This window comes from Idiotropiscis lumnitzeri, chromosome 4 (assembly GCF_059441095.1).
Source record: "Idiotropiscis lumnitzeri isolate Australia: NSW breed Sydney's pygmy pipehorse chromosome 4, RoL_Ilum_1.0, whole genome shotgun sequence".
Lineage (NCBI taxonomy): Eukaryota > Metazoa > Chordata > Actinopteri > Syngnathiformes > Syngnathidae > Idiotropiscis > Idiotropiscis lumnitzeri.
This window is the reverse complement of record NC_142394.1, coordinates 24548702-24679953: the sequence shown is the minus strand read 5'-3', so window position 1 is coordinate 24679953 and position 131252 is coordinate 24548702. Positions and strand designations below refer to the sequence as shown.

Sequence of the window (131252 nt, the reverse complement as noted above, 5' to 3'; positions counted from 1 at the left end):
CTTCATGTCCAAACACAGTGATTAATTATCACCAAATACATGTGGATATCTATACTCAACACCCGGTCCACCTCTGAAAGTACGATCGTCCCAGGTTTATGAATTTTGTGGACCTGAAGCCTTTACTTTATAGCGACTCTCCTTGGTGGGTAAAACGCCTCACAAGTGTGCATCGTGATCCTCAAAGGTAGAAGCGGACATAAGTAAAGATGTCAACATTTTTGTGTCGCTGGACAGTAAGTAAGCGCCGTGAACGTTTTTAAAACTGTCCCAGTCAAGTGTACTTCTTGTGTCCCGTCTTTCACCGTGTTCGACAATTTGCTCTTATTCGGAGAGAGAGGTTCTCCTCCCGTTAGTCTTTGGACGTCCATGCTCTTTTCCCCGGCATCCGTCCTGAAAAGCTCGCCAACAGGGTAATGCGACCGATCGAGATGCTTTCTTGAGCTTTTTGGAGGGGGGGGGGGGGGACATCCACTTCAGATGAAAATCTATTTTTCTTTGCTTCTTTTCTATCAGCGCCAGGATCAGGATGTGATTACCTCAGTCCAAAGCTATTTTGCGCTCTCAAGCTCGCTTACTTGTAAAACACAATCATTTATCGAGTGTCAAATCTTTTACCTTTATGGGGGAAATGAAGGGAATGGTTGCCTTTTTTTTTTTTGTGTGGGAAGCTTTTGTATACTACTCGACTTAACTTGACGTGTCTTTTTTTGTGGTTTGCTTCCTTTGCTGCTCTTTGTTTTTCACAAAAGGGAAGAGGAAAACAAGAGCGCCATCAATCCTCTTCACAACTGCTTGGTTCTGTAAATATTGATTAAATTAATTTAAGATTGACGTGTGACGTGTATCTGTCACGTGACTTGCGAATGGGATGCTGCGTTCCGTTCCGGATCGGCGGGGACAAAGCGCCTGTCGCCTTCGAGCATCATCTTTGCCCGCATTTTCTCCTCTGATAAACCTCACGTCAATCTCGGCGATTCTCTTCGTCTTCGTCCGCCCTCTTGTTTGCATTTTTGGTGCGCTTGGCTTGGACCTAAAACGTCGTGTCGGCGGAACCCGAACCGAACCGTGCCCCGCCCCCTTGGCCCAAAAGATACACCTGCGGTAGAAGCAAAAGCTCGGTCGGGATGGCGGACGGAGTCGGAACCGGGGCTGGCCCAAATGGAACTTGGAGTTCGGCCGCCGTCAGCAGCGAAAGTGGACCCGAACTAGACAGGTTATCACATTCCACTTCCTTCCGCTTCAGACGCTTCTAATTATTTCATGGCTATATTTGGTTTATTAATTAAAGTTTAAACCTCCCAAACATAGCCTCGTGTAGTCTGGAATCATTTTTTAGTGAAAACATGTTTGACGAGAGATGGCGTGGCTTGAGGCTCGTCGATCTTGAAAACCAACCTGACAAACGTTTAGCATGTTAGCTTAGTCCGTTGCCGCAAACACGAATCAAATGTCTGTATTTGTGCGCGTTGGGCGCGCGCACGCGCGTGTGAGCGCGCATATGGGGATGTTTAAGTCACAAAGAGAAGCGTTTGAATGTAAATGTCTTCCTATGTGAGCGCGTGTCACAAATAAGCAGCGTTTAAAGCGCGCGCGCGTGTGTTTTGTTTAGTCCATCAGGCGGTCACGTGGAGTGGTGTAAACAATTGATCGCCGCCACCTTGTCCAGTCACATATCGGCGTCCTGTGACGTCACCAAGGTAGAACACACATGTTGATGTTTGTAGTTGTGATTGTGTGTACACGCTCTATTTGCTGCCATTGGGACGCGTGTTCCCCTTCTTTCGTTTCTGTCTCCGTCTCAATGTGTCTTTTGCTGACCCTTTTGGTCCACACACGCACGGCAGGATTCTGCGGATGAGAGTCTCCGTTACCACGGAGAAGACGACACCGATCATCCAGCCAACGCTTTGGCAAGTGTCTGCTTCTCTTTTTCTGGCCTTTCTCTTTACGCTGCTTCTCATTTCTCTACTGCATGGCTTCTCACACGTTTGGGATCCAATGACCTTTTTCCAAGCCCCCCCCCCCCACACACACACACACACAATCCTAGCCAATTACTTGTAATACAGAAATGCAGAGCATTTATTGATTGATTGTCACTTACTGTAATTATTTGATCAAAATTTTGGTTAGAAAAGTGGTAGGAAAGGACCTGCAGGGCAATTGGTTGCCGACATCATATGATGGGTTGAATGGCATGAAAATGGAATTTTGATTTTTTTTTTTAGTGTGAACGTAGAATTAAGATGCTCACTGACTGCTCCTGTCTTTTGCGTTTGTTGCACACACAGAATCCTCCAGCACTGAGGCTGAAAATGAGTGAAAAAGCGACTGCAGTTCCTCTCCTGCCTGGGGAAAACATCCAAATGACAAGTGAGTTTCACCACTGACATTTTATTCTTTTTGTGACTGACTGTCTCTTTTCTCTACTTGTGCAGTCGAGGACGTGACGTACATTTGTCCCTTTAGCGGCCTGTTCAACGGATCTCTGACGATTACTGACTACAAGCTCTACTTCGGCAGCACAGAAAGGGTATAGCACACAACTCTATCTATTTAGAGACTGCACTTTTTAAATTAAACAGCTTTTGGATTTTTTTTTTAAAGAAATTATAGCACAATGTACAGTCGTCATTGATTTTCATGTTACAAAAGCAGCCCAGCCTTTTGTGATAAATCCTTAAGCCTCTCGATAAACGTTAGAGTTTTTGAAGCACGCCTATTAGCTTTTGGTTCGTCCACTTGCTCTGCTTTCCGCTGTCAAATGATTTCTTTGAATTCAGGAACGTCCGTTTGTGCTGGCCGTCAACCTGGGCGTCATCAGCCGACTGGAGACGGTGGGCATCCCCGACCGAGGTGACAACTCTGAGGGACTAGAGCTGGTCTGCAAGGTAACAAGCGCCGTTCAAACATGGCCGACCCGCGCCTAAACACTTCATTGTGTCCACCCAGGACTTGAGAAGCCTGAAGTTCGCCTACAAGATGGGGGCGGGCCAAGTGAATGTGGCGGAGACGCTGGCCTCGCGAGCTTTCCCGCTGTCCCGCCAGCTGGTCAGTTGAAAGACGTTCCGTTGAAAGACCGTCGCAATCAATGTCACTGTCTCTCTTTTGCACACAGACGTTATTCACCTTCCGCTACGAGCAGCGCTTCCCCACGGATGGCTGGAAGGTGTACGAGCCGTTGGCGGAGTGGCGACGACAGGTAAGAACGCACCTCAACGAGCGGCCTGCCGCGTCTTCACGATAATGAGAGTCCTCAAATATTTCAAGCACAAAGTTCTTCATTCAAATGTCTTTCTGGATTCATTCATTCATGTTTCGCCGACTTCGGGTGAGGCATTTCAAGTGAGCGGGGCACTTTCCGTTTTGCGTCACTCAGGGCCTCCCCAATGAGACCTGGACCATCAGCCGACTGAACGCGTCCTACCAGCTGTGCGACACGTACCCCGCCGTCCTGGTGGTCCCTGCCAACGTCCCGGACGAGGACATCAAGCGGGTGGCGGCCTTCCGAGCCAAGCGCCGCATTCCGGTGGGCACTCATGAACCACGACTCGTAGTTCGTACTTTTTAACGTCCTCCAATAGTGGCAACAATTAACACGTTAGCAAAAAGAATGAGTCATGACTGTCCCAAAAGATCCCCGGAGCAATGAAGGGGACGGATATCGCATAGATGTGTTCTTAACCCTTTGTGAATAACGACTGATATTAGTGCCGCTCTGATGAGATTAGACGAGTTTGATTAGCCATGGAACAAATTCAACTTGTATGTCAGGGTCCTATATTTTCACAAACAGATGTTTGGTCGCCTCACAGGTCTGTTATTTGCACCCCCGTTTGGCCAATGGGACGTGTTGAAAAATGACGTGCGCTCTCTCGTCACGGTGGACAGGTGCTGTCGTGGCTCCACCCCGAATCGCAGGCGGCCCTGGTGCGCTGCGGCCAGCCGCTGGTGGGCCCGGCCGACCGCCGCTGCAAAGAGGACGAGCGCCTCCTCCAGACCATCATGGACGCCAACGCGCACTCTCACAAGCTCAGCATCTTCGACGCCCGACAATTTAGTGTCGCCCGCAGCAACAAAGTACGCCAATTGCACATCGTACACGCCACGGTGCTACCCGACCGAACGGGCTGCCGACTGAAAATCGCTGGCACAAAAGGGTTGCGATCAGTGCAAATGGCTGGCGGGGAACGCGGTGAAGGCACACATCCCGACACCGGACGCTCATCGGCGACACTCGACTGCTCTTGCAGGCGAAGGACGGCGGCTACGAGAGCGAGAGCGTCTACGCCAACGTGGAGCTCAACTTCCTGGAGATCCCCAACATCCACGTGATGCGCGAGGCCCTCAGGAAGTTGAAGGACATGCTTTACCCCGACATTCACCAAGCGCGATGGCACTCCAACCTCGACCACACCCACTGGCTCCACTACATTCAGGTACGCGCACACCATCGTACCAAATTCGAAAGGAGGATAATTATTTTAAAGTTAGTCGTCAAATTCGGAAAACATCAGCTTGTCTTTCCACCCTTGCAGCGATTAAAATTTTTTTTTGAACACATTGTACACGTTTGTTAGCTGCTGCTGTGCGGGGCGTCCCAGATGGCGTCCAAACTGGAGCGCGCAAAGACGTCAGTGGTGGTCCACTGCAGCGACGGCTGGGACAGGACGGCTCAGCTGACGTCTCTGACCATGCTCATGTTGGACGGCCACTACCGCACGCTCCGAGGATTCCAGGTCCGGCCGTGCCCGGCGTGGCCGCGTCTCATGCACGCTTTGTCCTCATCTTCCATCTTTTTCTTTTTGCAGGTTCTTGTGGAGAAGGAGTGGATCAGATTTGGACACAAGTTTGCTGCTGTAAGAACACTTCGTACACATGGCAAAACCTAAAATTACAGTTAGACTTTAACAGCCGTTAGAGACGTGGTGCCCATTTCTTTCTGCGTTACACCAAAGTTGGACATTTTTGACCTGAGGTATGTGATTACTAGCTGCAAATATTTGGAGTCACATTTTTTCTATATCATCACAATGGCGGTCAGAGCTTTTAATTCTTCCAAAGCCCAGTTCGGGATTTTGTCGTTTTATTTGCACACTGATCTTCGTATGTACTTCAATTATTGTTATCTAGCGTTTTAAATAATCTTGTGTCTTTTGCACGTGTCGCGTCGTCAGCGGGTGGGCCACGGCGAAGATGACCACGGCGACTCAGAGCGCTCGCCTCTCTTCGTTCAGTTCGTGGACTGTGTGTGGCAGATGACCCGGCAGGTGCGCAGACGCTCAAGTCAAAGTCTCCTGGACTTGCCGCCGTGACCTCTTGTGATCTGTGCCTCCAGTTTCCGGCGGCTTTTGAGTTCAACGAGCTTTTCCTGCTCACGCTTCTGGACCACCTGTACAGCTGCCTCTTCGGAACCTTCCTGTGCAACAGCGAGCAAGAGCGCATGGCCCAGGTGAGATCCGGCCAGCGTGCGGTTTGACGGCACCGTTTCGCTAACTCTGGTTGGTCCTCCTTAGGAGCTCCAGACCCGGACGGCATCGCTGTGGTCCTACATCAACAGGTAAGCGTCGACTTTTCTCAGACGGCTCATTGGTGACCTCAATTGACTCGCGTTTTCTCGTGTCCATCTCAGTCAGCCCGAGGAATTTGGCAACCCGCTGTACGTCCACGAGCACAACAGCGTGCTCTACCCGTTGGCGTCCTCCAGGCATCTGGAACTTTGGACCGCTTACTACGCACGATGGAACCCTCGCATGAGACCGCAGGTGGGCACCGCTTTCTTCCACACTTCCGTCACGGCTGCAATGTTAGAGAATCTGGTGGCGGCGTGCATTGAGACACAAATGTGGTCAGGGGGAAGAAATTGGACCGATGTAAGAACCTCTTTTTGGTTCTATAGCTCTGCAAAATGTTGTTGGTCCATGTGGAGAATGAAGATGAATAATTTGGCTTTGCAGGTGGCGCAGCATCAGATGCTGAAGGACCTGTTGCTGTTGCGGGTCCAACTTGAGCAGAGGGTGGAGGAGCTGCGGAGAGAGGTCCAAGCCAACTCTCCGGCAGTGTCGCCCGAACACGCCGCCGGGACAGCCGCGACCGCCGCAGTCTGAGGCAAATACGCACGCACCGTCCACGTGGGTGTGATGTACGTCGAACTCGGGTTTACTTTTTGAGGCACCGGTTTAGCCCTCCCACACACCTTCACCTATGCTTGAAATTGGGCGACTGTGGCGAAAATATCTCAGGGCCTTGTTGCGATGTGTTTCGGGTGCTGAGAGAACATTTGGACGTTTTGTCGAAAAACATTCACCCAGTTGAACCTTTCACGACCGTTTTCCAAAGAACGTCAAGCCAACGAGACTTCTTCGTCCTCTCAAATGCCACAGGGATTAAAAAGCAATGTTATAAAAACCTGATGACAGAAAAAAAAGTTCCAATGTTTCCCAGGTATCCGAAATATTTTGATTAAAAATGTCAAGGTTTAATGAGGAAAGTAATTGATATTTTAAAGTTTTATATAAAAGTAGAACTTATCTGCAAAAGCTAATATCGACAGCACTTATTGGTCCTCACATATAGGTATGAACTTTTGGAAATGATTGAATTTCTTGCCGACTATTTTGCGAGGGCGCAAGCTTGAGAAGCATCAATGTGATCGATTCGCTCTCCATTCTTTTTGCTCCAATTGTGGCCTTTTTCATTCTCTTGATTTTTAGATGAATGACGCTGTACGAAATGATGCAATCACTTTAACGCCAGGACAAAAAAAAAAGGTCCCACTCTCATTCCTGGTTTTGTCAAACTTTTATTTAGCTTCTGCACTCTGTTAGCGTGGAGTGAAAGCTTTACAGATGCACTTGTTCACGTCAAAACATTCCGCTGTCAGTCTCGAAACATTCTTTTTGATATTAATGATTATTATTATTATTGTTGTCTTTGTGAGAGGTTAATATGATGGAATAGTTGTTGAGGTCATTTTGGAAAAGAGCACATCAAATATGAGCACGAAGCATTGCGGTCAGATAAGACAAGAGTAAAAGCCAAGCGCACGCACACATTTGTCCAGTTTGAGAATCGGGAAGAAATGTACAAGTGAGCTCCCTTTACAACCAAGTAACACAAAAAATTAAAATTAAATAAAAAATGCTACACTATATCAGAGAAAAGTAATCGAATGATTGAAAGAAAACGTCACATTTTTGCAGGATGCTCGAAAGCTTGATGTCAGTCAACTCAACTATTTGTAGAATAGAATAGAATAGAAATCCCTTTATTGTCATTGTACTCAAGTGTGCAACGAGATTAGAGGGCTCCCCTCTCCAGTGCAATACAACAATAATACAGACAAATATATAAATTAGATAAATAAAGAAGACAGTGCAATGGAATTCAGTACTGAATAGGGCATATAGAAACACATCACAATGCTGTTTTGCGAGGTTGTGTATAAAATCCTCCATTTTCCATTTAATAAAACCAAAAATGTGCATGGTGACGCTCATGTGTGTGTTGTGCGTGTGCAACCCGGTCACCGTTTCAGTGCTTTCTGTATTTGCGCGTCGTCACACGACGTTGCGGGCGATGCCCGGTTCAGCACTGGCCCGGTCCAGAAGAGTCTGCTGCACTGCGGCACATCAAACGAAATGAAATCAACTCAAGTCCACTTTGATCCGTTGCTGGTCTTTCTAATACAGTTATGCCTGAAGATACGAGTTGTATTTGTTTCATGGCCACTCATCCTACTGCTGTGCTCATCTTGACCACACGGGGGCAGCAGATGGTCTGATAAACTGTTCATTGAGGCGCTGCGAATCCCACTGGAGTTGCCGCTTCTTTTGTGCAGCCTGCTATACTTTATTGAGGTGCCTCAACTCCTCTCAGCTCATCACTGCGGCACTGTTGGTTGTTTTACACGAAGGATAAAAAAATGGCTTGTTACATGTAGCTGCACTGTTTGTGTTCAGATGTTGCATAAAGGGTTCAAGCACTGCAATATAGAAGCTAATTAGCATGAAGCTAACAGAAGCTGTGTAGTGGTTTTAAATACACAAAGCCTCATTTTTATTTTTCTCAGAAATTTCAAGTGGGAGTGGCATTCAATAGTTATTGATCAAAGTGTAACTTGTTGCGAAATGACTTGAATGGAGTTCACCCGCAACATATGGCGCTTGCATCGTAAATTAAAGCAAGAATCGGCCTCATCTCGGAATATTCAAGTCCGGCCACTCATATCTCAAGGCAACACTGTATACAGAATGGCAACCAGAAAAGCAATAAATTTTTTGAATATTTAACTAGAATTTGTTGCTCTATGTCTGACTTTAAAAAAAAAAAAGAAGCTTTCAGTCTTCCTGACTGTTGTAGTTACCTTGTGGTTCTGTCGCCAGCACTGAGTCCGGAGCGTCAGCCTTCACCATCTCCGCGTTCAGACTCTCTGTCACCGCCACACAAGTGTAAAGCGTCGGTACGGCAAAATGTGCATGAGTGCGGGAGTGTATGTGTGTGTCTTACGCTGGATGCCGAAGCACAATTTTTTCTTCTGGTATGAAATGTAGCTGCTGATGGCACCCACCAGCGCTATTCCCACCGCGCTCACAATGCCCGCGACGGTGCCAATCTCTGCGGTGGTCTCTGTGTGCACACACAGCGTAGTCAGCGTTGCGCATCCCTTAGTCAAACGCATCCAAGTTGTCTACGGCAGTCTTACCGGTGTTGTCGCCACGTTGGTTGACGTGATCGCGATCGCCGCCGCTCGGTCGTCCGCCTGAATACACGCAAAACCGTCAGCGCCGCTGCACCCGTTTGTCACACGTTCGTCTGGACAAGCAAACGTTGGCGGTTGTCACCTTTGCCTTTGTCGGGTTTGTAGCTGTCGTCTTTGCTGACGTCAATCAGGTCGCTGTCGGAAAATCCTCCTGCGAGCACACAAAGGAAAACGTCGCCGTGGATCAGAGGTGTAACAGAAGGCTGCCTCATGCATATGCGTAGCATTGAATGCAGCCAAGAACTCAATCAGGAAAAAGTGCAGGGGAAAAAAAAAAGAGGAACTGCGTTTGTTAACCTTTGACCTTAACCCTAAACCTGGATGACCCACCTCCAGGCCGGCCCCCCTTGTCCTTGTTGGGGGTGATGTCGTTGTTGGGGTCCAGAGCGTCTGCCAGGTCAAAGTCGTCCGCGGCTGCCGGAGTTCAAAATGAGGAATGGGTGGAAACGGGACAAAAGCCAAAAGAAGCAAAACGGCGCGCTACGTGGCTGCATGCTGAACAAAACCTGACGTCGGCTTACCTGTTTTGCCTTTGGATTTGACCGGAGCCTTGGTACCTGCAGGGAACGGCGTGACACATGGCTGGCATGTATTACTACTGGATTATTCGGATTATGATCTAGCTTGTTTGTTACCTGGCAATGGCGCCGGTGTGGCTGTGATCAACAGAAACAACATGAATCAGAAGCATCACATGCGTGCGCAACACATTTGCTAAGATTTTTCACATTTGCTACGTGCTTAAATACATATATAAACTCCACACAGTAAGGCCGGAGCTGGAATCAAACCCTGCACCTCTGAACTGTAAGACCATCGTGCTAACCAGTCGCCGTGTCACCCTGCATTAATTTCATTATAATGTAATAAATTTCACGTTAAAACATGATGAGTTTGACCCCATTGGGGAAAAACAAGTCTTTCTAGTTCGGGTGACAAGTAATCAGAGTGCTTGTGTCTTAAATTGAAGTTCCCAGCAATATAACCAGGAACTACACTGCTCTTCTATATTTTAGAAAAATATTAAAAGAAAACAAGCATAAATCGCTTCATTTGGTTTTGCTCATTGTGGAAGTAAAATTGATCAATTTATACTAAAAAGTGGTAGATTTTTTTTCCCTCTCATTTCTGGCGTGCCCCACTGTGTGTGAGGACCTACATTGCGGGTTGGCGGCGTCCAGAGCGTCGGCCAAGTCGAGACCCTGAGGCCGCACTGCAACAACGACAAAAAAAAAAAAAAATCCAAATCAGCCTTCCAGAAAACACTGGCGTTTTACGACTCACAAAAGGACGACAAAGGGGCTTTTGTGCGCCTTCTTGCAACCCACGCGGGACACAACGTGAGTGACAATGTTTTTCATTCACCTTCTATTGACCATTAATGTTCTTACCATCATCATTATTATGACTGTATGTGCATTTTAGCCACCTTTGAGTAAACTTTAAAAAAAAAAATTAAAAAGTCACCAACTTAAACCATAAAAAATGTTAATCGTTGTCGACTCAACAATGGGTAAGAGAATGAGGTGCCCCACAATGAATGGGCCGGACCGGACCGTTATTTTTGTTGTGGGCCTGCGCTGCGACACAAACTAGGCAGTACGCATGCGCACGGCAACCGGCGCCTCTTTTTGTTTCTTATTAATGTTATTTACATTACCTTGCACAACGAGCGTCATCATTATCATCATCATCATCATCGTCGTCGCCAGGAGCAGCGGCGAACCTCCGAGAGCAGGCGCCATGACCGAACCGAACCAAGAGGTCCACGAGTCCCCGGACGTATCAAGTTGGAGCTTTTAAGGGGCGTGCCCAAATGCCCACCCTGCCGCTTCCGTTACGTCCTTACAAAATAAAAGCTGTTGTGGCTTTAGTTCCGTAGACAAAATAAGAAACATTGTTATTGTTCGGTCATGCACTGTAGAAGGAACTCTCCGAATGAATGACAATTTTAGTCGGCAAAAATTTGGAAATAACTTTTGGCGGTCAAGTTTATCATCAAACTCATACTACTACACTACTTATACTGTTAGCCTAATAGCATAGTAACGATTGCCATTTTAACTGACTGTCATTTGCTAAACAACTGGATTATACTTTGCTGTTTTTTTTCTTTTTTTTCTTTTTTCTAAAAACGTTTTAAAAAACGACCAAGGGAATTGTGCTGTTAGGTTAACAATATGCAGTTGGGATGTGAAAAAACGCTGCAAGAATAGTCAGCAGCATTTTATCACCTTTTTTCTATTTCTTTTCTCAGCTTGTCCCATCACGTGCATGTTTACATAGTCGTAGCTGTCGTTCACGGCGTGTGGGCGTGGCTTATGTCATTGGCGACTGAAAGGAGTCCAAAAGCGGGACACAAGCCCGAAGAATGTCACAAGCGAGCCAGTCCCGACCCGAGCGGCATCAACGAAATGGGCGACAAAGAGGCCACCAGGTACCTTCCAAACACTTTCCGCCTCTTTATTTTGCTTAGCTTTTTCTTTTGCTTGCGCTCCTTGCTGCCTGCTGACCAATATGAAGTGCTGTTTGCATGTTTTGCTCCCAATGCAACTTGTGGCTTTTCCAGCACAACATGAAATAACTTCCTCAAGCCGAAAATGCAGCTGGAGCAAGAGTAGCGGCGCATCCACTCCATTTGGGAGCAAATTACCAATTAAAAAAATAAAATAAAATAAGAGAACCATAACAAATTTAACCCGCTGATCAGGTGATTGGGTCGGAGGTGCTAAGTTTGCACTTCCAGCTGTTTCAGGCACTTCATTGGATAGGGTGGGATTGCTAGGAAACTGGAAAGCCCCAAAGCACATGGTGTGTACTCTAAGTCTTTAGAACAGTTTTTCAAACTTAATTGAGTACGTCAGGCATCTTTGATGTCATGGCTCGCACAGTTTGAGGTGCCCTTGATGGCCTTTGGCCACCGGGGAATATGATAAATTGCACAAATCTAAGGTGTTCACCAACTCCAGAAAGCCCCCATCAACATGCACGTTCAACCTTCCGAAATTGTCATGCTCCAAAAACAATGGCTTCCTGTTTAACGAGCGGATGTGCTCCCAATCTGCTCACTTGCAGTTTTCCCCCTGCTCACCTCTTTGTTTTTTTGGGGGGGGTCTGACTCGTTCTTCCTCGACACTCAGCATCACGAGAGGCAGGAAATGTGACGAGGTGCACATTTCCAGATTTGTTTGCCATCACGTGTCCACGAAAGAGTTCTCGAGGTCAACCACTGCTAGCAGGAGGCTGTAAGAGTTGTGTGAAAGCTAAAGAAGGATGACCAGCTGGCGAGCGACATAGAGTATCGTCGTCATCTGTATTATAATTCGTTCTTAAATACTCTTGTAACGATCATGTACGTGTGTCCATATAATTCTAACAACTGCTTTAGAATGTGTATTTCCTCATTATTATTAATAACACCAAATGTGCATCCATGAAAGTGTCTTGTGGAAAACACATTTGAGCAAGTGTTGCTCGTCTCCTTCCAGAGTCTACAAGAAGAGCAGCCCCAACGGCAAGGTAGGCTGAACGCCTCCGCCGCCGCCGACGCCGCCCTATGCAGGTGAGCCCTGACGATTCTCCACTCCACAGCTCAGCGTTTATCTGGGCAAGCGTGACTTTGTTGACCATTTGGATCATGTGGATGCAGTGGGTGAGTGTACACATCCGCGCACATGCACAAAAAAACTTGCAAAGTGACGTCGAGATGTTTGCCGGCGCAGACGGAGTAGTCCTGGTGGATCCTGAATATCTGCAAGATCGCAAAGGTAAAAAAAAGCAGCATGCAGTTCTCCAACTTTTTCCACCAACAGCAAGATGCAAAAGTCTTACAGGCTAAACAATATTGGATGCTCTTGTATAACATACACAGTTTGAACAATAATGCCACACTTGCCTAAAAAAAAATTAAAGAGCGCTGAAATCATGATTAAAAAATATTGCAGCTAAACTTTAAAATTGTGTCTAAATAAGTTTCAAAACAAGTAGTTCTTCAACATTAAAAGTTAATGTTTCGTACTATCCGTAAGAACATTGATGGAAGTTAAATACAACTGAATTGTAAGTAGGCAGTGATTACTTTTGCGTACCACTAGAGGGAGCCAGTGTACCGCTAGAGGTAGCGCCGCCTGAGAGTAACTGTTCTATATTCCTAGCTTGACCGGCTTTTTTTTTTTTTTTTTTTTTTTTTTAATCACAAAACCTTGGCTTTTGAACAGGGGTGTGTAGACTTTTTCTAGTCACTGTCGATGCTATACGTTTGCCTCAAAAGACTCCAAGCTCAAGTACACTTCAGTCGTCTTGAACGCTCAAGCACATTTTTCACAATCTACAACTTGGTGTGAAAACATGGAGGCATTGTTCATCATGACAACAAAGTCAAACATTTGTGCCGGCAGTGTTCGTGAGCCTGGCGTGCGCGTTTCGTTACGGACGGGAGGATGTGGACGTCCTGGGACTGTCCTTCCGGAAGGATCTCTACATCAGCGTTTTCCAGGCCTTCCCTCGCACTCTGGATCAGAAGCCGTTGAGTTCCCTCCAGGAGAAGCTCCTGCGCAAGCTGGGCCAACACGCGCACCCCTTCTGCTTCAGCGTAAAGGCCACCGAGTCACGTCAAGCACCAGGGGCTGCTTCTCGGGGCGGAGCCTAACGCACTACCAATGCGTTCAGATCCCGCAGAACCTGCCCTGCTCGGTCACCCTTCAGCCCGGACCTGAGGACACAGGCAAAGCGTGCGGCGTGGATTTTGAGCTGCAGGCCTATTGCGCCAAGACGGCTGGGGAGAGGATCCATCAGAGGTTGCCCGGAATGGATGACATCGGCGGCGGCGTGGACCACAACTACTTGCTGCTATTTTTCTGTTTTGTTCCAGGAACTCTGTGCATCTGGTGATCCGGAAGGTGCAGTACGCCCCGGAGAAGAAAGGCCCTCAGCCCACCGCGGAGAGCAGCCGAAGCTTCCTGATGTCCGAGAGGCCGCTGCACCTCGAGGTGTCGCTGGACAAGGAGGTGACCCGCTTTGGAAACTAGCCATCGGAATTGAGAATCGACGTTTTGCCAAACCCAAAGGCTCTTGTTGCCTACGGGCCGGGGCTTCACGGTTCCTTCTGTTCAAGCTCCCGATCGAGAGCCAACTTTTTAAATTCTGTACAATCCTCCCATGTCAAGTTTCCAACTTCCAAATTCTGAACTTGATCGACCTTTCTCCTGTGCTCTACCGCCGCAGCTGTACTACCACGGCGAGCCCATCAGCGTGAATGTGCACGTCTCCAACAACTCCAGCAAGACGGTGAGGAAGGTGAAGATCGCAGGTGAGCGGCCGACAGTTGCATGCGTGTCGCCGTCGCGGCTTGACGCTGTTCCCTTGCGCCTTCGCAGTACGCCAGTATGCCGACATCTGCCTGTTCTCCAAGGCCCAGTACAAATGTCCCGTGGCCCAACTGGAGGCCGAGTGAGTACACGCAACCCGTGCTTTACGAAAACATTAGTGTGGTGCTAAAAAATTGGGAGCAAGGGCAAATTTGCCTCCAAAATTGTGGCTTCCCACCAAAATTTCCACCTTCTTACTGACTTTTGGCGCGCCCTCTTACTAGACATGTCGACCCAATTTTATGGTGATCGGCGAAACGGCCTTCAAGTGACAATTTGACCGCAGCTATCCTCGCGGTGCGCGCGTGACCACGTGTGCTTGTTTTCCTCGTGACCGTCGATCAGCGAGCAGGTCTGCGCCAGTTCCACCTCGTGCCAGGTGTACACGCTGACGCCCTGCATGGGTACCAATCGCCAGAAGAGAGGCCTGGCGCTGGATGGCAAACTCAAGCACCAAGACACCAACCTGGCCTCCAGCACCATGTACGTGCACACACACACACACACATGCGCTACTCGCACATCGCCACCCTTTTGCCTTAGGACGGCTCTTTGTGTTGCAGAATGACGGAAGGTTGCAACAAGGAGATGTTGGGCATCGTGGTGTCCTACCGCGTCAAAGTCAAACTGGTGGTGTCTCGTGGCGGGTATGTCACCACCTCATGTATGGTATCGTTCCCGGCCGGGGCTGGGATATTTTTCGTTATAGTTGTTTTTTAGTTCATTTTGCCTTTTATTTTATAACTTTGTTTTGTATTTAGAACCAGTTTAGTCATTTTTATTTTGGGGAAAATTATGTTTTAAATTTAGTTTTTTTTTTTTTCTTTTATTAGTTTCAGCAGTATTTATGTATGATTAGTCGGGTGCAAAAAAAGAAAATATGGGTAGTAAACAGCTACAATTCTCAAACATTTTAACCTTTCTTCTTTATGCGCATTCAGAAATCCTGAAATAAATACTTAAAGCGGAAGTGCGCTTTGTCCAATTGTCAAAAAATGACATTCAGTTTAATATGAATATGTGTGTGCGTGCGCAGGGACATGGCAGTGGAGCTTCCTTTTGTTCTGATGCATCCCAAACCCAGCGACCTGGAACCAGGTGACACACATTTCAATCATTGTGATTAATCTGCATAAACTGTCAGGATTAAAACGCAATTCCATTTGTGGTGTTTACAGCGGCTCCAGCAGCCGACGCCGACCTCCTCACTTTTGATAGCGAGTAAGAAAGCGTCGCCGAGCTCGTGTCTGGGTAGCAACCTGACGAGAGCCTGTCAAAATGCAGAGTGCGGTCGCAATGGCCACACTTCAACTTCATGCGTCCAAATGACAGCAACGTTTTGAACTTTTCCCAGAAAAATTCATAAAATAGCACAAATGGAAGTCATCAATCTGGAATTTATTTAAGGAGCATTTTTGTGAAAATTACACAAAGATGGTGGCGGTCTCTTGTCACTTTGCTACTAATACTGGAGTTTTTCTTGGCAGCATCACCTTCTTGTTCTTTTGTGCAGCTCTTCCTCTCAAGCCGACGAGCTGGTGTTCCAAGACTTTGGTCGCTTGAATTTAGCCGGGGCCGAAGGTGGGGCTGAGGTCGACCCCCTGTGTTAGATGTTGCCATGGTTACAGTCGGAGCGCAGCAGTCTTGACAATGTGTTTATTTGTCCACAAATATTTTTAATGGCTGAGCAGAGAATGTGGATACATTCCAATCCTTCACCAGATCCTTACGCACACACTGGAGTCCAAAGGCATTGACGGTCCCATTGCTGTCTTGTTCAAATGTTCATACAAATAAAGGTGAAGCAAACAATTTGGCCTCTGTTCATGTTTGCTGCGATGGCGGCGGCTCCAACATGACCTCACAGGTCCGTCCCAGTTCTCCCAGTTTGACTTTGGCATACTCGGCTCTGTTGAGCGCCATCTGACAGTCCTTCCTGGACGAATAGGTGGAGCCCTCGTGAGGTTGGCCCGTGGCAACCTGAAGGAGTGACGGGACAAGTCCACGTTACGTTAAAGCATGAAAATGTGGCGTGTGCGCATGCAGTACCTGTGTCAGGTAGCGGATTTGGCCGCTCAGTTCACTCTCCACTCTGTTGACGGAGCTCTGGAACTGGACCAGCTGTCTGTCCAGCAGGCTGGCGTTGTGTTTGTCTTTGGAAAGTTCCATCACAATGTTTCCTGTACAAAAACGCAATGATCACTATTTCAGTGCTGGGCTTTCACGTCAACAAATTTACCAAAAAAAAAAAGCAAAAAAAGCACTGGATCACAGAACTTGATAGCAGTTTCATTAGAGTGTGAATCTTGCCCATAGTTAGCTACAATACCCCAGGTTCTACTTGATTACATCTCAAGAACACAAAACTATCAACAACTGACTGTGAGCTTGAGCTGTGAACGAAATTCATTATTTGTATTATTATTGATTGGAGTAGCTCTTTAATAATTAAATACCCTCGTGCAATGTTCAAATGGTGGTGAAAGAATTTAATATTTAACACACTTTCTCTCGTACGGTACCATACATTGTGCAAACGTGATCTATGAAAACAAAGGACGATTCGCAACACTGAGTTACATTTTTTAAATGAAATTCGCTATATAATTAAAGCTGCCTTCCTGTGACGTCACACCGGCGTCATCATAGCCAATGTTGGCGCTTGACGGTTTTCGATCATTGTACTTTGAAACGGCAGAAAATAAAGACAATTTAAAACTCCGATGTTAGATGCACTCAAAAGCTAAACTACCCAAAAAAGTATTTTTGGCTCTGACCGGCACATTGCAGGACCATCGCGATTTCTTTCTCAACCTCCTCCAGAGCTCGCAGGCGTTCGTTCGCCATGAACAAGGAGAAGAAGGATGCGGAGCACTTTAATTTTGGAGGAGAGGGTCGTCGTGAGGTAGCAAATGCTGCGGCGCCGAAGAGGAAAAGCGAGAACCAAGAAGCCATACTACGCATGCGTACATCGTTCGCCATCTTATTGTTTTTCTACGGGTCGCCTTTTAAGACAAAATTGTCCGACTGTAAAATATTAAATTTGATTGATGGGAATATATCAACTAGTAATCTCAATTCAATGTACACTTACTTTATCGTTATACGGATAAATTACCGTTCAAGCAACAGAATATTCGGAGAACCACATGGTGATCATATTTGTATGTTTGTGTGTAAATCGAACCGAGAAGATATTTTTTTCGGGAAATATACTCCAGAATTTGGTGTGCCGTTTCGTGTGTCTGATATGTCTGGGCTCACTGACCAAGAGATCCCCACACGTTATCATTATGTCTAATTAAATACAATTTATGAGACAGCAATTATAATTGGTGGGATGAAATTGATGCACCTTTTGTTGTAATAATTTTCTCTATGTAGAAATTTCTACAATTAAAATCTTGGTTTTGATGATGATGGTAACGAGATACCTTTTTGTTGCATGGAAAAGAAATAAAACTATTTAACACTGGCAATACAACCATAGAAACAATCACTTTCGAGTTGTTATATGCCAAACATAAACGGACAAAATAACTAATCGAACAAGACAGAAATTAAAATAAAATAGGTAATAAAGGACGGAATTTTATTGGTAGTGCTTCTTAATTTATTGACCGATGAATGCCGTTTTTGTTTTGTTTTTGTGCGGAGGGCTGCGCTAAATAACGTCACGCGGTGATCGGTCGCGTGTTAGTGACGTCGCCTTGGCAGACAGGCAAGCAGGCAAGATGTCGGCGTCGGCTTGGCTGCATGGCCCGCCTGCTGGGCGTTTGACTGAAGGTTTCTTGTCGGTTCTGAAGGAGCAGCGTCCCGAATATTTACCCGGCCTGCTGGACAGCTACCGAGAGCATGGCGTCTTCCGCACGCAGGTACGTGGCGAACGCCCGCCTGCCGACCAGCGACAGAACGTGCACTAGCTTCCCCGCTAGCTGCCTGCTAACCTGTTCGCTTTTGTTATTCAGAAGGAAAAAGTACTCATCCGATCCACATTAGGACAAGATACTTATGAAAAAAGGCTCACACATTAAAATGATTTGAGTAAAAGCACAGGAGTACAGACTGTAAAACGTGCACATGTACAAAAGTAAAGAAAAGCGTCGCTGCATACCAAATGATTGTCTGGATCTTTTCTTCTTGCGTTCGCATTGCGAAGAAAAAATAGTCCTGTTATATCGCATTTTGGGATTAACATGGAAACTTTTCGTAATACTGGGTATCTTTGTGATCTAACAGTTGGTAGTGGGCTTGAGTAGAGATGTCCCCATTCATTTTGGTCACAACTGATTTTTGACAGTGTTCAGTTGGATTCGTTCAGTTAAGCTTTTTCAACTGCCCAGTCCAGGAAACGAAGTTTTTTTTTTTTTAATAATTTGTATGGAACCCATTATCAGATTTTTGTTTATTTTTGGCATTGTACTGTGGTTCAAGTGATCATTCCAACCGCACTTGTCATTTTGACGGACTGTCATTTTTAGGAAATCTTGTTACTGTTCGAAAGTCTGGCATGATGAATGATTGTGAATGCATTTACTGCGTTCATAATCATTCATTCATTTCTAGCTAGTGGACATTTTCAGGAACAATTGCGGTCGACACTTTGAAATGACCCATCTTGACAGACTGTTTTTGTTGTTATATTAGGAAATCAGGTTGTTATTTCGAGGCACACCGCACCCACAAATTGTATCAAGTCAAGTCAAGTCAATTTTATTTGTATAGCCCTTAATCACAGACAGTCTCAAAGGGCTTTACATAGCCACAATCGACATCCCCGATCTTAACCCCCAGGAGGGCAAGGAAAAACTCACAAAACCTCATTAGGGGAAAAGTGAGAAACCTTGAGAAGGGACCACAGATGGGGGAATCCCCCTTCCAGGATGACCAGGCTGCAATGGATGCCAACTGGGCAACATTTGACACATACAATGATGCTATGCAATAATAGATGAGATAATATAAGAGTCAATTGAATGAAGTGCTGCAGGAAGATGACTTCAGTGGAGTGGGTCCTCATCCAGGGCCGTAATATCCATGGCAGCATATCCGAAGATGAGCCTTCAATCTTGTACCAGTCAGTTGGTGTAAATTCAGTACAGCCACTTCCAAGTATCACTCTTTTGGGACCCTCATGACCATGCAATAAAGTTGAGATTTATTCAAGTCACTCCGAGTGCTTAGCCAGCATAACCAAAATGTGAAGTACACCGCTGCGTAAGCGGTTCAAAGCACGCATCTGCTTTCCAAATGCAGGGAGTAAAAAAACAGAATTGGTTAGAAATATGAGAATAAAAGAGCCGAGACCTGAGAAATCTACTTGCGGTAAGTAGACTAATTTGTACTTGGCAGCTGGATCACTTGTGCTTTGTGCTGCTGATGTGGTTTTCGGTTTGAGTTGTAACCAAACCCCATGTGCACAGGGCGCCAGCGCCGTCGGCGGTCTGCTTGGGTTTAGCAACGCCAAGCTGGCCTCCAGCAAAACAAAGTAAGTGTGATCTTCCTAATCAAGGTATATCACAGTGGTGCTCGGAACTGCAAGTCATTTGCTTGTGTGCAGGTTTGAGGGGTTGTGTCTCCTCGCCATGCTGGTTCAGGACAGTTCATCTGAGCTGTTCCAGCAACACTGTCTCTCCTGGCTGCGCTCGCTGCAACAAGTTATACAGGTGACACTCAATGTGTGTCAGTCGCTGTCGGCCACATCTGGAAGGTTGTTTCCTCAAAAGCTCTTCTCCAGTCGCAGGCCTCCATTCACACCATCCAGCTGGCCGTGACCATCTTGAAGGACTTGCTGCAGTATTCGTCTCAGCTGGCGGAGCTGGCGCGGGAGGTGGGCCTCAACTGCATCCTGGGCATCCTCACATCACTGCTGGGTCTGAAGACGGAGGTGAGCAACGATGCAAGACTGCGCCACATCACGTCTGTGTGCAGTCATTCACCCAAAGAAAGAGAAAATAAAATAGTTTGTTTTCCACTGAAGCTATTATAAACCCCTGATTGTAGTCGTCTTGTGATGTCAGTGTGAGCTGGCGGCCATGGAGGGCATGACGGCGTGTATGACCTACTACCCCCGAGCGTGTGGATCCTTGAGGGTAACGCGCGTGATATTGCCATTTATTTCCTTGGTCATCATTGTTCAATACCTGGGTTGATGAATTATTTTCAGGACAAGCTAGGAGCCTACTTCCTCTCCAAAATGGACAGCTCCAACAAGAAAAGCCAAGAGGTTTGTCCTCCCGTCGTCAGGCCGTCACGACTACCATTGATGCGCTGCGTCAAATTATGCAAGTGTTGTGCTCCTGTCAGATGGCTTGTCAGTGCTTCGGCCGCCTTCCCTGCCTGGGCGGCCTGATGGACCGAGCGTCGGGCGCCGGCCGAGCCGACCGGTGGAGCGATCAGGTTCATTGCCTGCTGGCCTCGGCCAATAGCGCGCTGGCTCACCTCTATCACGGCTCCGAAACGGGTACGTGCTCCTGCGGCATGCTCGGGCCTTATTGCGTCTGTCTGACATTTGCGTGTGTTGAAACGTTGTCGCCATGTGCCGCCGCAGACAGGACGGCGCAATACGAAGGTCCCGGGATGGAGCTGGCATTTCCGCATGTCGACCAATCGGATGCCCTGCTGCCGCTGCATCTTCAGCGCAGATACATGGCCGTGTGTCTTGCGCTCAAACACACCCTCAGGTACCGATGACAGGCAAATCTAAACTAGTACTGTCAAAAGCAATAGATGGCATTCTTACAGCAGAGCTGCAAATAATGAGCGGCGGGTTCAATGTAGTGAACTTTTGCAAATGGTGTGAACTTCACGTGCCTGCAGGGTTGATCCGGCGTCGGCTGTGCGTCTGCCCGTCAGGCCCATTCTCAACCTGGTGTGTCGAGCTCTCGCCGTCAGCGCCAAAAGCATTGTGAGCATCCGCGCGCTCCACACTGACTCTTCGGTGAACCCACATGTCATCCGCATCCGTTTTGCTTTTCACATCAGAATTTAACCGGCGACGGCAGCGTGAGACTGATGCTCCTGCCTGCTATCCACACTAGCACGCTGGAGGTCTTATCTGCGCTCTTCACAGTGTAAGTTGAAAGGTGCACGCAGGCCTTGTGAAAAGCGCTCAGGCACTAAGATGTGATCTTTGTCACTGCAGCGTGCGGAGCAGTATGGTGCAGTATGCTGCGGTACTCCAGAGGCTCTTTTCCCAAACGCTGAGCGCATGGACGCCTCCGCCCGAAGCTAACCCCGGGCAGCAGAGAGCCTACAGGTACGTGAGCGTGGGACTCTTGATCACATTGCAAATTTGATACGGGAATTTTTTATAAAAAGTGTGCATAAAGTGGAAATTTATGGCTTGAAATTGAGTAGAATAAATACGCAAAATGCATATCATAGACATTAGTAAATTGTCAGCAAAATTATACTTTTAAAAACAATGATGTTCCCGCTGCATTTTCTTACAAATTGATGTCATTGTGCACCGTGGACCACAATGAAATCCCAACGTCCCCTTTTAATCCTGCAGTTCAGTGCGCGTGTCCGTGTACAGAAGCCTGGAAGCATGGGTGCAGGTGGCCGGAGCGTCTGCCGGCATCCTCCAAGGGAGCCCCGGCCACACGGAGCTGCTTTTTTCCCACCTCCTCGGTGACATCACACCCGGGGCCGAGTCCATCAAGGTGTTGTTGCATTTGTTTTTATAGTGAGCACTCAGCATCACTAAAACGGGGCCGTGTCCTTTCCTGTTCCCGCAGCTCCGCGCAGGCTTGTCGGCCGATGTGGTTCCCGGAGGCAAACCGGGCCCTCGCAGGACCAAACCGTTGGTCATGGCCGATGCGGTCGGGCCCTCCCTCCAGAGAAAAGGTGACATTTTGGCCAACCAGGATACCTGCCTTTCAGCTCTCAGGGGTAAGTTGCTCAAACATTTGCTCGTCATCTTCCGACGATTTCAATCATTTTCTTTTCCCGCAAAGCCCTAAGACAAATCATATTGACCAGCGGAACCCTCTTAAAGGATGAGCTACACAAGGTAATTGTTTCACATTGAGACAGACTGACAATGGTACACTCATCTGTCAGCTTCAATGACCGTTTTGAAAGCGAGAGGGTTCTAATATTTAACGGCACGTATTTTGTGCGGTAGCGTCTCCATGAGGTTCTGCTGCCACTGTGCGTGCGCTTGCAGCAGCAGCAACAGTCCAGCTGCAACGGCGCCCCTGAGTCTGCAGGGGGCATCAGTGGGCAGTATGGCGGCGCCCTCACACGGCGGGAACTCTACAGGTGCGCTACTCAACACACCCTGAATATAAACAGGAACAAATTTAAAAAAGTAACAGTTTGCTGAGAGCAGCCGGCATGTAGCGCCGCCCTTGCTGGTACGCCAAGTGCCAACATGGTGCTACACTGAAAATTGGGACCTTTCAAAACCTTAAAAGCTTAAAATTCTGCAATAATGGTGTGTTTTGCTAACTTGGCTTGCATGTGTGTGTGTATCATGTGTATGGACTCTCAGGTTGTTGCTGGCACTTGTCCTGGTCCCGTCCCCCACGTGGCCTCCACCGCTCACCTGCGCCGTGTCCATTTTCAGCAAAGGACGCGCAGACCGGAATCTCAAGGTTGGACGTTGCTGCGGATTTTGTAGCTGTTTTAATGAGAAGCGTACTCATTCTGCTGTCCTCGCTCCCTTTCAGGTGTCTTCGTTTTGTAGTGAGGCGCTCACCATGTGTAACGCCCTGGTCCACCCACGCGCTCCATCCATCGCCATCCCCTTACCACCCCTCACCGTGAAGGCCACCCCTTCAGCTCCAGTCGTCCCGTCGTCTCAGGGCCCGACCCCCGGCCTCCCGTTGCCCACCCTCCTCGGAGGCCCCGGCTCCTCGGGACCCTTCCCCGCTCGCCATTCACTCGCTCTGCTGAGCTCCTTGGAGAACCACTTGTCTCTGGTTCCGGGCCACGTCTCAGGAGACGCTATCCTGTCCCCGCACGCGCACCACCAGCCCGAGCCGGCCGGCCTGGGCCCCCCGGAGGGGCAGAGACCGGTTTTTGTGCGCTATGACAAAGAGGAAGCCGAGGACGTGGAGATCTCGCTGGCCAGCGATTCCGACGACAGCGTAGTCATCGTTCCTCCGGGGATGCTCGCCCCGGAGATGCGCGAGCCCGTCGAGGCTTCTGCGGCCCCGCCTCAGAACCCGGCAAGTACTGTTGCTGCGCCCACGGGTGGTGCCACGGAGCCCGTGGCGGTGGCTCCCACACCCACAGGGGGGGTTTCCCTCCCCAATGACCTGGCCGCCTCTGCCGCATCCCCACTTTCCGCCGCCCCCATCAACTCTTTTGCTCCTTCCACTTCCTCGGTGGTCTCCCTTGTCCCGCCGGGCGGCGAAGGCGAGACAACGACCATCAGACCTCAGCTCCAGCAGATGCTGATGCAGCCCTCAGCCCCCGGAGCCCTGGGACTGCCCCTCCAGATTCAGCAGCTTCAGAATCAGCTGGGCACCCCACAGGGAAGGCTGCCCACCGTCTCCAACAACGAAGACTCGGCTGTCATCAACATCAACAGCACGGACGACGAGGACGAAGAGGAAGACATGGAGGATGATGAAGAACTGGAGGAGGATGAGGACGAGGACGAGGAAGTCAGCGAGTATTACGAGGGCGAGGAGTTTGACGAAGAAGGGGAGGAGCTAAAGGAGGACGAAGATGAGGATGAGGAAGAGGAGGACGAGGAAGAAGAGGGCGGCGAAAGCGGGCCGATGCCTCCGTTAGAGGGAGCGGAGGACAAGGCGAACGTGGGCGGCATCGTGGAGGAGGAGGTGCTCCGGACAGATGGAGCGCCGGCTGCCTCGAGCGCGGACGGTGAAGCCGTGGGAGGCATCCAGGAGATCCAGCTCAGCAGAGGCGACGTCGCCGACGAGCGCGCCAGGGTGCAGGAGGTGGAGAGCATTGGAGTCCTGGAGGGAGCAAGAGAAGATGAAGAGGAGGAGAGTGAGAGGATGGACGACCCCACCATGCCTCAGATCCTGTGCGTGACCGGAGGCGCGCCCGAGGATGGGGAAGAGCCGGTCGACGACGAGACGACCGAAGCGGTGACCTTTAGGCATAAGCCGCCGGTCGCCGAGCTTCAACCGCCACTGCAGGTATGCAAAAACAAGGCAGTGTATGGGAAAAATGCTTACAACACGGGACCCAAACCTGTCTGCCACTACTCATTGATAGGAAGAGTTTCAACTGTAAACACGCCAGTTCAACGCTGATCCCCAAACACCTTTGTCATTTGAAACTCAACCTACCTCTGCCTCCAAAATACATTCGATTGAGAAATGATGCCGCCCAGATTTAAATTAGCTTCTTTGTGACATACAGAGATTGTCTCGCAGTTGATATAATTTACTTCAGCATGTTTCCCTGACACCAGATCCTGTAGTACGTATTTGGGAAGGGATTTCATCTTGTAGCGTCTTGCACAGGAAGAAAGAGCACAAATTTGTGGCCTTTATTGTACTGGGTTATTCAAGACTTTTCAACCCGTATAACTAATTGATCAGCAAGGTCACGTCAAATCAGAAACTCCACAATAAGGCGATATAAAATGTGTTTGATGATTGGACTCTCCAGCAGGAAGCAACGTTGGCCCCCCCGCAGGAAGCGAGCCCCAGCGACGACCAGCCTCCCGTCCTGCAAAACGAACTCCTGGCGGGCCCTCCTGAAGACAGCGGACCACCGCCTTCGGAACCCGCCGCCTTGTCAGGGCCCGAAGGGCATCCCCACGAGGAAGAAAAGGAACAAGACGCACAGCGTGCGATGATGGAGAGAGATGCGGAAGAGAGCGAAGGGGACGACGAGGGGAAAGGAGTTAAGCGCAAGAGAGACGACGCACACCTGGACGAAGAGGCGGGACCAAGCATGGACAAGAAAAAGGTTAACCTTACACCATTTCCTCCAGTCGGTTTCAGTTTGATTTGAATTGGGGGGAAAAAGGCAAACACAAATCATTGAGGGGGGCGAATGACAAGTGGATCATTTATACACATTTGAAAACGTAGTTTTTATTTGCCTTGTAATGATGCTGGAACTTGTGCTAGTAAGAGTAAAAAGAAATGATTTGCCTGCATCACAGGCAACATTAAACATTTGCATTTTGTCTCCCTCAGGTGCATGACGATGCCATCGCCTCCATGTTGGCCGATTTCGTCCCCTGCCCTCCTGACGAGGAGGAGGTTAGGGCCTCTGGGTCGAACCCTTGACAAACAACTGTTGTGCATCATCTGCTCATCCATTTCTTTGACTGTGTCAGTGTCGATCCAACTAAACTAGTGAGGCGGAGGTGTCCGTTTCATGTACAAGATCAGAATGTTAAGCCTTATTGTTACACAGATTGTGAATATTGTGCTACAGTTATGACTTTCTTGAGTTGAGGCTACTTTTATGTTCTGTCGTCACCACCTATGTGCTTTCATATAAAAGAGTAAAATCATTGAAAAAAATGACTGTCGACTTATTTGCCCTTATTTCCATACAATAAGTCCACAATTGAAGAGTTACTTTGCAGTACTGACGTTATGGATAAAGTACTCTAAAACCGTTCCAAGATGGCGTCCGCGTATGCGTGTGACGTCTTACTCGCTGCCGGTTTACTTCCGGGTTCAGCGTCTAGTGGGCGTGCCATGGGGCCAATGTCCACCGAGCTTGCTTGCTCACAGTCAACGTTCACATCAAGTCGACTGTCCTCAGGTAGGATGAACCAAAGACACGTGAGAAGGCATTTTGAACCTTATTTGCTATTTTGCGCCTCTCTGATTTATTTAGATTTAATCTTGTATCGAACAGGCAAAACGAAAACGCACCGAAAAGTAAACAAAGGCACACTATACAAAGTGTTGTAGGGGGGAGAAGAAATCAAAAGTTTATCTTGTCTTGCCACCTCCTTACATTCTAAATCGTTCCATAAACTTATTGTGCGTGAATATAAGTGTTTGCTTTTGTAGCGTGTTTGGCGTGAAGGCTGTCGCTGGGCTTTGCTGCTTTGATAGGAATAATTGTGTATAATCCTCATTTTGTCATCGTTTTGACATGAAAGCAGTTTGCCAAGCAACAGACCTTGAACTATGCTCTGCATTGAAAACCTGAAGGCCAAATGGCGAGCAACCTGCGTTCAACGAGGTCAATCATTTAAGATTAAAAAAAAATAAGTAACAAGAGAAGGACATTTCTGTGGAGCTTGCGTGTGATTGCTGAGGCTCTGGCGCTGAAATATCTCTATATATTTAAAACATTTGGAAAACTGACACTTTCGCAAGAGATTAATTATAATTTTGAGAATATTTGGCAGTATTACGGGCTAAAATGGCTTTGAAGATGAGCAAGTTTTGTTGAATGTTTTTTTTTTATTTCATGTGGAAAATGTGGAACTATTGAATAATGATGAATTTGCAAATGTAAATGTTTTGTGAATAATTATTTGTGAAGTTAGAAGACGATGAAGCAGCAAGTGGCTGACCTCCCTAGCGGGCCGCTGGACATCTACAGACGAAAAGCTTCTTTCCCATGGAAGGACATGGTTGTGTTTCTGGACGGAGAAGAGGCGATGGCGTTTAAGGTACGTCGAGGTACATGTGGTCTCCTTCTGAGGTCACGTTTTTTGTTCTGTTGTGCCGCAGCAACGAGTCTTCACGGCGTTGGAGAATGACCCGCTTTTCTCCAGGACGCCGGGTGAAGACCTCCCTTTGGAGAGACTGCGGGAACTCAACTTCCTCAGGTAACAGGTGGACTATACATTTATTTTGCACAAGTCGCTGACGTAGGGAAACGTACAGGGTGAAGCAGCTGTTCCGCTATGACTTCCTGACCAATGAGGAGGCCATGGCCGACCCGTGGAAGACGGTGGTCCTCAACAACTGCTTGGGAATGTTCGACTGGTCCTTGGCAGCCAAGTACTTCCTCAGCAAAGGCGTGAGTACACTTCTTGATAAAACACCTTTTCCAGACTGGCTTTGAGGAAAGAGGGGTCTTTGACCATTCCTCTCCTCTTTCGCCCGCCACATCAACAGGTTGTAAATGGGGTTGAGGTCTGGGGACTGACCCTGCTATGGGAGGAGCTTTATTCCGTGTCTGGTGTACCTTGTCTACCATTATCTAATCTTAACCAGGGGTGCCAATAATTATGGATGGCGCTGTAGATAATTTTTTAAAAAATGTTTTCCACCTCCCACATGCTTGAAACCTTTTTTTTTTTTGGTATGGTACTCCTTCAAATTTGTTCTCACTCTCACACTCGTGCATGCAGTTCGAGAGCTGTTTGACACCCCCAGTTGATGTTTAGCTACTGTAAAAACTGACGCATAATATTTAAAAATTTAATTTTAAGATTTATATTATCACACCGAGTTCAACCAACCAAGTCTGCTAGCTTGATGATAACATATAATGTGAAACGCCATAGACAGGCTAACAGACGTTAGCATCAATTTCCCGGCGATTCCGACACTTCAAACAACTGCACTTTGTCACCACTTGTTAAATGTCTTGGGTTGTGGTTCAGATGTTCGCAAGGACGGTCGCCAGTAGCGGCTCATCCCGACACCGCAAGTTTGTGGACGCCGCGGACGACATGACGGTAAGCGCCGTCCGCTGTCATCTTCATGTCATGTCAAACACACGCCATCTGGCCGTAACGCGCTCGTTCTCTCCGTTTTCTTGGAGGCGTACGGATGCTTCGCACTGACCGAGCTGAGTCACGGCAGCAACACCAGAGCCATGAGGACTACCGCCACTTACGAGCCGTCCACACAGGTGCGAAAACGCTCACTGCCGTAAGTCACTTAGCGCCCAGACATGACCCAAAGGTATATCGCTCGCCTCCGTGATCCTTTGCAGGAGTTTATCATCAACTCTCCGGATTTCGAGGCAGCCAAGTTTTGGGTGGGCAACCTAGGGAAGACGGCCACCCACGCGCTGGTGTTGGCGCAGCTCTACACGGCGGACGGCGCCTGTCACGGCCTGCACTCCTTCGTGGTACCGGTACGCTGGCTCCTCTTGAGCTTTGTATCTCTGTGTTGCTTGAATGCAAATGTAAGTGAACGTTAAACGCAGGTGAGAGATCCCAAGACACTCCTGGCTCTGCCTGGCGTGATGGTCGGCGATATGGGCAAGAAGCTGGGCCAGAACGGACTGGATAACGGGTACGTTCACACGCATCGGGGGTCCAGGACCGTGCACTTTCCTTTTGTTCATCATAGACGTGCAATAATTCATCCATAAATTGTCGGCTATTAAATTAATTTATTTTGAGTCTTTAGTGTTTTTTAATTTTTGACAAATTTTTCGGTGCGGAATCCAAAACTCATCTCAGATTTTCAAGTTCTCAAGCCCAAGGGTCCTCAGGAAAGCGAGCACTAATCCTCTTAAGTCTTACAATGCTCGCTCGCGTTTTTTTTTTGTTTTTTTTTTGCAGACATCGATAGTACTAACTATTGGGAACTGCACGCACCTCTCACTGTCTCAATTGTGATTAGTTGCCACGCAGCTGGAGATAAGTAATCAACTGGCAAGTTTTACTACAACATATCAGTGGAATTTTGCTTATCTGGTAAATTGTGGAGAAAAAAAATTACATGCTACAAAAAAACTTGCTGGAATTTTAGAATTAACATACCAATTTGACTTTTCGTCAGCTTAAAAATCAAACGTAATTAATTCTTTTTTTTTTTTTACAAATTTGTAATTGTTTAGAAATCTTCTTTAACCAGTTGTCTTCCAAAATGTCACCCTCTTAGAGTAAATGTTTTCTCCTTTCTGTCCCGCTTCATTTTGGTTGTTTGCAAATGACGATGACTGACTTATCGTGAGTGATTGCGTGCAGGTTTGCTCTTTTCCACAACGTGAGGATCCCGCGGGAGAATCTCCTGAACAAGACCGGAGACGTAACCCCCGCCGGTACTTACGTGACGCCTTTCCAGGTAAACGCCGTTCACCTCTCGATCCACTTGGGCCGCCGCCCCCGAGGTCAAAATGTTTGTGCTTGTGAAGGACCCCGACAAGCGTTTCGGGGCATCCCTGGGCGCCCTCTCCGGAGGCCGAGTGTCCATTGCCAGGATGGCCCTGGTCAACCTCAAGCTGGCCCTGACCGTGGCGGTCCGCTTCTCCGCCACTAGGAGGCAGTTCGGGCCCAAGGACGGCCAGGAGCTTCCAGTGATAGAGTACCAGCTGCAGGTGAGAGGCCAAAGCTGCTTTCACACTCTTTGGCTTAATCGCTATACGGCGGTGCCTTCAGTTACCAGTTTCATTTTATTTTATTTTTTTCTCCTTCGACTTCTGAGTGCAGCCTTGAGATATGAGCGATGTATGCTGACATAGAGCTCAAACTTACTTCACAATAGAAACAGTTTATGGCAAATAATCAAAAGTTTTTGAAAAAGAGAAGCATCAAACTGTTTGCTGCCACTCCCAATTGAAGTTTCCTCACAAACTAAACGGAACACAGACGATTGGAGTCACTCAGAGAAGTTGTAGAAGAAAGTTTATTTTTGGCTCATGTCCGCATGACTACATTTTACTCTACTGCCTCCTGGTGGCCAGGATGGGAACACCCGGAGAACTTTTAATTTGTGATAATGTATTTAATCATGCTTTTTTTTTTTAATTAAATACCGTGTTGTTTCTCCTTATTAAAAAAAACTAAAATTTGGGATTGACTGTTGGCGGTGCTGTAATGGAATTATAGCATCTCCTTACTTTTCAATGGGCAAAGATGATTTGTGAGTTTTCAGCGTTGCGAGCGCAGATCGAGAAATAAATCGATGTAATTCCCAGCGCTGCCGTGGGCTTGACGTTTTCCGTTTTGTGTCTTTGCAGCAATGGCGTCTGATTCCATACCTGGCGGCGGCGTACGCTCTGGAGCGCTTCTCCAAATCTCTCTTCAGCAACTTCGTGGAGTTTAGCATGGGGCAAATGATGCGTGACCACTCGGAAAAACAGGTGCTTTCATTGGCCGCCAAAAAATAGCGCGCTTCACGCAAGTGCCAGCCGAGTTAGAACATTGAGGATACTGAGGATCCAAACTCCTCTTTCCACTTTTCTCAAGCGATTTAAAGCTTTCAGGACATGGTGCAAACTATTTTTCATACATCTTCACAATTGGCTGATTCACACGAAAATGTTTAAAGATATTTGATATATTTGCCACTTTTCCAAGTGTTTTATTATTTTGCGAGATCTTAGTAGCGGCATGAGAATTGGCTGCTATCGCTGTGGATTTTTTTTTTTCTTCCTAATGTGGAACAACCATTTCAAAGGCATGTGAAATAATTCTCCTGTTACTGATTGGAGAGTCGGACTAATGAATGATGAATCATTGACTCATTCCTGACTACCTGATGCTTCAGAAAGATTATTAGGGAAGTATCGAGGTCATTGATGGACAACGTAACCGCTACTAAGTGGCCACATAAGGTGTTAGGTGTTTGACAAAAGTGCCATTTCAAATATGGAAAGAATGCCTGCTGGTTCACGAATAGCCAAAAATACCTGCGTATAATTGATGCTGATTGAAATGCATTGGGGGGAAAAAAAAATCTTTTAAACACAAGAAAATCCACCCAAAACGGGCTTGGCTCCACGAAAATGAAATACATCCAAAAATTTAGAAGAAAAAAAATGACAAACGATCCACGGGTGCTGCAACATTTTCATAATTTCACCCCCCAAAAATGTCTTCTCACACAACATGTTACTACTTTCTGAGCGATTTTTTTTTTTCTTTATCAAATTTCCTCAAATTGGCGTGAACATGGCAGATGTGCTTTTAGTTGACTGAGAACACATATGTGTTTGGCAGGCCGAGCTGGGGAGGGAGCTCCACGCGCTGGCTTGCTCCGGCAAGCCCTTGGCCTCGTGGACGGCTCAGCGCGGGATCCAGGAGTGCCGCGAGGCATGCGGCGGTCACGGTTACCTGGCCAGTGAGTAATTTCTGACCTCTTGGCGGCACACGTGTCACTTGCATCACGTGCGCCTCCTCCTGCTTTGCGAACAGTGAACCGGCTTGGCAATCTACGCGACGACAACGATCCCAACTGCACTTACGAGGGGGACAACAACGTGTTACTGCAGCAAACGAGCAATTACCTGATGGCGTGGATGGACGCCAAGCGACGCGGTCAGTCTTCAACCTCTTCTTCTTTTTAATAGCACTTCCAGGTTTGCCTGTCTTGTCAATAATCAGGATGCAAAAGAAACAAATGAAAAACTGTGAAGACCGAGTGTCAGCGCGCCTTCTTGCGGCGTGACGACATCCTGTATCAGTCGCAAGCTGAGGGCTCCCTCGCATCTTTCACGAGCCATCCGTAACCTGCTCAAAATGACTCTATGACACATTTTGGTCCCGCTGATCCACAAATTGTCGTCATCTTGTTTTGTCACGACATCCCACGAATAAAAATGCCACCAAAAGTACTGAAGAGGGAAATTCTTGCTAATTTTGGCTTGTTTGAGTGGCAAGCGGTTCTATTTGCTTGGCCGGGGGGTGTCAAACTCCTTTTTGTGGTGGGCGACATTGTAGTTACGGCAGCCCACAGGTGGGATCCGTTCTGACGATATAACCAATTTAGGATTACGTATACAGTACATAACAAATAAAAAGCCAAGGATTATAGTTTGTTCAAGTGACCGTAAAAATGAAACACAAACATTTAGAAAATTTGGCACCGATTTTTAGCGAAGAACATGGAAGTTGACAAATCTTGTCTTGCTTTTACGGGCCACTTGAAAGGATGTGGCGGGCCGGAATTGGCCCCCCGGCCTTGAGTTTGACACCTGTGGCATAGACTAGTCGTAAAAAGCTGAGAATGAAATTTGTATAATAATTGGAACTGTGGTGTTTACTGTTGTGTGCGTGTGCTTTCTTTGATAATGACGCACCAACTTTTATTTTTGCTTTCCTGAAAAGTGAGCATTTTTGCCAAAGCAAGATTTCTTTGATTGCCATCTTTAAATTTAGAGGTTTTGTTTTCACTGTGAATAAGGTTGTCTTGAGTTTGTGCCGCTGTTGATGCTGAGTGCACTTTCAGACGGCGTGCGCATCCAGTCCCCTCTTCACAGCGTGGACTTCCTGGACGATTTCCACAAAATCCGAAACGGCGCTTTCGTGGCGCGCACGCTCGACGACTGCATGGACTCCGCAGGTACTTTTCTACTTCAGCAAGGTGATCCAAAGAACGGCCATGTGGATTTATTGCTTGATATCGTCCCCGTCAGTGGCGTTGGCGGCGTACAAGTGGCTGGTGTGCTTCCTCCTGGAGGAGAGTCACCAGCGGCTGCAGAAGCTGCGGTCTTCGGGCCAAGATGACTTTCAAGCTCGGAACAATAGCCAGGCAGGAGAAATTCTTCTTCTTACTGCTCCGCAATGTTTCATTCCAATCATTGCGATTCCTTTTTGGCTCCTACTACTTTTGTCAAAGCATTTGAATTTCTTCATAGTCACAAAATGCGGGACATTCGGGTTTGCTTGTTGGCGCTGACGTCACTGCTTTCCGCCATTTTGTTTTGATACTCAACTTAGAATAGATCTCACGTGATGTGTATATGGTTTGATGAATCGATATTGGGCTATGAAAAGGAAAATCGATTAAAAACGATATATATTTTTTTAAACCCAGCCCTCTTCTGCATTTTCCTTGACTGCAGTCTCAAAAACTAAAAACTACACAATTTCCCGCTATCTTTTAAATGACGCTTTCCTCAGTCTCTCTATTTAATTTTTTTTTTCATTTGAATGAATGAATGAATCATTTCCTACACAAGCGGCTCTCTGCTGCATTTTATAATCTTGCTGAGTCAGCAAGTGGCCGTTGTCACTGTGTTAAGGAATGTCCGTGCGTCCAGGTGTACTACTGCCGCGACCTGGCCATGGCCTACATCGAACACTGCTGCCTCCAGAGGTTCCACGAGTGGATTCGACACGACGACACGCCGAGCCAGCTGCGAGCGGTCCTCCAGAAGCTTTGTGCGCTTTATGGACTGTGGAGTCTCAGCGGCCACATGGGCACTCTGTACCAAGGTGCGTGCGCGCACCCACGCGACATAGCTCCATTTCCAGGCGAACCCTCAAAAGACAGTGGAGAGAATTGTCACAAATAAGAAGACTCTCTTGCTTCTTCAACTGATTGTGCTTGATGCATTCCTCCAGGTTTTTTCTGCCCCCAAGTTCTCAACCGACAACCGCGGTTGACTTCTTGCCTGTCGTGTAGTCAGCTTGAAAATGCGTAACAAGCCTATTTCTGCAAAGTCGGGAAGTCAGCACTAAAAAGTACCCCATTTTCTCAATGTAGGGAGCAAAAATCAAATAGCGTCTGAAAAGAAATCCTCATGGCAAGTACAGCTACCTGGAAATTGGGCTCATGTGTGGTAAAGGAAGTGCTTGGTTACTTCCCGACACTACAAATGAATCGATTTCCAAGATGAGAAATCATACAGAAAGATTTGGATGGAAATGCTTTCCAGTAAGATGCAGCATGCAACTTGAAGCATTTCTTAGCGGCATTTGATCACTGCCGGAAAAGACAAAACGAGAGCGCTTTAAGATCTGCCAGGTCAATACGTTTCACAACGACCTGGAATCTGGTGATGATGCAATGAGGATTTGTGAAATGGCTGGCGAGAATCCTCTACAGGCTATTTATTTATATATATTTTTTTTTTTGTTGAGAGAAACGCTCAGACGGCTTTTAATAATTTTCCTTACCCATCAACAAGCAACATGAGCACAGTCAAGCTTTTGTGTGCAGGTGCTTTTCTGAGCGGAAGGGAGCCGGCCCACTTGATCCAGTCGGCCATTCTTACGCTCTGCGCACAGGTCCTGCACGCCCCCCCCCTCATCATCATCATCATGATGATGATACATCATTTCAATCAAAGCATTAAAGGCAGGCTGCTGTGAAAGTCGAGTAAAGTCCAGTTGTTTGCAGCTGAAGGACGATGCGGTGGCGCTGGTGGATGTGATGGCCCCCCCGGACTTTATCCTCAACTCCCCCATCGGCAACGCTGACGGACAGGCAAGTTGCTCGATACGTGCGTGTGTGTGTTTTCTTCAGCAAGTCCGAACAAAAATTTGCTGTTCATAATAGACAATACAGAATTGCCCCCTCCATCGTGGGCGGGGCTTACATGAAATTTACATCTGGAAATAACCTAATTAAACACACCCCCATCTTGTTTTTAGAGCATTTACTGCACCTTAAAAAATTTGAAGGTCTTGAAAAACACTATTAAAACGTTCAAAGCAAACACCTAAATTTAAGTTACAAGTTGAAAATACAGATCTCAAAAGTAAAAAGTCATTGCAAAAAAAAAATTTGCTCACGTCGCGACTACTTGAGTCTCGTTATTTTTACACAGTTGCTACCTGCAAACGCACGCGCGCATATTAAGTGATGCAAATTTGTCCTTGCGGCCGCAGCTATACAAGAACCTTTGGTCCACGGTGATGCAAGGCCACCAGGTGCTGGAGCGGCCGTCCTGGTGGAAAGAGTTCTGCGCCGACAAGCCCGCCGTGGGATCACTGCGGCCCAAACTCTAGACGGCTGGCGTGCATACTCGCTACACTCATTCGCTCCGTTTTTGTGCCTTGGCTTCCACTCTGCTGCAGTCTCCGCAAAAACACGGTTTAGGAATGGGACTAAATGCTATTAACAATGTGACAAGTGGGCGTCGTCCTTTGGAGAATTTTCCCCCAAAACATGAACTGTAACATATACTTCACCTATTTTGCTGGCCACAATGTTCTCCTCATCGAAAAGTATCCTGTTTAGGTTATTTGAGTGTACTTTTTCTGGCCATTTGAAACATCACTTTGATGTTTCAAAATCTGGGAACCGCTCGATATTTCGGCCCATACGAGCTTTGTTGCTGAAGATTTTTAATTGAAACTCGGCCTTTGAGAAATAATGAACTTATACTGTTTGCCTCTGGCTCCATTTTTTTTTCCACAAGCCGTTCTCCCATAATGACATATTGAGCTCCATTGTATTCTTGTCCTAAGTGTCCATTCCGAACTCAACATTTTGACACACGGCCATTTTGGGGGGGCTTGCCACGTTGCTAATTCTAATCATTTGGATGTTCAGCGTAAGAACTGATTGCTACGCAGCACAATTAGTATCAAAGCCATAATTTATTCCTTAGTCGATGCTCCACTATGGCTGTCCTCACTATTGTACAGTCGTCCCCGCACATCTGAAAACAAAACACAGCAGCTTTTCTGCACCTGATTTGTTTGGTAAAATGAGTCGAGGAATGTATATTTTTGTTCATTGACATCAGGAATTAATACATGTGAATGTATGTACGTACGTATGTATGGGGTGTGTGTGTGTGTATTGGCTTCTCTCTCTTACGATCTCTGTAACTATCTCGATCTCTCTCTATATATTTCTCTCTCCGTCGCTTGCTCTCTCTATATCTATCTCTATATGTCTATCTCTATATTTCTATCCTAATCTTTACCACTATCTTTCGCTCTCTCTCTCTCTCTCCCCCCATCTAATCTATCTCTTTATCTGTCTCTGATTATAGTTTACGAATCAGTGGCTTATCAATAAAATAATTTGATCAATGCTGTTTTGGCGTATTGTCTTCTTGTTGCTTATTTGGAGGGAATAGCCTGAAGAAAAGTGTGTTGACACTCCTCGTGAGTCAGAAGCCTTTTTTTTTTTTTTGCGGTCACTTATCCGGCCTGGCGGGTCAAAGTAAGTTCATGCCGTCTGGAAAGGAAACGCTTTGTATGTGGTACGTTAAACATATCCGATCCGTATCACGAAATTGTATCAATTCCAGCTGCGGTCATCTTGCAAGGAAAGGATGGCACTTCCCCGAACCCTTGAGATTAAGCCCCGTAGCAGAAATGCAGATGGTGTGAATTTCATGAGCGACATCCCAAGGAATGTTAGTTCTGTGATGGACACGAGGGTAGAAAAAAATTAGTCACGTGAGGCGAGTCAAAGCAAAATAAACTAAGAGCTGACGACCAATGGATTTATTGACACTTGAGCTTTCGCTTCAAAACAAGTGTGATGGAAATCTTGAACGAGCCGTAAATAAGCACTTGTCCGTATCTCCACAAATCTTGCTTTTCACAGCTGGTGCTGAAGATGTGAGCTGGCTTTTCTCCTCAACGCAGCCCGGACTAGGAAGAGGCTCCCTGATCCCCTCCGAGCTGCTCCTGTTCATGAGGTCATTGAGAAAGCAACACGGTTATCTGTCGGTAGCGGCGACTCAAAATGATGGCAGTGTGGTTTACCAAGTGTTTTGTGGCGGTGAGTCCTCACCAGTGATGTCGTTAATGAATGACTGATAGATAAAATTACGTGGCTTGCGGCACGTGGTGGGGAATGCTTCTCAACGAGACAGCGAGCCACAAATCCCCTTTAGGAGTCGGCAACTTGTCAAACAAGGGGTGGATAGTGAGAGGATTCTATCTTGATTAAAACGTTAGGTTGGGAAATAATTTTAGAAGCAAAATTAGGCACTGCGTTTATTTACTTGTAAGTGCGGACTGTTATGTCGTACCTCTATTTGATTTGGTGGCATTTGTTGACATTGCTTCTGCTTTTACTGCACAATACTGAATGTGATTTTTTTAAAATGGAGTACAAGAGAATTATCTAAAAAAATCCACTAATAAAAATTAAAATGAAGGCTTTTGGGGCAAGACAAAAAAAACCCAGTAAACTCAAGGCAATGTCAGAGCTAACTATATTGAAAAATCCCAAACGATTATAACGTTTAAGTTTTGCAACTTTTTTCATTTGGGATTTTTCTCATGTGGATGATGCTGCTCATTCTTGGAATCTTTGGAGATGCTGATGACACTCCACAACAGTAGGAGGAGCTGTTCAGCTGTTTTTTTTTATTATTATTTTTTTTTCTTTATTGCAAACTGCAGAAAATACAACAATTAGACAAATGTAAAAGTCATTATAGTAAATCGAACAATTGGACAAGAAAACGATCATGAATATAGTGGAAAAGAATAATATAACTATTAAGTAAAAATACAGATAGATTAACGGAGAAATAGAAACAAATAAAATAAATAAATAAAGAATAAATAAAGATATTAGGAAACAACTTGCTTGGGGCAGAAAAAATAGGACTATATAAACACCTTCAAGTTTTTGCAGATCTCTATTGTTTTAAAACAAGCAATTACTTTGCCTTAAGCCGGCTTCATCATTGACGTTCCAGTTGCACAGGGCACGTTTAGAAGCCTTTGTTTTATTTTTTCATTTTTATTTTAGATGACATGAAATTCCCGTTTGAGAGTCGCACGCCTCGAGTGTTACAGTAACTTATGTGTCACATGACTACTGCACGCAGCCTGTTGAAGACTGGCGCTATTTCGGCACGAGCGGATGTCAGAAAGCTGTGTAGCTCCAGTTAAGCACCTCCAGCATTTTTAGTGGTATTATACTACATAAATTATTTTCTCAGCTCCGTTATGTAGCGGTTGAGCCCCGATTTAGCGAAGGTTGAGGAAAAACCCAAACGTTGAAGCCTGCTTCTAGGGGCACATCTATGGTGCTTTGCGTGGTATGTTAGCATTATGCTAAGCATCTGATTTGACGGAATGAATTGTTTTTGAATGTACATTGAGTTTGAATATATGTTGTTTTATTCTCTCAACGAGTCACGTCAATCAGGATTGACAAACTAATTTGGGGACTATGCAAGCAAAGATTCTTGTTTTTGTTTCTCAAAGTGATGTTTTTTTTAAGTTGCAGTGTGAAGTGTGTCAGAGAGATCTTTGTATGGGGGATTTATCTGTTGTGGTTGGTTATGGGACACCGCACACAAGAAAGAGGGTCACTCTTATCAACGACTGTAGCTTTTTAACTTGGTAAGATGTTTGTGTTCAGGCATATTGCGGCTCACCGTGGTGTATTGCATGATGACGTCCGGTTCAATGTTGAAGAGCAGGTCGTCATTGTCCCGCCTGACCTCCAGGAGGAGGGCCGTCTCCTCCCGCAGCGCCTTCTGCAGCTGAGCCGTGCTCACCACAGGCCGACCGTTCAGCTTGACGATGATGTCGCCGTCTCTGATGCCGCCTCTGGTAGCACAAAGAAGAGGAGTCGAATACTCGAGGGGTTCCAGATTCCGGACGGTACTTTGCTGAACCCTGTCCAGCTCAATCTGTTCATTTTCATGAAGATGAACACACACACGCGCACACACTTTGGAGCTTTCGTATGCTGACGAATGGCCGTCTTACTTCTGCGCCGGAGAGTGCGGCACCACCTCATGGACGTAGATGCCACCGCCAGGCACGTCGGGGAAGTCCGGCCTCTGTTGTCGTAGTTCCTCAACGAGCCTGCCGAACGAGCTGCGTTGAGAAGACGCGAGCGATTCCCGATGGTCACAGTAGAAGAGTGTCGGGCGGCGGCACTTACGCCGGCGTGATGGTGAGCATCCTGATGCCGATGTAACGTTTCTTGACCGGCCTGACATCTGAAGGAGACGGACGGGGTTGCGGAGGAGCGTTTGACGTCTCACCTTTGCCGTGCTTGTCCAGCGAGTCGTTGAGAAAGCGAATAATCCTATCCGAAGGGATGGCAAAGGAGATTCCCGCTGCGACCTTCAGGGTATTGATGCCGATCACCTCGCCATCCTAAAAAGCAGAGACGCTCAGCTTGCTTTGTTTGGATGTGATGACACCAAAGAAATGTCTTACCAAATTGACCAAAGGCCCTCCAGAATTGCCAAACTGTGAAGGAGAAGAAAAACAAGAAAGGTGAGGCGTTTTCTCGCCACTCCCAACGCCTTTGGACTCTCACGTTGATGATGGCGTCCGTCTGAACGTAGTCCATGTCCGAGTCCCTGAGGCCCAGTTCCTTGCCGTCCCGCTGCGCCGTGCTGACGATGCCGGTGGTAACCGTGTTCTGGAGGGCGAAGGGGCTACCGATGGCCACCACAAACTCTCCGGGCCTCAAGTCGGCGCTGTGACCCAGAAGCAGGACGGGGAGCTCGCTCTGGGATGGGAAACGGCGAAACTCAAACTGGCCCTTGGCTTCAACCACGCCGGCCTGACTCCAAATTCAAAACTAACCTGAGGGTTAATTTTGATGGTCGCAATGTCTGATTTCTTGTCGATGTCTCTGATGCTGGCTTCATAAACATCGCCGTTATGCATCTGGACCTTCGAGAGATGACAGTGCTGTCAGTGGATTGATGTGCTTCTCGGTGGCCTTTTTTGTTTAATTTTTTTTTCGTGTATGTGTGTGTACCTTCAGGTGCTGGCGAGCCGACAGAGGCGAGTTGCTCGAGACCACGTGAGCGTTGGTCACAATCAACCCGTGCTGTGACATGACAAAGCCCGAGCCGCTCGACAGGGGGATGTTGCGACCGAAGAGGGGATGCCTCGGGTGAGAACGCGCACACGTCAACACACATGCACACACACCCCCACGCGCAGCCATTAGTCTATACCTGAGGAACAGTTCTATGTGGACCACCGCCGGGGCGATTTTCTCCACCACGTCGGCGATGAAGTTGAACTTGTATCGAGGACTGGCAGCGTTTGCTGTGCCGACAGTAACGAGAGTACCTGGGCGGGGGAAGTACATGTGTAAAAATGGGTTGCGTTCAGCGTTGAGGAATCCATCACACTTTTACCCAAATGCTGTGACCATCAACACAATTGCCACTTGGCCTCAGATCAGTCGTTGGAAAGCGCGCGTGCACGCACACACGCACACACACAGATAGCAAGGAAGGAAACAGGAAATCCTTCCAGCCCAAAATTGTGGCCGACTGGCCTTATGTTTGCCTTTAATCACTAACCCTCTATTTTGTCTGGCGTACACACATACACAAGCACACACACAGTGTCACTGGTGCGTTGCATATGTAAAGGGCGTGGTGAACTAAAAATATCGGACTTTTTCTTGCTAAATCTTGCCGGTGTAGATTTTTAGGGTTGGGAAGCAAATCACGAGCAACATTGTTGAAGTCCTTGTAAAGTGAAAATAGATGTACTTTATAAATTTGATATACCGCAGACAAGAATGCTGAATGATTCTCTTGAAAGGTCCGTCTTGAAAATAGCCTTGCAAGTGTATCTGCAATTAAATTGACACTTTTCCCTCCTTCGGCCAATGTGGTTTAAAAAAAAAAAAAAAAAGGCAAGAATATATTTTAGATTTTCGAACGCTCGCCAACGCTTTCTGGTGTGTTGATTCCGCATAGCACTGCTCCCTCACAAGTGAGTATCCAATCACAAGACACGTTCATCACTTTCGACGTGATGCCAGTAAGAAGGCCTTATGGTCATCAACTCGTGATCTGATTGGCTATCGCAACTGTTTATCAACTATAACCGCCCCTTCACTCACACGGAACAGACGCCCGCACGATTGTATCTGAAGGCCTCGGACAAATAGGGTGTGCTACTGGTATAAAATCTGCCTGGCCACACAAACCAGCTTAATTCTGATTGGATTAAAAACTCTGACCTAAAAAAATAAAACACCGGGATATAATATGATTTCTTGATCGTGTTAGGCCAGCAGAGAAGGTCTGAGCGCCCGCCACTGATATATTGAAACTCTTGAGCTGTGGAATTTACTGAATGTTCAAGGCGCTAGTCACCAGCTCCTAAAACTAGCAGGCTTCCAAGGCTCCTCTAACCCGGCAAAAGGGCGGCATCACCTCTTGAATTTGTAAATAACGATGCACCGAAGACGCGTTTTGAAGGTGAAGGCTTAGTTAAAATAACCAAGTAACTCGCTATTGCGCCAGAAAACCGCTGATGTGAAGGAAGGTGCTCAAGTTCATAAAACAGTGGAGGGAGGGCCGCTCGCTGCATCACCGCGCGCCGTTTCAGCCACGGCCAAAAAATGAGCAAAGCCGAAATTGGTGAAAAACAGGATAACGCAATTGAGTAAGACATCGCTGTCGGTCTTTGCACATCTTGAGTTGTTATCTCCAAGCGCGTGGAATTAATTTAGAAACATCTCTGAATTCACTTAACAGGGTCTTTAATTTCAAAATCTCCCAAACTCCTTTTTTTCCCCACCTTCTTCAACTAAAGTAAAACATGAATGCAGCGTAGCATGCAGCTAAAGAGATCTGAAGCAACGCGATACATGCACAGGCCAGGATTCAAGTTGGCTCGGGGGGCCCGCCCGTTCCAAACGAGGATGACATCAGCCGTCTTCGGTGACTTTTGGGGAAGGTTCTCAGTCGTCCCTGAAGTTTTCTTTGCTTTCTTGCTCCTTTGAATGCGTCAGTGAGCAGAAGAATGGCTTGCGCGTCATTGTGGAATGTGCCAAAACAAATGTGTGAGGCAGCTGTTGCAGCCCCTCCGCAAAAACACCGCGTCTCTGGAATAACAGCCATTCCCAGCTAGTGGGAGACTCAACTGCAAGCGCAGAGATGAAAAATTCCTTTAAACAATCAAGTCCTGCCTCATGGCAGACAGTCCAGTTAACTTTTGTAACAATCTTAAAAAAGTGCTGAGCTGACCAGGCCAAGTTCAGTGGGTGAATACATTGAGATGATTATTTCCAAAATTTTTTTCACTTTCTTCTCATTTTCCGGCCGCCACTGAAGCATTGTGTGTGTGTTTTGTGCAATGATATTTTCGGTCAACAATAAATGGAGATGTGTTTTGTGTTTTGCCGCTCTTCCTACCTCCGCTGCTGTGACAGGTTCCTGGCAGGGCCTGGCTGATGGGCTGGAGCCCCCGCTGCCTCGCCCTCCTGCCGGCAGCCCTCAGCTGGCACGCGTTGGCGTACGTCTTCCCGTCGCTGCCGCACACCTCCCGGCTCAGCTTGCAGCGGCACAAACCCCGCGGCGACAGCGGCAGCCGGAGTCCGGCGTCCGGACGTCGGCACTCCAGGCCGTCTCCGCAAGCCGGGCCATCCCGGCCGCCGCACGGTTCGCCCTCGCCAGCTGCGCACACCAAGCAGCAGTTGCAGCGGTCAGGCACGTAGCCGTCGGGGCAGCTGGGGCTCGGGCAGGCGCTCACGTCGCACCTCGTCGGACACTCTGCTCCCCGGGATGCTTTCGGGCCAAGCAGCACCAACGCCCACACCAACAGCAACATCTGCATTTTGGCTCAACTTACAGACGCACAAAGTGAGTTGCCGGTGGTGATTGAGGTGGTGGTGTCCTTTCTCCTGCCAAATGCATCCTCGAGCAGCCTCGGGATTTGTTGAGGAATCGGCTTTGTCCCGTCTCTGCAGCGGGAAACTTCCATCCCGCAGTTCGAGGGGAGGAGGAGGCGGAGGCGGCCCTGGAGGAGGAGCGACAGAGGTGCTGTTTTCAAGTCTCCGCTTTCACTTCTGTGCAGTCCTGCAGCCTGTGTGGTTGACTTTCAACGCCACCGAAAAAGCAGCAGGCTGCGCACAACTCCGCCTTTATCCAAACACGAGTTCAGATTTTGGTCTTTGAAATGCTCCCCATGCAACACTTTTCAAATGACTTTAGCCGCAACCTTCCTTTGTTTCCCTTTGGGGGTTTTACAACGTAAACTGACCAAAGCTGTCCCTTTATGCCGTCTGGATAAAGCGAGAAGTTGGATTGTGAATCAAGTTTTCAGTCAATGCAGGCTCCTGACGAAGTCATGTGCATTCGCGTGGGCATTTCAGTCAAAAATCAACAGCCGCATTTAAAACTTTCATTTTTTCATTCATTTATCAAACTAATAATTTGTTCATAGAATTAGTTTAATAAAATACAGAATTCTAAGTAAGGTTTTTTTTTCTGTAAATGGTGTTAAAAAGGGCCCGGCGTTTGAGTGGTTAGCACATCCGCCTCACAGTTCAGAAGGCCAGGGTTCGATTCCGATTACATGTTCTCCCTGTGTCTGCGTGGGTTTTCTCCGGGTATTCCAGTTCCCTCCCACGTTCCATCAACTTAGGTTGATCAAACACTCGAAATGGACCCTTTGTGTGCCCTACGATTGGCTGGCAACCAGTTCAGGACGTACCCCGCCAACTACCCGGCAGCTGGGATAGGCTCCAGCACACCCGCGACCCTCGTGAGGAGAAGCGGATCAGATAATGGATGGATTGATCTTGTTAAAAAGGGGCTATTTCATTATGAGATGATAGTTTTGAAATCTTCTTCCTGAGCCGTCACTATCGGTTGGTGATTGTTTACTGAAGACATTTGGCTTTCGCATCAAAAGTCGAATATCAGATAAAAGTTGAGAATTCCAGCTTTTATTACATTTTATTTACATTTAGCTGTGTTAAAACAACTCGGACAGACAGAGTGTGTTAAGTTCGAAGACACTTTTCAAGTGTGTTTTTTCAAAAATATTGGAAAGGGCATTATTAAATGAACTTAAAGTGAATAACGTTGTATAATTAGTGCCATAAACCTGACTTGCAATAACGGCATGAAGCCTGCAGGCTGCGACTGTTGCATTCTAAATTTCACCCCCCCCCCCCCCCTCACCCCCCCAGGCCTTTACCGCAGCGTCTTTCAGTTCTTGTTTGTTTCCATAGGTGTTTGCCTTTCCAGTCTCCTCTTCATGGGGTAAGTTGCATGCTCTATTGGGTAAAGGTTTGGTGGTTAACTTGCTCAGTCGAAAACCTTCCACTTTTTTTAACCGCTGATGAATTCATTAGTTGTGTTGCCAGTTTGATTTGAGGTCATTGCCTTGTTGCATGATGACGCTTCTGCCGATTTGTTTGGTTGCATTTCTCTGTTAACTTCCAGCCCAAATGGTCATTTATCATCAATAATCATTCAGCCCCATTGCCAATACTTTTGCTCAGTTGGAAGGCGGGTGTCTTCAAACGAAAGGGTCTCTGACCTGAATTGTTCAAAGGGATGCACAAATTAACATTGACACTTATATAATGACGTCAGTACTAAAATGTCCCCCCCTAAAAGACTCTGTACTGATTTTAAGTTTTTTTTTTTAATTATTTATTTATTTATTTATTTTTTGTGATGAGATTTACAGCAAATTGGCACACCCCCTTTTGGAGCTGAGCTTGTTATTTTTTTTCCCGGTTTCGGCATCTACGTCACAGCAGGGATGCAAGTGAGGTAATATTGCTTGAATTGTCAGTTCTGTTGTCTAAAACGGCGACCGATCGCCCCCAAAATGCAAATGCACAGTACTACTCTTGTCCACTTCAACCTGCGAATGTAATAAAGCGTTCCGCACAATAGTTTCCATTTATTGACTTCAAAAGTGAGCTTATGTGATCCCTTCCACAAAATCCAAAATACCGTGCCGATCGTTTCTCCACTTACACAAACTGAAGCGGACAAGTGCATGAATGCTCGCTTGAACTCCGACTGGTTATATTTCGGATATCGAGCTACGCTAAATTTGTGTCAACTCAAAGGAGGTAGACGCCAGCTGACAGCGGCCAATAATGTCTCATTTCACTTTCCTGATCTAAAAATATACAAACTGAGCTTGTTAGTAAAAAAATGAGCCAACTTGGCTGGACCGATACTTTAACGCATTTCAATGTGAACATGAAATAAAAGCTGAAATTTGAGAATTTTTCATCTGAAACCATATTGTCTTCGGTTATGCGACACAAGCAAAGGAATCGACCTTGGCGGAACCAACTGTAGATCCAGATTTATAGTCGAGTGCACAAAAGCAAGCATGTAGCCAAACATAGAAATGTAGAAAATACCTCCGTGTGCTATTGCAAACATTTATTTTATGATTTTTTTTTTTTTTTTTTTGCTCGCTCTCACTTGTGATTCTTTGCAGTATTATCTTTTTGTCTAATCCACTTGAAAATGACCTCACTTTTCCTCAAGTGTTTGTGTTGCCATAAAAATAAAAGTATCAGAGGGTTGGTTGTGTATATATGGCGTGTGCCAGCACATGCTTTCAATTCATGACGGATGATGACTCATTAATAAACCTCTGGGCGTCAGTTGCCTCACTTGCCTTTTGTTAGATGCCAACAGAAATATTTTTGTCACGATAGTGTAATGATGGGCGGTCCATTTGGTGCGTGGACCTTCAGTGATGAGTTATATCACCTATTAAGACGTGGATGAAGTTGAATAATGTCATGTAACTGGAGCACTTGACAATATTTGTCTAATAATTTGACCCCCCCAAAAAATTGACAAAATAATTGTGGGCCGGCGAAGCTGAAATGTGATGGGTGGTAAAGAAACAGGCCTGTTGCTGATCTAGTTCACGTTCCATGAGCTGACATTATCGTTTGTGAATGTTCTCCAGGGGCAGTCGGTTGACATGGCAACACAAGGGAGGCTTCAGCCATCTGATTGCGCCGAAAAAAATCAAATAAAAATCAACCTTGCACATACAGCAACTGGTGACAGTGCAAGAACTGCCGCTTCTCCTCACAAGGGTCGCGGGCGTACCGGTGCCTATCCCAGCCGTCTTCGGGCGGTAGACAGGGTACACCCTGGACTGGTTGCTAGCCAATCGCAGGGCACACAAAGACGAACAACAACTCGTGCTCACAATCACACCTAGTGGCAATTTTATAGTTTTCAATCACCCTATCATGCGTGTTTTTGGAATACGGCAGGAAACCGGAGTACCCGGAGAAACTACTATAGTGCCCGTTAGCACCAACTGCCACCAATGTGCTGTTGAGCGCTGTTGGAGCTTGTGGGAGAAAAAAAAACAAGCCGAGAATAGTCAGCTTTTTCATTTAAAGTAAAAACGGAGCGGAACAAACTCCCAACTGGGCATTGGCAAGCATTCTGCACAGAAACATTCATGGTCAGTAGTGTCTGAGGGTTTGGGTGCAAAGTGCATTTTCTTGATTGTCTTTCGCACATGGTCCCGACCAAATAAAATAAATCAACAAATGTGGTACAAAGCAATGATCACATACTTTCCTACAACGTAAATGACAAACCAAGAGAGAATAAATCATTTCTTCAGCAAAGGCACAGTAAGACAAGAGATCCAATAAAATAGCTTCCTTATAAGAAAAGTGTTGTTGCTGCCGGCGGGTCGTTAAGGTGCTTGATCTTGAAAGGGCGGCGGTAGCGGTGACAGTCAAGCGTCCCACGACGACCTGATCTGCGGCCTGTGGATCCTCATCTGTGAGGCGAGCGTAGAACACGTGGACGTCTCGCAAGCAATCGCGGAACTGGCCGGACGTTTCGTCGGACTTACTTGATCGGAGGGAGAGAATCTGTTGTGGTGAAGCGAGGTGTCGTTCCCGCGGGCCGCTCCGTCCAGCCTGTACATGCTCATGGCCGGGCTGGACCGAGCCGACTGTCTGGAATCGGTGTGTTGGCGCGTCGGCGGTGTCCGCGGCGGCGCGCCGTAGGCGAACGACGGGTTCAGGTGTCCTGAAACAAGTGAGCTTGTTGGCTGCAGTATTCCTCCGTTATTTGAAATGATATATTTTGAGCTATGTTTTAGTCCCGCGCTTTCAATGTCGAACCACTTTGTGACACAATATGGCACACGACTCTGGAGGCTACTGGCTGATGGAGCGTAAATAAGCACAAAGAAGGCATGGCGGAGAAGGTCCCCAACTCATTGCTGTTGCGCAATCTTTGTGAGCATTGTGCGCTGCGTTTGCATGTGTTGCTGCTCCATCTGTGGTAAAGTCGCAGTCATTCGAAGGTTCACAATTAACGTTTTACTGTGGTCTTTTCTGTGGTGTACAATGATTAGGAAAGATTTGCTGTGGTAAAAGCAGAGGTGTTTTTGTTGTTATTGCTGCAATGGTATGAAACGTCTTGCTCATGTTACAGTCCAGTCACGAAGCGTTTTAGCTTGAAGTGACAGAATGATTTGCTTACCAACATTTAACGTGCCTGTCGAGAGTTTCTCGGATCGGGACCACTCAACTTCTTCGTTCAGCCAATTGTTCACCAGCTTCTTTTTCATGTCTTTTTTCCTGGAGGTAGTGATTAGCACCATGTTTGTGAAATCTGACATGTACACACGTTAAACTCAAAGAAAACACATAGACATGCTAAGATGGAAACCTAAAAGTAGAGTGCACAGAAACGTAGAGAGAGCAGCAAATTTTCGCAGGAATACTGATTTGCTCATGCTGAAGTAAAATACCAAATAATTAGGGGAAATGTAGAATGTGAGCATGGAAAAGTTAAAAAAAAAAAATCAAATCATCGTTTTAATAGAATGACAGTTGCTATAACCATTTGCATTGAAAGGTCCTACTTCCGGTTTAAGCTAAGCGCTTTTATTCTGAATGCGAATTTCCTGTTTAGTACAGTTCCCACGTAAGGTAACTTAACGAAGAGTACGGCGAAGAGTTTCATATTCCGCGTCAGAAGACGAACATTTCTTTTACTCGCACCCCCTCCGAAGCGGCAAAAGGTGTGTAAATGATTTATATTAGTATTTTGTGTTTGTAAATATTGAGTGTTGAACTATGTCAACTAATTGTTTGCGGGTGTTTAAAAATGTGCTTCAGCTCTTGCGATAATTAGGGTCGAAGGTTACACGGTTATGGACGAATGTTGCTCAATAAATAAACCACAAAATCATCAGTAAAGTCTCATCCTTGTTCGGAGGGCATGCTACAATCAGTGTGATGGATGATTTTACTTCGCTTCTCTATTTCTAAATTGTTCAAAAGCGCACAGAAAAAATTAGGGGTGCAACAAAAACGGTTTGAACCTGCAAATCCTTTTTTGATTTAAAAGATGCGAGTGTATCAAATCGAAACTCGTTTAATCGTCTCACTTTGAAATGTATCGACATTTATATCTTAGAAGGACATTGGCAATTTACAGTGCTGACGAGTATATTAAAAAAAAGTTTTTGCGTCATACCCACTCGAACTAAGTAGTACCATATCGAAATAAATCGGAATCAAACTGAATCGTCCTTGAATCGTTTCGCACCTCCCGTACGGAAAATCATATCGAATCGTCTTTTCCGGAGAGATGCACACCCTCAGTGTAACACACAGGAAAACATTTACCGGAGAATGCAAAGTGCGAATATCCCTGAATGAGCTGCTGATTTCGAGGTTGGAATGCTACAAATCAGTTGAGAAGTGATAATTCAAAATTTGGTAGACATTTTTAATTTAGTTGTGATTATTATGTCACAAAATATGGATTTTTTTTTTAATCAAATTTGAGGGCGGGGCACTAATAATAAATAAATAAATAAATACAGAAATGAATGAATGGTTTCCTGGATGTCCTCTATGAGCTGAATATTTTGACGAATGAAATGGTGTGAATCAGTTGAGAAATCTTTTGAAACTTTTGAAGTCATTTGAAAAGATTTGAGTGCAGAATGTTTCATACAATAACACCATTGTAGTGGTTTTAGCCCGCCTTACCTGCTTTGCTCTTTCTTGTTTATGATCACGTACGCGATCAAGCCCGCTACGGTGGCGAGGAGACAAGCCAGAGTGACCACCAAACCGGCATAGAAGGCCACATGTTGGATGGGGAGTTTGCAGTCATTGCCAAAGTACCACGTGGTACTCAAAGCCTGGCATCTGAAAACAGGCGCAAAGACCAACTGAGAATGTAGTGGTAGTCATACGCGAGCACCTACAGTGAAGACAAATGAAAGACTCTTCCAGGACTGACTCGCAAACAGCGCCGACATCCCTGAAGACTCTGCACACGCCTTTGTTGTAGCACGTGAGCATGCCTTGGCCGTATAACGTTTGGCATCGAGTGACGCACACCAGGATTTGGTTGTGGGGCACGGCCTTGTAGTGCCGGGCCAGGTCCGGATCCTTCACTACTGATCCGCAAAGAGCTGGAGGGAGAAGACAAGAAAAGGGCCGGCGATCATTGCCACGCTTCACGCTCGCCGTTGACTGAAATGTACGTACTGTTCGGATTCACTTCAGTCTCAGCCACAGTCGGTTTCTCTGTCACATTGTAGGGACAATCTGAAAAGTGAAGTGTTTTTATTATTCAGTATGTCATTTGTCTAATATGTCTGCTTCATTGCGCCAGCATAAATTCATTCATATATTCCACGGGGGCTTGGTCCCGTGAGGGTTGTTGTAGTTGCCAGGTGTGTTGAGGAAACCTTTTGACTTATAGGTGAATCTTCTTCAACGAGCAACACAACCTGGGTCACTCTGAATCCTTCTTTTCGGGTAGTTAGATACTTGCTAGACTTGCTGGAGCCAATCGTCCCGCCCCCGCGGTGACAAATTTGATTGTGGATCATTCAGAGTGTAGCAGCCCACCTGTTGTGCAGTCCTTAAGCGTCGTCACAGCCGCACTGACAGCCTGCACTTCTTTCTTATATTCTTCCTCAGCGTTGGCGTTGTTTGGGAGCAACAAAACCACATTGTGGCCGACGTTGATGCTGAAACGCAATGCAGAGCTGAAAACATCTCAACACGATTGGATGATGGACCTGTTTTTTGAGGGCGGTTCACTCTCCAGGCAAAAAGGGGAAAAAAAAAATTTGGAACGCGTATGATTAGCGTTGCTAGTATTGTTGTTGGAGTCAATTGGAAGAACTGGCCATAGACGAAGTACAAAATGGCGACCAAGTCATTTGTGTTGCAATCCACACATATTGTTTACCATCCGTGTGTGTGTGTGCGCGCTTGTGCGTGTGTGTTTTTTCCACTGCCCAATTACCCATGTGGTCTTGGTGTGACTCTGCGGTCGGCCGTGCCATCAACAGCTAATCTGCGCTGCAATAAAGATAATGCTGTATTATTGTTCTTATCTACCAAGGCTGATGTGATATCTAAGTTGAAAGTTGATTGGTCGGCTTTACCTGCACCACTCCAGTGGCGGAACGTCTCACCAAAGCTGGCGTGTTGGCTTGGCTGAGAGAAACAAACACAAGCGTTTAGCCTTTGGTGTTACCGCGTGACAAGAAAACATTTGCCGGGACTGGCTTTACCTGACACTGGTCACCACCACCCTGTCAAAGTTTTTCAGATTATTTCCTCGGTAAAAGTCCTCCATCTGAAAGAGGAACAATGTAATCACCACCCTCACAAATTCTTCCGATACACTCGATGTGAGTACGATTCCTTTGATTTCTTTTTTTTTAGTATAAATGTTCAAAGCTAAGTGGGATATTTGCTCAGTTACCGTATAGGTGTGAAAAACGCACAAAATGCCGCTCCTCTCTTTTCAATGAACCTTTGAAAATCGAAAATTGCTTTCCTGGCACAAGGCATACAGATGGGATTTAGCTCCAAAGATGGAATCTGTATCTCTGCTCTTGAGTTGAATGTTTTCTGAATGTGATCCCAGACATGCAAATCAACTAGACTGAACTAAACTGAAGGCTGTTGGAACAGCACAAACTCGACGAGTAGAGTCAAATAGTGACTGCAGACAAAGCACATCTCATCTCGTGATTATCTCCTGAGCTGGTAAGGTATATGCAATTTATGTATGAAAAGTGCTATATAAATAAAATTTGATTTGATTTGAACAATGTGATTTGTTCACCTTATCAGTAAATTCCTTCTCAAATTCTTTGTATTCCTTTGACTCTGTGTTGTCAAAATTGGGGTCGTATTTCTGGTCGAGCACCATTTGAATTTTCACCTCCCGCTCGATGTCATCTGCAATTAAAAAGGCAACGCAATCAGGGCAAGGCAAAGCATAGTAGCAAAAGGCTGCATGTTCTTGACGGGCTAGTACATACCTAATTCCAGGCTTTCCTTCACGAACTGGCAAACATCTCCAAAGAACCCGTTGGTACAGTTGCAGATTTTTCCAGTGAATGTTCCTCCGTTTAGGCAATAAAGGACCTTTATTGTTGTTGTTGGCCCAGGAGCGGTGGTCTGCGCCTGCTCGGTTGTGGCCGGGCCGGTGGTCTGCGCCTGCTCGGTGGTGGCCGGGCCGGTGGTCTGCGCCTGATCGGTTGTGGCCGGGCCGGTGGTCTGCGCCTCTTCGGTTGTGGCCGGGCCGGTGGTCTGCGCCTGTTCGGTTGTGGCCGGGCCGGTGGTCTGCGCCTGCTCGGTGGTGGCCGGGCCGGTGGTCTGCGCCTGCTCGGTTGTGGCCGGGCCGGTGGTCTGCGCCTCCTCGGTTGTGGCCGGTCCGGTGGTCTGCGCCTCCTCGGTTGTGGCCGGTCCGGTGGTCTGCGCCTCTTCGGTTGTGGCCGGTCCGGTGGTCTGCGTCAGCCCGGTAGTGGCCGGGCCGGTGGTCTGCGCCTGCTCGGTTGTGGCCGGGCCGGTGGTTTGCGCTTCTTCGGTTGTGGCCGGGCCGGTGGGCTGCGCTTCTTCAGTTGTGGCCGGGCCGTTGGTCTGCGCCTGCTCGGTTGTGGCCGGGCCGGTGGTCTGCGCCTGCTCGGTTGTGGCCGGGCCGGTGGTCTGCGCTTCTTCAGTTGTGGCCGGGCCGGTGGTCTGCGCTTGCTCGGTTGTGGCCGGGCCGGTGGTTTGCGCTTCTTCGGTTGTGGCCGGGCCGGTGGGCTGCGCTTCTTCAGTTGTGGCCGGGCCGGTGGTCTGCGCCTGCTCGGTTGTGTCCGGGCCGGTGGTCTGCGCCTCTTCAGTTGTGGCCGGGCCGGTGGTCTGCGCCTGCTCGGTTGTGGCCGGGCCGGTGGTTTGCGCTTCTTCGGTTGTGGCCGGGCCGGTGGGCTGCGCTTCTTCAGTTGTGGCCGGGCCGGTGGTCTGCGCCTGCTCGGTTGTGTCCGGGCCGGTGGTCTGCGCCTCTTCAGTTGTGGCCGGGCCGGTGGTCTGCGCCTGCTCGGTTGTGGCCGGGCCGGTGGTCTGCGCTTCTTCAGTTGTGGCCGGGCCGGTGGTCTGCGCTTCTTCAGTTGTGGCCGGGCCGGTGGTCTGCGCCTGCTCGGTTGTGGCCGGGCCGGTGGTCTGCGCCTCCTCGGTTGTGGCCGGGCCGGTGGTCTGCGCCTCCTCGGTTGTGGACGGACCGGTGGTCTGCGCCTGCTCGGTTGTGGCCGGGCCGGTGGTCTGCGTCTGCCCGGTAGTGGCCGGGCCGGTGGTCTGCGCTTCTTCAGTTGTGGCCGGGCCGGCGGTCTGCGCTTCTTCAGTTGTGGCCGGGCCGGTGGTCTGCGCCTGCTCGGTTGTGGCCGGGACGGTGGTCTGCGCCTGCTCGGTTGTGGCCGGGCCGGTGCTCTGCGCCTGCTCGGTTGTGGCCGGGCCGGTGGTCTGCGCCTGCTCGGTTGTGGCCGGGCCGGTGGTCTGCGCCTGCTCTGTTGTGGCCGGGCTGGTGGTCTGCGCTTCTTCGGTTGTGGCCGGGCCGGTGGTCTGCGACTCTTCGGTTGAGGCCGGGCCGGTGGTCTGCGCCTCTTCGGTTGTGGCCGGGCCGGTGGTCTGCGCCTCTTCGGTTGTGGCCGGGCCGGTGGTCTGCGCCTGGTCGGTTGTGGCCGGGCCGGTGGTCTGCGCCTCTTCGGTTGTGGCCGGGCCGGTGGTCTGCGCTTCTTCAGTTGTGGCCGGGGCGGTGGTCTGCGCTTCTTCAGTTGTGGCCGGGGCGGTGGTCTGCGCCTGCTCGGTTGTGGCCGGGCCGGTGGTCTGCGCCTGCTCGGTTGTGGCCGGGCCGGTGGTCTGCGCCTGCTCGGTTGTGGCCGGGCCGGTGGTCTGCGCCTCTTCAGTTGTGGCCGGGCCGGTGGTCTGCGCCTGCTCGGTTGTGGCCGGGCCGGTGGTCTGCGCCTCTTCAGTTGCGGCCGGGCCGGTGGTCTGCGCCTGCTCGGTTGCGGCCGGGCCGGTGGTCTGCGCCTGCTCGGTTGTGGCCGGGCCGGTGGTCTGCGCTTCTTCAGTTGTGGCCGGGCCGGTGGTCTGCGCCTGCTCGGTTGTGGCCGGGCCGGTGGTCTGCGCCTGCTCGGTTGTGGCCGGGCCGGTGGTCTGCGCCTGCTCGGTTGTGGCCGGGCCGGTGGTCTGCGCCTCTTCGGTTGTGGCCGGGCCGGTGGTCTGCGCCTGCTCGGTTGTGGCCGGGCCGGTGGTCTGCGCCTGCTCGGTTGTGGCCGGGCCGGTGGTCTGCGCTTCTTCAGTTGTGGCCGGGCCAGTGGTCTGCGCCTCCTCGGTTGTGGACGGACCGGTGGTCTGCGCCTGCTCGGTTGTGGCCGGGCCGGTGGTCTGCGTCTGCTCGGTTGTGGCCGGGCCGGTGGTCTGCACTTCTTCGGTTGTGGCCGGGCCGGTGGTCTGCGCCTGCTCGGTTGTGGCCGGGCCGGTGGTCTGCGCTTCTTCAGTTGTGGCCGGGCCGGTGGTCTGCGCCTCCTCGGTTGTGGACGGACCGGTGGTCTGCGCCTGCTCGGTTGTGGCCGGGCCGGTGGTCTGCGTCTGCTCGGTTGTGGCCGGGCCGGTGGTCTGCACTTCTTCGGTTGTGGCCGGGCCGGTGGTCTGCGCCTGCTCGGTTGTGGCCGGGCCGGTGGTCTGCACTTCTTCGGTTGTGGCCGGGCCGGTGGTCTGCGCCTGCTCGGTTGTGGCCGGGCCGGTGGTCTGCGACTGCTCGGTTGTGGCCGGGCCGGTGGTCTGCGCCTCTTCAGTTGTGGCCGGGCCGGTGGCCTGCGCCTGCTCGGTGGTGGCCGGGCCGGTGGTCGGCGCCTGCTCGGTTGTTGCCGAGCCGGTGGTCTGCGCCTCCTCGGTTGTGGCCGGGCCGGTGGTTTGCGCCTGCTCGGTTGTGGCCGGGCCGGTTGTCTGCGTCTCTTCGGTTGTGGCCGGTCTGGTGGTCTGCGTCTCTTCGGTTGTGGCCGGGCCGGTGGTCTGCGCCTCCTCGGTTGTGGCCGGGCCGGTGGTCTGCGCCTCCTCGGTTGTGGCCGGGCCGGTGGTCTGCGCTTCCTCGGTTGTGGCCGGGCCGGTGGTCTGCGCCTGCTCGGTTGTGGCCGGGCCGGTTGTCTGCGTCTCTTCGGTTGTGGCCGGTCTGGTGGTCTGCGTCTCTTCGGTTGTGGCCGGGCCGGTGGTCTGTGCTTCTTCGGTTGTGGCCGGGCCGGTGGTCTGCGCTTCTTCGGTTGTGGCCGGGCCGGTGGTCTGCGCCTCTTCGGTTGTGGCCGGGCCGGTGGTCTGCGCCTGCTCGGTTGTGGCCGGGCCGGTGGTCTGCGCTTCTTCGGTTGTGGCCGGGCCGTTGCTCTGCACCTGCGCGGTTGTGGCCGGGCCAGTGGCCTTGCCCTCCTCTCGCATTACTGTAACGGCTGAGATGGCATTTTCCAGTACATTGAAGATTTCTGTAGGATGAGGAGCTGGAAGTAGAACAGTCGTGTATTCATGAGCCTGAACTTATTACTTTAGTACTGCATTTATGAAAGGAAAATTGGTAGCAGAGATGAGCATTTCGTCCCTTGGACGGACGCCCATTTTTGGGACGGAGAATGAGAAGTTGAATCAGAAAGGATGGACCAAACAAGACCGAAAGTGAATGATCATCCCGCCATTTAATCGTCCCTAATCGGGTCAAGTACCACATGTATAGAATTAAAATATTTGTGCTCGGAGAATGAAATATTTTAATGCTCTCTCTCTCTGTCTAATTCTTTCTCTCTCCCTCTGTCTCTCTCTCTTTCTCTCTGTCTCTCTTTCTCCCAGGTTGCCCACGTCACGGATGGAGGACGGGCCGGCAAAATTGTGTGACACGCCCATCTATGAGTGGTACTGTTGACACATTTCAACATCAGGTGCTTCATGTTTCTTTTTGAATACATACATGAGTACAGAATCTATTAGTCTTATTGTATACCACTAGAGGCAGCAATGTCAAGATATGAGGGTAAGAACAATGGTAAAAGATTTAGGATTGTGAGCTGCTTTCTATGAGGCTTCAGGAGCAGTAAGCTTGTCCATTCTTGGAACATCGTGACTACACAACAGTTAGTCAAAGGGATGTGTTGAATGACCAACCTTCGTATAGCTTCCTACATAATATCCCCAAAAGGCAAAATTCGCAAGTTTGTGTGCAATTTAAACTGCTCATTTTTATTAATGATGCAAATTCCTAAATAACTCATGCTGTTGAAATAGGCAGAGGAAGAGTTGTTATTCCTTGAAGACTTATTTCATTTGACATTTATTATAGAGGAGATAAATACAGCACTCCTCCTGACGCTAATAAGATTTTTCTTTTCGAAAAATGGCGATCTACTGTTTGTTGATTTAGTGTTATTTTATGTGAAGTTGTCAATACTGAGAGAAAGAAAAAGACCAAATCAGTAATTCTACTTTTACCCCAATAAATAAATAAAATAATTCAATTGAAAGTATTGAAAAAATTGGTCATCAAACGATGGGAATTAATTTTTTCAAATTCAAATGTAAAGAACTAAATGTACTCAAGAATGAAAAATATGCTTCCTCGTACAGTGAATCAAATATTGAACAAGTCAATATTTGATGATATGATATTATAAAAATCACAGTTTGATTAGTTCGATAAATTATTATAGAACATTCATAAGCAATCAAATTCACATTATCGGGACAGTACAATACAAGCCATTAACACAATAAAAGAAAAAAACAGAGCAAGCTTATCAACTCAATAAAGAACAAAAATGGAAATTTAGTTGTCAATGAAAAGGAAAAAAATCGACTTGATTAGAGGACTGTGTGCCGATTCATACATTTCTTTTCTGATTTCAATGCAATGGAAACACTTCACATCAATTCCACCACATATGAGTTTTGTAACATAGCTTATGTTTATTTCAAACTGTTTCCAGCCCGAAACAGCCTTTCCCTTTGTCACGTTTGACACTCAACAGAAAAGAATGGTCGCGAGAAAAAGCATGGGCTCAAAACTTACCGGTGGCAGAAGACAAGCCGACGAGGAGGGCAGCAAGAATTACGATAGAAGACGACGCCATGAGCGAGACTTTACATCCCTGTCACTGTTGCTGAATGACACAAGATGTGAGCTGCTTGGACTTTGGCATGACGTCTCAGAACATTTGCTTTGTCCTCCACCCACAGTCAAGGTGTGGAAAAAGCACCGTCACCGATAAATAAGATAAGGCCGGAGAGAAGTCCTGCACGGGGGCCGGGATTGCCACGCTGTTGCACTCTGCCCCCTCACGCCTGGATAGCAGGAAGCGTCACTCAGCCAGCCAACACTTTTACAAGTGGTAAAATTCAACCCGCTGATTTCCCATTTGTTATTTGCAACATTTTCTCAAAACGGAACATGTTGGTAGTGGCCTCTGTCCAACAAGGACGTTAAATCAAAGATTGCTTCCAGTCATGCAAAGTATTAAACGTTCTGTTGTTAAATGGGTGGAATGAATCACTTGGTTTACTTTGTGATGACCAAAAGTCGTAAAGTGGTAAAAATGTTCCAACGCCTCATTGCAGGCTGCCTTCGACGCACCGCATTAGATTATTGCTGTGTTTTATATGCACCGCAGCGTGGATGCCATAATCAATACCTCGTAATGTCTTTTTGGTGGTGATATTCAGTTGTCACAATGAGTCGTATTCATGAGTGATGGAGAACAAGCTCGTGAAGATCGGCCTTTGGACTAAGTCGTTTTTAATCGAGCCAAGAACCAACAGCAATACAACAGTGAAATGATACAAAATGTACGAATCCAACAAAAATGTCGTGTGCGTAAAAGCGATGTGAAATCCTATCTATGTTTCAGCAGATCCAGTGGAATCATGAAAGGGTTGAGGGGGGGACACAGTCCCGTCCACGCTGGTTCGCCGCTTTCTGATGATGGCCCTGCGACGTTCCGTTGAGGTTCCTGATCGCTTCCTCGCCGCTGACTCTCGAGCTCCGTCAGCACTTTTCGGGCCTTCTCGGAGTTCTCCGCTTCAGACAAATTTTGGTGTGCCTGCGGGATAGAGAGGAGGGCTGCAATTACTTCACATTGGTCATCTGTGTTCTTAGTGCTGGTCCTGTCCTTGTCGTGGGAGTGACTCCACCTGGATTAGATGTCTGTGCAGGCTTCGGCAGCGGAGGTGGCCCAGTTCCTCCGGGAGAGACATCACCAGGTCCAAGACGACGGCGCTCTCTAAGGAACAGGACAACAGAATTGACGCCGACGGTAAAAGAACTATCGATAAAGATGCTGAGTAGAAAAAGGCTCTCGTAAATGTACAAGCACTGATTCAACTTGTTTGTTAAAAAAAAAGTACAGACTGAAATGGACAGTACAAAACTTAAAACGGATCTGAAAATGATCTAGATTTTGGCATTGGGTTGGTCGCTCGCTCGCACTCACCTGTTGCCGTGAGCACACACTCGCTCTCCGGTTTGTACAGGCCACTCATGTAGTTGTAAATCCTCTCAAAGTCTACCGCAAAGTCCTCGGAGGAAGTCAGACCTGAAACGCTCGGCTGCTCAACCGGCACCACCGGGCTTGGCGCCGGATCCGCGCTGGTTACTGGACTCTTTAACGTCGCTTGAAGAGACAGAAAGAGCCAAATGTGCTGTTACAAGACATTCGGTCTCGATCCCCATCTGCAGCCACATCCTGGTCCAGACCTTGGGTCGGGGCTAGTCGGACAGAGGCGGTGCAACTTCTTTTGTCGCGTTGCGCTGCGTCAAGCTGCGGTGGTTGGCAGTTTCTGAGGGTTTGAGGCTCCGTGGACGCCACGGTCCACATCTGTCGGCATGAAAACTTTGGTGAGCAACACGCACATTCGTCCAAGTGTCATTTTGCCCGCAGCACCTGAGAGAAAGCCTTGGAAAGCGGACCGTCGGAGTTCCCGGACACAGCCCTGGCCAAACGGGTCCACATCTCAATGGGCGTCATTGCCTTCTTGTCCGCCAAAGTCTTGGTCTTCATCTCCAAGATGGCGCCAGAGATCACCTTGTTCTGGAGGCATTCCACCACAGACTGGATCTACAAAGACCAAAGCAGTGTTGGGATACTTGCAAAGCATTAAACGGAGCACCATCTCTCTCTCTACATACATATACATTATATATATATATATATATATATATATATATATATATATATATATATATATATATATATATATATATATATATAATACATATATATATATAGACACTGAAAAACAATTTTTTTTTTTTTTGTCGCACCTCTGTTACTTATTGGGTCATCGCCCACTGTATGTGCTCCATATGGATCTGCATTCTCCCTTGCTGGTTTGTTACTTGCTCTTTGTGCTTCCAAGTAGAACTGCTAGACAGTTGTAACGCTGCTTGTTTTTCTCTCTCTCTCTCTCTCTCTTCTGATCTGTCTGGCCTGCTTTTATGTGACTAAAGTGTCTTTTCTCATTTCAGCAATAGTTGGCGGCCATGTTCCCCGAGGTCCAACAAAAATGGCAAGGCTCTCTACCCAGGTGTCCTCTGAAGTGTGAGTTTCCTTTTGCTCCTGTTTCTGTTGCCTAGGACTTGCTCATATGAGTTTCAGTTGGTCTTTGAATACATGAGAAGGGAGCTTCTGTTTTTAGTGATTTGGTATTACATTCGCTTTAGTGAACTATAGTTTAATTGAATTATAGAGCTCTGTGTAGTAGTGAAATGGCCTTTTAGCATCCCACAATGCATAGGACTGAACAACTGTCACTGGCAAATCTAATCTATCCTGTGATGCGTTGCACCCATCTAGCAAATTGATTATTTTCCATTTCGAGGGTATTGTTTGATTTTCGTCACGAGACAAATTCATACATTGTGGCGCTAAAATATTAAACTCATTAGTGCATGTTTTGCATTTCAAAAAAACGTCCACTCGACGTTGTAATTATGCGACATCAGTGACGTCATGACTGTCGTCCGAGAGACGTTCCAAAACTATTTTCAGTTACCTAACCAACAATTTCTGCGAAGCGATAAGGAAACAAGTGGAGAGATGATTGGCAAAAGAGCCCACGGGTGAATGTGTGCACACGACAGCGCAACCCCACCAAGTGCTGTTTTGTCGGAACAGCACCTTGGAAGACTGGACCGTAGCGAACCTCACAATCGGAGCGAGAAGGGACATCCTTCTTGAGCAGACTGTAGTCGATGTTGCCCAGCGATCCTCCGCTGCGGGAGCAGCTCTGCCGCCTGAGGGCGTCTAGTAGCATCTTCTGCTCCTTTCGGGACCACGAACAGACTCGCTTGGATTGGGGGGGCTCAGGGTTCGGGCTCAGAGTCCGAACCGGTTTGTTGCGCGTGCGAGAAGGCGGCTTCATGTCGACTCGAGTGCGCTCAAGGATGCAAATCGATCAGACGAGCTTAAAACCATCGACCCACTGATGTGTCACCGACCGACTTCCTGTTTTGTAAGTGACGTCACGATTACTTCCGATGGTTTCATCCCAACGATCTCTGGCTCTAATCAAGAAGTGCCTACCAAAATAAAGACAACAAAATATTTAGTGTTAAAGGGAAATTCCACCTAAGTTGGCCTTTTCCATTCTTTTATTTTGTTTTTCTCTCGATAGGGTAATCAACGTCCGCATGGCAATTTTTTACACTGCCATTAACGTGAAAAGCGTGTTAAATATTGATATTGACTTTGACTACAGTGCTCACTGGAAATATGCGATGTTATTTTTCAGTAATTATAGCAATAATATCAGTATTTGACGTGAATTTAATAAATATTGTTCCAAAATTATATATCCAGCAGTCATACAATCAGGCTTTGATTCCTCCATCACAGTCTGGTTTGGTGCCACCGCACATGAGAGAAATTATTGTATAAGAACATACCTAAAACTACTCGCGTATGTGCTTTGTTTATTCTTTTATTTGTCTGTTTTGTTTTTGATACCTTCAATAAAGTTTGTTTTAAAAAGTCTCTTCCGTCTTACTTCTCGGGTTCCGTAGTTATATCATTTCCTGTAGCAAGATGGCGGCCATGAGGAGCGGCCTGACTCCAGCTTGTGTCGTGGGACGGTTCGTCCTCACACAAAGTGCCAAACCCAAAGCGGGCGGGCAAACTCGGTCGGACATTTGGAAGCACGTATGTTTCACTCGCTCTTCTACTTGATGCCGTTCCATTCTTGTATGTGGAAGAAGGCCGAAGCGTTCATTTTAGCTGGCTAGCATCATAGGTCGTCAGTCTGACTGTGACTTTGACAGGAACATGCGACAGCAGCACCACACTGTACTCAACTAAATCCGTGCAGGTTTTGGATGTGAAATATTGACTGTTTACGGCTCTGCTGCCACCTGATGCAAGTTTCTCCATCATTCTAACCATATTCGGACACAGCTAATTTACTGGCGGAAGATTATTGCGTTCACACTATAAAAATAGGTTATAGTATAATACATTCCACATTAAAATGTGATAGGTTTATTGGTTTCATGTGAAATGTAACCCTAATCCTTGATACTGAACTTTAAAAAAAAGTTATTCCCCAGGATTTAAGTCAGTGGAAGTCATTGATCAGATTTTTGGTTTTGTTGGACTATGATGGACACAATGCTGCTGAGTCGAGGAACAACATTTAATCAACAACTAATCCATTATCAAAAAAAATATTTTTTTTTATAATTGAATCATTTAGATACCTTTTTAAAGTTAAAATTGTCCAAATGTTCTGAATTTCAGCTTCTCAACAGATCTGATTTCTGTAGTCCCCCATGAAAGCAGACTTTTTTTTTTTTTGACTCAAAATAAAACACAAGTTTTTACTGTGGATAACAATGATCAACAGTTTCCTTTTTTCTGCCATGTTATGAACTAATCCAACTGAATCATAATTTATATGTTCATGCATATTCTCCACTGTCAATTTTAAATAATGTAATGCTTTTGAATAAATGGTTGGAAATTTAAATTTGTTTCTTTTAAAACAGATTCATCGACTAATCGAGAGAGTAATCACTTATTTAAATAATCATTAGTTGTAGCCCTATTGCTCAAACCGGAACCGGTTCAACTGAGAGGTGCACTTATTGAAATTCTGCAGCTACAATGTCAAGCGTATCATAATCATCTTTTTGCCAATTTTCTGAAAATGTTTGCAAAGCAACTGCAGAGATCCTGCTTACCTTAACTCGTTGCTCTTCCTCCCACCAAACTAGCGATGGCTCCAAAGGTCTCATGTGCACACGGCATTGGACCTAAACAGTTGGGCCACCGGCGTCACATCTTCGCTGCGCAGGCGGCGCCATGAGAAGCTGCTCTGGTGTTCCGTGAGACACAACAGCACCCAGGTCAGTTGGCAAACTTGAGACTGACTCGCTCACAAGTATTCATAAGCACTGAATTTTCACCATGGTTGTTTTTGCTGAACACAGATGGTGACTGAGGGCGGCCCCCCGGTGGCAGTCAACAGCACCCCTGTCCTTCAACAAACGATCCCCGAACAGGTGGATAGAACGACATCAATAGTCAGACAAACTGGCCAAAGTGTCACCTCACAAGTGGCCATTGCTTCCAGGTCCCGCTTGGGCCTGTTTCTGTGGCGACAGGAGACGAACCTGCCCCGTGCTTGACGCAGGCAGCTGCAGACGCCGCAGAGGTCCTACAGGCTGCCATTCCAGAAGCCCGACTGGCCGAGCTGGGCTTGGCTGGCCACACTCCGGTGGGTGTCATCCAGAACCTGCTAGAGTTCATGCACATGGACGTGGGCCTACCCTGGTGGGGAGCCATTGTTGTCGGTAAGCAACCGAAACCACGCAAACAACAACTTGTATATCTTGGAAATTAGAAAATGGGTTAATAGCCTTGTCGTTATTATAAAAATGACTTTTAGGAAGTGGAAGTACTGTCGTACACCAACTAAATACCTGTCAAAGGTTCGGTGATTGAAACAAGGTGTACTGTTTGTGTCGCCAGGGACAGTGTTGGCTCGCCTGGCCGTCTTTCCCGTCATCGTCAAGGGCCAGCGGGAGGCGGCCAAACTCAACAACGTCATGCCAGAGATGACCCGGCTCAGCAGCAGGATGACCGAGGCCAAACAGAGCGGGAACAAGTTTGAATGTAAACATGGCGGTGCTCCGCTACTGTCTAGTTTGCTCCGCTTGTGTTTTGCACACACTCACGTTCATGCTGGTCCTTCGCAGTCGCCAAAGCCTACACCGATCTCACCTTGTTCCAGAAGAAGCACGACATCAACCCCCTCCGCGGTTTCCTGGTTCCTCTGGTGCAAGTCGGTATCAGTCTTGAAATGTTTGTATTAGCCACTGGCTGGAGTTGTTGTTTTTTTCTATCTGTCTGACGTTTGTCCGACTCCCTAGGCGCCCATCTTCATCTCCTTCTTCATGGCGCTGAGGAAGATGTCGTACTTGCCGGTGCCCAGCATGCAGACGGGAGGCGCGTTGTGGTTTCCGGATCTAACAGCGGCCGATCCTTTTTATCTCCTGCCTCTGGCCGTCACGGGAACCATGTTCTTCATTCTGGAGGTACGAGTCCCTGATGCCAACTCCATACTGTCAGCACGTTCAGCTTGTTCTCTATTGCGCTTAGCTCGGCGCAGAGTCGGGTGTGGACAACCCCAACCTGCGCGCCATGAAGACAGTGTTCCGGATCATGCCCTTCGTCATCCTCCCGCTCACCATCAACTTCCCCACGGTGAGGTCGTCATTGCCGCCGTCGCCTTTCTTGTTCTTGCACCTGGACTGGAAATGAAGGGTGAGCCGTCCCCTATGTTGTGTCCTCAGGCCGTGTTCACCTACTGGCTCACCTCCAACAGCTTCTCCTTGGCTCAAGTGGCGCTGCTCAGACACCCGCTGGTCAGAGACAAGCTGCGCATCCCGGAGAGGATCCAGCACTCGGCCTCGGACCTGCCTCAGAACGACGGCTTCATCACGAGCATGAAGAAAGGTTAGTTGAAATGCGGCGTTAGCTTGACTAATTTCTTCCACAACTGAGCTCATTTACTCATATCGCAAATTGCCATTAACATGCAGACGCCGTGGCCTTCTCTGCTGCTGTCTAGTTTTAGCGTACCTCCAATTTTTGGTGGGAAACCCACTCTTAAGTCAAGCATTTTACTGCACCCAGGTAATATTTTTCAGGCATTGCTGTGCTTTACATTGGAATCTGTTATTTTTTTTAAATTTTATTTTTGCTCCCCTTTATTTGAAATCTGTGGAACATTGCAAGAACATCAGGCATGGTGCATCTGGGTTGGCAGACTGGGGTGGTGGGGCCCCTTTTTAAGAAAGGATCTGAGAGTGTCTTACAACTACAGGAGAGCCACTAATCAAGCCCAATGAGGTGTTTCGGGCATCTGGTCAAGATGTCTCGTGGATGTCTCACATGCCCCACTAGGGCAGAGGTCCTGGTAATGATCCAGGATACACTAAAGCGACTAATCGTCCTGCTTCCGCGTCTAGCTTCGTCCTTTTAAAGTGCCCCTGCATTTCACCAGTCAGTTACTTGTTCATGTTTCAAATTCACCTTTTCCACACAAGCATGTACAATTAATAAGAGTGAAAGCTTTGTTCTGTGGACAGAGGTGTTTTGTGTTACAGTTGCTCCTGTGGTCTCTTCTTGTGGCACGGCGTCTTTGATGCTCATCTCATCTTTTGCCACGTGTGTTGTCAGGCCCGTTAAATATTTGCTCTGTGCCTTCCAGGATGGAAAAATGCGCAGTTGGCTCAGCAGCTGGAAGAGCGAGACAGACGCATCAAAAATCATCTGGACCTCGCCGCCAAAGGTAAGTGCCCCTTGTCCTTATTCTGTCCTGACATACACCAGGAAATGAAATTGAAAACAGACTTATCTGTTTGTTCAGTTTTGAAAATGCTCTTATCTGTAAAGTGTTTCTGACAAAAGGAAAAGAACTAATATATTTATCAGGAAACTGTGCAAACAATAATGGCAGTTAAGAATTCTTCGAGTCGTTTAATATGTGATGTTTCATTGTCTTATTCTAAAAGGTGTGTCTTTTATTTTGAAGGGTCGCTTCGTATTTCCTTTTCCTGTTTAGCGTTTTCGTTCGTCTTTCAGCTCATAGCGGCCCAGTAGTCAATGACGATATACTTTATATATATATATATGCCTTGACTTCTATTGATTGTGTTTATAAATAGGTTAATTGTGCCATCTTGTGGCCTAACTGTGCAAACAATAACGGCAGTGCTTGTTTTTCGTATTAAGTGTCGCCTGACATTTTCCAAAGCAAAATGTAAATAAAAAAAAAAAAGCCTCTATGAAATGCAAAGATTTTTTGTAAAAAAAAAAAAAAAAAAAGAAAATACATGTAAGATGAAGAATACATTATACTATGCTTGCTTGGGTGTCTTGAAAGGCACTATATTGTAGAAATCAAATTTAATTATGTGCTCAGATGTCAGTCTGTGATCTTTTCATTTGCACATATAAATAAATACACATGATAATACACATAAATCCAGCAGCTGGAATCGCGGGTTTGTCCCTGGTGCAGAAGCAGCTGAGCCGAGAACAAAAGAATAATCATTTTGTTGCCAAATTGTACTTGTACTTTCATCGGGGTGAGTGAGCGTGATTTGTCATCGATAGCGGGTGAGTTTTTTTTTTTCCCTCTCTCACTATGTTGGACTTTGCAATGTAAGGAGCAAGCTAGCAAGTGCTCGATTTACCCTCACTGGCAGGAGTTAGTCGTCTCTGTGATTAGTCATATGGACCTCAAGCTGTTGCTAGGTGGACGTCACTCAAGGTTACATTTTCCGAAGCTGCACAATTAATTAAATTTTAATCGTGATCATGATTTTGGCTGCTACAATTAGATTAAGCTGACGAATTGAAGATTGGCGCTGTGATAAATGATTTAAAATGCTGACTCTGCATGTTTTACTTTGTTAACTAGTAGTAAAACAAACACCAGAGGGCAAACGCATGGTTAAAGCTATAATATAATAAAATGCGAGCACCCCCTGACTGAAGAAAGAGAATCATGTCGGGAGAAGAAAGTGCAGCAAATATTGGAGATGAGGAGCATCATGGTGAGCAGCTTGTGCCTCGAAAGGATCAACATCAATTTTATTTATTAATTTTTTTATTTTTTAAATTTATTCTTATTCCAAGTTTGCCGTTGCTTTTAAAACTCTTATTAGTGCCATAAATATACAAATGTTTTTATGATGATAACCATGATGACAATGTTTAATCAATGAGTCCTAAATTGTCTTAATCTTTTTCTTTGTTCCTAAGGTCCACTAAGGCAGACATTTACCCACAATCCTCTGCAACAGACCCCTACGCCATCCTCCAAAAATAAGGCCACAAGCAAGACAAGGCCGTGGAAGGACATCATGTGATGAAGTGTGTCCTGTACATATTTATTGATAAATGTTGTCACCGTGTATGGATTCTATTTACATTAAAATGGAAAAGCACTTGACACAAATCCTTTCTCATTGTTTTATTATAAATAGCTCCAGCAGCACTCAGTGTTGGAGAGACAATGAATAACAGTGACTGGAGTGGCAGAATAATTGTCATCTCATAGAAGTAGTACATTTAAAAATAGATCTCTCAAGTCAAAATCTGGAAACTAACTTTCTCCACAAGAGGTGCGTGCGTATTCAATCATTGTGATCAACGTCCATTTCTGTTAAAACCGAGAAGCACACCTTCTGGATGAGCACCCCGGACTGAGCTGAAAAACATTAGCACATACAGCAGCTGGGTTAGAGGCACACTAAATTGTGAAGGGGTTTCTCGTTCACCTTTGATATATTGTGAAAATGGAGAACTTTGGGAGATGGGTTCTTTTCTTGGCGCTGTTGAGCAGTGTTATTATGTTTCGGGAATTTTAATTATAGGTTTCATTTTTGAATTGAAGTCACTGATGGTGTAGTGGTACACTCGCCCGAGTTGCGTGCGGGCAGCGTGGGTTCAGTTCCCACTCAGTGACGGTGTCTATGTCTTCCCTGTGACTGGCTGGCGACCAGTTCAGGGTGTAGTGCGCCTTTCGCCCGTAGTCAGCTGGGATAGGCTCCAGCACCCTCCCGCGACCCGGTACAGGATAAGCCGTGTGGATAATGACATGACATTTTTGAGTTTTCAGTGCAGGTTTATGTTTTTTTATTAGTTTTATTTTATTTTTTTTTAAAACCCAGTTTAGTTTTAGTATTAGGTTTTTTTTTTCTCTTGGAAATGTTTTACTTATGTGCAACATTAGAAACATAATCAGAGTACAGTTTAACAGTCCACAGACTTTGAATTACACTAAGTTTAGTCCATAATACCCGGTTAGGGTTCAATGGATGCTTCAAAAGTGAGATGCATGCATGCACCTTCATTAAACTGTTTGCCAAGTCGCCAACTTCTCAAGTGGATTTGTGGCTTGAATTTTTGTTGAGAATTAAACTGCATACTATTTTTTTTTTTAGATATATATACACTTTTTTTTTTATATTTTGGAACCAAAAAAAGGCAAACACTTCTTACCTAGCGTTGCGTTTTGGGCTGAGTTTAATGTCAAGTGCAGGTGAGCCATTTAATACAAAGCTGCACGCAAACTCGTCTCCGAGGAGCGAGGTCATCTGCTGGCTATTTTTTAGTGGCTGCTGCTTGATGGCGTCGCTTCTGTACAGCACACATTCAGAGGACTATAACTCACAGACGACTGTTCAACCTCCTTTTCCGGCCAACGGACGTGTAGTAATATCGAAATAAATATATTTAAAATCACCCCCAAAGGCTTGTGTAATAAAGTAATTTCCCCAGGCAAAAATGAAGGAAATGTTACCCTACAATTATATTTAAAATTAGTTTTAAGTATGTAAAAAGAAGTTTCAGTTTGTTTTCGTTCTTTAAAAGCATATTTTTATTTTATTTCTTTAACGAAAATATTTTTTTCAATTTTAGTTTGAATTATTTCCTTAGTTTACGTGAACAAAATTAACCTCGCTGTGGAGTCGAAAACCGCATATTACGACTGTCTGACGTTTATGTATGTTGATATTTGGGCTATTTAATGTTTGCCGTCGTATTCGCTTACCAATAATGCTTCGTAACCACACGGGCCTCTTGTGGGCTGGAGTGTAGCAGCAGAGGAAGTAAACAGGTACGCCGGACAGTGCGATGCCGATGCCAATCAAGGAGTTGACTGTGTCACTGTACAGGGGCACCACGACCAGGAAGACGGTGAGGAGGCAGAAAAGGATGGGATAGACGAGGCTGAGCTGCAAGAGAAGGTGGCATTTAGGGCTGGGAGAGCTTTTAGGACAGCCTTTGAACTGTTTCTTACCTTCAGTGGCCTCTTTCTGTCTGGCTGCTTCCAGCGCAGGTACAGTTGCCCTAGAATAGAAAGGCCTACAAAGAACCAGTAGCTGAAGCTGTAGTAGTTGATGAGCCTGAAGACGTCCTCCACACACAAGTAGATGAGCGCCATGACGCCCTGCAGGCAGAAGAGGAGGAGCCAAAAAATGTTTGAATGCAGCTATGAAGGGCATGAAGGGTGTGGTGGAGATGACGAACATTGAAGAGTAGCGCCGGGATGGGAGTGTAGCGGTCCACATGGATCATACACAGGTAGTCGGGCAGGTGGCCCTCTCTGGAGCCCACGAAGAACAGCCTTCACACACACACAACAAAATGGAATATAGACCACGTGAATGGCTGGTGGGATGGTGAGCTGCATCTCCTCACTCACCTGGAAGACGCCAGGATGGAGGCGTTGAGTCCTCCGAAGCAGGACAGAGCCACCGCCAAGGGGATGGTCCAGTTCATCACGCCAAACACCTGGTCTGCAAATGTCTATCGGTGGACACAAGCTTGATGTTAATGACCAAGATTATTTGGGCAAAGACTGAGAATTTTCACTCACCACAGCGACGGCGTCGCTGTCCAAGATGGCGTTCATGGGCAGGATGGCGTAGTAGGCTACGTTAGTCAAAATGTAGATGACCGTCACGATGGGCATGGAAATTGCGATAGCCAGTGGCAGATTCCTGCAAGCCAGTGGCACGTATTCTTGGTCATTTAATGTGTGAATATATTGGGATAGGGCGGGGCATTTCATCACCATCTTCTTATGAACACAAACAGGTTGAGTACATTGCAAATCGTCTCTGGCGTTCCCCATGGTTCTTGTCTAGGGACCCCCAATTTCTGCAGCATTTTCACTCCAGTGGATGACACCCAAGTCTACTTTTCTACCAAAGTTAAATCTACTATATTGACCCCTCTGTAAACATCTCCAGAAACTCCTCCAGCGACCACGTTGATTTTAGTTTCAGCTTCATGCTGTTATTGCTCCTCTGCCTGTCTGTCTGTCTTTCGTAACCCAGTCTGACAAGACTTGCCTCCACAACATTGACATTTTTAAATCTCATCAAATCTTCATGTGTACCTTTCTGGGTTCTTGATCTCCTCAGTGACAAAATTTAGCGTGTCCCATCCAGAGTAGGAGAATAAAGCCGAGTAAAGAGCCAAAGCGATGTCTCCGGGATCCTGAGACGATCCATCAAAGAGCCCCTCGAAGTTTTGTGTGTGACCTACGGAAAGCACCAAAAAAGTCTTTATGGCCACCATGCTGATGATCAATAAGCACGACCGAGCAGCAGTCATCTATTAACTCATTTACTGCCATTGACGGCTAAAGACGTCTCAGATCCTTATTTTTTTTTTCCACTCAGCTGGTAGTGAATGAGTTAAGAACCTTGGATTATCCTAACCAGGCCCGTGATGATGACCGCAATGAGGGCGATGACTTTGGCGTAGGTGAAGAAATCCTGCACCCTGGTTCCCCATTTCACATAGGCACAGTTGACAAAGGTTAACAAACCTGCGGGGACACGAAATGCTTTTTCAACACATTATGACAACAGGCATGCACACCCTCAAATCCCTCTACAAGATCCATCCGTGCTGACGTTTGCTCTGCGCTTCCGTGTCGTAGGAAGCGGTGCTGCTGACCGGAGCGTACAGGAAACAGCTGAGTTGCAGCGCATGCATTCAACACTATGCTGTTCTCCCTTCTCCCTCCCTGTCCTCGGCCACCCTCCTGAGTCACCAGAACTCACTAGCGCCCCCTTTGCTCCCCACCAAAGTCCCATGCCAACACTATCATCTTCCAGCATATTGACAGCTCCCGGTATTTTGAACCGTTTTATTTGGAACTCGGCAGGAAGGAGGCTTAAAGACAACAAGAGCCACGCCGAGGTCGTCCGAGAGGAGCGACATAAGCCGAGGCGTGTTGCTAGAGAAAAGAAAGAAGGCGCTCAGATTGCATTTCAGAAGACGGGAGATGCAGCCTGGTCCCTCACATGCTGATGGGAAGCTGCTGTATTAGTTTTGCACTTTATTCCCAATTCGGGGACTCACAATCAGTCATGTTTCTTCTTGTGTCTCGTATTAAAACTCGGATAGCACTTGCACGCCAACATATTTGGACAGTAAGCCAGACGGGCGAAAGGAAATTTGTGTCAGAAGCATGTCAACATTTCCACCATCAAGCAAGGCATCATTTACTATGAATGCTTCAAATTTTTGGGTGGTGGATTAAAATGGCCACTGCAAATGGAAATGTCTTTTCGAGGCTTCCCCCCCCCCCCCCCCCGCCCATCCAGCCTGTGACTTTTGTGGGATTCAGTCTGGGAATGCTCTTCATTGATTTGGCCTAAAAATGACCAGGACAAAGTGTGCCGGAGATTTCCACTTTAGCACCGAAGCAATCATTTGATGGCATCTGTTTAACACTGCGACACAAATAGTTGCGTTCCAAATGAATATTTTAAAGTTAAAGATACTTGGAAGACAAGACTGTTTTCCTGACTGTTGTGTCGGGGTCAGAGTCTCAGCTCAGTAAGGACTTTAACTTGCACCTATCAGCTCTCCTTATCACCCCGTGCGCGTGTGTGTGTGAGTGAATGTGATAAAAACGCTTTAAGGATGTGCAAGTGCTGCTACTTACAAAGTAATGGCATATAAAGGCTTATCTGTAAGACTTCCGCAACAAGTTCTGGCTTTGCGTCTGGGCCTCCGGTTGCCCAAGCATCGGCGCATTTTTTTGCTTAGCGAGCATGTCACGTGTGTTTCTTAATACTTGGGTCAGTTTGTCAGAGTTGCTCTTTTGTGTCGGCTTGGAAAGGTCAGCTGTTTCTTCAAGGAAGTTTTCTGCCGTTTCCACGGCAAAAAAAAAAAAAAAAGTAAAGAGCGTGACTCGTACTGGGATTTTTAAACCCGCAGCAGCTTCCTTCTTCCAATGCGGTTTCACTTCTGTGTAACGGGTGACGGGCGTCTACTTACATATGCATGCGGCCGCCAGCAGCCGGTTGGCCACGTACGGCGCTATGCAGGTGGGGAAGATGGGCTGCACCATGTAGTTGGAGAAGGTGATGGCGATGACGGCTTGGCTGGTGGGCTCGATGATGAGCAGTGACGTCCACAGGCGGATGAAGGCCAGGAAGCCCCCGAAAGCCTCCAGGATGTATGCATAGGAGGCCCCCGATTTGGTGATGGTGGTCCCCAGCTCCGCGTAGCACAGCGCCCCAAAGACAGAGAAGATGCCGCCGACCGTCCATACCACCAGAGACAGCCCATAGGAGGCGCTATGGATGAGGACACCCTTGGGTGATACGAAGATGCCCGAGCCGATCATGTTGCCCACGATCAAGCAAACCCCGTTGAGAAGGGAGATCTCCTTTTTCAACTTCATGGATTCCTGGGATTTTTCGGCCTTGACAGATGGGGGGCGGCCATCGGAAGGCTCTTCTGTCGAAAGCGGACTAAAAGACATCCTGTCTCTGTTTTTCTCAGTCAATTTTCTATCCAGTTGTCTGGTTAGGATCCGAACCCGCTCAAGCCGAATGGCTCGCCGAAACGTCTGTGGCTATCTGAGATGTTCTCCTGCCATCTGTGGAGAAAAACCCAAGTTCACATGAGGGATGCCGTTAACCATGGGGGACGGCATACGAAGTTTCATCTGCCGACGGTGTTCTTTTCGAACCGTTAACACTTTCACAGTGTCAGCATGCTGGCTACTCACGTGTTTTCCAAAGTTCATTATCAACAGCCCCCCCCCCCCCCACCAGCAGCAGGAACTACAAATGGAGCTTGATGACGACTCACACTTTCTTCACCCTCTCAATCTAAAATATTGCTCTGCTTCTTAGTATTTCCAGTCCATGAATGGATGAAGATTGCGAAAGTAAAACACGCCTCTCAACAGTTGACTAAAGTGGTCTGTTTTTCTCCACAAGCATTCTTTCAACAATGTCAAATAATGAGCAGAAAAAAAGTCCTGGGAGAGGAGAAGGAAGGTGTCGTTATGATGCGTTGGTTGAGGAGAAGCTGTTACCTTTCAGGAGTAGAAGAGGCGCAAGCCCAGGACTTTGTCTTTGCTTCTGATACAAGTGGTGCCACAGCCTCTCCGCGTACGCATGGGAGTAAGGTTCAAAGAAGGCGCTGATAAGTCCGCCCACTCAAGGTTAGATTCTCCCTTGGCTCTTTATCAGAGAAACAAAGACTGATCAATCCCCGTCATTGATCGCTCTCGGGATTCACATGGTACTTATTTCTCATCTGAAAATAGATGTCACTTTCATTGCTGGGATTCAGAGAGAGGAAAAAGTGATCCATGATCAAATTATTCAGAAAACATTTGAAAGCTTACCTTGTCACGTGTCCTTGTAAAAAAAAAAAAAGTGCAGTGTTGTTGCTGTGTGCTGAGCTGCTGTGTCCTCTTCCTCTGCTGCTTCCTCTTCCTCGTGCACTTGAGCCTTTTTATACACTCATGCTGTCTGCTTAGGAAAGGCGTGTGGTGTGTGGGTGTTGGGGGTAGGGGGCGCGGTAGTCACAATTAACTGTCTTTGTGTCTCCTGAGTGACTTTAATGAGATTATAGCACACATCAAAACTGACAAAATAATGGGCCACCGGGGGTCCTTTCACACAATTATTACTGCCACTCAGTTCAATGGAATTGTGTTTATCATCATTTTTACAGAAAAAGAACATAAAAGTCACAGTTCGGCATCCCAAGCAAAATACGCTTACAAATAATTTTATTCTGTACGTGTTTGTGTACTGAATAATTTCTGCGTAATTCTGTATAAAGCTGGGATACAGAATGATGGCGCCCTCTTGTGGTCCATCAAAATTGACAGCGATAAAATTAAATCAGTGATTCCCAACCAGTTCACAAAGTCTCATGGCACATTACCAAACAAATATGTGAGGAAAAAGTGGATATGCATCAATTATATAATTTCTTCCATCGATCAGAAGATCATTTGTTTGTTCTGTCTTTCACTCAAAGTCGCTGGCAAAGATAGATGGACAGACCAATAAAGTAAAATTTGATCATTTCCCATGCGCATCACAGCTGTCAAGGATTGTTTTGGGGTTTTATTTCCAATTGTCTTGTTATTTTGCAAATTCCTTCACTCAACACGTCTGCTTTGGATGCAGGTTGAAGTTGCGTGTTTGTGTGTATTCATTGACGATGACCGATTGTGTTGCATTGATCAATTGTTTATTGAAGTGACCGATGAACGCGTGATTGCGAAACATTTGATGGCGATCTCAGCGCTTTTGTTCCACTCGCTGTCCTGGACGTTCTTTCCCTTGGCGACCGGTTGCCATGTAGGCTGAAAACGGTGAGGATGAAAGACTGCTTTTTGGGGACAGCTGGGCCAGGTCCGTCCCTGCCTCCCCCCCATCCTGCTCCCAGTCACTCTGGAGGGGTCTGGGGTGGCTTGAAGGGGAGGGGGGGTGGTATTGTGTGGGGATTAGAGCTTCCTGTGTGTCAGCTCATTACACGGGTGGGATGGAAGGGGGGTTAAGGAGTGAAATGAAAGCGAAAATGAAAGAGTGTGCATGAAAAAGTATGACACAGAGAGGGGGAGTTGCAGGGGGGGTTAGGTGATGGCCTCTCCAGCTGCACACACAATCACGCCCTCACAGGCTTTGATTATCCTTCTCACACGCACTCACACATACACACACAGGGGAACATATTAAAAAAGACTGTGGGCAAGAAAAAGCTGAATTAGGTGCAGACAAAGGAACGCCCCCCCCGCCTCCCTCCCTCACCGCCCCTTCCCAATCCATTCACATTGAGCTTGCTCAAAAAAACTAAAAAAAAAAAAAACCCAGAATAAGAGACTGCTTTTTAAATCACAGCATATCATAGCAGTCCACAAATTATGCATGATGATGCCCTCTGGTGGTTGTTAGAAGTACATCGGCAACAACAGACTAATCTGATTAACTTCTGAGTGAAATCTTTATGCTCAAAAATTGGTTGAATAACTAGCCACAGGGGCGAGGCTATTCTAGCTAACGCAGTGTTCAATGACGGAGAGGAAACACAGTGCATCCGCTTTTCACGTGGCCATTGTTTTATTACCTTGTAAGGTTGCAAAGTTTTCAATCATTTGGCTGGACTGTCAAAAAGGGGGCATGGTTTGAGGGAGTCGGCTTGGGAGTTACGCGGTCAACAATCATCACAAAGTAGCATTATCCATTCATAGTGACACATTCTCGACTGGAGATGCTGGAGCGGCACACGCGTTCAGTAGCAGCGTCACAAATACACAGTGAAAAGAACAAAGCAAAGAAGAATGTGAAAGTAAGGTGTAGAAGGTCGGTTGTAATTTCAAGCGTGACCGTACAAAGGTTATACGGCTGCTTATGGTGTGCACTCGAGTCAAATATGTTGCTCGTGCTGTCCACTTTGTCGACGATAAGGCCTCAATGTGCTCTTTGAAAAACAACAAAACCAGTCTAAAGCGAGTGACTATAACACAAACTACAACTATCACCTGTATGAGATGACGGGACTAGAAAAAAAAGACATTGGCCTGTCAATAATACGTACTAAAGTATCTTATCCATAAGTTCAGCAAGCAGCCTCATCACAATGAAGCTTCGCTTCTGGATCTGCATCACCTTCCTTTTCTTCCTTGGAGCTTGGATCCTCAGCGTCACTCTTGTTACTTTGACCCTTGGAGGAAGTGGCCAAAGCAACAGGGTGAGTTTTCATGTGACCCTGCGAATGAGAAGCAGTCCTGCATTAAACTGCAACGTGCTAATAAATTTCTCAATGAAAAAGTTGTACCTTTAGGCCACTGCGGCTGGCGTACAGTTTTCCGCACTGGGAACAGCTGTAGGGTTTGTCCGTGCGGGGATGTTGGGAGCGCGCGCCCGACGCAGTGACGGGTGGCTCCGGGCTGTCTGAAGTCTCTTTTTCCGGTTCCGCTAGAGTAGGAGGTGGTGGCACCGTGAATGTGGTGTTGTCTCTCTCGCTGTCGCTCTGGGACACTTCCGGCGGGACGCTAATATCGGCTGCCGAGTTGCAAGTCGCTGGGCTCGCTGGAGGGCTGTGCGCTATAATAGGATTTGCGGTAGTTGTGCATTTGTAGCTTTCATTGATGCCAATCTTGCTGGTCTCGTCGAGCTTTGACAAGCATAAAGAGACGGGGGCATCGCCGCCGTTCACTGCGGCAGAACCAGAGCTAATTGAGGGGGCTTTGCCAGGGCTTCCCACGTCAGGGTGCGGCTCCTCTTGGGGGATATTCAAGGGGCTACCGTCATCAAGGTTGTTGTCGCTCAGATCCAAAGGGTCCTCAGGTCCTGCCAAGTGGGGAATATGGGTCAGAGGTGGGCTAGCGCTGGGTGCGGAGCCTTCAGATTCCTCCAACTTGACATCACAAGCTGTGACTGTCTTCGCAGGGGCGTTTTTGGAGGTTGTAGTTGTAAGAGCCAGCGGAAGAAGCTGTTGAACTTGCGACGGTGAGCTATCCAAGTCGTTTTCCGCATCATCAACAAAGGCCGTGTTCTCCATTTCTGTGCCATCGTCTGCTTGCATTGGATCTTCATTGGGCGGTATCTGCCCTCCGAGGTGTAGGCGGATGTGATGCTGAAGAACTAAGGCATTGGTGAACTTCCGTGGGCACAGCGGGCAGGAGTTAAGCGCCCGGGAGTTGGCCGGTCTGGCTCGATGAGTGGCCAGGTGGGCCCGCAGGCTGCCCTTGGTGGAGAAGGAGCGACCGCAGAGCTTACAAGGGAAGGGGCGTTCTCCCAGGTGAGTGGCCTGGTGCAAGCGCAGGGCTCGAGCACAGCTGAGGACCCGAAGGCACACTCCACACTGATTGGCCACTTGGGCGGCCGGCAGAGGTGAAGTGGTGGAGACGGTGGCGGTCAAGTTGGCGCCTGTGACGCCCTGACTGGGATTGGGACTGATGCCGAGGGTGGATAACATTTCCCTGTGATAGACACTGGTGGCGGTAGTCAGGTCGTGACCGTTCGTGTTGGCCTCAGCCAGGGTGAGTGAGGTGGCGGAGGAAGACGAGGCTCCTTCTTGCGGCTGCTTCTCAAGCTTCTGTACCAGACGCTGCAGCTTGGAGGTGTCTGAGGTCTGAGCCAAAGTGGCGGGAGAGGAGGTGGGAGAAGAGGTGGATCCTTTTGGGAATGGCGGGAAAGGGAAGGGGAGCTGATGTGCTGAAGTGAGGTGGGAGGCGGACGGGTGGCCCGTGGGCCGCAGGAGGGCCATGTGGTGTGGGGAGGCACCACCTGGGAAGAGAATCTTGGGGAGGTGAGCCACTTGGGAGTAGGATACAGATGTGTGGAGGGCTGAATGAGGAGGAGTGTTTTCATCAAAGCGCTGCTGCTTCACTCCTTTAAACTGACTCGCCAGTGAGGAAGAGGACAAGGATGATGTGGAAGCAGGCGGCACAGAGCCCGGTGCGCCAGCAACTGCTGAGGCCCGGTTCAGCTGTAGCAGGGAATGCGCTGTTGACAGTAGCGCCATGTCGACGGAGGGAGGTAGAGGTAGAGAGGAAGGAGAAGGTCGTGGGGATGTGCTGGACAGGAATCCCAAAGTCATGTTCTCCGTCAAGCTGGAGGGAACGCTTCCTTTCACTCCGTGAAATGACTCATCGTCGTCGGCTCGGCGCTTCCTCCGTCTCTGGACAACGCTGGAGACTGACGCGCTTGGCGTTTGATCCGAGAGAGCAGGGGGCAGCAGCGAAAGGGAAAGCTCCGGGTTCTGCTCTCGGTGGCGCAGAAAATGAGCTTTGAGGTTGCCTCTTGTGGTGAATCGGCTCAGGCACACAGGACACTGGTACGGTCTCTCGCCCGTGTGCGATCTCAGATGAATCTGCAGGGAGGAGTCACTGCTCAAGACCTTGCCGCAAAAACGGCACATGTGCTGTGGTCGTCCCGACGTTGAGGTGGAGCCCAGAGAGGACGCATACGGGAGCTCTTGGGAATGGCTGCCGGCGGGGAAGCTCACACCATTGCCATGAGCGAATAAAGCGGTACTGGACGAGGAGCGTGGCGGCAGCCCCAAAGACAAGGAGAGTGGATGAAGGGAGGCCATGGATGAGCTGGACACGGCAGACGATATGGAAGACGATGTTCTGCTGCCATTGATCTGCGGAGTGCCTTGCTTGGAGTGAGGTGGCTGGGAAAAGAGGGATGACGGAAGGCCAGAAAACAGCGACGCCGCAGTTGTGGTGACCGGCGTGGCAGTTGAGGGGTGCGCTGGCGATGACGTCGTGGCTTTCTGGTGGCTCTCTGCCCCGCTGACTCGCGGGTTTGCATCCTGCCCCAGGACGACGCCTCCTAGCTTCAAAACGTGCCTGCAAATTTCCTCGGTGATCTGCATCTGGTGTATTTGCCTCTGTTGTAAAACTCGAAGCTCCTCTAGCAGTACCGCCAGGGTGGGCGGCACCTGAAGAACTTGCGGGCCGGGCAAGTTGGAAGCCTGGTGCTGAGGTGGGCTGTCGCCGCCGCATTGGGTGGGAAGGCACTGGGAGGACGAGGAGGAGGTAGTGGTTGTGGCATAAACGCCCATCGTCGGGGAGGCCATGGTGGAATGTGACATGGCTTGGCTGCTTGAGGTCTGACCCAAAGGCGGAGGCGAGTGCCTCTGTGAAGACAACGATGGGTGAGGAAAGTCCGGAGAGAGGGAAGAGTGAGTATTCGGCAGGGAGGTAGCGAAGGTCGCGATGTGGTTGGGCCAGTGGGGAGGGGGCGAGCTCTCGTTGGGCAAGGAGGGTGCGTGGAGCCCGCCGGGGGACGGGCGAGGGGCCAAAGGGGGCTGGCAGTCTTGGAGTGAGCTTGGGGAGGAGGAGGAAGAGGACCCCGATGAGGTGACTTCGGACCCGAGAGAGGTGGATGGTGACTTTATGCACAGGAGATCATCTGAAAAGGAAAAAAAAATGAAAGCCCAGAAAAGCAAAATTTTCTTGGGCGCTTTTGTCTTTTGGTCAAAATCAGTGCCATCGCATTTTGCTTTTTACCCATCGTGCTTTTTCGTTTGCACTTTTATTATTTTTAGTTTGAACGTGTCTTTTTGTCTTCAGGTTTTAAGTCACCTAAAGGGTTAGTAATCAACATCATCTTCTGAAGAAACACTGCTGAACAATCAAGTAGAAGTAAGTAGTAGTAGTCGTGTGTTTGTACGCACGTGCGTGTGTGTGCGCGCGTGTGCGTTGTCTCAAAGTCCTCAAACACACAAAAAAAAGCTCCCAGTGCACCTTGTTGTCAAGGCAACATATTTCCCAGGACAATGGGCATCACCAAGACAACCCCTAACCCCTCTTAAACGCCCCTACGCCCCCACCCCCGCTCTGTCGCTGTCTTTCATCTCCCCATTCACCCTTCCCCCCTTACGTCACAGAAGAGGTCAAGGGTCAGGCCAAGCTGAGGGTCCTGGCACTGTCCGCACATTCTGATTGGTCAACTCATCTAACCTCTGCCGCTCAGGGGTCAAATTCTTTCAGAATCTTGAGCGCAGAGTGAGAAAAAAGCAAAGTGCGTGTATGCGTGTGGGTGTGTGTGTGTGGAAGGGGGTGTTGGGCGAGGGGGGGGGGGGGCGGAACAATGGCGAGAGTAACTTAACTATTCCCTCCTGTGGAGGTGAAGTCATTTATAAATTAAAAAAAAAAAATCTGTCTTTTAAATTCAAAAGTCCAATGTAGGTGCGTAAACTTTTGAGTTAGTGCTCACTAGAGCGATGCTTCTCGGAGTCGAGGACTTGGACTGCGCTGTAGCTTGGGAGTCCGCAAATTATTTTGCAATGAATTGAATGAATCATGTCTCGTTTGAAAAAGAAATTAAGCAGCCAATCAACGCTAGCGTAGCTACGAAGAGCTCTTATATGATTGTGATGTATCATTACATGCTGTTAATCTCACATCCCCAAACTAACAAACCTTTTTTTTTTAGTTTTTATAAGAACAAAAGGTACATTACAGGAATAAAGTCACTTTTATAACGAAGGTGCGCGTACCGAAGGCGTAATTTACGAGATTAAATTTGTATTTTTTAAATTCATTTATTAAAATATGACTGTGTTCTTTCACTAAACTTTATCTTTAATATAATATGAAGTTTATCTTGGGGGAAAGACTTTATTCTTCAGGAGTACGAATTTATTTCTCGACAAAATAGGTCTTTGTTCTTGTCAGGATTATGACTTGTTTCTCAAGGGGGAGGCCAAACAACTTTATTTTCATAACTTTGCTACTTTGTACTCTAAAGTATATACATTTTTTGTTGTAACATTTTTACTTCCCTTTTTCCCAGTATACTTTGTAGTTTTGAAAGCTTATGAGGACTACTTTTAAAAATGTGTCCCTGGAATCTGGACATAGAAAGTTCGAACTCCCCTGAAGTAGAGAAGCAGGAGAAAGGGAGCAAAGGGGGTGCTATTGAAAGATCAGCACAATAGAAAGAAGGGTGCAAAGACACCCCCCCCCCCAAAAAAAAAAATACACCGTCAAAAAGCTCCAGCTGCCTGTTGCTTTGGGGCCTCCAATAACCAGGACCCCAAATCCGCAAACGTCGCCTATCAAGGAACACATTTCGAGAGACGCACGGATGATCCCACGTTTGATTCCTTACCGTGAGCGACGACCCTCGGGCCCCCCGGATCGGCGTTGACGAGATGTTGGGGTCTCTTCTGTTTCCGGCGTGACATGATTCACGATGAGCCAGGAGGAGGTGCAGGAGGAGGAGGGTGGTCGCTGTTGCCAATGGCTTGGCGACACTCCTCAAATGCATCCACGACAAGAGATTCCTAAAGTTCCCGCAAGTTTCCCTTGAAAGAATCCGCTGGAAAGAAAAGGAGAGGAGAGAAGCTCTTGCAGGTCGTCATAAGAGGCTGCAGTGTATGTATGGCTTATCCAAAGTCTCCTCTCCCCCCCTGACAAAAAAAAAAAAAAACTTGTCCAATTTGCGCCCCTCCTCTCCCACGACTTGCCCGGCTGCATGCACATGTAGCGAACACGCACACGCACACACGAACACACGCGCGTACGCACACACAACCACTCCTTGTTCTGCCGTATTTGCATTTCAATGGCGTGGAACTCGCATCCTCCCCTTTTCTCTCCTCTCCGTTCCTTCTCTTGTCCCTCGACTTACGTTCACCAAACGTCGCAAATGTGCGGACAGAGAATTAAGTAGGCGCAGAAATGCAGGCAACGACAATACAACAGGTGCTCCACATAATGCGCAGACCCCCCCCCCACTCCGCGAGTCAAAATGCCAAAAGTGAAATAAAGACTTCCAAATGCACAATGGAGCCAATTTGTGAAGCGGGCACGAGCCCGCCAGCAGTAACATGCGCGCGCGCTCACGCAGTCACGCATTTGCGCTCTATTTAAATAGCAAGGAGCGATTAGAAAGATGTATGACAATGACGTGCAGGACACAGTTGAGTGAGGAACTCCCCCCCCCACCCTACCCCCTCTCACTATGAAGCTCAGGCCGGATCCCGTGGCGCACTGCACAATGCCCCCCTTTCACCTCCTGTTACCTCCCGTTCCGTGCGGAGTTTTGGATAAAATGAGGAGTAGGGGACTGTGCTGAACCTGTGTGAGGGAATTCACTAACCTGAGCTGCCAATTCTTCATATTGAAAGGGGGGCGGGGCACCAAAAGCGAGAGTGACTGATGTTGGTTGTGGATGCCTACTGGAAAACATTTGATGTTAAACAGAGCTCAGCTCCACAAAAATTGAAGTTAATGTATATGAATTTACATTCGACGATCTGACCATGAATTCTGTTTTCTTGGCACTTGCAATTGAGAGCTAGGTCATTTAAGTTGTTAATGATTAGGATTTTTGTGAGGTGTATCTGTCATAGTGTATTGCACAGCAAAGATAAGAGTGAAAGTGGACTCCAGGAAGAATAGCGGTGGTGTCTGCCCAAGCTATTGGAGAGCCTGAAAAATGAAATCGTGTTCAAAGTGCTTTTAATAGTTTGAACGAAGGTGAGGTCAGCATGGGTATCCTCTTATCCAATCAGGTGTCAGGATTCAATTACGTCACTTTCTGTCACTGGCAATGTTGCGATTAAAAAAAAAATAATAATAATTGTCAGCTTACTATTGACAACTTTTTAACTGACTAGACAGTTTGCTTTTAATTGAATTTTAAACACGTGTTTCTTTCTGTGGGTATTGGAATTTAATAGTAAATTATACAACAGGTCAAATATGACAACGCCATCTTGGTTTGACAACGATGTGATTTGTTTCGAGGCAGACAATAAAGAGCTGAATGGAAAAAAATAAAGTTGGCTGCATGTTTGCGTAGAGTTTTGGGGGTGCCCGGGTTATCACCTCTACTGCTCGGGCTGCCCTCTGCCCTAGGATTGGGAGCGTTCCCTCAGATTGGGGGAGACTGGCCTGCTGGGTGGCTCTGGGGGTTGCTCTGTGTCTTGACAATTGTTTGGTTGCAACTATGAGCGGGTGGGCCGTGCTGGGGGGCTGCCCATGGATTGGTTGTGGCTGGCCTGGATAAACGGGCACTGTGGTGGGTGTCTGGTGGTCCTGTCTCCATGTCCCAGCTACTGGAGCCCCGAGCCAGATCCCCTCTGGGTGGTGACCTGAGGGGTGTGGCATTGGAGCTGCAAGCCGGTCGGCTCCTGAGTATTTGCCGCTCGTTGACAATACCTGGTTTGACGGGGCCGTTTTCCGTGCCCTGGCAGTTTCTTGCCGTCTCAGGAGCCCCTTGACTTCGGCAGCTCTGCATTGTGTCGCTTAAATGCTTGTTTGCAGTTTTGTCTTGAATTTAGACTTGCATTTAAGTCAGCCAATTTAAGATTGCATTTCAGAAAAAAACGTCAACCAACTGTTAAGACCGAGCATGAATTAAATCCAAATAATCCTCCAAAAACTTCAACCAATTCTAGCAGCATGGTACATTTTATTTTACAACCAGTCCATTTCTTGACAAGATACACTCAAATAAATACAAAGAATAAGTAGCGTGACAACCAGGAATTATTTACAAAAGATGCATATGAAACGGGTCCTGTACGTTCGGTCCTCATTCACTCTGAGGCTTGTAGCTGACGGAGGTGACGATGAGACTCTGGGCATTTTGTGTCTTGCCGTTGACCATTAGGAATAAAGGAGAGTCCACACGGATGCTCTTGAAGTCAAACGACTGGGGAGGGGGGGGGGGGAGAGAGACATCAGCTACTTGGGACTGCGCCGCTACAAAGCCATTTGACCAACACTCACCGTGTCCTTGTGCGTAATGCTGTGTCGTTTGACCCGAGGCTCGGGAACCACCACCGTGTCGCCAATGAGGACCCCCCAGCTGTCAGCCGTGTTGTACACCATCACCACCACGCACGTCTCCTCGCTGTCCACCATGCCGAACGTACTGCAGAGCAAAGACAAGACGTTGCTTCCAGGATGACGACAAGAAGGAGCGCTGCGAAGCCGCTACTTACAAGGCCATGCGAGCCCGGGACGCCAAACTGAACACCACCTTCCCCAAGGCGGCCACGCCGCCGTTGAGGCCGTGCACCAGCGAGGATGACGGCCGCGGCTCCAGGCTGCCAATGCGGCCTGTCCACGAGCGGAACTCGGGTGAGGAACACGGGCCCAGAGACGACGTGCTGAGGTTGGACAGCATCCTCCGTAAACGGCTCGCCTTCACCTTCCCCTGCGAACATCGTCCGACATACTCCCTTCAAACGGTGATTGTCAAAACTTTTGCACCGTTTCCCTTCCGCTAACATACGGCTTGAGGTCTGCCAAATCGGTTTCAGTAAATTCATTTGAAAAACTGCAAACCTACACATGGGGAACAGACCAATTCCCCCCTTTTCTGGCTAAATAAAAGCTCTGATATGATAGTTAGCGTTGATCACATAAAACCGTATCTTTTATGTAGTCCTTTGTTTGACAGAACCATGTAATATTACAAGAATAAAGTTGTATGTTAGAAATGAAATCAAGATCTAAAAAGAGCATGCCCACTTTTTGCAGGCAGAGTTCTGTGACATTGTTGAGGTACTCCATCAGCTGCTTTTCCTTCTCCGCAGGTTCTGGCCAACCGGGGTCCAAGGCGACGGCACGGCTGTAGCCCCCCAGCGCCGATCCAAACATTTCCTCGTACTGGAACAGGGTGGCTCGGTTATAGTGCAGCTCTGGGTAACATGCGGCGGCTCGGTCCACTCCTTCCTAGCAAGGCAGGAAGGATACTTAAGCAATGATGGATTTATTTGTTGATTAATTTGTATGTGTGTGTGTGTGTGTGTGTGTACTAACAGCCTGCGCATAGGCACTTAGAGCCTGTGTGGACAACTGCGGCCTTTGTCCACAAGAGAAGAACAGGGATACGTAGGCGTTGCCTAAAATATCTGCAAAGACGCGTACGGAGCAGTCAGAGAGTGAGAGATCGGATATGAAACCGTCTCAACCATTAGACGCTCGGCACACTCACACCAGGATGTCCCATCGGCGACGTCCAGTTGGACAGCTTGCCGGGCCATGTCCACGCTCTCAAGAACCTGCTTGCCGTGTGTGTCACTGTCTGCCGCCGGGAGCTGCCTCAAAACCATGGACATGTTGCGTAGAGACACTTTGTTTTTGCTCTAAAGGGAGGAGCATACAGATGAGGCAAGATGCGACTTCCCCTCCCACCTCGTCGTCCTCTACCTGCTGTAAGGCTCCCGTAAAACAGTTCTTGGCAGCCATCAGGTCGCCCTTTTTCCAGTACTGCTCTCCCAGAGTGTTCCAGCCCTCCACCAGTCCGGGCTCTAGCTTGACAGCGCGGGAAAGGCAATCCTCTGCAGTGGTGCTGAAATCTGGAGCTACGTTGAGGCACCTGCCCTTCTGCAGCAGGAACTCTGCTTTGTGCTTGTAGCATTCTGGGGGAGACGTTGGGCATGCAAAAGGTATTGTGCAACATGGAAAAAAAAAATGTCGGCCACATAAAAAACAGCACACTCGCTACTATACCTTACCTTCTTTCTCCTGCAGCTTTTTCAACACCTTTTCCAACTCGAGTGTGACGTCTTGTTGTTTCCGGGCTGCCTCCTCCACACTGTGAGTTTCAAAGTAACAATCCCTGTAGTTGTACAATTCATCAACCAACTCCTGAAAAAGCAAAAGTAGGAAAGACATTTTTTTTATTTAAAATGCGTATTTAAACAAACAATTACGAGCGTCAAAGTACGTTTTTTTTAAGTCAACCAGTTAAGGAAAAGCAGAATCAAGGTATTTTATCATGGGCCCTTTTCATGCACTCATCACAAAGCGTGAGTTGTTCACATACACACACGTTGTTTTGATATCGTCCAGGACGAAAATTTGACTGCCGGAATGGTGGCCATGAAAAGCAACGCCAAGGCGTGCTTTATCCCCAATCGAAACACGGATAAATAAAACAATTGCCTTTAGATTTTGGAGTTCACTGCTTTCGTGTTCCTCCGCCATCTTCTTCCTCGGGCTGCTACAAACGAGTTAATCTTGTCAAAAATTGTCACGATTTCAACATTAAAAGCAACACCCTGCACTTCGAATGAAGATGGAAACGACTCATTTCCTCGTGACGATAAAACAAAAGAAAAAGATTCGTGCAAATGTTGTCTCAGCGTTCAAAACAAGGATTTAGATTTCGGCTGTAGCGGAAGTGAGGGGTGTCCGTATACCAAATTCTTCCGACAAGGAACATTGTTAAGATTAATCTTCAAGTTATTAATGTCTGCACCTATGAGATGGAATTCTAAATGTTCGAATATAGGATTCTATAGAATTATAGTTGGGATAGATGTAGATATTTTTGGATCGACAATTGGGTAGTTAGCGAAAACTACGGCTTGTGATGCTACTCGGACAGCATTCAGTTGTGCACCGCGCGCCGCGGCTATCCGCGGGTTGCACATCGGAGGCATTATTTGTGTGGCTTTTTAGCCAACTTCACGCCTGCTACTACATTATTGACTTGGGTAGCCATGTCGGACACATGGAGCAACATCCAGGCGCATAAGAAGCAGTTGGATTCCCTGCGGGAAAGGCTCCAACGGCGGCGGAAAGAGCCGACATCACACGCGACTCAACTGGCCGTTGGTAAGATGCCACCTGCGTTGTTGCATCTCACTTTGTCATCTTTAGACTTTTACAGTTTATATCAACCTGAGCCTTCAATATCATAATTAATTATGATCGTCATGTTTTGTCGACTTTCGATTTAGAAAAAAAAAAGCAGGTGGGCTCTTAATGTGTGAACCGGGTCCATTGTCACATATCTACTGGATGGGATCCCTTGTGCTCATAAAGCCAAGTCAGATATGGAAGGAAAATGAGAAGCAGCTGCTCACTGGCCAAGTGGGTCAACCCGACACAGCGGCAGACTCAAATCCACTTTTTCCACTCTGTCATAATTGTGTACAGTGTTTCATGAAAGCTATTGATAGGACAAAAGGTCAACTTCATGGAATAGTCTGTTTTTAACCAAGAAGCAACTGTGGCGAAAATTTTACTTTAGAATCAACAGTTTTTTCCTCAAAACGATTGAAGACTATTTTATATAAAAGAAATGCACCATAACATTTGATTTTGGCTGAGATTGTTTGTAAACTACTTGTTTAGTCAATGCATAATGTTGATTAATGTATCTGCTTTCACATGTGTTGTGTGTCAGAGGTGGGGGGAAGCACAGACGTGCCCACGTCCAGGAGTGACAGCCCGGGTCCGTCAGCCACGTCGGCTCCGTGCAGCACGCGAAAGGGAAAGGACACCGCGAAACCTCCTGACCCTGAGTTGGAGAAGAGGATGCTGGCCTATTTGTCGGATCTGAGTCTCTCTCTGCCCAAGGACTCCCTCGCTATCTGCAAAGAAGTGAATGGCGTGAGTTGAACACAACGTCCCAAACGCGGTATGTGGATGTTGCCTTTATTTCTCTTTTCTCATTCACAGTCTGAGACAGCCGTCGCTCACGAATGTATCCAGAGTCTTTTACTGAAGTTCTCCGCTCAGGAGCTCATCGAAGTCCGGCAGCCGGCTTTGTCCTCGTCTTGTGCGACGGTGGTCGTAGCGGTGGACCATACAAAACTATGGGCTATGATCGGTTCGGGCGCCGGCGCCCCTCGGACAGGAGTCAAGAGAAAAGCAGAGGAGCAGTCCCAGCACACGAGAAGTCCGGGTTTCCTGCCCTCGCTGCAGGGCTCTGCTTCTCCTCCGCGCCCCGCAGCTGCCACCACCGCCGCTGTTTTGCCGGCGGCGTCTTGGCAGACGGCAAGCCAGCACGGTGCATCGGGGAGCGGCGCAGAAAAAAAAGCCAGGAGCAGTAAAAGCCAGTCGTCTCACTTGGACATGGAAATTGAAAGCCTTCTTAACCAGCAGTCAACAAAAGAGCAACAGAGCAAGAAGGTTAGACGAGGCGGCCAGCCGGCGGGATAGTTGCGCATAATCCACTTTGCCTTGTCATGTGTCTCCCGCAGGGGTATAATTTATCACACTTGTACTTAAGAAAAAAGTTTAAAAAAAAAAATAAATAAAATAACCCCCCCCCCAAAAAGACCATATTCTTAAATGTATTTAAGTACAAAAGGAAAAATTATTATTTCTGTCCATTTATCCAATACCCTTTTTGGTAACCTGGTACTTGGAGAAAAAAACCTGCTCAGAACACAGAATAGTTTTCCCTTTTTTAAAAACTTATAATAACTTACATCATGGTCTTGCGGAGAAGCAAAAAAAAAATCATGTTACATGTAACATATGGGCTCGCTAGTGTTGTCAAAATGTGTTCCATAACTCCAAATCTTCAAGTAAATATAGATACAATCCAGCAACAAAGAATTTGTACTTGGTTACTCGCCAGTTCTGGTGATTCTTGACGTGTCATTTTTATTTATTTATTTGTTTTCCTTCTTGCAGGTGAGCCGAGAAATCCTGGAACTGCTTAATGCCAGCACAGCCAAGGAACAATCCATAGTGGAAAAGTTTCGTTCTCGCGGCCGCGCTCAAGTGCAGGAGTTTTGCGACCACGGCACCAAGGAGGAGTGCGTCCGCTCGGTGGACACGCCTCAACCGTGCACCAAGCTCCACTTCCGGTCCGTCTGTACGTCCGTCGCCCAGGTGGGCACGCCGCTGACTCTAAATTGACTCATCTCCGTTCGTCCCCAGCCGCATCATCAACAATCACACGGATGAGAACCTGGGCGACTGTTCCTTCCTCAACACGTGTTTCCACATGGACACCTGCAAGTACGTCCACTACGAGATCGACAGCCCCCCCGAAGCTGAGGGGAGCCCGGCGGGGGCCCAGCCGGGGGCCACCGAACTGGGCCTTCACGGCGATGACGCCGACAGCAATGTGGGCAAACTCTTTCCCTCACAGGTGAGGAAGCACGTGGCGTCAACAGGTGCGCATTGCCAGCAGGCGTGCGCCATCAAGCTGACTTTGCGCTTTGGCCTGACAGTGGATCTGCTGCGATATCCGCTATTTGGACGTGTCCATCCTGGGCAAGTTTGCTGTGGTGATGGCCGACCCGCCCTGGGACATCCACATGGAGCTGCCCTACGGCACGCTGACGGACGACGAGATGAGGAAACTCAACATTCCCGTGCTGCAGGACGACGGCTTCCTCTTCCTTTGGGTCACCGGCAGGTAACCGTAGCAAACGCAGCTTTTTCAGGAAGAATTTATACTCATTTTATTTATTGAGGCATTAAAAAAATTAATCTTATTGAGACAAATAATGATCAAAGGTAGTGATCTGCCGCATGGTTCAAAATCTACGAAAAAAGTAGCGGCTTATAGTCCAGAAAATGCGGTAGTTAATGTCCTCATTACAAGTTCACTTTACCAGCTACTGTATGGAACAACATTTTGCGTTTTTATTAAAGTATTATTAAAAAAAAAAACCCTATTAAAAAAAAGTAACTTATGCTCGAGTAACTCATTACACTACGAAGACAGTAATATTGTAAAGAACAATATTATATTTACATAAAACTGTCGTACAAAGTACAAAATGCTAATAGTAAGAATATCGACTGGGCTTTATAACTAACGGTGGCAATGTCCAAATTTTGCATGCAGGAAAAAAAAGAGTTGCTTTTTTCTCTTTCAAAATGTAATTACAATATTTGAAGTTTTTTTTTCTTCAAATTTCTTCCAGAGCGATGGAGTTGGGGAGAGAATGTCTAAGTCTGTGGGGGTAAGTTGTGCCGCCACCGTCACGCGACAACTTGGCTGGCTTAGCAAAGTACATGACCAAACTGCACGTTTGCCAGCTATGAGCGTATTGATGAAATCATCTGGGTGAAGACCAACCAGCTTCAGAGAATCATCCGCACAGGAAGAACAGGACATTGGCTGAATCACGGGAAGGAGCACTGCCTGGTGCGTTGCCGTCTGCCGCGAGGCTCGGCCACCGCGTCCGTGTTTCAAACGTGTTTGTGTCTAGGTGGGCGTGAAAGGCAACCCTCAGGGATTTAACAGAGGTTTGGACTGTGATGTCATCGTTGCCGAGGTAAAGCGGTGACACTCCCGACCCGCTTGAGAATGCCACGTAGTCACCGTCTTCCCTCCCGCTCAGGTCCGTTCCACCAGTCACAAACCGGATGAGATCTACGGAATGATCGAGAGACTCTCGCCGGGTACCAGGAAGATCGAGCTGTTCGGTCGGCCGCACAACGTCCAGCCGAACTGGTACGTGGCCCTTTTCCAAAGCGACCCCTGCTTCGTGTGCGCCCGCCGTGCTTGGCTTATTTTTGCTCTTTCCTAGGGTGACGCTTGGGAACCAGCTGGATGGGATTCACCTCTTGGATCCAGAGGTGGTGGCCCGCTTCAAGGAACGCTACCCGGACGGCGTCATCTCCAAACCCAAGAACATGCAAACGCCACATAATTGATGCGGGGTGGGGTCAACCTGCGCCCATCACGTCTTCCATCCACTGTTTTTTAATGCTCTACAATCCACCAATTGCTATTTTAACCAAATGTAAGTCTTCTTTCTGATGAAATTAATGTAGTTATGTGATGAATGAATTAAATAGATTTGTGCAGCTTTGAGTGCTAATTCCTCACATGTATACATAGTGCTAATTTAAGTATAACCAAAGTCTCTGTGTGTCTCCTTTAACAGAAGATTGTCAGGCTCCGTTGTTCGGTGAACACAAAAAGACAGCAAGCACAATCGTCGCCGTCTTTTTATAAAAGCAGGATGAGGGCTACCAATACAAGCGCTGTAGCAAGTATTGGAATTGCCTAAAGGCGTTGTACGTACGTACTGTATTGCTTTATGTGTTGCCATGTTATGCTCAGCTATTTGTACTTTATTATCTTGGAATCAACAAGCATGAGAAGTATCTGCCTTGTTGCCATTCACGTCACACCAACTACAGTGAGCTGAGCTCAGCATTATTTCGGTTGATAAAGGCGCCTCGCAATATGAGTGACCTCATGTATGTTTTCAAGATGTGTGCTATCAATTGGACAATTTTATTTGGTTTGACTCCCGAGCATGAACTTGAGATATGAGCGCTGCTGGTGGCAGGTGACTCAATTCACTTCACAAGTTCCAGTTTGGCAGAAGGAACTCTTCCAAAAAGACGCTTGAAGCTGAATCTTACATGAATGCGGATGGCGCGAGAGCAAGCAAGTGCATGAGCAGGCACAACACAGACGGGCAAACTTTTCAGGTCAAGACGCAGTGGCCTACCTGCACCTCCAAGATGAGAAGCATTCTTTGGAGGACAATATGGACCTATATTCCTGACAGAAGACAGGAAAGACGAGGTGGGGCTCACAATGTGATTTAGTTTGTGTTCCAATTTCCTGCTAATTTATATTACAGCATATAGAAAGCGCTTTGTTACAGCTTCAGCTCTTGTGAAATGCGCGATATAAATAAAGCTTTCTTGTATTGGAATAATATTTGGCGCCAACAAGGTATTGAGATACCTCTCCTACCTTTTTCCAGCACAATGGATTTTTAATGGTGGAACTACTTGTTGACGAGCAGAGGCACCAATTGATGAAGCCTTCTTGGACAAGAGGCTAAATGTCATCCAAGTCCACCACAACAGTGCAGTTGTGATCGAAATGATGAAATAACCAGATTGAATGACAATATTCACAAGCACCCTTTAAGCAATTAATATATAATCACAAATGGTGCAGCAACACGCAACCTTGTAATGTTGCATTGTATAATTTTGTGGCCATTTGCTGTAAATTACATTAAAAATAAAATTTATTGGCATTGGATAGACCATGTAACAATACTCACAAGTGTATATTCTTCATTCTCCGTGAAGATAAAGCCAAACTGCTTTGTCGAGTTAGACCGCCCTCCTGTACAGCATATTCTCCGTCTTTCTGTCCTGTACTGCCCCCACGTGGCCAGAACAGGCAGGACAATGTACGTTTAAAAAGAAAAAATGTGATTAGAAACCTTTTTGTTTAAGTCTGCGTAATGATGACATTGTGTTTTAAAACTCGTTTTTTTTTGTGGAGGCTGGAAAAAGTTGTCAATTATTTTCATTTGCGTGATGAGCGTGGCCCAGGAACGAATTAAACTCGTATCTCGAGTATATGTAGTAACCTTTACTTGGTGTGGCGCTCTGAGATTTTTTTAGGAGTCACAAACGCCTCTCTGGTTTCCCACCAGCCCGCTGCATGACAAATGAGCTCATTGTGCCGATTCACGCCAGCTCGTTCAGTTTAGCGGAATTGGACAGAAAGGTCAGGACGGGGTCATTCCTTCCTATTCCGGCCAGGTGACTCAGGTGCACTCGTTTCCTTGAGCACACGTGTGACTTTTCTCCCCTCTTGTGTTGGCAGGTGAGTCTCTTTTTCTTGTTCACCATTTGCGAGGAATTGCCCGTGTAATGCGACACTTGGTGAGCTAACCGACCAGTTTGTCGACTCTCTCGCGTGTTCCGTGCGTGTGGAGCGGAAGCGTTTCGGCGCTATCCGGCTTCGTCTCGCTTCGCCTCCCGTTTGCTGAACACGGCGGAAGGTAAGCACAGCTTATCTTTCTCTTTGGTTTATCTTTTACTTGAGTTTCGATTCGCTTTCATTTATTGGGCTTTGGCGAGTCTCCCTCGCGAGTCTGACGATTTAAAAACACGCACGCACACGCACGCACACACGCGCGCACTCGTCCAAAGCCGAGCGCAGCAAACTTCTCTCGCAAAAGATTAATGGAGACGTTATTTTCTATTCGTCAAGCTAAATACCGATTTAACTTAACAATAGTGTATCGTGTAGTGTTCTTATAAACGTGCTCAACAAGACTTAAAATCTGACATTGTTTGAAAACAAGGTCAAGGTTTCAGTGACATTTCTGCCTTTATGTTTTAGGAGCCGGTCACTGACTGAATGAGGCCTGAACTCTAAATCTGGGCAGAAGTAACTAAGTGAAACTTTGTGTGCTTTTTGAATCTCATGTTCAGTACTGAGAGACTTCTTTTTTCAACAACTGGTCCTGGGAATAAAAGGCTCAAAATGAAACCTTGTGTGTTTTCATTGAATCTCATGTTGAGCACTTTTACAAGAATGAGAAGTCAATCTCGTTTGAACCTTTGAAATGCCAACAGGGGTGCCGAAAAGGGAGGAATAAGGCGAAGGGGAGCCAAAATGGGGGGCCCTTGATTGATTGGGGGCCCCCTAATATAATTAGAATCCTTATCAAATAATATGACCCTCAGTATATTTCAATTACAATGCATTGGTGGCAACAGTGATTGTATTTGTTTCGGACACTATCTCAACGCCTCCCCCTCTTGATGATTTTATGTTAAATTATTTTAGATACTTTAAAGAGATGGTTTGGGCATATAGGGTCTCAAGTCTTGCAGCAAATAATTGAATCAACATCATTATATTTTCTGTGCTTACGCTACCAAGTATCTGTCATGATGTTTTCACAAATATGGGACTGGTCAAAAATATCAATAAAAACATAGTTTTTGTTTTTTTTTGTAAAACTGTATCGCAATTTTCCCTCGGTCGGCTGTCGGGGGGCCCGGGAAGATTTCTTTTCATGGCGCCCCTGAATGCCATATACGGTGAACATTTACTTTCAGCATGAACATCTTTCGGAAAGACAAGGGCTTAGCAGCGGCCACAACACCGACGCTCCCGCCGAGGCACGGCAAACAGGCGGGGACGGACGAGAGTGGCTTGGGGAATGTCCCAGAGGAGCAGGCTGAGCCAGTGGAACGCAGCCTTGATGCGCAGGATGCAGGTGGCACTCAGCAGGTAAGTGTGGACATAAAAACACTGACATGTTGACAAAGTGCTGCCTTTTATTGGGCTGACTTTCTTATAGGGAAGCAACTACAAAGCTGCAAGTCTCCCAAAGTCCAAGGTGTGTGTGTGTGTGTGTGCATGTGAAGCTGAATAATCCAAACAAATGTCACACATGAATGGCACATGTGTTTGCAGAGGAATCGGGTGATGGGTGTTATGCAGAAAGTCAACCCCTTCAAGGCTTCGTCACAGGTAAGACAAAACCTGCGCTTTAGCGGCGCTGCGCTGTCAGTCCTGGCTCAAATTGAAATTTCTCCTTTCCTACAGACCCCTTCCACAGTCACTGCTGACTCGCCTGAACTGGGAACCGATGCCACACAGGTTAGAAGAACTTAGAGTGGCAACGTGACAAGTGGCTGCCATCTTTGAGGATTTATTTTCCTAACATGGAATCAGCACTTCGAATGGCTCTAAGATCCGCCAAAACAAATTACATTCCCCATTGATGCGTGAAATACATGAGCTCTTTGCGTGAATTCAGTTGAGTTTTGAGGGCTAGTGACGCCGTTAGAAACGTCATGGTCAGCTTGATACTCGTCAGCCAATCGGAGAAGGGCTTTCCCAAGGAGAAGACTGAATGAAACGATAGATATTGAGAAATAATCAAGTTCTACCTTTATGCGTTAAAAATCACTTTTTAAAATTTTCTACAGGCGATATCCCAAAAGTGTTTCCCCAAAAGTCTTTCTTTTTTTTCCCCCGCTCACAAAAAATTGCTCCTGAGGCTGAAGCAGAACCATAGGAGGACTGAAACCACACTACCCTGTTGTGGGCAAATTGTTGCCTTAAAAAAGTGACTTCTCACCCCACAGAACCCGGGAATGCTGAAAGGGATGATTCAGAAAGTCAACCCGTTCAAGTCTTCGGCACAGGTGCGACCTCTTCCCCAAGCACAATCACGTCAAAATGAGCCAAAGTGTTGCCGAAAGGTGCTAAGCGTGGTCTACGCTTCAGGCGGCAAACAAGGAGCCTCTGGAGGAGTCTGCCGAAACCCAACAAACTGAATTGGATGGAAAACAGGTACACATTCCAAGTGGCACTTTCAACTCAAATTTATTGATCAATCCACAATTAGTTTGATAATCAGTGAATGGTTGAGTGCAGTGATTCTCAACTGGTGGTTCGTGGACAGCCAATTAAAAATAAATAATGGTGTGAATTTTAATGAAAATTTTTTTCCCCCCTTTTTGTTTCTATTTCTATTTTTCTCGAGGCGTAGCAAGTTCCCACATTAAATGTAAATAGGTGAGCGACAGGAAGTGTAGTTGCCGCCACTAGTTGAGTCCGTAAACACAAACAGTGCAGCTCCGCATCTGTTTTGTGTTTTCAACTGAGATGTTGGTGACGCTAAAGTCAAACGGCAATCGTGCTTGATAATCCAAATATTGGATGACAATTCCATACTGTTCGCTGAGTGTGGAGATTTTCTTCTCTTCGAAAAAGCGAGTCATCCTGACGTATAGAGCAGAAACCCAGAAATGACATAATCAAAAACAAGAAGTGCGTGGCGTCAATACTTCCTCTTAAACATAACTAAATGATTAATTATCTGTCCTAATGACTACGAATCACTTTTGCCTGCCCCTAATTTCAACCATGATTATCTTCACCTAGAAAAAGGCCTTCAGGGTAACACACTCTGACTAGCGGATGTCACGGCGAGCAATTTGATTTTGGTGGCCCGTCAAACACGTTCCAAACCGTTTTTGATCATATAATACGCTATACACGTGCTGTGGCAAATTTGGTAACACTTTAGAACTTATTAATACGACATAATTCAAAGTTTGTACATTTGTCATCTAGACAAATGTATTGCTGGGATTCTCGATAAATAATCTTTGATTGGCGCCCTTATTTCAGTTTCTGTTTCTTGTCTGCCATTCGCGTTGTCTTTATTCCTCAGAACCCCGGGATGCTCGTGAGTGTCATACAAAAGGTCAACCCGTTCAAATCCTGGCAGTCAAAGGTAAATGATTTTTATTGATGGCGTCAATTAACTCAGGGTTTATTTTTCTTTTGCTGCTGTTGGAATGACACTGTTGACTTTCCTCTCCAGTCCGACGGTGCCTCGAGCCAAGAAAGCCTGATGGACGACAATCTGCCTGAGAAGCCAGTTGAGGTTGATTGATTTGATTTGTTTTATTTTCAGGTGATGATGATGATAATGATGACGTTAACAACATAAAATAAAAAACATAAAGACTTATCTGTCAGACATGTCACAGGCAAGGCTATAAACCTGATACCAGGCCTTGACTACGTGATAGAATTAAAATGTCGTGGGCTGAGATCAGCAGGAAACAACAAGTTATCTTTTCCTGAATGTGCCACTCCTTTTTTTTGTTCTTTTTTTTCTCTCCACGTTTTTGCAGCACCTGTCTTCCTTGATTGGTTCAGAAGTTTCCCTAAAATAAAGCACATATTTATTTTTTTTCTTAATTTATGTTGCATACATCTAAAGATCGTCCTGAAAAAAAAAAGTTGTCACTAATTTGTGATCAACAGTGTTTTTTTGTAGTTTTTTTATTTATTTTTAAACGCAGTGGGGAAAATGTGATGCATTTGTGTGTTTCTTTCTTTTGTGTGTGCAATGTAGACACCACATGAGGAGACGGACTCGGTGGCCTCTGTGAAACAGGTAAAAGTGAACAAAGGTGCTTTTAATTTTTCAGCTTCAGCTATAAAGCGCTTGAATTTGGAATTGTGTTGCGTGTAAAACAAAAATCTGCCTCCAAGGCCAGACTGGAGAGATGTGCGTCTCAACTCGAGATAGCAATTTGCGCAGAAATTGAATTGGAATTTTGAATGTGAACGAATTTGTGGATTTTCTTCGAGAAAATATGGAACGATTTGTGAATTCTCTAAATATACCAATCGGTACCCCGAATGAACAGAACTTTCTGATGTTGGTTCGAATCCGTTGACAGGATGAAATAATAAAATGTCTCTGTTCATTTGGTAAATTTGGACTTTGTGTGGAAATGAGCAATTTACGGTGTGGAAAATGGTTCCCAAGATGTCCTGAATGGTTTGAATTGGATTTGGTTAAGAAGTTATGAAATTTGGAAAATGTCTTTATTTGATGGAAAATACGGAATTGGGGGAATGTTAAAATAAAAAATAGATGTTCATGTGTTCGGAAATATGTGGATATTTTGAAGTGGGAATGGTTCGTGTACTAGCCAGTCTACTAGTGGGCACGTAACTGATGACTTGTTTGGTTGGATTGGCTTGGTTTGACGCGCTGGCAGCTTTGTTACCTGTTGTTGCTTGGCTGTGTCATTCACTAGAGAGTCCATGAGTGGTTCGCTAAAAGGTATAGTTTATTTATCAATCTTCAGTCTTAAAGTCACTCTCAAACACAATCCATAGCGTCGTACAAACTCCACCAAAGCGGTCAAAACCTGCAAGCCCTTAAAATCAATACATCTCCCCTCTTTCTTCCTCTTCCCTTTTTTACGCTCAATCACAGCGCCACACAGTGCTCAACAAAAGTAATGCATGTACACATTTTACCCACATTTGGCGTCTACAGTTTGAATTGGTTGCAACATGTAGAGGGGAAAAAGTGTCATATTGTTTTTATATTAATATAAATTGTATGGCGTATTAACATCATCCAGTGCTCTCAACACGAAGCGAGGATGCTAAAAGAAAAAAGTTTTGTCACTTGGTGTCACGATAGTCATGTGAAAAATCGTTTTTTTTTTTTTTTTACCCCCAGGATGGAGGATTGTGGCCCAGCACAGAGAGCTCGGACGCTGCCGCAGCGGTGGAGAGCCAGGTAAGTTGCTGCCGTACTTTGTAGCTTCAGCGGGCAAATGTTTCTTTCAGCTAACAATCTTGCCTCAGTCTGTTTGGTACATAGATCAACCCAGCAGCGATGAGCTGAACAGCCGAGCGAACGAGCAGCCGAAGAAAAGAAAGAAGGTTTGATTGGCGTCTGGCAAACGTCACCTTGTCACTGCTTGCAACCAATCATTTGCTCCCTTTTGCCTCGCAGACCTTCAGAATCAAACGAATCCTTCCCGCCGCACTGTTTGGCTCTCGAGCTAAGGTACGAGTTGACCGCATGGCTCGTTCTTATTAATCACACGTACAGTTTCTGATTTTGCTTTTTGTTGAACTCGGCAGGACTCAGACACCAGCACTCAGGTAGCGCACGTGAGGCACAAAGCCGTGATAATCGCTCAAGTTCAAAGTCCAAACTTTCAACACATCTAAAAAAGTGGGAACAAATGTTTTTTTTTTTTTTTTTTCAAGTTTACTGTTACACTTGATATATCGCAAAGTGTCAATCCAACAAATTAAAGTGCAAGTTTCCCGTGGTGTTGTTGTAAATACTTTTGGGCTGGTAGGAGGTGGAGATCCAAACACTGGAGATGGTCGACATGCCCGCGCTGGACGACGCCAGCGCCGTGGACCCGCTGGAGGTAGTTCACATTTTCTTCCAACTCGTGTACGTGCAAGATGTCAAAAGGGAAATGCTTCTCTTCCAGGATGAAGACGGACTCCTGGCGTGGTGGCAAACGGTTGACGGTACGTACTACGCGCCATTGTTGGCAAGCATATGAGCTCGTGGCGGAACCCCCTCATTGTCATCGTGTGCATTTGGCTCAGGTTGGACCGAGTGGAACGAGACCACGCAAGACCACCAAACTGAAGAGTAGGTTGATTTTATCCTCCTTATCGCTTTGTAAATCAACAAACGTGCTAGTGACAGTTTGTGAGCAAACATTTTGTTCGGATTCCCATCCTGTTTCCTTGCAAGTTGAAACTTCAAACTTTTTAGGGAGATTTTTTTTTCCAAGACATGAGGATGACGACTATCCCTGAATACCATGGGAATTCAAAAGTCAACCTTTTTTGAGGAAACGATTATAACGTTGCTATATTGTAGTCCAAAGTTTAAGAAAGAAAGTCAGTCATTAATTCTCAATTTAAAAAAAAAAAAACAACAAATAAAAATGAGACCTTTTCTCTTCATTCCAGGATATTATTGTCAACATGAATAAATGAAAGACTAAAATTGAGAAAACATTTTCATTAACAAAATAAAATGTGTTAAAAAAGATTAATGTAACAACATTTTGTTTATAAAACTAAAATGAACATTAATTATTGTAAATATGTCCTTGGTTATTGTTTTAAATTTTATATGATCTTCTGGTTTTTATTTTTAAATATCGCTTGTAGTACCATGTGTGCAAAACTTGTCAACGGGAATTCAAGCCACCAATGCACTTTAGAAGTGGGCAACTTGGCAAATAAGAAGTGGAAAGCGAGAGCATCCTAGCTTGATTCAACCCTTTAGAGTTGTGATGCATCTCGACACAGAAGCAGTATTATACGCTTATCAAATAACTTTTGGATTAGTTTTTACTACACAATACTTGGTGTGAATGTCATTATTGTACACAGGAAATACACCCTAAAAAAAAAATAAAAATAAAAAAAACTCATATAAAGCCAAATACTAAACTAAAACAAAGCATTTTGGGCGCACACGAAACTCTGAAAACTAAAGAATAAAAAAAGCAGCATTGACGGGTGACTATATGTACCTCAGGGTGGTGGAAGAAGCAGCAGACCGTGTTTTCATGGCGGCGCGCCTGTTCGTGCGTCTGTTCAACCGGCGCGGTGCCTCGCTCCAGCAACGCATCCTGGCGCTGTTGGCGCTGGCCGATGCCGCCGACAACTTCCACAAGAAGACGGTCTCGGCCAGCGTGGGCGGCGGCGTGGCCGGTGTGGCCGGCTCCGTCACCACCATCACCGGACTGATCCTGGCCCCGTTCACGGCCGGCACGTCGCTCATCGTCACAGCGGTGGGCATAGGCGTGGCCACGGCGGGCGGCCTCACCTCCGCTTCGGCCAACATCACCGACACGGTGCACTCCAAGACGGACCGCAAGAAGGTGGAGAAGATGATCCACGACTACCAAGAAGAGATAAACGACATCAAGGACTGTCTACAGTTCTTACAGGTGAGCCCAGCATTTTTATCATTTTTAGATCCTTGATATCCATCTTAAATCAATCTTCTAGTACACTCTCTGTCCTGACTAGTAGTGCACCGAAGTCAAATGACGTATGGTTTTGTCTCACAAGTAACTTGTAGCGCAGTGTCCAAACTAGGGCCTGGGGGTTCATTTGTGTCAGCCGGGTTTCTCGATCTCTCCTGCTCAGTGAAGCATTTTAGCAACGGCGACTGTGCGTTTATGTCATCCAGTACATGTGAAATTATGAATACTGTTAGGTGCTGTTGTAAAACAATATATATGGCTGGTTGGGTCTCAAACTATCAAGTCCAGTAAAATCGATTGCGTGTGTGTGAGTGAAGCGAAAGCAAGCTGATGACTTTTGGCTCATGTCACAGGCAGATGGTTGGAAAGCATCAACCTTTTGTGGTTCACCTGTAAAACCCGGTTCTTGAATAAACAATGTCGTCACTTGCGTTCCACACGAGACGTGCGTTGGAATACCATTTAAAAACTCGGACAGAGAGGTACGGAGCCACTTCATACGAGCTCTTTGGTCCCTGTACCACCGACGTCAGCGTTTGGTCCGCATTGTCGGGATCGTTTCCACTGCGGGTTGGACTCAGCCAAGGTTGCTCATTCTGTTCATCCATTTTTTATGGACAGAAAAAAAAATAATTTGAAGTTGTTCAGATATTTTTTTAAATGTTTTTTTTTTTTTTTTTTGTCATGGTATCGCAGTCGGTACCAGTATTTAGGTATTTTATGCAACAAACCAAATTTTGGTATTGTAACACAAACTGCTGTTATTACTCCTATTAACCTTTTCTGGATATGTCATGTTTTTAATGACACAGTGGCGAGCAAAGACAATTCAGTTTTGGAAACAAAAGTGATTTCCTCCACTTTCTGTTTAATGTCAAGGTCTGATTTGAACGCATCACATGCATGGTCCTCAAAAGATTGCTGAGGGGTGGATCGATTCTAATAGGATACAGGTCCCTGGCTAAGCCAAAACCTAAAAATAAATAAATCCGTCCCCATTTGCCTTAACACTTTTAGCAGAAAGCCTTGATGCAGCACTTAAAGATAATATAAGTAAAGTTGTCCTTAGGGTGGACAAAGAGTGTACCAGTACATGGACCCTAAGCTGGATTTGGACTGGACTCAAATGTTGAGTCAACTCAAAGCAATCCATGTGGATGGGATCCTCTGGGTTGGTCAACGCTTTGCTTTCCTCCCCGCCAGGAAGGGATGGAAACTCTGGAGGAGTGGAACTTTGAGCAGTACGCCCAGAGCATCTCCCAGAAGCATCTGAACCAAAACGTCAAACACGTCATGAAGGAGGGTGGCCGGGCGGGCAAGGCTTTGGTCATCAACGCGGAGAGCCTGATCAACACCGTCCAGGTTCTCAGCGTGGCGGGCGGTGCCGCCAAAGCTGTCCAGGTCATGAGCGTCACCACCGGGGTCATGTCCGGACTCTTCCTGGCGCTCGATATCTTCTTCTTGGCCAAGGACTCAGCGGAGCTGCGGAAGGGTGCCAAGACGGAGTTTTCCGCTAAGATCCGAGAGGTTTGCAAGGACTTGCAGGACGGGCTCCTAGAGCTCAACCACATCAAGGAAGAGCTGCAGAAGACCATGGATGGTATCCAGGTGGAGGAAGAGGACGATGATGAGGACGATGGCCAATTCTTAAAATCGGAGTTAAAGAAACTTGTTGAGCTGGAGGAGTGACCAAACCTGGCTACATTTGCCAACCTTTGTACTATTCCCAATTTTAATCTTTTTAACTAATTGATTCTTAGTTTCTTTCAATAAAATTGTCAGATTTCTTATCTGTCCCTGTTGTCATGGTTACATCAAGTCTGCTTGCCTACAATTTGAGAAGTTGCTTAAGTCAGCGTTTCTAGCCATACCATTGAATTTATTTGTGCATTGACGCTAACCCTTTACACTGTCTGTACACGTTCATGAAGTGAACTCCAAAGTGCACTGGGAGCCAGTGAAGAGAGGCCATGATTGTGGTTATGCTTTCCATTTTCCGAGCTCCCGTTAAGACGAGCAGCAGAATTTTGCACCAGCTGGCTGACTCCAAAGTAAAGTGCATTACAGTAATCCAGCATAGAAGTAACAAAGGCATGAATTACTGTGTCCAAGTCTGACTGGTTGACGGCCAACCTTTTTTTTTTTTTTTTATTTTTATTTTTTTTTTATAAATCATAAGACTAAGACTTCCTTCATGGAAATGACCTTTAATATGGTTGGCCCCAACACCGTTCACCCGTTCAATATAATCTTGGGTGCCAGGAATAGTTTACCCTATGGTAAAGATTTGTTCAGAAAGACCATTGTCAACAGAACTGCGTAGGTTTTTGCGTCAGGATTAGAGGTAGGCTACACCATGCAGTCTATGATATGCACAAGTCAAAATATATCCTGATTGGTACACATTTTGTTTCTTACCAGTATGCAATGTAACAAAGACTCATAAATGTTAGGTTTGAGCCTTTTGTGTCAATTATACCAATAATGTAGTACATAGACCAGCTGTGGTTTTGCAAATCAAGGAAGAATTTTTAGAATTGCTCACTATGATCACTTTCTGTATTTCAAGATGAAACAACCTGTAAAATAATTTCTGAAATTCATTCTTAATCTACAAATGTAAATATAATAATGAATCTGTCTTAAAACCTATTATTTTTTTTATTCCCCAGCCATTATTTTTGTATTTATTCAATTACTTCTTTTTGTATTTATTTAATTACTTCGACTTTTACCTGCTGGTACGCCGTCCGGTGTGCCCTGTGAAATGAAAGGTGGCATTCTTCATTTATTTATTTATTCATTCATAACTGACAGCCTTGCGCTCCGCTCGTGCCCGGGTGGAAGAGGTGCTCCTCTTCGGCTTAACTGCCACGCACGCCGGCCGGAGCTCTGGTACGGTCCGAACCGCGCGAAACGTCGCCCCCGATCGTGCCCTGGGAAACATGCTCTTCTTCGTCCACTCTCCTCTTCGCCCACGCTCTTCTTCGGCGCACGCCGGCCGTCTAACCGCTCCAGCGCCCCGTCGTGCCGCTCGGCGAAACTACAAGGCCCCCGCGGAGCGGAGTGAATGGAGAGCCCCGATCGTGCCCGGGCAAAAAAGTTTTTAATTTTTTAATATTTTTTAGACCCGCGAAGCACTGAACCCGCGAAAGGTGAACCGCAAAGTAGCGAGGTATTACTCTGTGTGTGTATATATATATATAGATGTCAATAAATGCAAACTATGGTGCAGAACGCTTTTATACTTTCACTGGTTGAAGTGGACAAGAGCAGTAACAACAGAACTGACAATTTGAGCAATATTACAAAACTTGCCTCCCTACAGAGACGTAGACGCTGAGATTGGAAAAAAATAACTAGCCGAGCTCCAAAAGGGGCCGTTTTTTTTTTGTCTTTTCTTTTCTTTCTTTTTTTTTTTTAAAGGATCAGGAAGCCTTACAGCTGTTTCTCTTAGCTGGTTACAATGCAACAGCAATAGTTTGTCAACTCTTTTTCACATTGTTCTAATTTGACCCAGATACTAAATTTGCTTTGTTTTTTTTTTAATTAGTTTAAAGCCATTGTCATTACCATTCGAAACTTAAAGTACTTCCCTGCACAGTGACGAACTAACTACTGAGCTAAATAATCACATTTTTTTTTTTTTTTTTTTAACATTTGTATTCATTTTTTTTCTTTATACTGTACACGTATATAATAATATTGCCTTTATTAGTCCCACAATGGGGAAATTCGAGATTCGAACCCAGGCCTCCTGGGGAGACTGGGTCCGGAACGCGGCGCCTTAGACCACTCGGCCATCCTATAGACAGCTCAGGAGCGAAACCAAAATGTCCACCAAAAAAAGCTGTGTGATTTTTTTTTTTTTCCAATCTTTAACCCTTTTAACATTTAGCTTGCCAAGAGTGTTCATTGTTTGCTTTCTGCTGCAAATCGCAAGGACTCCAAAGATGCTGTCAATACCCATCTGAGTCATCCACCAGGCAACCGCCCCCCCCTCCTGTCAATGCTAATATAAGTAAAAGTGCCTGAACATCTTGCTCTGGTTTAGCTCCCTCTAGGGCTAAGAATGGAAAGTTTGAGTGTACAGCGAGACTGTGGCGCTCTTGTTGGCTTAGTGGGTGAAGGGGAGGAGATGGAGGAGTGGTGGTGGGACGTTTGTGGGAGTGCAGACTATGCAGCTCGTACATTTCCAGACTGGGAAATCCATTGGTGAGTGCGCAGGACGAGGCGCTCCCTCCCGGGAAGGTGATGAGAAAACGGCCCGTCAAGAGTTGAAGGGCGCTGCGCGGGGATGCCGAGAGGAAGCCAGTCCAGGAAAGGAGCCCTGGACTGACTTTGATTGCGCTCTCCGCCATGGTAAGTCTAAATATTCAATGAAAGTGTTTTGAGCAGCCCAAATGAACTTTTAAGAGGTCCTCTCGCCAGAAGTGACTTTTCTGTCTGCATGTTGCCCGACCACCTCTGAGTGGGAGGAGACTCGGGCAGAAACAAGAAGAAGTGTGTTTGCAGGGTGGAGCAGTGTGGCCCGAGCCAGGAAGGCGATGCCGCATTTTCCACATTGGACCTGAGAAACAAAGTGAGAGAGAGAGAGAGAGAGGGAACGGGAAAAAGCAAAAGCCAGGCTTTTGGTATTCAACTTCATACCAACGTGGATCGGCACAAGCAGCTTCACGGAAAACACACACGCTCTCTTCTTCTGCGTCTGTCCTGTGAGGCGCAAATGGAAGCAGAGAAATCCCTCGCGCACGCCACTTCCTGCCTTTGTTGACCGACTGTGCGAGTCCCAAATGATCAACAAATGCATGCGCGCCACTTCAACTCGAGTCCATTCCACAAGTCTGACGTGAGCCCGTTGCAGACAATCGAGTCGCTTGTCCTCGGCGGACATGAGACGGGCACCTCATTTCCCATGATGCACTTGGGCACCGGGCAGCGGAGAGTTGTCCACATTCGCAAGCAGGCGCGAATTAGTTTGCGTTTTCCGTTTGCATTCTGTATACTTTGGCTTTTCTCAGGACAAAAACCTCAAGTCTGTGGACCGTCCTCACATCTGCTTCCCATCATGGACGCTTGGCTTTCCCACCGTTCACACACTTTTTCCTCCTCCTCCTCCTCCTCTTTTTCTTGCACAAGACATTCTGTCTGGAGTTGGCTATCTTTTCCTCGATTTTGGTCTGACTTGGACAGTTTCTTTGCAGAGATGAGAATGGAACCCGAATATCAAGCTGATACTCTTCAGCTTGAGAGGAACAACACACAAAAATATCCCTGTTTTTTCTTCAGAATTTGGAAACCCAAATCCTTCGCTACTACAGCAACCTCGGGACCCTTCACACCCACTCAATACTTTTCCACTTGGAGCAGACCCCACCTCAGTGGAATTTGATACTGAACATGTTGAAATGCACACAAAGGAACATTGCGAAGTATCAACGTATGCTCCTCCAAAATAGCGATTGAGTGCAATGCCGTTCCCAGCGAGTGGTCCTTCCGTGCACGAGAAGACCTGCCGCAACACTCGTGCGTTTTCCCTCCTGCCTTACTTTCTCGTGTTTTAAAATGAGGTTACGATCTTCAAAATGGTCACGTGTGTACCTAAAGTGGATTAGTGGCTGAAAAGTTGCAGCTTGTACATCAGAAGTCACTTCAATCCGAATCTCTTTTTCTGCCCTCCAGCTTGCTGTTCTTCATATTTTTCAATTCATGAGAGTGACCAGAGGATGAAATCCATGTAATTATTGTTGGATGACACGCATGCTCGGGTGGAGGTAAGATGAGGAAATTTGAGGGCATGAAAACACAATTATGGCTTTAATATATGAGTGTGGAGTCATACAAACAAAGTTGAGAAAAGGGAGAGCAAAAGTTGCATGTTGCCATGTCAACCGACCACGTCGGATAATAAACACCCCTTGTGTGTGAAAGGGAGAGTGAGGGTTCCACATTGACTGCCAGCCCTCGCGAGGAAATGTTTGACACTCCCCAGAATGTTCAACAGGAAGTCGAGAGGAGTGAACGTGCCGCAATGAGTGTGTGTGTGTCTGCTGAACACCAAAGTTGTTACCGGCGCTTTTCTCCCAATCAGGCTTCAGAGGCCATGGAGGACTGTGTGCAGGGGGCGCTCTCGTCCCTCTACCCGCCTTTCGAAAGCACTGCACCGCCTCTCCTCTCGCAGGTATGCATGTCTCTCTCCCACACACACACAAAATGGCTCGTGACAACCAACAAACTGAGTGGTCGGCTATCCTCCACGCAGGTTTTCACCGTGCTGGAGTCCACCTACCAGCAGGACAGCCTTCGCTACCTCCTGGACTACTTCGTCCCTGCCAAGCATCTCCTTCACAAGCTCCAGCAGCACGCCTGTGTGAGTTTGTGTTAAATTAAATAATTTAAGAAGACCCGATTGGCCGTTGTGTTTGCAAGTGCACGTGTTTGCACCGCAGACACGTGCATTCAAGAGGCTGTTTTTTCCTTGTCGCTGAGCAGCGCTGAGATGGTGAGTCATGACAATAATCCCTTCCAGATGTGAGAGGATCACAACGAGGAGCAGAGAGACCTCGACCTTTCCACTGGAGAGCGAAGGAGATATTAGCGTTGGCTTCATTCACATGCATAAAAAAAAAAAAAAAATGGAAGCTGCTCAAAGTTGCAGACTATAGCGGGGTCGGGAGGGGTTGCAAACTGGAGAAGCTGTGGGAGCAGGGAAAAAGCCCGAGGAGGACACAGTGGAGCAGCAGAACCGCAACAGACTTTCGGAGTGCCAAAGTCATGACGGGCCAGAGTCCAGACCGGGGCCGCTAAAGGGAGTCGTCGTGGAAGAGAAGGCATTTAGGGAGTGAAAATAAACACATGCGGAATGTGGAAGTGAATAGAATGAGGGCCTGGTGGGGGTTTGAGAGAAGTAGCACAAGTTCCAGAGAGCCGATCTGACATCTGATTGATTCAAGGTTCCTCCTCTGTTATCCAAACACGATTGCCAGTCATTATTTTGAAGTCAAGCCTTGTTGTGAGAACTTGAAGCCCAACAGACGCATGACTTTTGAGACTTTCCATCCTTCTTCCTAGTCTCAGTACCTGGGCTGCCTCTTCCTGCATTCCGGCTGGCCGTTGTGTCTCGGCAGCAAAGTGGTGGTCCAACTCTCCACCCTGGACTGGAGGCTCCTGCGCAGCAATGATTTCTACCTGCAGGTGGTACCCTTCTCCACTCGCTGTCCCCGGTTGGCCCTCAAGTGTCTGGCCCCCGGGGGGCGCACTGTTCAGGAAATCCTAGTGCCCGAGTCCCAGCATCCCCTCGTGTTCACCAGCGAGTGGCTGCACAGCATCAACAAAGAACGGGGCCACAGGAGGGAAGGTAACGCTTCCATTCAGATCTTGAATTCATCCAGCAGTCAGTAGTAACTTGTGTTCTCTTGTCACCGTAGCAGGTGGAGGTCTCGACACCTGCTTGGTCAGCACCTGTGACGGCGTGCTGCGCCTTCCGTGGAAGGAGGTGGTCTACCCGGAATTCATTCATGACCCGTCTGAAGAAGCCGGCCCGCCTTCCAACCCCGAGGACTACAAGTCCAAGGGTCTGTCCGAGGACTGGTGCAGGGACTCATGGGGTTGGGCTGACGAAGAGGAGGAGGAAGACAATGCCGTGCTGCCGGACGGCTCGGCCTCGGAGCCTGCACTTCCCCGGCGGAGGCGCAGTGAGGATGGGCTCGGGCGGACTGTGAGACATCCTGAGCTGGATGGCGACTACGTGGAGCTATTGGAGCCAAGAGGGGGCCCGGATGGAGGTGTTGACCCGAGGCACAGGTACTTGGAGATGCACGGGATATGCAAAACCAAGACTCTGCCACTTTGCAAGCGGGGTAATGCCATCAAACTGCGGAGGGGAAAGCTACTGGGATGTGGCAAAATGGACAACTTTGGTAGCGTTGGAGGGATCTGTGGAACAAACTCTAATTTGACTGCCCCGAGGGAACCTGCGCTAGTGCCGGGGCTTCCTTCAAGAGTCACACAAACCAGTGCAGGAAGACAATCTTTCCCTCATCCTGCCCTGGACAGTAACGACGACATTAACGGCGACGATCTAACCAAAAGAGACGCTGAAGGCCGAGGAAGCCACCCATTTAAAGAGAGGCGGCCTGGCGTTGGGGGTGAAGGTGAGATGAACAAGGTGACTCAGCCAAGGAAAGAAGACTCTGAGAGCACTCGCCTCCCCAGAGAGTTCTCCGAAACAGTCGGACATGTCATAGAGGGCTGCTCCGACCAGGGGTCCCATTCAGATTCAGTCTTCGAGGACACGGACAAACCACAGAGTGGTGACAGAGATGCTGCAACACCAACATTTCCCGCCGTGGCTAGCAATAGCATGACGGATAGCAATAGCGCTGCGGCTAGCAATAATGTGACAGCCAACCGATTGCGAGATGATGGGAAAAAGAAGACTCCAGAGTGCACGAGAGGAAAGGAAGTCAAAGCTTCTGGCTTCAGAGCTCCAAGGTAGCCCCCGACTAAAACCGTCAACTAAAAATGTTCATTTTTGATTGATTGTTTCTCAGCTACTGCTTCTTACATCTTCATAAAAAGCGCTGCTTCTCACTCATTTGAATTTTGCACAAGTAGGCATCATGGTGGGTGAAAACTTGTCCTTTACTTCAAGGAGGAAGAGAAGGGGAAGGGTTGCAAAAGGGAGGGCTCGATCCGGCGCTCGCGCTATCCGCGGGGGCGGCAAACCGCAGGGCAAAGCAGCTTCCCATCTGAGCTCCACTTCCTGCTCGGGCTCAACGCAACGAGCAATCGCAGAGGAGCGCTGTTCGGAACCGTCGTCCGATGCCGAGTGCCTGTCGGAGAACGACACAATCAGCGGCGCAGGTGGGATGAACCCGGATTCCAGTCCTCCACAAAACATGTGCCAATGAGTTTTTTTGGTGTGTGTGGACAGAGGCGGACTCGTTGCCCATCTGCAACGGCCAATCTGCTCCCTTTAGCGCCACTGATGATGAGGCAGAGTCAGGCGACTTGTGTAAAGAGACTCCTTTGCTCCGGGAATTAGACACGGAGCTCCTCCGGTCTGGACAGCTCCGGATGACGGGTATTTTCCAAGGCAGAAAAAAAAACTTGATTGGTTGTTTGATTGGTTGGTTGAGAGATGAATGACCACAGGTACGGTGGACAGATTAGGACGTGCCCTGGTCCTGGCAGAGATGGGAGATTCCGGCAGCAGCGAGGACATGGCGCGCATCCTGGCCTGCTACCACAAGATCACGCGGTAAGTAGAGTGACGCCATTTGAGTGACGATCACTGCGGCGCTTGACAGCTCGTTCCCCCGCCGTCTGCCATGTTCAGGTGTGCAGCCAAAGAAAAAGGTCTGACGGTGTTGATTGACAGCAGATGCTCGCCGCCCACCTCGCTCTGCCTCTCCACACTCAGGTTATTCCAGGTGAGACATGCCAACGCGCTTTTTGGACCCAAACCGAACTTGACATGGTGCGTTCCAGCGGCTGGTTCCTGGTGGTCTCGGAGCGGTGCTTTTCTTGGTGGAGGAGCAGCAGACTTCTTTTGACCTCGAGGGAACTGAGGTGAGTAGTGCATGATTGATGTAATTGTGCAATGCAAAAGGCGATTTGCAGAATTGGGATCTTTCAGGAATGTGGGAAATATTTCGTAGAATGAGCTGAAAATATTGATGTTTGAATCGGTTGAGAGCGCGTTTGTAGAGTAAGTCTGCTTTAAGCAAGTCTTGCTTTGGACGCGCTGCATTCGACTCATGAGGACTTGCAGCCTCTTACTTGTGCATTCCTCCCCTCCTCCTCCGTTTCCGTCCGTCCAATCCCAGGTCCACGTGGTGCGAGGAACAGCGGTCCTTGAGCAGTTCGTAGACAGGCAACAGCTGCCCACCGAAATGGGGGGCGACTTCAGCCACTGCCACTCAGACTGGCTTTCCTTCAGACTGGTAAGAGAAATACTCTCTGCTTCTGTTTCACACAATGATTCATATCCACAAGTCTTCACTTAGAAATGTCCTTTGATGACCGCACATCTGAATTTTGTTTGTAAGCCAAAGTTTGGCTTACAAACAAAATTCAGATGTGGTGCTGCTGGCGTGAAATAAAAAAAAAAAAAAAAAAAGAAGTTGGAACAATTCGAGTGTTGAAACTCTCTCGCATTTGGGCGAGGAGCGCCACAGCAGGCGGTGCACTTTGATGCATTTATTGAATAGGACAGCCAAAACGCACAATTACAAAATGACAACACGCAAGGAGTGGCTCAGACTCAAGTTCTTGATGTCACACCCCGAATAGACACAAAGTTCTAAAATTTGACAGAGGGGCCGGACCGGGAGCAGATGGATGGAGTGTTTTGGTCACCTCACCTCATCAGAAAAAAAAATTTAATATTAAATGAAAGTGAACAAAATCATTACAACAACATAAATGTCTTTGAAAAACCACAGTATTTAGAAAATTAAACATTAAAAAGGTTTATTCATAAAAAATGTTCTAGTTTGGCGGGCCGGATTAAAACGTTTAACGGGCCGCATGTGGCCCCCGGGCCGTAGTTTGCCCACACCTGCTCTAAAGTGTCTCTTGGTGTGATTGACAGCGCGGATGGTTGTTGTTTTTTTTGTGCCCTGCGATTGGCTGACAACCAATTCAGGGTGTACTCAGCTGGGATAGGTTCCGGCATGCCCCCGACCTTCGTGAGGCAAAGCGGTTCAAATAATGGGTGGACTGATGAAAGGGAGAGTTGATTTCATACTAGTTAAATCATGAAATTTGGATTCCAAGCTGCCAATTTACGTAGGAGATCGTTTAAGTGATGATCGTGGTTAAAGAAATCACGACACATCCTAAACCATGGGATCATTCCTTCTTTAGAGTTTAGAAAGCCTGACTGAGCGCTGCGAGAGCGCCCTCCTCCTGCTGGGAGAAGCGCTGCAGTCGATGGATGCCGAGCCGACGGTTGACAACATCAAGGTGAGTGCGAGAGCGTCCCGGCAAGTGACCAGCGAACCTGACTGTGGCTTCCTCAGGAGGTTCCGGCAAGCACGGACAAGCACCGGCGCCTAATGGCCAGCGTCCTCGCCGATAAGCGCTTGACTGAGCTCCAGCAAGGGGGCGGGGCCTGGCTGGCGGGATTGAGCAACAGCACGTGCGGGTTGGCGCGGACGTCGTCGGATTGCAGGTAATCTGTGTTGTTTTTCAGGAACAGCAATTTTTGAGCGGTTCCGGTTTTAAGACTCAAATTGCTACACTTTAACAGAATAAATACAGAGATCTTATAAATACGGAGATTTACATACTTCCTATAAATTATAACCTCCCATTTTGTTCATTAGCACAATCATAATTTTAATGTCTCCACAAGGGGGTGCTATTTCTCCATGACTCAAATGTCATGATGGTGATAGAAACATTATACGTTGCATTTATTTTATTTTTTCCGCGTGGGGGTTCGGGGGCGTGGATGTCACCCTGTGTGCCCTTACATGTTGCACATACCAGAAACCGCCACTGTTTGCAGGCTGGGAACAGTGTTGTTTGTTTTTATCCCAAATAATGAAAAACAGCTGGAGCAGCCCAGTTCCCCTCGAACCCCCCGACCACCCCCCCCCCTCCCTTCGACGACTCAAGCCGATATAAACGTGACGGCTGTTCTCCTGCAGGGCCGCGCTTGCCACCACCTCCAAACTGTATGACAGCGTGGATGACACCCTCCATCGGCTGGTGCGCGTGTCCAACCGGAGGGCTCGCGACTTGGACGCGCTGGGCCGACTGGCTGGCCTGGTGGACCAGCTGGAGAAGGTAACCTGGCAAATGGAAAGCATAACGGAGATTTGTTTGCTGCAACAAGAACAATAGAACAGTTTGGACTTTGCAGTGTGACGAGGAGATTGAGCGAGTGCAGTCGCAGGTGGACGCATACAAAGACCCGCCTCTGTCGCTGAGCAGACTGTCGCTGCAGCAGCAGAAGTTCAAAAAGTTGCGAGAAACGGCAAATGTGAGAAATTTGTAGTCATTGTATCTCTTTTATTGGTTAGGCTTTTCTTACGGATGAATGATTTGCTTTTTCACCCCCAAGTACCTTTAGACAAGTTCAAAACTGCTATCTTCTGAACTCTGGCTTCACCGAGTGGTAGTGTGAAGAAATGAATGATGATGTTTCTTTTCAGGAGTTGCACAGCCGGACTCTGTCAGTGCTCACCGACCTGGAGACTTGGAGCGAGTTGGACTGGTCGGGCCTCAGTGACCTCCAGGTCCGACTCCCGCCACTCAGGGAGCGTCTACGGGACATGTCCCACTGTCTTACTGACCGCTGGACTGTCTTGGACAACACGCAACGGCTGCTGTCCACTCTAACCGAGGTGAGCGCGCCGGAGTCAAGCCTTCCCCGCCTCCACCTGCAGAACTCAACGTTTCCTCTCTCCTTCCAGGCTTCCCAGTGGTGCGACGAAGTGTCCTCCGCCTCCCCCGTCTGCCCTCTCGCCTCCCTCCCCCCCATTCCGCCGTCCCGCTTCCAGGATGCCCGCTCGTTGGCCGTGGATTTGGGCGGCGGAGCGCTGCTGGATCTCTGGAGCCGCACGGTGGAGCGCTACCAACAGACCGTAGCGCAGGTCAAGCCGCGCTTCCTCCAGTCAGAGCGAGCCCAAAACCAGGGCCAGGGGAAGGCCAAGACGCCCGTCGCCGGCAACCTGTGGGACGCGGAGGGAGAGGGCGACTGGGAGCCAAGAGGAGGCGAGGTTGGGCTGCAGTCGTGGGGCTCGCTGGCCTCGCTGTTCAGACCGCAGACCTGCTCCACGCTGAAGATAGGAGATGACAAGGGTGGCAAAAAAGAGTCCGCAGGGGGTGGTGGGAAGTTTCTGCAGAACCTTTTGAAGAAGAGCGTGAGCATGGTCCATTCTCCTTTTCTGCATTTCTCTTGCTGCCTTGGCCATCTTAATGATGTCTGTCTCCTCTCAGCCCACAGAGGCGCCCATCCCTCCCAAGCCCGTCAGGAAGAGACACCCCAGCTTCGACCTGCAGGCCCTCCTGGCCCCCCGCAGAGGAGCCGGCAATCCCAAAACCGCAGAGTGCCGTACCTCCCCCAAGTCCTGGCTGGGCCGCCGAGCCCTAGTGGACCCCGTAGTCACCACTGGTGTGGCCGCTGCCATCCAAGGAGGAGGAGGGGTGTTAATCAGGGGGGTGGAGGTCAGCAGCAAGGAGGTGGTGGACCACACGGGCTCCCCGCGGCAACACGTGCTGCTGGGCAGGACCGAGAGGGAGATGGGGACGGAACGAGCCGGATCCACGGCGCAGAGGTAGCTGCCCGGTTGCCCCCCTTCTTACCTTTTCGTCTGCTGGTCATTTCCTCTGCTGTTTTCCCACAGCAAACTCTACCTGCTCTGGTGCAGGATGCTGAGCAGCGAGCGACAGTATGTGGCCGTTCTTAAGGGGGTGCAGGAGACCTACCTTTCCCTGCTGGAGCTCTCAGATGCTCCGGAATCCATCCGGGGAAAGGCGGACACCCTCTTCCCCTGCTGGGCCGACCTGAGCGCCTTCCACTCACAGGAACTTCTTCCCGCCATGGAGGACGCTCTGGTCCAAAGTTTGCTGCAGCAGGACTGCTTCAGTAAATTTGTGAGTGAAAAGACCTCAATGGCCGCTTTTCTTCTCACTCAACGTTTGTATTTTCTTGTCACAGCGGGACCACTTCCTGAATTATTCCCACTACATCCGGACCAAACCGGAACTGGATTCTCCGCTGGTCACGCAAGCTGCAGACTTCTTTAAAGTGAGTCGCGGTTAATCAGTGTTGGGATGGGAAAGAAAATTCCCAATGTGAACAAGTTCAAATTTTAGAATGAATCAATTCTGTTGGTTGGCCTGGTTGAGCCGAGCATCCTTTGCTCATGTGTTCGATCCATCAAAAAAAATGCTCACCTTGACCTTCCCTTCTCCCCGTCCCCCCATTCCACTCCCCCCTGGTCAGTCCAAACTCGCCGCCACCGCCGCCTCCCCCTTGTCGCCTCTGTGCTTCCCTCAGTGCCTGCAGGCGCCTCCTCAGAGGCTGCAGCAGTACTGCGAGGCCCTGGAGGAGCTGGGTGGTATCAACCCGACCTCTGACTCCACACTCTCCGTCCTGAGACACATCCAGCAGCACGGCGAGGACCTCAGGGCCAGCGAGCTCATCGTTGGGTGTACGGTGAGAGCAACTATCCCACTTTCTCCACTTCCACTTTGGGGATAAAAGACTTCATTTGCTGTCAATCAGCCTTGAATTTATTTTTTATTTTTAGCATTTGTCCTTTTTGGGCTTGCCATCTGGGCTGAGTTAGGCCAAGCGGCGGGATACAGTTGAAAAGCTACAGCGAATTAAACGTATTAAACTTAAAAACGCCTGAGCGATGGTGTTGTAGGAATTTTACAGTAGCTAAAAACAGAGCACAAATTTTCCGTCCTGAAATGTTGTCATGTGCGTCAGATTCCCGTGGCAGAGCGCGGCGAGCTGGTGCGTCAGGGCGAGCTGACGGTGTGCGGCGGCACGCGACGGAAGCGCGTGGGCGTCAGGAGGGTCTTCCTCTACCAACACGCCATCATCTTCACCAAACAGAAGAGCGGAGTAGGGGGAGGAGGCGGCACTGGACCGGGACGCGTGGCCTACAGCTACAAACACAGCATGAAGGTGCAAAATCACTCACGTACGAGTTTACAAATACAAGTGCAGATAAAGTACTGGTAAAAAATAGAAGTGCTACTGTGTCCTCCATTTACGTCAAGATATGATCTACAATTCCGAGACATTGACTTCCAGGCCTTTACTGCAGCTTCTATTAGTTCTTTTTTGTTTTTGGGGGTTTCTCCGCTAAATCTGCTCTTCAGGAGGTCAAATGCATGCTCTATTGAGGTTTTCTGTAAATTCCCAGACAAAATAGATTTGGAGACTTCAGAATTAATTCCGCATGTTTTGAAATCAAACCCAAATGTCTTCAGTATATAACAGGGGGTGTCCAAACTTCGATTTAATGATGGGAGAATGTGCAGGGGCGGACCATTCAGATTCCAGTTAACTCCAATTTTTCACGGAGTTCAACTTTTCTTAGCGACAATCTCCAGTTTAGAATGGACTGGAAAGGTCAAACAAGGGTCATGCATTGAGGGATACGTCCCTAAATTCACTCTGACGTCCAACACGACTGAGAGTGATGACCTCAGCGAGGCAGGGAGTCGTTCCAAACGCACGAAACGCACGTGAGTGCACAATCACGGGTTTGCTGTCATCTTCTGGTGAAATATAAAGCAGCCTTTTTTTTTGTATGTGTGTTTTCTGATGTTGTCAACACTGCTGGCCACACGTTATAAACTTTATGCTAGAGACTGCGAGCCGGTTGAATTTTGAACACGGGCCACAATTGGCCCCCGGGCTGGATGTTGGACACGCCTGGTATGCCACAAAAAACAAAAGATTTGACATTGCCATTCCAATACTTTTGGACGTACAATAACCGTTTTGACAAATTGGCACAAAGGAAAAAAAATGTACATAGTACCAGTAAAAGTAAAAGAAGTAAAAACAATGTTGTAGTGTGACATGATGTCATTCAAAAAGCTAACCGCTAAAAATATTTTTTTATGATGGTCAGAATCTGACTGTTACAGTCAAATCTGCAGTTTCATCGTCATTCCATTCCTCCACATTTTTGCGGTTATTTCTTCCCCCCCCCACCTCATAAGACCGAAGGTCTACGTCATTCAGTATCTCAAAGATGGTTGACGTTCCCTCTCTTTATTTACGTCATCTTTTACATCATCCGCGGACCTTGAATTAAGGAGTAGAAAGAACACGTATGTTTTCAAATGTTGGGAGGAAAAGTAAAATGTTCAGAAAAATAGATACTGAAGTACAGGAGCCTGAGAATTCAAATTTCGTAAAGTAAGAAAGTTTATGTACTTCCCACCGCTGCCTGCCACAAACGTTTGTGTCGTCACGGCCGGCGCCGCTCTCCACGCAGACGGCCGACATGGGCCTGACGCAGAGCGTGGGCGAGGACGGCGTCAAGTTCGAAGTTTGGATTCGACAAGCTCCTCGTCTCAGGGACTGCGTCACGCTGCAGGCTCGGGATGGAGAGGAACGCAAGGCTTGGACTCGGGACGTGGCTCGCCTGCTGTGGTCGCACGCCATCAACAGCACAGGTGAGACGGATGGCGGAGAACGAGTCACGAGGAAGTCTCCAGTCTTAACAGGAAGCTTACAAACGAGTCCCGTCTTAGTCAACGCTTGTCAGATCACGCCGTTCAAGTCCAAGTTGAGTCCATTCTTGTCGAGTCTTTCCGAAGTTTTAGCCAAGCAAGTCCCAAGTGGTAAAACTTGCAACTCAAGTCTTGTGAGTGGCGAGCGCTTCCCGCTTCTACAGTCTGCTAAAAAAAAAAGTGAACATTTCCACTTGCAGAGTTGTGTCTGAAGGAGTCGTTGTGCGTGGGCGTGTCCAGCAAGCTGCTGCTGGACGCCAGCGGAAGTCAAACGACGGATTTGGAAAGAGGTGAGGGTCCTGCGGCGCTTTTGGCAGCTATTACGCTCCGTTCAATCTGACAAAACTCTCGCGTCCCTCAGTGCACAGCAGCTGCTCTGACTCGTCGTCCGTCGGCAGTCACAAAGAGGGGGGAGGCTCCCCGGCGTCAGGGAGGGGCACCCGGAGGAGCTCCGCCAGCTGCTCTCAGGTGCGCAACGCACACTGACAAACGTACACATGGCTCAGCGTTGGAAGGAATACGTTACAAGTCATTTAGTTGTAATCTATTACATGAATAAATTACATTTAAGGGGGGGGGGGGGTTCCGTGATTTAGAATGGCATTAACAACTGTTTCTGAATCTGCAAAGTTGTTTTAAGTAACACTATTGACATTATATTTACTCCCGCTTCAAACATGAAGCATAAAATGTACATTTCACGTAAATGCACTCCAAGATTTTTACAATAAACTCACCGAGAACTTATTGAAACTACCAATGTCATTGACTGCCTCTTGGGAGCAGCAGTGAGCCACTTTTGACAACAGTTGAATAGGAATGACATATTCTGATTCGCCTATTGATGATAACCACTATTTCTCGATGCAATATAGACCCCATTTAGACTTGAATTATGTGCCCCCCCCCCTCAAATATGAGGAATTACAATTAACTGAGAACTAAACAATAACTTTTAAGTAATAAGTAACTTAATTTTTCCTCTACTCCAGGTGTGGGCAAACTACGGCCCGGGGGCCACAAACGGTCCGTTGAAAGTTTTAATCCGGCCCGCCGAACTTGAAAAAAATGAAAAACTTGTTTATGTTTTATTTTCTAAATACTGTGGTTTTTCAAAGACATATATATTGTTGTAATGCTTTTGTTCACTTTCATTGAAAATTAAATGCAATTTTTTTTCTCCGATGAGGTGAGGTTACCTGCTCCTGGTCCGGCTCCTCTGTCAAATTTCAGAACCCATTGTGTCCCGCCAATCAAAACGTTTGCCCATCCCTGCTCTACACAGACAGTAATATTGTAAAGAAATGAATTACTATCAAATGCAAGTAACTAGGAATATGTAATTTATACATTTTGGGAGTAACTTGCCCAACACTGGTGCCAACCCTCATTGAGCCAAAGCACATAATGGAAAGATCTCACCACGAACCAATAAATAAAAATGACACGAGTATCTACAGTTAACCCTCCACATTTGTTGCGGATCAGGACAGATTGCCACGAAGACTAGCAAAATGGTATTGGGCACGCGTTGACCGTCGCGTCTCAGTTTACTCCAAGATGGACTTCCTCACTGTTTTGCTGTTATTCTCGCGCACGGGTGGATACGCAGGTTGATTGCACCTTCTGCCATCCAGAGGAAGGGCTTTGACTTGCTTTGAATTTTGCAGGTCGCTGTATTGTATGTTGCTGGCATAGATAGTCGATAAAGAAAGATACATTACTTGCTGTAAATAATTGATCATTTTCAAGGAAAATGCAGTGAAATTGGATCCTTGCCGCCGCCGTTGGGAATCGTTGTCACTCTGTGCATTCAGACTGTGCATGTGTGTGGGCATCTCCTCCCCAGGGTCAGTCACCCTCCACTGCCGTGTAGCTGTCACGGCACCCCAAGTGAGTGAGGCTTCATGGTCCACGTTCCTCCAGCTGGATCGCCAATGGTGACTGAGCGCTTTCGTTTCCTGCAAAAACGGACAGCGACATCTCCACGTGGAGGAGCTAAACGGCCAATCACATCTGCAACAGTCAGACAGCACTATAAGCAAGACCTGAACCCCGTCTTGGATGCGCCCGTTTCGGCAGCTGGCAGCGTCGCGGATGCTTCCGGAGTGGGTGGCGCCGACAAAGCGGCCATTGTGCGCCAACAAAGCCACCGCTCGGCCCGAACGGCAGCCTGCGTCACATGACTTGGCCTTCGGTTGGTAAACAGGAAGTGGCACGTAGCCTAGGGTGGCGCGCGAGACTTTGCAGGTGTCGTGGCTTTGTTTTTTAATATCACGCTCTGGTGCTTTGCCCACTTGAGGCATCATCATCATCATCGTCAGCTTACAAAAGCGTCTGAAGATCATTTGCGTGTCGCTGCGTGGATCGTCTTCCTCCTTTGGGTTGGGGTGCCTCACTCTTGTACTACATTCCTTGACACTTTTCTTGGACATTAAAACTGGATGGAAGTTAACGTGTGTGTGTGTGTGTGTGCGCGCGCGTGCGTGTCGAGTAAGCAAGCTCACATGATCATTTGAAAGGAAATTGTGACACTTTGTTTTTTTTAAAGGTTGACCAATGGATTAACTGCTGCATCTTTGAGGATTTGGGATGGGGAGTGGGGCGGTGGTCTCGTCACGGAACAGCCAGTTGTTCCATGCAGAACCCACCCCGCCCCTCGCTGCCGTTTAATAGACGCAGTACAATATCAAATAGTTACAGGGATCAAATTCTTTGAAAGACTGCTCCGCTTGTGTGTGCGCGTGCGTGTGTGGTGTGCGCGCGCGCGTGTGTGTGTGCGTGAGGTATGAGAGATAAAGGCCCTTCTTGGGGGGGGACAACAGGAAGGGGCAGCACCAGGGTAGGGGGGTGGTAGTTGTATGGGGGGCACACGAGGTGGGAATGATGGGAAATGAGCGGCAGACGGGTCAGCTCAGTGGAAGACTCACAAGAAGAAAGACGGCGACACAAAAAGTGGAATTGGAACTTTTTTTTTTCTGTCTCTGGAATGGCGAAGGCCGAGAGTGAGAGAGAGAGGGAGAGAGGGGCGGCAGGAGGGAGGGAGGGGGGCAAAGGGGGAGTACGGGGGGATGTTGATGGTGGCAAACAAAGAGAACGTGAAGAGAATGAGTCGGGGGGAGACATCAAAGGGATTTTTCAGGCCTGGTTACCGGGACAACAGACATTTGCATGCCATTAGCTTTTTACATCATATTAGCAACACGCAAGGGTGGGGGAGGGCCCGGATACACTACACTACACATCACGCGTGCACGCGCGCACCCACGCGCACGCACACAAATGACTCTCGGGCAACAGACAAGCACTGACACCTTTTGATCGAAATCATTTGACTAAAAAAAACAACAAAAAAAAAACATTACGCCTAACAAAGGGCAGTAATCCCGATAAGAATGATAATAATGAGCATATTAATGATAATCATGCGCAAGAGGGCTAGTTGTGACGAATTCCAACAAGTTGCCCACCCAAGTAACACAATAAGAAGAATAAAATGCCTTTTTTCCAAGGAGTCATGGTTGGTCAAAGCATCGTGTGCGCGTGTTTGCCCGCATGTAATCTTATCTCTCCATCATGCTCACACTCCCGCTTCTGTCTTTCCATCCATCCATCCGGCCGTCCGTCCGTCCTCCCTTTCATCCCCGCTCCCTCTTTCCCTGAGTGCCGCTTCAGTGCCCTCGCTATTGTGGCAGCATTGTGCCAGTAGGCGTCGCCGTGACAGCCGTTGTCACGGTAGCATTGTTAGGGGGGGCTGATGGAGTGTGTGTGCGCGTGTGTGTGGTTGGAGTGTATTACAGTATCAATACACTGACACTGCGACAAAAAGGACAGCCGCCTAAGCCACATATCACTCCTCCTCCTCTTCCTCCTCACCCCTAAATCAATCTCTCTCCCCTTCCATTGATTTGACACACACACACACACACACACACACACCCTTCCTCAGACCACCTCCTCCCCACTCAAACATGTACTGCAACCTCACCCGTCTCCCCCATCTTTCATTTTATCCCCCCTCCTTCCTGTCTGCCATCTTGCCTGCCCCTCTCTCTCTCTCTCTCTCTCTCTCTTTCTTTCTCTCTCTCCCTCCCTCCATCACAAACCCCCTCACCCCCATCGCTCTCCCTCATGGCTGTTTTTCTTGTTTTTGTGTGTGTGTGTGTGTGTGTGTGTGTCTCACGCTCTCTCTGCATATTAATTGGTGCATTTCTGCTGCGGCGGAGCAAACAATCAAAGCATCACAGGCGGCGGCGGCTCATGCCATTATTGTACACACACACACACACCCCCCCACACACGCACACACACACACACGCACGCACAATGGCAAATGTACACGTGTGTGCACTTGTAGACTGGCATGGCTGCTGACACAAATGCAGCACACAATGGCTCATCCAGCAGATATGTCGGGTGTCAGCACAGACATTTGGAATCTCAGCAAATGTGTGGCGAGCCTCACATCCAAACCCGAAGGCCTCCGCAGCTCGTCAACTCCAGGCAAGTACGGCGCACCTTTATCAGTCCGTCGCCGTTTCCTCTTGTCTTTTTCACACGTGTGTGGGTGTGGTGTGGTGTTGTGTGTAGGGGCAGCGAAGGAGTTCAGATCATCACTTGGACTCGTGGAGAGCACGCAGCGCCTTTGGACTCTGTAGCCGTTCAGATGTCCACTTTGGAAGGTGGTAAGGAGGCAATGTCAAAGTTGCGTGTTGGAAAAGATATCAGAGTTTAAAAAAAAAAATAAAATAAATAATCGAAGGAGTCTTCATGCCCACTTTTCATGACAAATCGTGGAAATTCCTAATTTAGCCTGACTCATCTGGCTTGAAAGACCAGACAAGGTTTTTTGAAGTCGACTGCAATGTTACAAAAGTGGAGCAAAAGTCATAGAATCGACGTCAGCGGTCCGGGATCTTTTTCGCCCGGCGAACCGCATTCACCTAACGACATGTTTCGACGCACACGCATTGAAACAAAGAAAACGAAATGATTCCAAATTGAACTTGGCATGACACTGAATGTAGTTGTTGGAATTGGTGGGAGCCCGGCATGTGTTTTTTTTTTTTTTTTTTTTCTCTTCAACACGCCGGCCGCTGTCAACTTTGTGACACCTGTCAAAAGATGGGACATTGCAGCCAGGCTCCAAAAATTGAAGCATTTCTCTGACCACATGCCATAAATACTTGATTGGCCAAAAGTCAATTTAAAGCTGTGAATGTCAGTGAAGAATTGTCAAGTTGAGCTGCTGCTAATTTGGGCTCATTTGGACAAATTCATTGTTAGTTTGTCGAAGCTGTCCTGGAATTGAGCCAAAATGGACACTTTTGTAGTTAAATTTGGAGCCTTTGGATAGACAGTGAAACAAAGGTCATGGACTCTTGTTTTTTTTTTTTGTTTTTTTTTTTTTTTCACACAATTTCCAGGGGTGCTGCTGAGTGACTTTTGAGGAGGTTATGTTGGGCACCCCCGAAATGACATTTTCACCAAGAGAGAGGCTTGCAAAAACGTATGATGTTGAAGGGCCCCCGTTCAATCGGCAGCAACTCCAAGGAGGCCCGAGCACACCCATGAACTCCGAGAAATATCAAATAACCTCAACAATCATTGGCGATGGGAGCTTGAATGCCTCACCAATCAGCTTTGTCCTCGTTATCATGTGTAATGGATAATGATAATGATTTGAAATTGTTGTTTTGAACAAAGCACCTTGAGGAAGAGCAAGAGAAAAGAGCTTATATTTGGTTAGCTTGCTTGAATTTGTTCACGCTAAATCAAATCTGAATGAAATCATGAATGAATAAGCATTGCAGCAACAACTCCATTACGCCACATTAACATTTTCAAGATTACTGTAAAATTTGGCCTGGACACAAATTTGTAGCAGTGTGGATGGAAAAAGATGATGGCAGAGTTGAAGAATTTTGGAGCATTTGACAGCAAATGTCATATATCTGGAAACAAATTCAAATAGTTGTCTATTGTTTATCTCAACTTGTTTATGAGCTGGTGTGCTGTTTAACTCGTTAGCTAGTTCGATGTGTCGGGAATTTTCTGGCGCTCGTTGTGACTGACTGGCGTCACTACTTTGGTCAGGAAAATATACCAAAACCAATAAGACTAGTTTGATTTTTTTTTTCCTTTTCTTCATCCTCTTCCTTTTTTTAATCGTTTGCTTAATTTTGTTACGTAGCCAGTAGGGAGTCCCATTACGGAAACGCTCAACGTGTCATCGCAATGTCCGTTTCGAGTGGTGTCGTCTGTATGGACCAATTATCAGGCCACCAGTGCCGATCAACCGGCACCGCGAGTAAGGGGCCCCTTGGCGGGTATTGCTGACAACCTCACGTTGTCGTTGCTGTTCAGAATTTGCCTTTTGTTCCCCGTTCCAAGAATGTCGCTCGATCCTCGCTTGTCGAAGAGCGAGTGTGCAGGCCTTACAAATATGGATATATTTGGCCAATATGTAATTTCACAGAGTCTTTTTTTTGTTTTTTGTATTTGTGGGCCGCCCTTTGCTGTAGGAGCACACTTGGAACACGGCACTTATCACCACTGGATACCGTAAGGTGCTTTTGAGCTTGGGACAAATAAAGGACAGTCCGCGAGCTTTCATTTGAGGTGCTTGCTGAAGAAAAGAACAAGAAGTAGCCCGTTCCATCTTTCAGCCTGTTTTCCCATAAAAGCCAGCAAAGCAGGACACAGTTCCCGCCAAACCTCATCGTGAATGCTGCTTTCACACAAGTGTGACTTGTAAAAAGCTATTTTATTTTTCCACGCCAGCCGAAGTTCCGGTTTGCCACTTTGACCTCACAAGATGGGGGGGGGGAAGGCGCAAGTGGCTTTTGAAATTGTCATCTTAAGAAGTTGTTGTGGCTTCCCGGCCATCCGTGTGACAACTGAGACGCTTTTTCTTGTTCTTATCCTTCCTGCGTGTCAGCTGCCATATTTGGGACGGCGGGATGACGCTGTTGTAAAATGGAGCCCGTGCTGAGATCATAATTAACATTTCCAACCTACACGGAGCCCTCCACCCTGAAGAATGGAGGGAGAGAGGGAGGGGGGAGAGAGAGAGCGAGGCAGAGGGAGGGGGAGCCGCCGTATGCTTGTACACAAGCCTGATTTCCATTTTTTCCCCCAAGTCGTAATGTATTTAATTCAAGCTGAACGTAATCATGACGTGTCGCGTCATTAATCTGCGAGCCAGCTCACGCGTAAGTACGAACGCTTTCCGTTGCTGCCGCCTGCCCGAGAAATGTGCATGGATGTGCGTGTGTGCACGTATGTGCGCGCGTGCGTGAGTACATGTGTGCGCGCCGACTCACCTCGACGTGCACTTTGCTCCCGGATCGCTTTTTCTTGCAGCTTATTGTCGGCTCGTTGTTCCGAAATGCACTTTTCATGCGTGGAGCCGTGCGCGCGCGCACATCTGCAAATGCGCGCGCGTAATGTTCGTGAGTGCGATACGCGTGACAAACACAAGTCACGTATGGGACTTTCTCCCCCCTTGCCTTCGCTAACTTTCAGCAAGTTGCGCTAGAAAACCGAAACCGAAGTCACCGGAGCTCAAATTGCATGTGGCGCTAAAGTTGCGAGCACGCACGCAGTTTTGCGGCAATCAGCCTTTTGTTGCGGTGGCAGGCAGGGCGCGCGCAAGCACGCACATGCATAATCCGATTGTTCCGGACGTCGCACGTAAGAAGAAAAAAGGAAGAAAAGTGTGCGGGCTGGTCCACAAGGAACTTGGGAGTTCTTTCGATTCGTTTGTGGAGATTTTCACATGTGATGGCTCGCCCTCCTCCTCCTACTCCTCCTCCTTCTTCGTCTTCTCCTTGTGCAGCCCTCGAACATTTGGGGAGCAAAATGGAGCCGCCAGTCGCTCACATGACTTCGTTGAGCACCCGGCTCGTTTTTCTTTGCCACCTTGTGGACGATTTGTCTTGTTGGGTGAAAATGTTTTTACGGCTTTGGAAAAATCAGGAGGAAGTTTCTTTATAGAGTTTTAGTCACTAGATTTCTGACCGCTTTCTCTCCTATCCGCTTGTTTTTTTTTTAATCTTTATTGTATTTTTCGGGCTGATCAGAAGTATGAGAGTTCAAATGCGTGTGTGTGTGCGCGCGCGCGCGGTTGACTAAGTTGTCAAGGACGTCGCTGCATTCAGGCGTCGTCGTCTTGGCTTTTGTGCTTCGGGGCCACATGCACGCTGTCCAGGTGACTCTTCGGGAGTGTGTGTGCGCGTGCGTGTGTGTTCTGGACCAAGTCTGGCTGCATTGTGACATTTGGAGCTCCTTTTGCCCGTAAGCCCTCTGAATGGAGCCATCGTAGATAATGTATTACTTGCGTTCCAGAGCAACAAGTGGCGCCCACGTTGGCCAATCAGAAGCCTGAAGAAAGACGGTTCTAGGAACAGCACATCAGCAGAAAATGGAGCTGATCGTATAGACACTGGGCCTCTTGGAAAAGTCAAATCTCTCGACCTTTCTAGGACCCTTCTTTAACATTTGTGGAAAAGGTCATGAGGTCACGGTGTTTCATTTGGAATGCACGAAAGGACAGCACTGTTGAAAATGAATTTGACTCCGCTTTGCCCGAGTGACATCACCTTGCAGCATTTGACAAGTTTTGCTGGTGTCAGTCTCTAACGTGAGCGTACTTTTTTTCTCAAGGTGGATTCCAAAAAGCGCTCCTTGAATCCTCGCGTGTCGGACGTGACATATTTCTTTCAATGAGCTTATCGCCAACAGTGAGAATCTCTTAAGAGGTGAAACTTGTGCTTATGTGGAATTTCACTGACCCACTTCTCTTTTTTTCAATGGCAAGAAGTTGAAATTTGATTGCTCGTGGCTTAAATTGTGGGCTATGAAAAGAACTTCGACAGAACCTCGCATAGTAAATCCTTGTTCTGTAGTATTTTCTGAATTTTTTGTGAGTCTTTGCTTCTCAACTCTTAAGCATCTTTGCACATTTTCAGTAAACGTCGTCGATCGCCTCTTGCTTGAAATATTGCGGCCGTCAAAAATTTGGGGTGACGTCCTCCCGTGAAGGTTAGTCAGTAGTGACATATGCTAAAGGTTGCGTCCCGGCATTTTAACGTAAAAAGCCGAAAGTGAAGAGAGGCCCGTGACATATGCTTCGTGTGGCAGCGTCAGCACGTCGGCCATTTTGAATGTGGCGGCTCTTTGCGAGTCACTTCAGACTGTCACAACCAGCACCAAAGCAACCTGCCATGTGTACTTTATGATATCATGAGTGTTGACAGCTTCCATTTTATGTAAAACTGTGATTATATCGATAAATATTCACATATTAATAGTAAATATTAAATCAGTTTCAAGAATAAGTGGATCCCAGAATGTAGATGTGACGTTCAGGTTTTGGGACGAACGGTTTGGATATTCAGGGATTTCTATCAATGTGATTGGCTGGCAACCAGTTCAGTGTGTACCCCGCCTACTGCCCCAAAGACAGCTGGGATAGGCTCCAGCACGCCCGCGATCCTTGCGAGGAGAAGCGGCTCAGATAACGCATGGATGGATGATTTCTATCAATGTAACAACTAATAAGATCCGAACGAGAGTGGCCTTCCCGCCTGACTGCTTTCTCAGCTCTTTGGCCAGTGCTTCGTAGAAGGAGAAACGTGAGCGGCCAAATCCCATCCAAAGTCATTGTCTCGTCTTGAGATGTGGCCTCTGAGCCCCAGTTGGTGACTTTCGTATGTATGCCGCACTTGATATGGTTCCCCATCGTACATGGAAGGTCCCCCTCAAAGCGCTTTTGTGAAGAACGTGCAAAAGAGATAACAAAAGTCCCTTGTGCTCTATTAGTGTCCACCAGACCTTGAAGGACTCCACAAGAGCGGAGTGAAGCGCTGAGCCGTCGGTGGGCTTCCGTCGGACGCCAGGAGAACATTCCTGCTTTGTCGAGTTAAAAAAAAAAAAAGCAGGTGCAACGTGCAGACGTGCGCTAACCTGCGCTTTAAGATCAAGCTCTGGATACTTACACGATGACAACATCATGTATTGCCGCCCCCCCTGCAGGCAGGCAGGAGCTTTTTGCGGATTGAATGTTCTCCCAAAGCTTTTGGAAGTGGTCATTGTCATCACGATTGACTGAGGAAGGACGAAACGTTTCGAACGTGCCGCGCAGCCCCAACGCAAGTTAAATTTGACTTAGTGGGTGAGCTAAAAGCGCCTCTGGGTCCAGTCAACACCATCAACGGTCCTCATAGGTCCAGTTGTTGCTCACTGTTTCCTCCTTCGGAAAGAGTCCAGGAGTGATTCTGATTTTGTGTAAAACCTCTCAAGGTGGCACCCCAGTGCTGCTACTAAAGTATTCACACTCTGAATTGAAGTGTAAGCATAAAAGAACAAGCGCTGCTGCCCTACATTAGAGTTAGTGTCTGAAATGTGCTACAAAAGTAAACTATGATTTTTACTACTATTTTTACGACTAACTCCACAACCCCCCCCAAAAAAAATAACATAAAATGGTTTCCATCTTTCAATTAACTTGCAAACTGAAGATGAAGAACACCCCCATGTTATCAAAATCAAGTGTTCACGAGCTACCAGCCTATTTTGACAAAGTGAGTAGAATGTTTTACTGAGTAAAAGCAAATTGGAGTCTTAAAAATAAATACTCAGGTAAAGCACTGATGGCACTTGGCTGCTTCCCACCGCTGTGACAAGGACAATCGAAGCAGTGGAAGAATCTCCTGAGCTGATGTTTTGAGATTCTGCGTTGTTCCGTTTCTGAGGCGTTTGGGTTCCGAGGATTTCCTTCCACCTCTGCGGCCGCCGCTCGGCACCATGTTGGGCCGGCGGCACTGTGGTGACAGGATCTGTCATGGCGGAACAAAGCCCAGCCGGGGCTTATGAAAATGCTGCAGATACATCTAGCTGCCATGTACACTCGTGCACACACACACTCGCGCGCACACACACACACACACAGTAGGTTTGGGTTGATGTTCTTTTGTTAAAGCGCCGCATGTTTCCTTTCTCTTGTGTCTTGGCTTCTTTGCACTTCGCCATGTTGGCAGCCTCCAGTCTACCAGCTGATATCAGCATTCTCTGGCACAGCGCCAACCCACAACACTGCAGGATGGGAGTGGAAGGAGTGGGGGGGAGGATGGGGGGGGGGGGGTAAAGGGGGCCAGGGCAGGGGGGCAGAGAATGAAAGAAAATTAGTGAATAATGGACGGAGGGAGGGAGGGAGGGAGCGAGCGAGAGACATGAGAGAGGAGAAGAGAGGGGGGATGGTAGGAAGCAGTCAGGGCGAGAAAAGACAGACAGGAGAGAAAGAACAATCACTGTGCATTAACCTGTGTGCAGCGATATCCCTGTGACTCATAGCTGAGCTGAAATGTCATCTGGCTGCGTAACAATCTCGCCATGCGCGCGCACGCACACGCGGAGACGTCACACGTGCCACGCAACACACATTGCGCGACCTTGTATGTCGTGGCACTCCTCCATCTTGGCCGTGACGGATCCCAGCAACCCAAAAAAACGCACAATCAAGTGCGCATCTTTCATTTGAAGGCACCGCAGCCACTCTCCCCGAAAAACACCGCGTGCGCATCTGCGTGCATGTGAGCACACAGGAAGGGTGTGTTTGGAAGCCCAAATACCGCCCTTCCTGTTTGGGATGGTTAACGTCCTGCGCGAGTGTCTGAACGCAGCACACACGCTACGATGCTTGTGTGCACCTGTTACACACAAAGAAAAACAGTCCGACATGAGATTTGATTCAATGACTTCACTGTCATTGTGCAACATAGAATATTTCAGTGGCTTGTCATGATCTGCAAGTGAACGGAGAACTAATTATAAATAAATGCGACTTTTAGTCATGGCTTTTCTTGTGAGAGTTCCTCGTCGTGATGGCTTTGAGATGAAGTGTTGATAAAATGTTGTTGGAGACCAGCATTGATGTTGCCATGAGTGAGTTAGTTAGCATTAGAAGCTTGCTTTTCAGATTCTCCTCTTATATAATAATAATCTACATTTTCTTGTGCTTTCTCCGCAGGGGATTGAAGGAGGAGTTGCACCCCAGCCGGCAGAGACCCTGGAGAATGGCATAACTCCGCAAACGCTTCCGGTATTTCCTTCAGCGCCTCAGACCACCGCAGAAGTCTGGTGGTTCACTAATGTGTGTTTTTATTTGTGTGCATGTTATCCAAGCAGAGGATGGATTCCCCATCAGAGTTTGTGTTGCCCTGTTCCCCTGAGCCACTGCCTCATCCCAAAAACCCAGAAGCATCTCCTCACGGTCCGGATGCAGCGCTGTGCTCCCCTCTTTCTGTGTCGCCCCCAGCTGAGGAGTACCTTCCCAACCACGAGGGCCTAGAAGATGACCAACAGAACGGTGACGCTCTACCGTCCCCCACCCCGGCCGTGGCTCTATTCCCGGGAGGGGGAGGAGCCGAAGCAGGACGCAGTCCGAGTTTGGATTCTTCCCCGCCGGCCACGCCCTCTGCACCCCCGCTTGGCTTTGGAGCTCTGGAGTTTGCTCTCTCTTCAGGACCCAGCGAAAGCTGCAATGATGAGCTGGACTTGCAGCTCTTCCAGAGGGATGCTTTCACCCGGGCGGCGACAGGACCATCGCTCCGGTTCTCTTGTCACGTCTGCGGGAAGAGATTCAGATTCCAAAGCATTTTGTCCCTTCACGCCAGAGCACACAGTCTGGACCGTCACCGCCAGGCCTCGTCGCATTATCGGAGCGCTCTCTCCTCAGCGCCTCTCAAACAGAACCTCATACGGCAACAGAACAAAAAAGAGCAGATTCAGAAGGATGGGAGACGCTCGGTGAGTGGGAATCTTCCACACGCGCTCGCAGAGGACGATGAGGAAGAGGAAGATGAGGGGGAAGAGGATGAACTCAAATGTAGGGAATTGGTACACAGCCACGCAACATTGAGCCCTCCGCTAAATGAAGACCTTGCTCCTTGGACGCCGTCCGCTCCTGCCACACCGACGTTCCGTTGCCATGCCTGCAAAGGAAAATTTCGCACTGCTTCCGAATTGGCGCGCCACGTCCGCATTCTCCACAACCCGTACAAATGCACGCTTTGTCCTTTCTCCGCCAACCAGGAAGGCTCTCTGGCATCCCATCTGCAGGAGTGCCACCCGTCACCAGAGGGGCCAACTTTACCTTCCGCCTTTTCTAACTCCACCCCGGTTAACGGCCCTTCAAAACCTCCCCAAACCTCATCACCTCCCAAAATGTCCGATGCATCCTCGTTGCCAGCATTCCGTTGCGATACTTGCGGACAGAGGTTCACTCAGTCGTGGTTCCTCAAGGGACACATGCGAAAGCACAAGGACTCGTTGGACCACAAGTGCCAGGTGTGTGGGCGTGGCTTCAAGGAGCCGTGGTTCCTCAAAAACCACATGAAGGTACACCTCAACAAGCTAGGCCTCAAAGCCGGCTTGGGAAGCACCGATGCCGATCCACAGGCCAAAGGCTCCGCGGGTCACCTGTCCCTAAACGCCCTCTACTCCAGCCTTCTTCTCGCTCACCAGGGGTCTGGCAGAGCAGGGCAAGGGAGACCAGAGAAGGACATGGCAAGCAGGATGCGGACGGCTTCCGGCAAGTCAGCAATCCTGGGCTACTTGGGCCTTCCTAGTGACGGTGGTGGGGCCAGCTGCACAGAGAGACTCCAAGCCGTGGCCCAGGTGGCTGAGAGGGGAAGCAGCGGTGGCGGCGTCAGCTTGGAAGGAGGGGAGTCCGGAAGAGAGAAGAGAGAGCCCAGAGGCACCACTGAAGGTGGGGAGCAAAGCCCCTGGTGGCAGCTGGTGGCTCGAAGCCTCGTTGTGGCTCAGCAGCAGCAGCATCTGCATCAGAGAGAGAAAGACCGAGCTCACCATACCCGTTTAACTAGGACATTGGGCGCAGAGACCGATCTGGTCAGAGCCTACGCTGATGCTATGGATCCTAGAGGAGCTTCTGGTGGAACCTCTGGAGCTGCTGAGGGTCCGTGGGAATGCCCCGATTGTGGAAAGCTCTTCCACAGCCTGCAACAGGTTCTTGTCCACGCACGTGTTCACACCCACAAGGCCCAGGAAGAAAGCTCTGCAGGCGAGATGGACGGAACCTGCGGCTCAAGCCGAGCCAGAGGAAGCCAAGGCGAAATGAGGCAGGAATCCAAAGTGCAACAAGCAGCGGCGGCGAGCTTTCCCTCCGTCATGCCAGGTTTCAAATGTCAATCTCTCATTTTCTGGAGTCCTTTGACTTTGCTCTTGCTCACCTTCGTCGTGTTTGTTTGCGCTGCTTTCACAGGTGAGAACGGGACCATGGCGGCGCTGTCAGCTGTGGCTTCTCTTCCCAGTAGCAGGGAGCGCGTCCGTGGTCGAGGGATTAAGGATTGTCCCTACTGCGGTAAAGCCTTCCGCTCATCCCATCACCTCAAAGTGCACCTGAGAGTCCACACAGGTAGGAAGCTTCTGCTGCTGACTTCATCTTAATCACAGCTCCGTTCTCAGGAAGTTGTTTGTGCTAATAATTTCACATTATCAACGCTGCTGTGGTCTCTAAAAAATTATTCTGCGACAATTTTCTGTAGTTTTCTTCAATGGTGACCTAACATGCTAAACATTAGCTTCTGGGTCATATTTGAAGAATTGCAGTTGTTCACACGTCATCAAGGGCTTTGATATCAATGTGTGATGAAACACTGCCCTCTACCTTGCCATTGAGTTACTACGAATAATGGAATGCAATTTCCCATGACTAAAATGCCTCCCGTTATGTCAAGGTGAGAGACCCTACAAGTGCCCCCACTGCGACTACGCTGGCACCCAGTCGGGCTCGCTCAAATACCACCTTCAGCGGCACCACAGGGAGCAACGCAACTCGTCGGGCTCCGCCACGTCCTCTGTGGGCAAACTTGCCGCCGCCATCAACGGTCTGACCTCCGTTAAGCCACGCCGAATGCAAACTGATCTCAAAGCTCGGTCAGATGGCCCTGCCTCAGGGCCCGGCCAGCGGTCTTGGCTCCCTGGGCTTCCGCAGCATCAGGAGCATCGAACCGGTCAAGGAGCCCTTGCGTCTCTCAGGGACGTTGACGCAGAGACCCAGTACCACTATTTATCGGGGGCGCTGGGGGCCTTCTACCCTGGTGGGATGGAAGGAGCATGGATCAGGGAGTCTCCTCCTCCGAAAGTCCTTAAAGTTTCCCGCCGGAAGCCCCTTACCACCAATCGGGTAGTGGTGGCTGGTGACAAATCAGTGTCCGCTGCTCTGAATCAATCGGGTGCCTTCGAACCTCTCGATCTGTCCCGCCGTCCCACACCAGGCCTCGAAGAGCTGGAAGAAGGAGGAGGAGGAGAAGGCATTAAACTGAAGCAGTGCTTGGACTGTCCTTTTCGGACATCCTCAGCTGAGCTCATGACCATGCACCTCCAGGTCAACCACACCAGTAAGTCCAGACGCAAAATCAGCTCTTTGTCCGCCTTCGACGATGAGGACGAGGAGGGGGACGGGGCCCCGAAGGGTTCCAGATCCTGCCATCAGCCCGACTCCCTCAGGATTTGGGGGCACGCCAACGAGTCTCAAGCGGGAGCCCAGCAAAGCTCCTCCAACCAGACCTGGACCCCCAATGGTCTCCCTCCGGACCCTCGTGACGAAAAACCAGACTCAAACTGGGCTTCGAGTGACGGCCCGGTTCTCCAAAGTGAGTCAGGGGGTGATGATGGTGAAGAGCAAGAGGACGAAGAGGAATGCGACAGCTGCCCGGAGGACCAGCACGAAGAAAATGTCCTCGCAGATTAAAACCAACGTGGACGTCCAAACAGATGCACATTTTCCAGTTTTTTTGTTTTTTTTAAACTCCTTTTTTCAAAGTTCAAGAAGCATTCCAGCGAAAGTGGTCCATGTCCTGACTTTGAGGTGGCATATTCTGTGTAGTCAACATTGTATTTTTTGTGTGTTTTTAAGACTGGAGGTGTATCAATCGGGTGGAAATATGCCCGCGCTTCCAGTGTTTTTTGTCAATTAAGGAAAGCTGATGTCAATATAGGAATGTGCAAAGGTAGTGGCAACGATGAAAAGACTAACAAAGGCAAAGACGTCCCAGTAGAAAGTGTAGCGTTTACCACAAGAGAAAAAGAAAAAAAAAAGCTTTTTAATGGTGTTTGTTTGGTCGCAAAACGACCTTGATGTTTGTGATCTGAATGTCCTTATGCAGCACTGTGCAACTTGTTCTTCTTTTTGTGGATCAAATGTTTTTTTTTGTTTTGTTTTTTTTTCACGACGGATCAGCTCCCGGTCCGAGCGTGTGGCGTTGAAGAGCGTTGGTGTGTTTCCGCGGGAATGTACGGCCGCAGGCGCCGATCTTCGATCTCCGACTGGATGCTCCTAACGAGCGTCAATTCCACCGTGCCTTCTGTTTCAAGCACTTCCTAGTCTGTTTTGTACAACCGGCTTCTTTCTGTCCGTCTTTTGCGCCAAAGCAGACCCCTGAGATGGAAACTCGAGTCAGTGGGACTTAAACCAGAATGGACTGGTGTCGCTGTTATGATGACTTCTAACTTGACTCGACCTAAACGAAAAGACTTGAACCTGGATTTGGACTTATTTGGGAGTTAACAACTCGGGACAGGACTTGAGACATGATTACGTGTTAAAAATTAATTAATTCAATTTCCCAATAATGTTGTAATCTGACCGTGTTTGTCTTCTCTCTTTATGAAGAGCACATACTGCAGGTATGACTGCGTTCGGACCCTGACTTGACTTGCTCAAGCCACAATGGATTGGGACTTGTTTGAGACTCGTCTGTGTCAGCCCAGACCCTAAACCAAGGACGTAAGGTTAAAGCCCTCGGCTGGATTAAATCTGGCCAGAATCTGTCCTACGAGACACTAAATAGACGGAGACCAATCATGTTCTCTTCCCCGTCGCTCTTATTACCCGTCCATCCATTTGTGGTCCCGAGGCCTTTCTTGGACTTCCATGTGTGTTTGACATGTTTGAAACATGCTCTTGTGCTTGAAAAGAAAAGTCTTGTTGAATGTTGTACAGCTAGCTAGCTTAGAGGTGTCGCTGGTACTGTATATTGTTTTTTTGGTTTTTGTTTTCAAAGAGTGAGAGCACAAACCCGAGCAACCGCTCCTCCCGGCTCAAACAGGCCCGCCAATCCGAACATCTGCTTGGTGCACAGAACGGGCTCGTTTTGAATGTATGGTGATGCGCTCGGCACTAAATTGGCAAAGGAGAAAAAAAAAGAAAAAAAAAGCCTCTCGCAATCCAAACCGTAATTGGCCAACTGGAATATTTGCACCTTATCCCCCGCCTGTCAATCAACGGGTGTCACAAGGCAGCGCAAGGTTTGAGCTCTCGTGTAGTTGACTGCCATTGCAGTGAGGACTGAGTCATCTAACATACTCTAGTCGTGACTAATATGATCAACATCAACAAAAAAAATAAACAAATAAAGAAATAGATGACGTGATTGAACATGTTTCTCTTCACAAGACTCGAGTTGTACAGCTCAACTGCCGCACTGGGGTCGTTCACGTTAAGGTTCAATTATATTGTAGATGTACTTGAGTGTCATCATGTTTGATTGACAGAAGGAATGACAATGATTATCTTATTTTAAGGTCACCAATTTGATAGATAGTTTGTCCTATTTGAACGTGTACTTAATTTACTAACTTACTTTAATG

At 47.6% G+C, this 131252-nt stretch overlaps 16 protein-coding genes, 1 long non-coding RNA gene and 1 pseudogene across 35 annotated transcripts in view; 10 read left to right on the top strand and 8 right to left on the bottom strand.

Moving 5' to 3' along the window:
• Positions 1–834, top strand: part of mtm1 (myotubularin 1) — a 7464-nt gene extending 6630 nt beyond the window's left edge. For both annotated transcript variants that reach the window (XM_088293854.1, XM_088293853.1), the window contains exon 16: positions 1–834. This exon is cut by the window's left edge. The gene's annotated coding sequence lies outside the window, so the exon portion shown is untranslated.
• Positions 835–885: 51 nt separating this feature from the next.
• Positions 886–15942, top strand: LOC148338690 (phosphatidylinositol-3,5-bisphosphate 3-phosphatase MTMR2-like; annotated as a pseudogene). Its single transcript, XR_015842846.1, has 32 exons — positions 886–1216; positions 1613–1700; positions 1848–1913; positions 2295–2376; positions 2442–2536; positions 2787–2894; positions 2956–3054; positions 3122–3205; positions 3383–3532; positions 3895–4083; positions 4257–4442; positions 4584–4742; positions 4815–4862; positions 5181–5273; positions 5342–5455; positions 5520–5563; positions 5636–5768; positions 5961–6107; positions 10981–11201; positions 12253–12283; positions 12356–12416; positions 12487–12531; positions 13162–13355; positions 13433–13560; positions 13635–13770; positions 13988–14072; positions 14140–14212; positions 14476–14613; positions 14694–14777; positions 15167–15228; positions 15309–15351; positions 15644–15942. The product of XR_015842846.1 is annotated as a phosphatidylinositol-3,5-bisphosphate 3-phosphatase MTMR2-like (transcript).
• Positions 7483–10597, bottom strand: cd99l2 (CD99 molecule-like 2). 2 transcript variants are annotated; one of them, XM_088293855.1, is made up of 10 exons: positions 10425–10593; positions 9924–9977; positions 9400–9420; positions 9286–9321; positions 9095–9178; positions 8847–8915; positions 8708–8764; positions 8512–8631; positions 8369–8434; positions 7483–7624 (listed from the first exon to the last, which is right to left on the bottom strand). In XM_088293855.1, exons 1-10 carry the CDS (start codon positions 10507–10509, stop codon positions 7563–7565), a joined length of 654 nt encoding a protein of 217 aa, XP_088149981.1. In that variant the 5' UTR covers positions 10510–10593; the 3' UTR covers positions 7483–7562. The 2 variants fall into 2 exon arrangements, with proteins under 2 accessions (XP_088149981.1, XP_088149982.1); XM_088293856.1 differs by lacking the exon at positions 9095–9178 and having other exon boundaries at positions 10425–10597.
• Positions 15508–17101, bottom strand: med11 (mediator complex subunit 11). The gene is made up of 3 exons (XM_088293857.1): positions 16908–17101; positions 16180–16310; positions 15508–16110 (listed from the first exon to the last, which is right to left on the bottom strand). Exons 1-3 carry the CDS (start codon positions 17092–17094, stop codon positions 15955–15957), a joined length of 474 nt encoding a protein of 157 aa, XP_088149983.1. The 5' UTR covers positions 17095–17101; the 3' UTR covers positions 15508–15954.
• Positions 17102–17818: 717 nt separating this feature from the next.
• On the top strand, positions 17819–25601 carry pelp1 (proline, glutamate and leucine rich protein 1). Of its 2 annotated transcripts, none has more exons than XM_088293852.1 (19): positions 17819–18005; positions 19554–19618; positions 19691–19796; positions 19868–20017; positions 20151–20222; positions 20297–20356; positions 20437–20593; positions 20681–20813; positions 20950–21037; positions 21115–21203; positions 21275–21388; positions 21647–21797; positions 21873–22026; positions 22092–22147; positions 22262–22398; positions 22631–22733; positions 22809–24251; positions 24733–25032; positions 25266–25601. In XM_088293852.1, the coding sequence occupies exons 1-19, from the start codon at positions 17865–17867 to the stop codon at positions 25356–25358; spliced, it is 3612 nt and encodes a 1203-aa protein (XP_088149978.1). In that variant the 5' UTR covers positions 17819–17864; the 3' UTR covers positions 25359–25601. The 2 variants fall into 2 exon arrangements, with proteins under 2 accessions (XP_088149978.1, XP_088149977.1); XM_088293851.1 differs by having other exon boundaries at positions 17826–18005; positions 24730–25032.
• A 117-nt stretch (positions 25602–25718) lies between these two features.
• acox3 (acyl-CoA oxidase 3, pristanoyl) lies at positions 25719–35064 on the top strand. Of its 3 annotated transcripts, none has more exons than XM_088294929.1 (19): positions 25719–25845; positions 26581–26710; positions 26772–26869; positions 26928–27063; positions 27653–27727; positions 27814–27903; positions 27988–28131; positions 28204–28292; positions 28973–29069; positions 29140–29322; positions 29965–30087; positions 30947–31067; positions 31142–31264; positions 32175–32288; positions 32362–32477; positions 32989–33163; positions 33891–33958; positions 34071–34157; positions 34562–35064. In XM_088294929.1, exons 2-19 carry the CDS (start codon positions 26591–26593, stop codon positions 34679–34681), a joined length of 2079 nt encoding a protein of 692 aa, XP_088151055.1. In that variant the 5' UTR covers positions 25719–25845; positions 26581–26590; the 3' UTR covers positions 34682–35064. The 3 variants fall into 3 exon arrangements, with proteins under 3 accessions (XP_088151055.1, XP_088151056.1, XP_088151057.1); XM_088294930.1 differs by having other exon boundaries at positions 25768–25845; positions 26585–26710; XM_088294931.1 differs by having other exon boundaries at positions 25774–25865.
• Positions 35065–36114: 1050 nt separating this feature from the next.
• Positions 36115–42423, bottom strand: htra3b (HtrA serine peptidase 3b). Its single transcript, XM_088295166.1, has 10 exons — positions 41791–42423; positions 39586–39703; positions 39384–39516; positions 39206–39295; positions 38934–39128; positions 38831–38863; positions 38550–38767; positions 38372–38470; positions 38035–38209; positions 36115–36322 (listed from the first exon to the last, which is right to left on the bottom strand). Exons 1-10 carry the CDS (start codon positions 42209–42211, stop codon positions 36287–36289), a joined length of 1518 nt encoding a protein of 505 aa, XP_088151292.1. The 5' UTR covers positions 42212–42423; the 3' UTR covers positions 36115–36286.
• A 3706-nt stretch (positions 42424–46129) lies between these two features.
• On the bottom strand, positions 46130–54140 carry LOC148338685 (uncharacterized). Its single transcript, XM_088293503.1, has 17 exons — positions 54096–54140; positions 53517–53633; positions 52191–52940; positions 51900–52076; positions 51080–51323; positions 50717–50800; positions 50518–50633; positions 49958–50022; positions 49829–49880; positions 49687–49742; positions 49284–49405; positions 48918–48977; positions 48667–48841; positions 48411–48572; positions 46888–46985; positions 46250–46428; positions 46130–46174 (listed from the first exon to the last, which is right to left on the bottom strand). The coding sequence occupies exons 1-17, from the start codon at positions 54138–54140 to the stop codon at positions 46130–46132; spliced, it is 2547 nt and encodes an 848-aa protein (XP_088149629.1).
• A 1641-nt stretch (positions 54141–55781) lies between these two features.
• On the top strand, positions 55782–58464 carry LOC148338684 (uncharacterized). The gene is made up of 3 exons (XR_015842994.1): positions 55782–56074; positions 56591–56995; positions 58207–58464. It is a non-coding gene; the product is annotated as an uncharacterized LOC148338684 (long non-coding RNA).
• snapc2 (small nuclear RNA activating complex, polypeptide 2) lies at positions 56462–59223 on the bottom strand. 2 transcript variants are annotated; one of them, XM_088295170.1, is made up of 6 exons: positions 58884–59223; positions 57623–57796; positions 57436–57556; positions 57173–57352; positions 56874–56962; positions 56462–56782 (listed from the first exon to the last, which is right to left on the bottom strand). In XM_088295170.1, exons 1-6 carry the CDS (start codon positions 59100–59102, stop codon positions 56576–56578), a joined length of 990 nt encoding a protein of 329 aa, XP_088151296.1. In that variant the 5' UTR covers positions 59103–59223; the 3' UTR covers positions 56462–56575. The 2 variants fall into 2 exon arrangements, with proteins under 2 accessions (XP_088151296.1, XP_088151297.1); XM_088295171.1 differs by having other exon boundaries at positions 58859–59052.
• Positions 59224–59722: 499 nt separating this feature from the next.
• Positions 59723–65204, top strand: oxa1l (OXA1L mitochondrial inner membrane protein). Of its 2 annotated transcripts, none has more exons than XM_088295169.1 (11): positions 59723–59878; positions 60949–61080; positions 61165–61236; positions 61308–61527; positions 61706–61849; positions 61933–62018; positions 62107–62271; positions 62336–62440; positions 62562–62692; positions 63450–63530; positions 65009–65204. In XM_088295169.1, exons 1-11 carry the CDS (start codon positions 59765–59767, stop codon positions 65073–65075), a joined length of 1317 nt encoding a protein of 438 aa, XP_088151295.1. In that variant the 5' UTR covers positions 59723–59764; the 3' UTR covers positions 65076–65204. The 2 variants fall into 2 exon arrangements, with proteins under 2 accessions (XP_088151295.1, XP_088151294.1); XM_088295168.1 differs by having other exon boundaries at positions 62530–62692.
• slc7a7 (solute carrier family 7 member 7) lies at positions 65205–71513 on the bottom strand. The gene is made up of 11 exons (XM_088295167.1): positions 71421–71513; positions 71106–71253; positions 70055–70661; positions 68466–68591; positions 68157–68301; positions 67632–67755; positions 67458–67561; positions 67283–67379; positions 67053–67202; positions 66804–66987; positions 65205–65456 (listed from the first exon to the last, which is right to left on the bottom strand). The coding sequence occupies exons 3-11, from the start codon at positions 70542–70544 to the stop codon at positions 65383–65385; spliced, it is 1494 nt and encodes a 497-aa protein (XP_088151293.1). The 5' UTR covers positions 70545–70661; positions 71106–71253; positions 71421–71513; the 3' UTR covers positions 65205–65382.
• A 1335-nt stretch (positions 71514–72848) lies between these two features.
• On the bottom strand, positions 72849–79275 carry LOC148338680 (uncharacterized). The gene is made up of 3 exons (XM_088295165.1): positions 78661–79275; positions 73868–76956; positions 72849–73798 (listed from the first exon to the last, which is right to left on the bottom strand). Exons 1-3 carry the CDS (start codon positions 78734–78736, stop codon positions 73649–73651), a joined length of 3315 nt encoding a protein of 1104 aa, XP_088151291.1. The 5' UTR covers positions 78737–79275; the 3' UTR covers positions 72849–73648.
• Positions 79276–80950: 1675 nt separating this feature from the next.
• On the bottom strand, positions 80951–83734 carry ttc5 (tetratricopeptide repeat domain 5). Its single transcript, XM_088293558.1, has 9 exons — positions 83457–83734; positions 83027–83159; positions 82719–82930; positions 82504–82654; positions 82329–82420; positions 82038–82241; positions 81506–81720; positions 81291–81435; positions 80951–81213 (listed from the first exon to the last, which is right to left on the bottom strand). The coding sequence occupies exons 1-9, from the start codon at positions 83496–83498 to the stop codon at positions 81094–81096; spliced, it is 1314 nt and encodes a 437-aa protein (XP_088149684.1). The 5' UTR covers positions 83499–83734; the 3' UTR covers positions 80951–81093.
• On the top strand, positions 83726–89936 carry mettl3 (methyltransferase like 3). 2 transcript variants are annotated; one of them, XR_015842848.1, is made up of 13 exons: positions 83726–84131; positions 84706–84911; positions 84981–85433; positions 85944–86119; positions 86193–86406; positions 86489–86676; positions 87191–87229; positions 87306–87414; positions 87479–87544; positions 87611–87723; positions 87800–88015; positions 88160–88812; positions 89860–89936. XR_015842848.1 is itself a non-coding variant. In XM_088293557.1 (11 exons), exons 1-11 carry the CDS (start codon positions 84017–84019, stop codon positions 87924–87926), a joined length of 1806 nt encoding a protein of 601 aa, XP_088149683.1. In that variant the 5' UTR covers positions 83726–84016; the 3' UTR covers positions 87927–88079. The 2 variants fall into 2 exon arrangements, 1 of the variants encoding a protein (XP_088149683.1); XM_088293557.1 differs by lacking the exons at positions 88160–88812; positions 89860–89936 and having other exon boundaries at positions 87800–88079.
• Positions 89688–99153, top strand: LOC148338677 (uncharacterized). Of its 4 annotated transcripts, none has more exons than XM_088293553.1 (19): positions 89688–89760; positions 89972–90037; positions 91107–91281; positions 91352–91390; positions 91468–91653; positions 92145–92204; positions 92287–92352; positions 93239–93301; positions 93392–93454; positions 93932–93973; positions 95060–95119; positions 95188–95265; positions 95339–95392; positions 95470–95490; positions 95694–95768; positions 95835–95874; positions 95956–96001; positions 96905–97319; positions 98562–99153. In XM_088293553.1, exons 3-19 carry the CDS (start codon positions 91108–91110, stop codon positions 99045–99047), a joined length of 1968 nt encoding a protein of 655 aa, XP_088149679.1. In that variant the 5' UTR covers positions 89688–89760; positions 89972–90037; position 91107; the 3' UTR covers positions 99048–99153. The 4 variants fall into 4 exon arrangements, with proteins under 4 accessions (XP_088149679.1, XP_088149680.1, XP_088149678.1 ...); XM_088293552.1 differs by lacking the exon at positions 89688–89760 and adding an exon at positions 89763–89859; XM_088293555.1 differs by lacking the exon at positions 89688–89760 and having other exon boundaries at positions 89888–90037; positions 91468–91524; positions 91600–91653.
• A 2395-nt stretch (positions 99154–101548) lies between these two features.
• On the top strand, positions 101549–116034 carry arhgef40 (Rho guanine nucleotide exchange factor 40). 2 transcript variants are annotated; one of them, XM_088293809.1, is made up of 26 exons: positions 101549–101720; positions 103450–103539; positions 103621–103728; positions 104430–104715; positions 104789–105851; positions 106012–106223; positions 106294–106443; positions 106515–106620; positions 106699–106792; positions 106851–106931; positions 107189–107305; positions 108231–108329; positions 108386–108537; positions 109019–109157; positions 109234–109353; positions 109526–109717; positions 109787–110236; positions 110313–110650; positions 110720–110969; positions 111034–111123; positions 111322–111534; positions 111814–112014; positions 113342–113522; positions 113780–113869; positions 113941–114047; positions 115429–116034. In XM_088293809.1, exons 1-26 carry the CDS (start codon positions 101718–101720, stop codon positions 115453–115455), a joined length of 4959 nt encoding a protein of 1652 aa, XP_088149935.1. In that variant the 5' UTR covers positions 101549–101717; the 3' UTR covers positions 115456–116034. The 2 variants fall into 2 exon arrangements, with proteins under 2 accessions (XP_088149935.1, XP_088149934.1); XM_088293808.1 differs by having other exon boundaries at positions 104786–105851.
• Positions 116035–117917: 1883 nt separating this feature from the next.
• Positions 117918–131035, top strand: znf219 (zinc finger protein 219). Of its 6 annotated transcripts, none has more exons than XM_088293814.1 (6): positions 117918–118082; positions 118170–118264; positions 125611–125682; positions 125769–127776; positions 127864–128016; positions 128339–131035. In XM_088293814.1, the coding sequence occupies exons 4-6, from the start codon at positions 125772–125774 to the stop codon at positions 129352–129354; spliced, it is 3174 nt and encodes a 1057-aa protein (XP_088149940.1). In that variant the 5' UTR covers positions 117918–118082; positions 118170–118264; positions 125611–125682; positions 125769–125771; the 3' UTR covers positions 129355–131035. The 6 variants fall into 6 exon arrangements, with proteins under 6 accessions (XP_088149940.1, XP_088149938.1, XP_088149937.1 ...); XM_088293812.1 differs by having other exon boundaries at positions 125766–127776; XM_088293811.1 differs by lacking the exons at positions 117918–118082; positions 118170–118264 and adding an exon at positions 120665–120793.
• Positions 131036–131252: the final 217 nt, after the last annotated feature.

What these genes read in the sequence shown, in the direction of transcription:
- LOC148338677 (XM_088293553.1), top strand. Translation starts at nt 91,108, where the DNA reads ATGAACATCTTTCGGAAAGACAAGGGCTTAGCAGCGGCCACAACACCG. An exon ending in TGTTTGGCTCTCGAGCTAAG is followed by an intron (nt 95,393 to 95,469) that starts GTACGAGTTGAC and finishes TGAACTCGGCAG; the next exon opens with GACTCAGACACCAGCACTCA. An exon ending in GCGCCGTGGACCCGCTGGAG is followed by an intron (nt 95,769 to 95,834) that starts GTAGTTCACATT and finishes CTTCTCTTCCAG; the next exon opens with GATGAAGACGGACTCCTGGC.
- znf219 (XM_088293810.1), top strand. Translation starts at nt 120,755, where the DNA reads ATGACGTGTCGCGTCATTAATCTGCGAGCCAGCTCACGC. An exon ending in TAACTCCGCAAACGCTTCCG is followed by an intron (nt 125,683 to 125,765) that starts GTATTTCCTTCA and finishes ATGTTATCCAAG; the next exon opens with CAGAGGATGGATTCCCCATC. An exon ending in GCACCTGAGAGTCCACACAG is followed by an intron (nt 128,017 to 128,338) that starts GTAGGAAGCTTC and finishes CGTTATGTCAAG; the next exon opens with GTGAGAGACCCTACAAGTGC.
- pelp1 (XM_088293851.1), top strand. Translation starts at nt 17,865, where the DNA reads ATGTCGGCGTCGGCTTGGCTGCATGGCCCGCCTGCTGGGCGTTTGACT. An exon ending in CCGGGGCCGAGTCCATCAAG is followed by an intron (nt 21,798 to 21,872) that starts GTGTTGTTGCAT and finishes CTGTTCCCGCAG; the next exon opens with CTCCGCGCAGGCTTGTCGGC. An exon ending in AGCTTCAACCGCCACTGCAG is followed by an intron (nt 24,252 to 24,729) that starts GTATGCAAAAAC and finishes TGGACTCTCCAG; the next exon opens with CAGGAAGCAACGTTGGCCCC.
- oxa1l (XM_088295168.1), top strand. Translation starts at nt 59,765, where the DNA reads ATGGCGGCCATGAGGAGCGGCCTGACTCCAGCTTGTGTCGTGGGACGG. An exon ending in AACAAACGATCCCCGAACAG is followed by an intron (nt 61,237 to 61,307) that starts GTGGATAGAACG and finishes CATTGCTTCCAG; the next exon opens with GTCCCGCTTGGGCCTGTTTC. An exon ending in TCACCATCAACTTCCCCACG is followed by an intron (nt 62,441 to 62,529) that starts GTGAGGTCGTCA and finishes TTGTGTCCTCAG; the next exon opens with GCCGTGTTCACCTACTGGCT.
- arhgef40 (XM_088293808.1), top strand. An exon ending in CGGACGTCGTCGGATTGCAG is followed by an intron (nt 108,538 to 109,018) that starts GTAATCTGTGTT and finishes GTTCTCCTGCAG; the next exon opens with GGCCGCGCTTGCCACCACCT. An exon ending in AGTTGCGAGAAACGGCAAAT is followed by an intron (nt 109,354 to 109,525) that starts GTGAGAAATTTG and finishes GTTTCTTTTCAG; the next exon opens with GAGTTGCACAGCCGGACTCT.
- snapc2 (XM_088295170.1), bottom strand. Translation starts at nt 59,102, where the DNA reads ATGAAGCCGCCTTCTCGCACGCGCAACAAACCGGTTCGGACTCTGAGC. An exon ending in CTTCTCGCTCCGATTGTGAG is followed by an intron (nt 57,797 to 58,883) that starts GTTCGCTACGGT and finishes TGGTCTTTGTAG; the next exon opens with ATCCAGTCTGTGGTGGAATG. An exon ending in CCGACTAGCCCCGACCCAAG is followed by an intron (nt 57,353 to 57,435) that starts GTCTGGACCAGG and finishes TGTCTCTTCAAG; the next exon opens with CGACGTTAAAGAGTCCAGTA.
- acox3 (XM_088294929.1), top strand. Translation starts at nt 26,591, where the DNA reads ATGAAGCAGCAAGTGGCTGACCTCCCTAGCGGGCCGCTGGACATCTAC. An exon ending in ACGCCGCGGACGACATGACG is followed by an intron (nt 27,728 to 27,813) that starts GTAAGCGCCGTC and finishes GTTTTCTTGGAG; the next exon opens with GCGTACGGATGCTTCGCACT. An exon ending in GTGACCACTCGGAAAAACAG is followed by an intron (nt 30,088 to 30,946) that starts GTGCTTTCATTG and finishes TGTGTTTGGCAG; the next exon opens with GCCGAGCTGGGGAGGGAGCT.
- ttc5 (XM_088293558.1), bottom strand. Translation starts at nt 83,498, where the DNA reads ATGGCGGAGGAACACGAAAGCAGTGAACTCCAAAATCTAAAG. An exon ending in AAAGCTGCAGGAGAAAGAAG is followed by an intron (nt 82,931 to 83,026) that starts GTAAGGTATAGT and finishes CGTCTCCCCCAG; the next exon opens with AATGCTACAAGCACAAAGCA. An exon ending in CGCCGATGGGACATCCTGGT is followed by an intron (nt 82,421 to 82,503) that starts GTGAGTGTGCCG and finishes GCGTCTTTGCAG; the next exon opens with ATATTTTAGGCAACGCCTAC.
- mettl3 (XM_088293557.1), top strand. Translation starts at nt 84,017, where the DNA reads ATGTCGGACACATGGAGCAACATCCAGGCGCATAAGAAGCAGTTGGAT. An exon ending in TGCACCAAGCTCCACTTCCG is followed by an intron (nt 86,120 to 86,192) that starts GTCCGTCTGTAC and finishes GTTCGTCCCCAG; the next exon opens with CCGCATCATCAACAATCACA. An exon ending in TTCCTTTGGGTCACCGGCAG is followed by an intron (nt 86,677 to 87,190) that starts GTAACCGTAGCA and finishes AATTTCTTCCAG; the next exon opens with AGCGATGGAGTTGGGGAGAG.
- htra3b (XM_088295166.1), bottom strand. Translation starts at nt 42,211, where the DNA reads ATGCAGATGTTGCTGTTGGTGTGGGCGTTGGTGCTGCTTGGCCCGAAA. An exon ending in CGGCTCGCCAGCACCTGAAG is followed by an intron (nt 39,296 to 39,383) that starts GTACACACACAT and finishes CATCTCTCGAAG; the next exon opens with GTCCAGATGCATAACGGCGA. An exon ending in CCGCACTCTCCGGCGCAGAA is followed by an intron (nt 38,210 to 38,371) that starts GTAAGACGGCCA and finishes TTGTGCTACCAG; the next exon opens with AGGCGGCATCAGAGACGGCG.
- slc7a7 (XM_088295167.1), bottom strand. Translation starts at nt 70,544, where the DNA reads ATGTCTTTTAGTCCGCTTTCGACAGAAGAGCCTTCCGATGGCCGCCCC. An exon ending in GAGATCAAGAACCCAGAAAG is followed by an intron (nt 67,756 to 68,156) that starts GTACACATGAAG and finishes ACTGGCTTGCAG; the next exon opens with GAATCTGCCACTGGCTATCG. An exon ending in GTGGTTACGAAGCATTATTG is followed by an intron (nt 65,457 to 66,803) that starts GTAAGCGAATAC and finishes AATGTTTTTCAG; the next exon opens with CTCAGTCCGGGGTGCTCATC.
- med11 (XM_088293857.1), bottom strand. Translation starts at nt 17,094, where the DNA reads ATGCGTAGTATGGCTTCTTGGTTCTCGCTTTTCCTCTTCGGCGCCGCA. An exon ending in GATGGTCCTGCAATGTGCCG is followed by an intron (nt 16,311 to 16,907) that starts GTCAGAGCCAAA and finishes GTTTTTGTACAG; the next exon opens with GAAACATTGTGATGGAACTT. An exon ending in AAATCCGCTACCTGACACAG is followed by an intron (nt 16,111 to 16,179) that starts GTACTGCATGCG and finishes TCACTCCTTCAG; the next exon opens with GTTGCCACGGGCCAACCTCA.
- LOC148338685 (XM_088293503.1), bottom strand. Translation starts at nt 54,140, where the DNA reads ATGCGAGAGGAGGGCAAGGCCACTGGCCCGGCCACAACCGCGCAG. An exon ending in CCGCCACTGGAGTGGTGCAG is followed by an intron (nt 49,743 to 49,828) that starts GTAAAGCCGACC and finishes TCTTTATTGCAG; the next exon opens with CGCAGATTAGCTGTTGATGG. An exon ending in AACAAGAAAGAGCAAAGCAG is followed by an intron (nt 46,986 to 48,410) that starts GTAAGGCGGGCT and finishes CACTACCTCCAG; the next exon opens with GAAAAAAGACATGAAAAAGA.
- LOC148338680 (XM_088295165.1), bottom strand. Translation starts at nt 78,736, where the DNA reads ATGTCACGCCGGAAACAGAAGAGACCCCAACATCTCGTCAACGCCGAT. An exon ending in CCCGAGGGTCGTCGCTCACG is followed by an intron (nt 76,957 to 78,660) that starts GTAAGGAATCAA and finishes TTTCCTTTTCAG; the next exon opens with ATGATCTCCTGTGCATAAAG. An exon ending in CCAGCCGCAGTGGCCTAAAG is followed by an intron (nt 73,799 to 73,867) that starts GTACAACTTTTT and finishes TCTCATTCGCAG; the next exon opens with GGTCACATGAAAACTCACCC.
- cd99l2 (XM_088293855.1), bottom strand. Translation starts at nt 10,509, where the DNA reads ATGGCGCCTGCTCTCGGAGGTTCGCCGCTGCTCCTGGCGACGACGATG. An exon ending in GATGACGCTCGTTGTGCAAG is followed by an intron (nt 9,978 to 10,424) that starts GTAATGTAAATA and finishes TCGTTGTTGCAG; the next exon opens with TGCGGCCTCAGGGTCTCGAC. An exon ending in CAAATCCAAAGGCAAAACAG is followed by an intron (nt 9,179 to 9,285) that starts GTAAGCCGACGT and finishes GAACTCCGGCAG; the next exon opens with CCGCGGACGACTTTGACCTG.